We start from the raw sequence: 144,179 nt of genomic DNA, 5'->3' as shown, positions 1-144,179 counted from the left end.
TCTGACTCTCTCTCTTCATCCAAAAATGAGATAAGTAGCCCCCTTGCAGTGTTTTTGTAAGGATTAGGTGCATGGTATTTAGTAAGTGCTTCGTAAATATTAGATAAACCTGGATCCTGTTAAAGTTCATCTTGTTTACCTTTGGGAGAATTTACACTGCTCTTAGCAGACATGAGATTCATATTTCCCTTGGCCAGAGAGCCCCTGAAGAAGATGAAAATGATCACCAATGCCATTCTGTAGGGCTTCCCTGGGGGTGCAGTGGTTAAGAATCCGCCTGTCAATGCAGGAGACATGATTTTGATCCCTGGGTCGGGAAGATCCCCTGGAGGAGGAAATGGCAACCCACTCCAGTATTCTTGCCTGGGGAATCCCCATGGACAGAAGAGCCTGGTGGGCTACAGTCCAGGGGGTTGCAAAGAGTTGGACACAACTTAGCACCTGAGCACACACGCACATAATTCTGTAGCAAATCACATTCTCCGGTCTGCCTTCACCTGGAGGATCCCAAGCACCCCTCAAAGACGCCCGTCCTCAGCTACTGCCAGAGGTCCTTAGCTATGTCTGCCTCTGCCTGGGCATGCTGGGTGCACTCGGGGGTGTGCCCGCCTCTCCTGGGTGCTTGACGCTGCTAATGGTCGGGTACTGAGAAATCGGAGGCTGGTGTACTACCTATTGATCCACAGTTTATTCTCTCCCACAGTTTCTTTTTTTAAAAAAAACAATTTTATGTATTTTTTTTTGGCAGGGCTGGGTCTTCGCTGCTGCACAGGCTTTTCCATAATTGCAGTGAGTGGGGGCTTCTCGTTGTGGTGCCTCCTTTTGCAAAGCACAGGCTCTAGGGCACTCAGGCTTCAGTAGTTGTGGCTCCTGCGTTCTAGAGCACAGACTCAACAGTTGTGGCACATGGGCTTAGTTGTTCCACAGCACGTGGGATCTTTCCGGTCCAGGGATCAGACACATGTCTCCTGCACTGGTCAGCGGATTCTTTACCCCTGAGCTACTAGGGAAGCCCTCTCCCAGTTTCTGAGGGTGAGGAGTCCAGCAGTAGCCTAGCCACATAGTTCTGGCTCAGGGTCACTCATGAGACTAGTCAAGCTGTTGGCCAGATAGATCTGCATCATCAAAAACGGTGAAAGGGTTCAAGGTTCCCTCTCCAAGAGGGCTCGCTTCACGTGGCTATCAGTTGGAGTCCTCAGTTCCATACTGACTATTGGCTGGACTGACTCCAGGCTACCTTCTGGGCCCCTCCAGACTCCCCGTAGAGTCTCTCCAGGGCAACTGACTCCTCCAGAGTGAGATATATGTGTGCACGTGTATGCTTGAGATGGGGAGAGAGAGCAGAACAGAAGCCACAGTGTTTTCTATCACCTAACTCAGAAAAAAAAATGCATCCATATTGTCCCTAATCTCAAACTGAAATTCGGCATTGCTTTCAATTAGACATGTAGGCAACAAACTAAAGCACTTAAGAGTGCGTTACTGGTTTCTTTATCATTGATGCAATCACAGACCAGTTCATATCATGTGACAGTTAGGGACATCTCCAGATCTAGACTAAATGCATCATCACACAATCAGACCGAGGCTGACTGCAGGTCCAATGCTGTCTTGCTGTCCTATGTGTTCCCAGCGATGCGCCTGGGCTGCCCTACCACACATCTTTATTCTCTGCCAACTGTTTTTCAGTATCGTTGGTTTTCTTTTAAATCCTATGTATTTTACTTCATTCATTCAAAAAATAATATTGGCTTCTAAGGGGGTCCCGGGCACAAAAAAGGTCGAGACTGCCACAGCCAGGTGATCTGTCTCCTCTAAGACCTGCCTCTGCATGGGCGGATCAGGCCTTCCACGTCTACTGCCAACATGGAACAGGAACAGGCTTGTGCCTTTCACCCCCATTAATCCCGTGAATGGCTTCCTCGTGGATTTGCTGTTGTTTGCTTTTCAGTGATGGTGCCTGTTGTGTCCAGGCCTGGCTGGTGACTCAGCGCCTAGGGCCTCGATGGGCTGCAGGTGGGTCCCTCCAGACTCTCTGTTCTTGGAGAAACAGCTGCTGAGAGTTCCCTGAATATGTATCAGGAACTGATTTCACTGGGGGAAAAAAAAAAAAAAAAACCTGTGAAATTTTTTATGCAAATATGAAAACACAGAGGGGAACTTACCTTCCCTGGCCAAATCCACCTGCCTTCTCCTCAGCTGCTTCAGACGGAGCTCAGCCAATGGACACGTCTCTACAGAGGGAAGTGGGGAACATTTGTGGAGCTCTTACAAGCATCTCCCCATTTACAGCTCCTAGCACGTCTGGGAGGTGGCCTCCTATCCCCATTTAATAGATGAGGAAAGTGAGGCCCCCGCACTTTACAGGACTTACTCCAGTTAACCCTGTTTGCAAGTGATAGAGCTAGGGCTTGACCCCTAAGCCAGCAGCACACTGTTCTCACTGCCTCAGTGCTGGTGAAAGTTGGTGGCCTGGGGTTGGTGGGTGCCAGCTTGACTGCCAAGTTGAGCAATTATTTCAGCAAGTTTCTGAGTAAGTGAAAGTCGCTCAGCCACATCTGATTCTTTGTGACTCCATGGACTGCAGGCTGCCAGGCTCCTCTGTCCATGGGGTTCTCCAGGCAAGAATACTGGAGTTGGTAGCCATGCCCTTCTCCAGGGAATCTTTCTGACCAAGGGATCGTACCCGGGTCTCCTGAATTGCAGGCAGATTCTTCACTGTCTGAGCCTTGCTGGGAAGCCACCGAAGGTTCTTGAGGCAAGGAACTGAAAGAGTAAGAGTTTCACTTTAAGAAGTGAATCAGGAGCTGGAAGGTGATTTATGGGATCACCAGCCTGGAGACAGGTAAGCTGGTTAGGAAGGTATTGCAACTGATCAGGTGAGACAGGCTGAGGGCCTGAAATAAGGTGATGGTGCTGGGGCAGGAAGGTGAGCCTGCAGGGATGGGGGCAGGGCCGGACATCTGACTGCATGTGGGGGTGGGGCTGGGAGGACCCCATGGAGCATCTGGACCAGGGTGAGGTCACAGGAGCTGCCACACAGATGTGGGGGTGGCCATGGAGGTGTCTCAGCTCCTTCACCTTCGGAGGAAGCCAACCTGGCCTCTCTGGAGCCCAAGCTCCGAGACCAGCCCTTTCTCGCCCCATGCCTGCTGTCTGATTTTCTCCTCTTCTGACAGTTTAGCCCCATAAGTTATGGGAGCAGATGCTGTGACAGCAAGCTGGAGCCGTGAAGCTAATTGTGGTTGCACAGAATGAGCCACCCCAGACGTGGGGGAGGGTTGCATCACTTTACGGGAGATCATCCGAATGGCGGAGGCACACATCTCCTCCTTCCACAAATGGCCAATCACAGCAAGCTTTCTACTAAAGAAAGAGCAGTGGGCCCAAATCTCACCAGTTCCTCACCAGGAGCCTCAGGCAATGACCTCATCTCTCTGTCCCTGAGTTTCCTCATCTGTAAAATGGGAATAATACCAGTGCCCACTTCAAAGGATTGTTGAAGCTAGATGGGTTAAACCATGATACTAGTGCCTGGTGTGTAACTGGAGTTTAATAAATAGGTATTGAGTGGATGAGTGTTTCAGAAGGAGCAAATCAGAGGTGTTTTGTTTTGTTTTTTTTTTTTTTTGCATGTGAAATGACAAAACCTTAGATAAGAAAGTCCTGGCTTTGTTCTAGCTACTTCTCAATATAGTCCATTAAAGGGGGTGAGGGGAGAGTTAGTGGAAGAAATAAATTTAAAACCCATGAAAAATTATTTCCTTTCTCTGCTTATTGATATTCTTCCAGGCCCAGTATAAATGCCACCTCCTCCGGGGAGCCTTCCCTGGTTGCCACCCTTCCCCACTACCCTCAGACATGGCTTTCTCTTCTTTTCCCAGGCACCATACAGCTTGTGGGCTTAATGGTAGCACTTACTTAATTCTGCTTTATTTTAGCTGCATTCACAGCCTTCTCCTCTTACTGAACAGGAAGCTTCCCCCTGAGGCAGACACACATGGGAGCTTTGGGTTGGGTCTGGGTCCCGGCCTCCTACTACTCACCAGCTGGGCTAGTCTCACAGAGAAGAGACCCAGGCCCACCTGTCAGGAGCTCTCAGCTTGGCCCAGTGCCTTCAGCCCAAGGTGAGCAACATGCTGAATGAGCTGGACTCCCGGGATGAGATCACAAGGCAGCTTCTCCTCTCTCTGCCCCTCCTCCCTGGCCTACACTGAAAGTTCCAGTCCTGTGATTTTTCTGGTTGCTCTTAGTCCAGGAATTTTAAAGGTCCAATCCAGAATTTGATTTAAATGGAGACCTCTTGCCTGCCCCCGGCCCCCCTCCATCTTGAGCTCTTGCTGCAGGAAGGAGGCCTTCAGCTGGGGAGGCGCATGGTTAGCTTTCTCCTCCCTCCTCCCCTGACTCACTGTCTGCATCTCCCTCAGAATTTCAGGGGCATTTGCCCCAGCTGGCCTCTGCTCCTCCTCTGACCCCCCGACCCCAGCCTGGTTCTTGCTCCTCCTGAGGCTGCCATGTTGGAGGACAGGGTTCAGGGCAGGACTTGCCATGGAACCATGGGACGTGCCAATAATAGCACATCTCTCTCTTCAGCCCAGACCCCACCCCCTCCTCCAGCTCCAGACTCATCTCCCAGGTTCCACCTGCTGCTGGACCATCTGCTCCAAGTCTTTCTGAACTTGGTAAATGGCACCGCTTAGCAGCTGAGAACAGAAAGCTAGAGTGGGCTTGTTTTCTTTTCCCCCCAGGTTCACAGCCAAACTGTCTCTACCTTCTTGAGCCCCGTTTTCGACCCAGAGCCATTTGTCCTTCAGGGCACCCTCCACCGTGTCTGGGGACTTGTTTGATCATCATGATTTGGGGGTCCGTGCTGGTGGGCAGAGAGGCCAGGGATGTTGCTAAACACCCCACGATGCCCAGGATACCCCGCCACAAAGTTGTTCAGCTCAGACGTCAGTAGTGCTATGGCTGGGAAACCGTCCTCCGGCCAGAATTTCAGCTGAACCACCCTGCCTCAGTACCACACCGGGTCCACCTGTGTGACGGCAGCATCCTCCTATGGGTCTCCTCGTCTACCCTGGTCCTCCTTCAACTTGACTCCACATAAGAAGCCAGGGGCAGCTTTCTAAAAATTCAGGCCATCCCCCCACCTTAAAACCATCCCGTGGTTTTCCACAGTCCTTAGAATGAAGCTCAGACTCCTCTCCTGGCCAGTGAGGTCCCTGATGGTCTTTGCTGCTCCTCACCCGTCTCTCTCTCTCTCTCTGTAACAGGCTGCACTGGCCGCATCTCTTGTCCTCCGAGGTACCAGGTCTTGGCTGTCTGCCAGGGGTGCTCCCCCAGGCGTTCCGTGGGTGCCTTCTCATCACTTGGGTTTCTGCCCACATCTGCACCCACTTCAAAGAGTCGGGCGGGGCTGCCGGAGGGCTGTGTAGTTGAAGGCGGGTTTGGTTCCTGTGATTTTGTGATTCAGCGTGTGTTCACTTCTCTGCTCTGGGGCAGTGAGGACTAGGGTGTGTGAGGCTGCTTTTCGTCAAAACAGCTACAGAACTAGAGCTAGTCAGCTGTTCTCAGCATCTGGAAGCTTGCCTGCATCCTCTGATTTATGTGTTGAACAGCGGCTGACTTCTTCCTGCTCCCTTCCTAACTGGAGTGGATGAGGAGGAAATGGGACCCAGAACCCCAGGGAGCTCTCCTCTGCTTGTTAACTCGCAGCCTGCAGCTTACACAGCTCACACACCTGGCACAGCCTTCAGGGGCCACCGCTGTCTGGGGCTCAGCCCAGGCACAGCTCTTGTGACCCACCTTCAACCCCGGGTTAGTTCGGGGCAGCTCCTCTGCCTGGAGTGACTGTCCCCCTCCCACCCTTCCCCTTCGCCTGGCCCAGGGACAAGGGGCAGGGCGCCAAGACAGGAGGCACAGGTGGGAGACAATTTACTTAGGTGACGGCTTGGTGCCCAGCTCAGGGAGGCTCTTTACATGCTATTTCTCTTTTAACATATTCATCGTGCCAGACTGTCAGGCCGCCTTCATTATGCTCGTTACCTAGACAAAGGACTTCCCTGGTGGCTTAGAAGATAAAGCATCTGCCTACAATGCAGGAGACCCAGGTTCGATCCCTGGGTCAGGAAGACCCCCTGGAGAAGGAAATGGCAACCCACTCCAGTACTCTTGCCTGGAAAATCCCATGGACAGAGGAGCCTGGCAGGCTACAGTCCATGGGGTCACAAAGAGTCAGACATGACTGTGCGACTTCACTATCTAGACAAACAGTCACAGAAATTTAGGTAACTGGTCAGGATTACATGGGGGAACAAGGTTCAAACCCAAGTGTATGCTCAGCTGACTCCAAAACTCCTAGACACCTCCCTCCACGTGTCAGCCAAGGTGTGCAGTAACTGAGACCAAGAGAACAGACCATGAAGGTGAGGGGCTGGGAGGGGGGTGGTATTTGGAGCTTGACGATCTGGTCCACCAAACTTCCTCAGGCAAAATAGGTGCAAAAGTAGATGTTCTGCCTTTTTTTTTTCTTTGCCAAGCTGTGCGGTTTTCACGATCTTAGTTTCCCAACCAGGTATCAAACCTGTGTCCCCCCACAGTGAAAGCGCCGAGCCCCAGCTGCTGGACCCCTAGGCACATCCCTGGATGGTCTGCCTTTTTGAAGTGTTGACCTGAAAACGAAACTCCTGTGAATAGAAAGTGAAAGCTCCGGGACCCACTTCCTCGGTGAACATTTGCTGAGCCCTGGCTGTGTTCTAGGAGAGGAGACCTGTTCACAGCCCAGGGTGGAGGGTGTGAGTAAAGATGGGGCAGGGAGGGAAGAGGAGGCAGGGCCGTGAGAGGCCACTATTGGGAGGGTTCTGACGGTGGAGCTAATCTGAGAAATCCTTGCTGTGAGATTTTGACCCTGCCGTGATTCCAAGTGGGGGGCATAGTTTATCCCAGAGGTGTCAACTCTGCTCCTTTGGGGTCTGGTTTGTGTGTGAAGGGGTGTGGCTTTGTGGACTGAGAGGAAAGCTAGCTGTGTATGGGGAGTGTGAGTGTGTCGGGGCGGGGAGTGGTTCCCAGGGGCTCCTGGGAGCTGCTCGCTCCTTTGGCCCCCAGGTGGCCCCCTCTCCTGACTCATAAGAGCCTCTGACACCAGTGGAATCTGAGGTGTGTCTGAGGGGAAGCAGCTGAGGAGAACTTTCTACATCCTGAGGAGACGTGGGCCGGGTGCATCCTGAGGGGCTACAGACTCAGGAGGGTCTCCGCAGGCCAGGCCACCTGAGCTGATTGGGAGGAGGTGCAGAGGGGAGGGAGACCCCAGGCGTGGGTGGCCCTCAGTGTGCGCAGCCGTTGACAGAGGGAGGAGGCAGGCCGCCAGGCTCTGCGCTAAGTGCTGACGTGCGTGTCACTTCTGAGGCCGGGAGTCCGGGATGGAGGGGATGGACGGAGCCTGGGACAGCCTTGGCCGACTGCTCTTCACCCCAGACAGATCTCTTCCAGAAACATGTGTGCTCTGGCACCGCAACATGGCCCAGCAGCTGCTCAGGGTCACAGTGGATGTACCAGCTCAGGAAACCAGAACTGAGCCACCGGGATGAAGGTGGTTTTGTCACTCACCGGCGGGTGACCTCAGGCAGCAGTCAAGGGCTCTGGCCTGGAGTTCCTCCCTCCTTGCGTACTGGGGCCAGCCCACCCAGCCCCAGGGAAGCTGTGGGGATCAAACCAGACAATAATAAAAGTGAAGCATCTATTCAGACTCCTGAGTCACCAGGGAAATGCAAATTGTGCATCATGAGAGACCTCCTCCTGCCCACTGGGGCGGGGAGGGGCTGAAATGAATGATACCATGTCAAATGCTAACCAGGACGTGGAGCCACTGGCAACCTCACACACTGCTGTCTAACAGTTTGGCGGTTTCTTGAAAAGTTAGACATCACCTAGACATCTCCAGGTGGGCTTCCGTGGTAGCTCAGTGGTAAAGAATTCGCTGCCAATGTGGGAAACATGAGTTGGATTCCTGGTTTGGGAAGATCCCTTGGAGAAGGATATGGCAACCCCCTCCCAGTGTTCCTATCTGGGAAATTCCATGGACAGAGGAGCCTGGTCACAAAGAGTCCATGGGGTTACAAAGAGTTGGACATGATGGAGCAACTGAAAAACAAGAAGACATCACTAGAGAGTCCATGCTGCACGAGTCCACTGGTAGGTCTCATCCCCATGGTTCATATTTCAGCTCTGCTATCTCCTAGCTCGATGACTTTGGGCACAGTGCTTAACCTTTCTGGCCTCTGGGAGACTGGCTGTTGTTCTCATTTTTTCTGAATTATCTATATTGTCTAATGTGGTCTGTGAACCAGACTAACGGATTCACTTCTTTATTCATTCGTTCATTCATTCTCACAAACACTCATTGGTCCCCTGTCACATCAGACCAGCTCATTCCCAGGCCTATAGTCCTACTGACCCCCCTCATTTGCCTGTTAAACCTCAATTGTTGAACCCTATTTTGAAGGAGAAAGGGGTGGCAGAGGTTGAGATGGTTAGATAGCATCACCAACTCAACAGACATGAATCTGAGTCAGCTTTGGAAGTAGTGAAGGACAGGGAAGCCTGGCGTGCTGCAGTCATGGGGTCGCAAAGAGTTGGACTTGACTTAGTGACTGAACAATAACAGCAAATGGGAGATAAAAAAATACTACCTTATTAGAACTTCGTCAAAGTGAGAGGTTTTCTGAAAGTGTATCAGGCCTTGTGCTAGGAGCACAGTTAAAGGACTGTCCTTGGGCTTCCCTGGCGAGTCAGTGGTTAAGACTCTGCCTTCCAAAGCAGTGGGTATTGATTCAATGCCTGGTTGGGGAACTAAGATCCCACATACCATATTCAGTACAGTTCAGTTCAGTTCAGTCGCTTAGTCGTGTCCGACTCTGCGACCCCACGGACCACAGCACACCAGGTCTCCCTGTCCATCACCAACTCCTGGAGTTTACTCAAACTCATCTCCATTGAGTCGGTGATGCCATCCAACCACATCATCCTCTGTCGTCCCCTTCTTCTCCCACCTTCAATCTTTCCCAGCATCAGGGTCTTTTCAAATGAGTCAACTCTTCGCATCAGGTGGCCAAGGATTGGAGTTTCAGCATCAACATCAGTCCTTCCAATGAATACTCAGGACTGATCGCCTTTAGAATGAACTGGTTGGATGTCCTTGCAGTCCAAGGGACTCTCAAGAGTGTTCTCCAACACCACAGTTCAAAAGCATCAATTCTTCGGCACTTAGCTTTCTTTATAGTCCAACTCTCACATCCATACCTGACCACTGGAAAAACCATAGCCTTGATGAGACGGACCTTTGTTGGCAAAGTAATGTCTCTGCTTTTTATATGCTGTCTAGGTTGGTCATAACTTTCAAGGAGCAAGTGTCTTTTAATTTTAGGGCTGCAGTCACCATCTGCAGTGATTTTGCTGCTGCTGCTGCTGCTAAGTCGCTTCAGTCGTGTCCGACTCTTCACGACCGCATAGACAGCAGCCCACCAGGCTCCGCCGTCCCTGGGATTCACTGGCAAGAACGCTGGAGTGGGTTGCCATTTCCTTCTCCAGTGCATGAAAGTGAAAAGTGAAAGTGAAGTCGCTCAGTCGTGTCCGACTCCTAGCGACCCCATGGACTGCAGCCTACCAGGCTCCTCTGTCCATGGGATTTTCCAGGCAAGAGTACTGGAGTGGGTTGCCATTGCCTTCTCTGCAGTGATTTTGGAGCCCCCCAAAATTAAGTCAGCCACTGTTTCCACTGTTTCCTCATCTATTTACAATGAAGTGATGGGACTGGATGCCATGATCTTAGTTTTCTGAATGTTGAGTTTTAAGCCAACTTTTTCACTCTCCTCTTTCACTTTCATCAAGAGGCTCTTTAGTTCTTCACTTTCTGGCATAAGGGTGGTGTCATCTGCGTATCTGAGGTTATTGATATTTCTCCTTGCAATCTTGATTCTAGTTTATGCTTCATCCAGCTCAGCATTTCTCATGATGTACTCTGCATATAAGTTAAATAAGCAGGGTGACAATATACAGCCTTGACGTACTCCTTTTCCTATTTGGAAACAGTCTGTTGTTCCATGTCCAGTTCTAACTGTTGCTTCCTGACCTGCATATAGATTTCTCAAAAGGCACGTCAGGTGGTCTGGTATTCTCATCTCTTTAAGAATTTTCCACAGTTTGTGGTGATCCACACAGTCAAAGGGTTTAGCATAGTCAATAAAGCAGAAATAGATGTTTTTCTGGAACTCTCTTGCTTTTTCCATGATCCAGCGGATGTTGGCAATTTGATCTCTGGTTCCTCTACCTTTTCTAAAACCAGCTTGAACATCTGGAAGTTCACGGTTCACGTATTGCTAAAGCCTGGTTTGGAGAATTTTGAGCATTACTTTGCTAGCATGTGAGATGAGTCCAATTGTGCAGTGGTTTGAGCATTCTTTGGCATTGCCTTTCTTTGGGATTGGAATGAAACTGACCTTTTCCAGTCCTGTGGCCACTGCTGAGTTTTCCAAATTTGCTGGCATATTGAGTGCAGCACTTTCACAGCATCATCTTTTAGGATTTGAAATAGCTCAACTGGAATTCCATCACCTCCACTAGCTTTGTTCATAGTGATGCTTCCTAAGGCCCACTTGACTTCACATTCCAGGATGTCTGGCTCTAGGTGAGTGATCATACCATCGTGATTATCTGGGTCATGAAGATCTTTTTTGTATAGTTCTTCTGTGTATTCTCGTCACCTCTTCTTAATATCTTCTGCTTCTGTTAAGTCCATACCATTTCTGTCCTTTATTGTGCCCATCTTTGCATGGGGTGTGCAAAACAAACAAACAAAACCCAAACAAACAAACAAACAAACCACAGTCCTGTTCAGGGCCATGGTGGATACATAACACACAACAGACATCTACAATGTAGGAAAGTATAGGGACAGTGGAAGCACAGAACAAGGACAACTAATAGGTGCTGGGCATATCAGGGAAGGCTTCATGGAGGAGGTGACACCTGAGTTAAACAAAAGAAATGGAAGAAAGAAGTCCTGTGGCAGCAGAAATAAAAGCTATTTTTTTTTTTTTTAAAGAAAGAACTATTCCCAAGCTGGGGTAATTTGTTCTCTGTCAAGAGAAAGCAAAGAAACCACAGTGACCGACTCTCAGGATCTCCTGAATCAGTCAAACAGGAAAGATTTAGAGCATCTGCCTGGGAGGGCAGCTGAAATCTCCAAGAAGGTGATAGCCATAGATTCTAACTGCAGCAGAGCTGTGATTAAACTGCCCACCTCAGCTTCTGGCTACCCTCCCAGTAGCCTCATCTCTCAGGGGACCAGACAGAAAGACTGGGCCTTTTATGTGGTCCCCCCAGAGGCAGGCCTCCATACCATTCTCTGTTTAGGGAGCCCAGGAAGTAGGTGTCCATATCACAGGTGAGGAAATGAGGAGAAAACCCCTAGAGCTAAGATCTAGGTGACCTTTGGCCCGGGTGCATGGGTGAGGAGAAGCAGTCACCAGAGTCAGCAGAGAGAGGGCTTTTGATGTCCGGGTCTATCAGCCTCAGTGAATTGGTCCGGGTGGTGCAGGAGACAATGGTTAATTCCTATAAGAACTCCAGTGATCCTCATGTGCAGGTTGGATGGAGAAGCACTGACTCAGAGCAGAGGATTTGCGATGTCTCCAGGGATTCTGGATTTGGTAAAGGGAACATAGGAGAGTAAGTTTGGGACAGTCCAGAGAGACAAGCAGTTCAGAAAGAACTGAGCTGGATGAGTTTGAGGCATATGAAGTAAGACAGAAAGATGTCAGCTGCTTCTTGTTTATTGTTTAAAGGATGAAGGTGAGAATGAAAAATTGGACATCTCGGTTAGGGGTTGCTTCTGAACTCTGTGCAATGAGGATCAGAGAGGGCTCCTCAGAAACCCTGTTTGCAAGGAAGTTGGCATTCAGGCTGAGCACCAGGCGGTGGGAAAAGGTGAGAGGCGTGAGCATGAGCTTGTGGAAAATCACGGAGCGAGCCGTTTAACAGGTGCTAGGGATGAAAACCGAGCCCTGTTTTTACTGTCTCTGCTTCCAAGTTTTCTTCTCTGCACAGCTGAACGATGCACTAACTTTGCTTCATAGCAAATTTCTTAATGGTCTCTGGCAGCGCCGAGGCAGCCTTCATATTCCATTTGTTCCTTGGATAATGAGCCTAGCCTCAGAGCCAAAGGAGAAAGCCCCAGTGCTTGTTAAATCTGCTGGCATGGGCTGTCTGCTCCCTGGAACCTCCATCAGACTCTGTGCTGAAATCTCCCAGCTCAGGAAGGCCATTTGCATCTAGGAAAATGGCCCTTGGTGACTAATAGAAATCCAGTTTTATATTGATGGGGAAGGGCTTTGATAAGCAGCAATAATTTTAATTGCACAGTGAAATGGAGCTCATCCCTATTTCCTTTTGGGGAACCTGGTTTATGCTTCCCCCAGACAGCACTTCCCTGGGGCTCCCAGACAGTGGGTTCACCAGGTGTAATTAATCTCAGAGGCTCCCTGGTCCAGTTTTTGCACATGGCACACAATCTGCCTTATTTTTTTCACAGCCTCTCAGCTCAGAGAGAATTGTGATGATGGGGCAACCTGAATTCTAATAATGCTTCAAGTAGTCATTTGGGCTTGATGCATTTGGCCTGGTGCAGACAGAACCTGAACGGCTGGGAGGATTCTGTCTGGCTTTTCCTCCCCCCCAGGAGTCTGGAAATTAAGGCTGTTATTTTCCATTTGGAGTCCTGGGAGCTGGCTTGTTTTGCCAAAGACAAAGGAATGGGTTTCTAGAATGATCACTTAGGAGAACAGGGCACCAGAAAGGAACCCTAGATGCTTCCAGAAAGGTGGGCAGTGGGGATCTCGGCAGGGTAATTTAAATGTGGAACATCTCTGTCAGCTACTTGGGATCATCTCACCGTGGGTGGAAGACTCCTGGACATATCCCTACTGGGCATTCAGTCCATCTGGGAAGGCCGGAAAGACCACTTTGCCTTCAGGGTTTTACTGCGCCCTTTGGGGAAAAACTCTAGTTTTCCTGCATTTCTAAGACACCCATTCAATGAGGATGTGTAGGCTAAGGCTTCCAGAATAAATTCAGTTCAATGCAAACAAAAGTGTTGCAGACCTACTGGTGCCAGGAGGGAGGTGGGGGGTAAAGACGGGAAAGGATGCACTTGGTCACATAGCCCTTGTGTCATAGACAGTCCTTGATCGAGCACCGGCTTAGTACCAGGGTCTTTCCTGCCATGAGAGATGCAGAAATGAAGGAGGGAGGCCCTGACTGCTGGAAGCACTTCTATTTGGGCAGGTAGATGCAGACTACCATCAGAGTCACAGAGTGACAAACACTGTCCTGGGAGCTTCGATAGAGACCCCAGAAAAGATGTAAAACAAACCCAGAAGACACTGGACTTGATGCTGAGCATGGAAACCAGAGAAGCTGGAGAGAGGAGGAATCAGGATTTCAACAAAGTGTTTGACCGTTTCTGTTCTTAGTCTGGTCAACAGTAGCAAGAGCTAACATGCCCACAGCATTGACCATATTCTTGGAGCAGTTTCAGGGGCTTTACATGTATTCATTTAGTCTTCATCACAAGCCTTTAAAGTAAGTACTATCATTATCCCCATTTTATGGATGAAGAAACTGAGACACCAAGAGGTTAAATGACTTCTCCAAGATGACCTCTAATAAGTGGCAAAATAGGATTTGGTCCCAGACAGTCTGACTCTAGACAAATCTGGTACAGTTAGGTAGATCTCTTCTGGTTGAACAACCCTACCCCAAGAGGGTGTTTCTTCATGCTTTGCTTGGTTTAGTCAAAATAATTCATGTTGTAAAAGCAATAAGGCACTGGAGAAAGTTTGGAGAAAAGACTAAAGCTTCCCCTTCAGGGCTGACAGGATGTTGGCATGAAGCAGTTGCAGAGTAACTCTTCTGACCAGTGGGGGTGTTTCCTGGTGTTACAGTCGGCAGTCACAGCCTCGCACCACAGAATAATGTCATTTCAGTGTGAAAAGTGGTAGTCACTCAGTCGTGTCTGACTCTTTGTGACTCCACTGACCTCACCAGACGCCTCTGTCCATGGAATTTTCCAGGCATGAACACTGGAGTGAGTTGCCATGTCCTCCTCCAGGGGATCTTCTTGACCCAGGGATGGAACCTGGGTCTCCCATTGCAGGCAGATTCTTCACGATCTGAGTTACCACCAAAGCCCTATTTCAGTGCAAACCCCCGTAAGAATCATTGGTCAAGCCCAAAGCAATGGTAAATACCCATTTTGGGGAGATGATACAGTCAACAAAGAAAATCTGGACACTGGGCTCTTACCCCAAAGGGCAGTGCAGAGGGCTGCAGCAATAGACAGCCTTTCCCCGAGGAAAAGCCTAAAGCCAGTAGATGAAGGGTACAGAGAACGTCAATGGGAGACCTCAACCCACAAGAAACTACACGTAGAAAGAACCTGGCCTGAAGGACTGAGCTTTTGGCCTAGATAAACCATTTTCTGGGGCTTCCCTGGTGGCTCAGTGGTAGACAATCCTCCGGCCAATGCAGGAGAGCCAGGTTTGATCCCTGAGTTGGGAAGATCCCCTGGAGGAGGAAATGGCAATGTGCTCTAATATTCTTGCCTGGAGAATTCCATGGACAGAGGAGCCTTGTGGGCTCCAGTCCATGTGGTCACAAAAAGCTGGACACAACTTAGCAACTGAACAACAACAACAGAGCATTTTCTACAGTTAAAGAGTTTTCTATGGTGTCCGTTTCCTGAATAGCTCAAGTGGTCCCTGTGCAGGGACAGCACCTACAGACGTGCAGGTTGTCCACTGCACAAGAGCGCCCACCTCAGGGACGAGTGAGGACTAGAATCCCGTCAGCCTTCCACTCACCACACTATGTGCCCTTGGGGAAAATGGAACCAGGCAGTGCCTCGGGAGAAAATAACATAGATTCCAGGGGCCAACGTCTAGTGTATTTGTTGGCCAGTGGGGAGAGCCCAGCAAAGATGGTGAGTGGGTCACCCCAACTGCCACTGCTGGGTCCTGACCATCCTAGGAGAGCGGGCCAGAGGGGGTCCTTCTGCAGGTGTTGGAGAAATGCAGTGAAAAGAATGTCATCTAGAAGCACTCGCACACAGAGGGATGTATCTTCCCTTCCCTGGCCTCTGCTGAAACACAGACAGACAGACAGACATGCACACCCGACCAGGTGCCAGCACACAGGCAGACATCTCCCCCCAGAGGACCCATGACACACAATTAGGCATGGCCAGTGGCCCCCCGGCGCCCCACAGACTGGAATCGGATGAGCTGTTGTGTTTTCTACACCTGTGCCTATACACACGCACTCGTACACCTGTGCACACCCCCCTGCCCCAGCAGGCATGCACACCCACACGCACACTGTCACTCTGGCCTGTGGAGGCAGGGTAGGAACGCTCATGAGCTCTGAGTCTTGGCCTGAGCAGGTGTGTGGGCGTCTCCCGACCCCAAACGGGTGGCCAGTTGCAGGAGACAGGCCTTGGGTTAGCTGTGCACAGTGGCCTCGCACGCGGGGGTGGTGAGTGTTGCCATGGAGATGAGAGCTGGAGATGCCACGATGGGAAGCAGGCTCCGTGTGGGTGGCCCCAGGGCACGGATCCACAGACTACAGGGATGGAGGGAGGGTGGGCATCCGAGGGTCTGGGCTGGGAGGAGGGCTCCCGGGGTCTGGTGGGGGTGGAGGGGGTCAAGGATGGCAGGACTAGCTGCCCATATCTCAGGCCTGGGCATGAGGTGCTGAACTTGTTAGCTGGTCTCTGGCTGGCTGCACAGAACCAGACGACGAGCCCTCATCCCTCACTGGCAGTTCTGGCTCACCCACAGCTGAGGTGAAGCCCACAAGGAGGGCAGAGCAGGCACTTAGATGAGAAAGATAACCGGCTTCAGGAAAGTAGCTGTACGGGGAAGGTCGTGGACAGACAGAAGTGGTCCAACTCTAGCAGATTTGATATCTGTTTCCTGGGCCATCACTTGTGAGCCTGGGCAAAGTACGTTGCCTCTCTCATGGTCTGATGGTTGCCAGGGCCACGCGAGCTCTCAGTCCATGGGCTGGACCCTCAATCGACTGGCCAGTGTCTCACCTGCATACCCAATGGCTTTGTCTGTGCTTCTGGAAGAGGGGCCGTCTACCCTCTGCTTCTCTATGGGGGAAAGTGGGGTCCAGACTGTCAGGACAGTGGGTAGAGGCTGGCCTCATCACCAGAGAGACCAGGGCTCAGATCCTGCCTCTACCCCTCAGCTGTGTGTTCTCAGGAAAGCCATGGACCTCTCTGAGCTTCACCAGCAAATGCCTCCATCCTTAGCGGCTCAGCTGGGACCCCAGGGCTGTCAGTCTGGCGCCTAACGGAGTCTGATGCCTGACCTGTGGTGCTTCTCAGGCCTCTCAGCTTCTGCCAAGGGTGCCTGTCCTAGGCCTTGGGGGAGGGCAGGTGTTGGAGGAAGATGCAGGAGCCTGTGTCTAAGGTGAGGGAGGGTGCTGGCAGATGGCAGTGCAAAGCCAGGGCAGGGGTGCGAGCCCTTCGCTTCCCCTCTCTGGGCCAGGAAGGAGGGACTGGATTCCCCGTGCTAAGAGCCTGGGGCCAGGGCACCCCTTCCTCCCCCAGTGAGGGCGTGGGGCCAAGGTGGCACCACTGGAAGCAGCCTTGAATAGGGAGGTGGCGAGAAACCCAGCGGGAGCCACAGAAGGAGAAGGGTTGGCTCTGGGCTCAGAGGCCTGGGGTGACAGCGGTGGGGGGTGTGCGATATGGGAGGAGGGTCAGCACCCACCACACTCACTGGCATCTATTGGGATTTTTGTGGAAATGTTTGCTTAGGCAGAAAAAACTCCATTGCCTTGGAAACCCAAAGTCTTCTCTGCCAAGCTGAGTCCCTTGGTGGGAGAACAATCTCAGGGATGCCAAGGACGGCAAACTTAGGGATTTGCCCTAACTTAAGGACCTTCCCAGGCAGGCCCCGGGGCAACCCGCAACCCTGCCCCAGGGAGCAAGAGGGCCACAGCCCTTCACTTACTCACTCACTCATTCAATCAACAAATACCTGCTGGTCTCTGTCAGGCCCTGTGCTGGGCCCTAGGGATGCAGAAATTCATCTAACATGGTCCCTGAACTCAAGGAGGACATGGTGTAATGGGGAGACAGGTGTGTATTGATAAATGAGAATGATTTAGTGGGTAAGGGCTTTCACAGGGCTGTGGGAGAATGCTGTGTAAGTACAGAGAGAGGGTGGGAGGGCTTCCTGGAGGAGGTGACATTTTTGCTAGCCTGGGGCAGGGAGGCCACCCCAAGCAGAGGGAACAGAAAGTGCAAAGGCAGAGAGGACAGAAGCATGGTCTCAGGAGGTGGACAAGACTCACTCACATCCAAGGCGAGGCCGTGTGCTGCAGTGGTCAGTGAGAGAACCAGGCTGCCTGCCCTTGAACTCCAGCTGTGCCACTTCCCAGCTGGGTGACCTTGGGCAAGGTACTTCAATACTCACTGCCCAATTTCTTTATCTGTAAAATGGAGGTGGTAACACAACCCACCTTGAGGGCTGTTATGGGATAAACACCTTGGAATGTGTAAAACACTAAGCAAGGCTGGCCCCTGGTAATATTACTATTAATAATAGCTCTTCCCCACCCCACCCACCTGAGCTGCTCAGGGAAGGGACGATCCTGAAGGCCAAGGGCACTGGATGAAGAGAGATGACCTCTTCATCTCTGGGTGGGCTTCTCCTGGAAGGCACTTGGGAAACACAGCCCCCCGCCGGGCCCTCACCCATCCTACAGCAGAGAACACTGAGGTCCTCAGAGGGAACAGGGCTCGCCAGGACTCACAGCAAATTTGCAGCAGTGCGCTGGTGGGGTTAGCGTTCACCGAATGAAAGGCTGTTATGTATCTGACCTGAATAAATAATTTATTCCTGGATTTTAATAATTTAAAAGCCTTCATTTCATCGGCATCTCATCAAAAATAGAAACTTTCTGCTTTTTTCATTCTAGATTTCTTTTTAAAGTAGCACATGGGAACAGGGGCCGGAGCCGCGGCCTTTTAAGGTTTTGTGGCAGCCGACCCTGGACAGGCCACAAACCCTGTGCATCTGTCTGGACAGGAGGCGAGTGGCCTTCGCTTCAAGCCTCTCCACTTCCCTTTGCTTTGGTCAGTGCCCGCCTGTCCTTGGGTCTGCTGCATGAGGGGACAGGGGCTGCTGGAGGAGCTGGGCCAGAGCCCCGGGGCCCTGGGTGCTATGGACAGCAGGCAATGGCCAGACTCCCATCCCCCATCCTGTGTCTGTGCCCAGACCTGGACCCACAAGCTATAGCAATGTCTGTCCCTGAGCAGGGGCAGGGGTGGGGGAGAGCTTAGAGAAAAGGTTGGGGAACCAGGTGGACAAAGATGCATTGAGGGAGGGAGTACTGGGGGAGGGGAGGCCTCCTCTCCTCCTGGGGGTCTTGGGGCTTCTCTGAGCCCCACCACTTGAGCAGCTGGGGCTCTGCCTGCCCCAGGACAGCCCCTCCTGGTTCCCCTGTGACCTTGCAAAGCACAGCTCCCCAGAACCAGCATCCTCCAGGGAAGCTGGCTGGGGCGATGCATCGGCACAGGCCCAGCCAGCCTCGCGGACCCTCTCAGCTGCCGTCAGCAAGGAGGGTTTTCCCTCCTCACCCCATGGCTGTTCCTGTCTGCTTCCCTCCCTGGAGCTTCCCCCAAAGGGTAACCACAGCTCAAGGTCTCCTCCCAAATGGGAATGCACCCCCAGCTGGCCCCCACTCCCTCTCCCAGCCTTCAACTCAGACCCTGTTCTTAGCATTTGCATCTCCGAAGGTTGTCATGCCCTGAGCCTTTGTCCAGCTATGAACATCATGCTCTATCTTGTTCGGCTTTTGGGGTCTTGGTACAATAACTCCTAACACAGCAACCTCTGGGTGAGCTTGGAAGCCTTCAATGCTTTCTATCAATTAACCCCACTGACCGTAAACTATCCTAGTGCGTGTGTAAAGTCACTCAGTCATGTCCGATTCTTAGTGACCCCATGGACTGTAGCCTGCCAGCCTCCTCTGTCCATGGGATTTTCCAGGCAAGGATACTGGAGTGGGTTGTCGTTTCTTTCTCCAGAGGATCTTCCTGACCCAGGGATCGAACCTGGGTCTCCTGCAGTGCAGGCAGACTCTTTACCATCTGAGCCACCAGGGGAGCTGCACTATCCTAGTAGGTGAATAGTATTTATTATTGAGTAACTTTCATGAAGGGCTTCCCAGGTGACACTGAAAGTGAAAGTGACTCAGTCATGTCCAACTCTTTGTGACCCCATGGACTATACAGTTCATGGAATTCTCCAGGACAGAATACTGGAGTGGGTAGCCTTTCTGTTCTCGAGGGGGATCTTCCCTACCCAGGGATCGAACCCACATTGCAGGTGGATTCTTTACCAGCTAAGCCAAAAGGGGAAGCCCAAGAATACTGGAATGGGTAGCCTATCCCTTCTCCAGCAGATCTTCTCGACCCAGAAACTGAACTGGGGTCTCCTGCATTGCATGCAGATTCTTTAACAGGTGGCCCTAGTGGTGAACTTGCTGCGAATGCAGTAGATGTAAAAGATGCCGGTTTGATTTCTGGATTGGGAAGATCCACTGGAGGAGGAAAGGGCAATCCACTCCAGTATTCTTGCCTGGAGAATTACATGGACAGAGGAGCCTACAGTCCATGGGGTCACAAAGAGTCAGACACGACTCAAGTGTCCTAGCACGTTAGCCTCCCGGGATGTGTTCATTTCTTTAACACAATTTCCTCTCTTTAAGTATTTAAGTACTTGTTGTTGTTGTTTACTTGCTAAGATCATGGGATTTCCCAGGCAAGAATACTGGAGTGGATGGCCATTTCCTTCTCCAGGGCATCTTCCTGATTCAGAGATCAAACTCGAATCTCTTATGCCTCCTGCATTGGCAGACAGGTTCTTTACCACTAGCACCACCAGGGAAGCCCCATATAAGCCCTTAGGTTCTGCCATTTCTTTGGGCCTTCATTTTCCTGTGAGGCCCCCATGAACAGGTACAAATCTGCACGCTTTTCTCCTGTTCCTCTGTTCTTAGGTCAATTTAATCCTCAGGCCCAACAGAAGACCTCAGAGGGGAGAGGTCAAGCCCCACCTCCCACATGGGGGAACAGCCAGACAGTACAGGGGGAACACGTGTGCGTGCTAAGTCGCTTCAGTCGTGTCCGACTGTGCGACCCCATGGACTGTAACATGTGGTGCCTGTGAAAGCCCAGGAGTGGCATGCACCTCAGCCCCAGACTGAGCAGAGAAGAAGCAGACACAAACCTCCAGCCCCAGAAGTCACGCAGGCTGAGTGGGGACTGATGAGCAGTTCACCACCCCCGCCTGCCCACCGGACTTAGTCTACCCACTGCCTGAACCCTGTAGATGGCAGGTCTCCGGCCCTTGGTGGATGGTCAGGAGACAAGGAGGGGCAGCGCTGGAGCTGGAGGGTGGGGTTCTTGGAAGATGACTAAGGCACCCCCAGAATGTACCTCCGCCTTTAATAAAGACCACAAACAAGCCTGTGCCATTTGGGATGATGGCTCCTACGTGGCATTGCCGTCAGCAAGCCAGACCTGCCGTAACACCAAGCCCCTAAAAGGCAACCAGAACTCCCGCCAAGTTCAATTCCAGCATCTCCAATAAATGACACGAACTTTGGGCGATCAGCTCTCCTGAAGGGACTCATTTCCTCCTCCAGACAATGAAGAGTGGTGGGTTTTCCCTTTGGATCTGAAATATCCCGTTTTTAGGATGTCAGTCTAATACCGCTGTTAAAAAATAATCTCCTCAAATGGCAACATTCTCCCCCATTAAGTCCTTATAGAGTATAAAAAGAAAATTAGCCAGGCAAGCACGGAAATCCTGTTTTTAGGACTCATTTCCTTTGGGTTATAAATAAGCAGATCTTAGCGGAAGGGCGCCTCGAAGCTGGATCTGTGAGGTCCGGCTGCTTTGCCCTTCACCTGGGCACACACATTTCTGGTAGAAGGGACATGACAGGCCCCTGGGGAGACAACATTCCTGTTGACAGTTGTTGCCAAGGGAACATCAGGCCAGGCGACACACAGGTAGAAAGAGCTGGCTCTTCTTGTTCACCTTGGAAAGCACCGGGAAGCTGGTTACATTTTCTTAGAATTACAGTTGGGTCCCGAGAAACCTATCCTCCTTAAGCAGCTCACGACTCAGAGCTGGACTGAAAACGGGCTCGTGTCTGTGCCATGGGCATGCATCATGAATTTCACAGGGTTCCCTGGGGAGGTCACTTCTCTGTTTCCCCACCTGCAACACAAGGGGTTAAATCCAAGGAAAAGTCAGAGGTTTAAGGGTGCCCCTCAGGAGACAGCCTGGGCAGGAAGCCCTGTGTGCTTAGTTGCTCCGCTGTGTCTGACTCTCTGCGACCCCATGGACTGTAGCCCGCCAGGCTCCTCTGTCCATGGGGATTCTCCAGGCAAGAATACTGGAGTAGGTGGCCATTTCTTTCTCCAGGAGATCTTCCCAACCCAGGGATCGAGCCCAGGTCTCCTGCATTGCAGGCAGATTCTTTACCATCTGAGCCACCAGGGAAGCCCAAGAATGCTGGAGTAGGTGGCCATTCCCTTCTCCAGGGGATCTTCCCGACCTAGGAATCGAAGCAGGGTCTCCTGCATTGCAGGCGGATTCTTTACCAGCTGAACTACCAGGAAAGCCCACTCTCATCCATTTTTTTCCCCAGAATGTAGAAATAGACTTATTTTTCACACGTTTCCATCTGGGTGTGTCCAAGTTCAATTACAAGTAACGGCAGACCTTTTGTTTCAATCAAAATGCAATACTTAACCCCATCTAATTCTAGAGGGTCAAATGAAGTGGAAATAATATATATCATAATGCTTATATTAGAATCATCCATCTTTGAAGAACCCTGTCTTAGGAAATATAATTTTATTACATTTCAATAAGAGTAAGTGTGGTGTCAATTAAAATAACAGTGACTAAACTAAAAAATGTTGACCAAAATTTCTCTCCCAGGAGAGAAAATGGGCAAACATCTCTGGGCTGGTGGGGTGACTGTTGCAAATGCAGAATCATCCCCAGGGTGACCTGGGTCCCCCAACCCAGGAGGCTCAGTGACCTCCTGGGGGTCTCTGCCCAGGGCCTCTGCCTCCACAATTTGTGTCCGCATCACCCCCCACCTCTCACTCGCCAGGCTTCCCCTCAGTGGGAAGGGCAGGTGCCCACAATTTTCAAAGAGGAGACAGAGGATTCTGTCGGAAGTGGTCGGCTCCTTTCAGTCCCCACCCCTGGTTCCTGCCTTCTCCTGCAGGAGCCGCTCCAGTGATGTGTGGCTGATGTTTCCATCCACGCGCGGGAGATTCTTCTGCATCTCCGAGCAGCACATCTCCTCCACCACCTCCCTCCTCCTCCACGGCCTCCCTCCTCCTCCACCGCCTCCCTCCTCCCCCATGGTCTCCCTCCTCCTCCACGGCCTCCCTCCTCCTCCACCATCTCCCTCCTCCTCCACCATGATCCCCTCCTCCACCACGACCTCTCTCTTCCTCCACGACCTTTCTGAGAAGCCCCATGACTGGCTGGTGGGGTGGTTAAGGCAGGATGTGAACTCTCCGGACAGCTCCTGCTTCTCATGTCCAGTTGAGGGGTTTCAGGCTGCAAATTGCTCTCTCACCTTGGAGGCTTCTCATCCAAACCATAAGCGCTTTGCTCATCTGCTTTTCCTCACAGAATGTCTCCTGTATATTCCTTGCTTTCCTCCTCGGAGCCTTTGGAAGGAGAGAGCAGTGGGCCCTCTGCGTAGAGAACAAAAACTCCACATGTCTGGGCTTGAAGCCTCCTTCTACACCTGGATGCTCCCCTGGGAAACAAGAACACAGGGCCCCCCTCCTTCCCTCCCATGAACCCTCATGTTCATTGCAGCACTATTTACAATAGCCAAGACATGGAAGTAACCTAAATGTCCATCGACAGATGAATGGATAAAGAAGATGTGGTACATATATATATATATACACAATGGAATATTACTCAGCCATTAAAATATAAAATAATGTCATTTGCAGCAGCATGGATGGAGCTAGAGATTATTGCACCAAGTGGAGTCAGAAAGAGAAAGACAAATACCATACGATATCACTTTTATGTAAAATATAAAACATGACACAATTGGACTTGTTCACAAAACAGAAACAGACTTACACAGGAAACAAACATGCTTACCAGAGGGGGGGGTGTGGGGGAGGGGTGACTTAGGCGTTTGGGTGAGCAGGCACAAACTATTGCATGTAAAATAAATAAACAACAATATGGTCCTAACGTAGAGCATAGGGAACTGTATTCCGAGTCCTGTAATAAATCATAATGGAAAAGAATATGAAAAGGAATACATATATGTATAACTGAATCACTTTGCTATACACCAGAAACTAACATAGGAGAAGGCAATGGCACCCCACTCCAGTACTCTTGCCTGGAAAAGCCCATGGATGGAGGAGCATGGTGGGCTACAGTCCATGGGGTCGCTAAGAGTCGGACACGACTGAGTGATTTCACTTTCACTCTTCACTTTCATGCGTTGGAGAAGGAAATGGCAACCCACTCCAGTGTTCTTGCCTGGAAAATCCCAGGGACGGGGGAGCCCTGGCGGGCTGCCGTCTATGGGGTCACACAGAGTCGGATGCGACTGAAGCGACTTAGCAGCAGCAACAGCAGAAACTAACATAACATTGTAAATCAATTATTCTTCGATCAAAAATTAAATTCTAAAAGATCCGTATTTTTTTCCGTATTTTAACATCCCTGAAGTTAGAGTGTACCTTATAATATAGAGGGCTTCCTTATATTGGTGGCTCAGATGGTAAAGAATCTGCCTGCAATGCAGGAGACACAGGTTCAATCCCTGGGTTGGGAAGATCCCCTGGAGACGGCATTGGCTACCCTCTCGTGTATTCTTGCCTGGAGAATTCAATGGACAGAGGAGCCTGGTGGGCTACAGTCCATGGGGTCACAAAGAGTCAGACACAATTGAGCAACGAACACACTTGGGCCTTCCCATGTGGCACTAGTGATGAAGAACCCACCTGCTAATGCAGGAGACACAAGAGACTCGGGTTCTATCCCTGGGTCAGGAAGATCTCCTAGAGTAGGAAATGGCAACCCACTCCAGTATTCTCGCCTGGAATATTCCAGGGACAGAGGAGCCTTGTGGGTTATAGTCCATGGAGTGGCAGAGAGTCGGACATAACTAAGTGACTAAGCAGCAGAGTGTAATATAGAGTGTGTCATAGTTTGATTGCTGTAGAGTCCCTCCAGCTGGGGCCCTCTTCATGGGGTCAAGGAGGTGCCCTCCCATAGCCACCCTCCTCCAATTCCAAGGACTCTGTGGGCTTGCTCCAGAGGTCTGTTCTAGAGCCCATCCAAGACAGGCGTTTGTGGGGGGAGGGGGAGGGTATGGGCACGCTGGGCCGATCACGTGTGAGCCTGCTTGCGTGTGTCCTTCAAGTGTGCTGCAGTGTGGATGGGAGCAGAAGGGGGAAGGTGAACTGGCTCCCTCACACCATCGTGTTTTGGTGCCTAACTCCAAGGACGCCAAAAATTCTGAATTTGAACCTGGTCTTGCAGGTCCTCATGAAGGTATATGTATCAAGGTAAGAGGCTGGGACATATTTTATTTAGTAATTTATGAACTTGTTGTATAACTTTATATCCATGGAATTCTCCCTTCCAGAATACTGGGGTGGGGAGCCATTCTCTTCTCCAGGGGATCTTCCCCTCCCAGGGATCGAACCTGGGTCTCCCACATTGCAGGCAGACTCTCTACCATCTGAGCCACCAGGGAAGCCCCAATAGTTTATGAACTTGATGTATAACTTTAAAATATTTAGACATGCAGCATGTGGACATCTGGTTGCCCCAGAGACAGATGGTCTTAGGGTGAGGTCTGGAAAGTCCTTTTCTCTGAAAACATCAGCCCTGGAATCTGCACAGGTTGTACCCGTTCCTGGAACGCCCTCTCCATTTATCTGCCTGGCCATCACCAATTTTCCCTTGAAGTCTCAGCTCGGATTCCTGACTGTCCCCAGGCAGGCTTGGGCTCAGGCGTCTGTGCACCACTGTCCCTCTCAGCACTCTCAGATCAGTGCTGCCTGGGCTGTGTGGAGGCCTGACCGATAGAGGGAGCCAGGAGGCTCTGACCTTGGCCAACTCTCCCGGAATTCCTAGGTCCTGGCACAGGTGCTGGCTGGGGAAGGCTCAGTATGTGCTCGCATCACCCTGCAATCCATTTGCCCCCTTAGTATATCTGCTTAAGACGGACTGATCCTCAAACCGATATGTGCATGTGAGTCACCTGGGCTGTGCTAAAAAGCAGGTTCTGATTCTGGGGCCTGGGGTGGGGCCTGAGACTCTGCATTTCCAGCCAGCTCCTCGTGGATGCTGATGGTGCTGGTTCGAGAAACGCCCTTGGAGTGGTGAAGTTGAAGAGTTCATCACTTCCAGACAGTCAAGTTCAATAGATGTGCCGCTTGTAGCCAATGCTTTCATGCAAACTGTGGGCAATGCAACTCAGAAACCAGCCTGCAGCTGCTGCAGTGGGCCCGTGGGAGAATCTGGAGGGGCCATCCCAGAGAAGAGCGGTTCCGGGCCTTTGGGAATCACCCGAGGGTGCTTGAAATCTCGGGCACCAGCCTATGGCTCCCAGGCCTGTGCGTGGCTCTCAGTTATGGGCTCAGCTGAACCAGGGCTGGCCCGATGTCCTGGAGTGGGGCACCTCTCTCTGAGCCTCTGCCCCATGGGCACTGTCTGCCATTGAAGTGAAAGAGGGGACACTTTGCAAAGAAAATAGGACAGATGTGAACAACACTTATCACGTGCCACACACCCTTCCCTGTGCTTTCCCTGGGCCAGGGGCTCTAATCCCCATGGCAACCCTCAGAGGTGGGCACTTGCCTTCTTATTAACATCTTACTGATGGGGAAATTGAAGTCCCAAGAGAGGAACTGCCTAGGGTCACATGGTGCTGAAAGGCACCGACGAGTCTGGCTCCAAAGCCCAAGTACTTAACCGGCTGGTCCCTGGCCTCTCTGGTATGAGGCTGGTTCAGATAGTGAGGAGTGGGCTTCTTCCTACCCCTTACCCCACAGCCCCAAGGCTCCTCTGCAGACATGGCCACAAATGTCTTCTTTGGCCCTGGGGCTCTGGCCACAGACAGGTCAGTCCTGGAGAGCACCCCAGGGCCCCTCCCACCCCTTGTGGGCATCTTTGGGCCTCCAGAGCTGGGACTGGCAGAATCTTCCTGGACCTGGTGGTGCTGGCCCCTGGGAAAGGCTCCTATTTCCAGATTTGGAGCTGTCCTGTTTAAAACTAGCCCTATTTTGTGACCGGGAAGATCCCCTGGAGCAAGAAATGGGAACCCACCTAGTATTCCTGCCTGGAAAGTTCCATGGACAGAGGGGCCTGTCGGGCTACAGTCCATGGGGTGACAAATAGCTGGACACGACTGACATGCACACACACACACATTTGGTGACACCTTGAGCTCTCCCAACCTAAGCCCCTTCCTCACTGTACTGTCATGGTCTGTTTTCTCCGCGGTCTTCCCCTGCTAAACCGCGCACTTTCAGAACCCAGCAGTCTTCTTCTTTTCTCTCATTTCCAGCTCTGCCTCTGGGGTACCATAGGTGCCGAACTGAGTTGCATCCTGCAGGGGTGACACGTTTGCAGATCCTGCCACCAGAGGGCAGGCGCACCCAGCAGCAGGAGGTCAAGCCACAGGGAGACGGCGGGGCTGGGTGGATCCCTGAGCGCCCAGAGGAGACGGACCTCTGGACAGGAGAGGACCAGGTGAACCAGCTCCCTGCTTAGGACATCTCTGCACTTTCCCCTGCCACGTCCAGCCGCAGCTCCAGAGCCCTTCTTTTCTTTCTTTCCTGCGTCTTTCCCCTCCTTCTTTCTTCCCTTCGCTCCCCTTTTGAATTTCCCGGGTCAAACTGGACGTTGTGTGCCTTCAGGACAGACACTTTCCCCTCTTAAGTCTTAAGTTTCCTCCTCTCAGCTGTTGTGCATTTCTCCTACGTGGGGACTCGGGACCCTCAGTGTAAGGCCACCCTTAGCCCAGACCAGCCCTACCCACCCCCTCCAGCCTGCCCCCCTGGAGGAAGGAGGTCCAGGCTGAGGCAGAAAGGCGGCCCCTTGTTGTAAGCGGCCTCCTCATCAGGCCTCCTGCTCCATCTCTGGTGGACGGTATCCCAAGGCCAGAGTCTGTGGTGCTGCCTGGGACGGGCTGCCATGGTCGGACCAGGATGACCACCGCTTCTCCAGCCTGTGCTAGGATGCTCACTGAATACCAGCTGGGCCTGCTCTGTTTACGAATAGACCGGAAGACAGGGATGGCTAGATGGATGATGAGTGGATAGACGCATGGAAGAGAGAAATTCATGGCTTGCTTCAGAGCATTTGTTCAGTTCAGTTCAGTTCAGTTGCTCAGTCGTGTCCAACTCTTTGCGACCCAAAGGACTGCAGCACACCGGGCCTCCCTGTCCATCACCAACTCCCAGAGTTTACTCAAACTCATGTCCATGGAGTTGGTGATGCCATCCAATCATCTCATTCTCTGTTGTCTTCTTCTCCTCCTGCCTTCAACCTGTCCCAGCATCAGGGTCTTTTCAAATAAGTCAGCTCTTCTCATCAGGTGGCCAAAATATTGGAACTTCAGCTTCAGCATCAGTCCTTCCAATGAATATTCAGGACTGATTTCTTTTAGGATGGACCGGTTGGAACTCCTCGCAGTCCAAGGGACTTTTAAGAGTCTTCTCCAACACCACAGTTCAAAAGCATCAATTCTTCGGCACTCAGCTTTCTTTATAGTCCAACTCTCACATCCATATATGACTCCTGGAAAAAACATAGCTTTGACTAGATGGATCTTTATTGGCAAAGTAATGTCTCTGCTTTTTAATATGCTGTCTGCTGCTGCTACTGCTAAGTCGCTTCAGTCGTGTCCGACTCTGTGCGACCCCATAGACGGCAGCCCACCAGGCTTCCCCATCCCTGGGATTCTCCAGGCAAGAACACTGGAGTGGGTTGCCATTTCCTTCTCCAATACATGAAAGTGAAAAGTGAAAGTGAAGTCACTCAGTCGTGTCCGACTCTAGCGACCCCATGGACTGCAGCCCACCAGGCTCCTCCGTCCATGGGATCTTCCAGGCAAAAGTACTGGAGTAGGGTGCCATTGCCTTCTCTGAATATGCTATCTACTTTGGTCATAATTTTCCTCCCAAGGAGCAAGCTAGTTTGGTCATAATTTTCCTTCCAAGGAGCAAGCATCTTTTAATTTCATGGAATTTAATTTCAGAGTATTTGTAGCAAAGGGAGTTTCATAGTCACTGCCGGCAGAGCCCTAAAGCCTTCTCAAGTCTCTTGGAGTTTGGCTCCAAAGACAGTCAGCTGAGAGCTTTGTCCCCCTTTTGAAGCTACTGTCCACTTGGGACTTCCCACTGGTGCTGGCCCTTCCCACTTGGCTCTGGTCCGGGCTGTCCTGGGTACAGGGAGGGGTAAGGATTCCACTAACTGTGAGGGTTTACTCCTTCACCCCAAGTTGGCTGCAGCACCAGCTGGCCAGCTTCAGAGGTAGTCACTGGCCAAAGGACCAGGTGGGGGGACCCCGGGATGCTCCAGGGTCCTGAAGGCTATGTGACAATCCACTGCCAGACATCCAAGCCGGATCCTGAACCCAGGTGACCCCTCAGCTCCCGCCCTCCCCTCACGCCATCCTGTCTCTGGAGGAAGGGTTTCTGGGTGGGCCCGGAAATGAGATGTGTCATGATAGTGGGTTCTCGGTCTCCAGCTGAGCTCACGCTTTCTTACGTCTCTCCTGGCGCTGGGACCACATGTAGGGACTTGCCCATGGCTGACCTAGATTTCCAGGCTCCTCCGTCAACACCTCCAGGGCAGGGCAAATCTTGGCTCCTCAGAGGCCCAATCAGAATCTGTGACCCACGTCGCAGAGACTCGACTGGCTGTAGGGGGACACCCACCAGCAGTCCACCTGGGGCTCAGCGGGCTGCCGGGGGCTTCCTGGTGTCGGCCTGGCTCGGCCCCTCTACTCAAGGCATGAGTGAACCCCACTAGGTGCCTCCCAGAGGGGAGGGGGTGGGCAGGACCCCAAGGAGGCTTTTTAGAGACACAAAATGAAAGAGCCTGGAAGGAGGGACTCTGTGTGTCTCCAAGGCGGTTTCTTCCTTGTGGCTCTCAAACAGTCCCTGCTGCTGGTGGTGGGGGGGGGTGGGGTGGGAGTGGGGAGGTGGGGTGGGGTGGCATGGGGGTGGGGGGTGGGGGTGTGACTCAGAGCCTCCCTGCCCACCCCACCCTCCCACACCACCCCCTGCCAACCGCTGCTGCAAGCTCCGCCTCTAGGCTCGACACACCCAGTGCTCTCGGGTTGGCTGATCTTGTTGTCACCCAGCCTAGAAGATTCTGCCACTGGCTTGGGGCTCCAGTTGCTGAGTCAAGATGAAGCACACATATGTCAGAGAAGACTGCAGGGAACCGCAGACCGCAGGCCTCAGACCGCAAAGCTGCGGCCCTGGCCCTGTCGGGGTTGCCTTCTGCTCCCTCCCTGCTGCCCCCTCCCAACCATGGGCCACGATGCCTTCTGGCTTCTCTGGGTCCTTCTCTCCGTGAGCCTGCAGTAGTTCAGAGAGCCCCACGTGATCAGTGCCCCCAAAGCAGGGCGGGGCCCCTGAAAGTCCATGACTGTCTCCACTGATTGGAGGTTTGTCAGGATGAGCCAGAATATTCGGACTGTATCCCTTGTAGATTTTTCCGAGATTACAGACATCTAATTAAAAGTCTTCTTCATAGAGAATTCCTAGACTCCCAAGCAGACCCAGGGGACCTAGTTTGAGGCACTTTCAGAGAGTGGAAATTTAGGGTCAGGGACTAGGCCAGTGTCTGGTCTGCCCAGCTGCTCAAGTGCTGCCCTTCTCTGATTCTTCTTCCTCATCGAAGCTTCCTTTATTGGGAATCCTTGCCTTGGTGATTCCTCAAAGACATCCCGGGCCCCATGGCTGGTCACATACCGGGCTTCAAGCTTGGAGCTACATCTGGAGGTGGTAAGCTGGCCACCAGCGGAGGCCCCTCTGGGCGGAGGCTGGGATGCACCCAGGGCTGGGAGGCTGGGGGTCTCTGCCTCCCCTCTGCTGCAAGGTCATCACTCATTCTTCAAGGTCGTCTGCACACTGGTAGCTCACTGTTTGGAAGAGCTCAACTCAGGTCTCCTAGCAATGACTGCTTAGGGGTCCAGGCTGCACAGGGCGCTGAACCTGGCGGGGGCCTGGCCTGGGCTGGTGACTGGAAGGTCCATGTACTCAGGAGGGATGGAAAGAAGTTCTGACAGCCTGGGACACCCCCCTCACCATGGTCCTAGAAACATGGCCCTGGCTCCCTCCCCAGTGCCAGGAAGCTGCTGCCCCCATTCTCAGGAGGTGCTGAGGGTGAGGGGACTCAGAAGGCTGTAGAAACTGCTCCCAGGGCCCAGCCCAGAGCTCTCTCCACACACACACACCACAGGTGCAGACGTTTGGGTTGGACGGTATGTGGAGCTCACCTGGCCCACATGCTCCCCATGAGAGAGGGCTGCTCAGGCCCCAGGCTCCCTGGTGGCCGTCAGGGGCACCTGGGCCTCCTGGCTCCCAGCCAGACCTCTGGGCTTCAGAGTCCATAGCTGAGGCCTCTCTCTCAGAATCCGGCCATGACATCAATCAGAGAACTCTCTCTGAGAATGTGACTGCGACACGCAGGTCACAGTAGAGGTATAAGGACCACTTAAAAGAGGCGGGGCTGGACAGGGCTTCTCTCGGCCTCCCCTCCCTCTTCCTGACTGCCCCTACCGTGAGCTCCTCCACACGGAGCACCATCTGGTGGGCCCACCTTGGAGGGTCCCATCCTGTCCTCCCCACCGCCTCCTGTCACCCCCTGGCACGCTAAAAGGACAGGCTCAGGGCTCAGCCAGACCAGTCAACTGCTGTCCCTGCTAGGATTCAAACTCTGAAGAGAGGGATGGAGCACCTGGGTACCAGGAGCCAGTCCTCCCGAGGGGCTGAGGGACAGCTGCTTGGCCCAGCTGCCTGGGCTCCAATCAGATCTTTCCATTCCCACTCCGAAGCCTCTCACGCCCTGGCTGCTGCTGTGCCCAGACCTGGTTTTCCATCCTTTTTTGAATTCAGTCTCTGTGATGGCTTGACTTATGTTTCCCTAAAATTCATACCTTGAAGTGGTAATCCCCGGATAATCTAACCTTAGTTAGAAATGGCGTCCTGGCAGATGGAATTAGTCAAGGTCATACCGGAGAAGAGTGAGATCCTAATCCAATACCATTAGGAGTGGTAGTGTCGGTCTCTCAGTCATGTCCTACTTTTTGCAACTCCATGGACTGTAGCCCAACAGGCTCCTCTGGCCATGGGATTATCCAGGTAAGAATATAGGAGTGAGTAGTCATCCCCTTCTGCAGGGGATCTTCCTCACCCAGGGACTGAACCCAGGTCTCCTGCATTGCAGGCAGATTCTTTACCATCTGGGCCATAGGGAAGCCCTGGTGCCATTATAGAAAGTGTGGGTTTGGATACAGGCCTGCATAGACTGAGCATGAAGGTGGCGTCTCCCAGCCAGAGACACAAGCTTGGAACAGATCTTTCCTCACTGCTCTCGGAGGGAATCCACCCAGCTGACACCTTGACCTTGGCTGCCTGGCCTCCAGAATTTACTAATAAAATGCAAGAAGAAAGTTGTATGGAAGAAGGAATTCTCCTCAAGACATAAGCATAGAGATTCTGCCTGAGTTTCCAGTATTCCAGGCTGCCTTACAAATTTTGAACTTGCCAACCCCCAATCATGTGAGATAATTGCTTAAAATAAATCTTTTCTCTCTCTGAGCCTTGGAGTCTCTGTTTCCCTGGAGAACCCTAATACAGTCTCACACATATTCTTCCAATAAATTAATTTTGCTTACGTTAACCTAAGCTTCATTTCTTGCAATCAAAAAATCCTGATATAATAAAATAAAAGATTTTTCCATTTTGATTGAATTTTTAAAGGCAGTTTGATAAAGTGCCCATCAGAGGGCTAAGAGCTTATTCAAGCATGGGAATAGGAAAGGAGAAACACAGACCAATGCTGGCCACATCCCTCCAAATAGAGCCCAGGGAGCATGGTTAGTGGAACTCAAGACTATTTGTGTGGTTGGCAAAGCCCTCCCCATCAGGTGGGGTGGACTCTGTCATCTAACATGGTCTCCTGCCATTGACTACCCGAGCAGTTCAGTCCTCACATTCTGATTCCATCATACCAAGAGAACTTCTGCTTCGTAGAGAGAAAAATGCACTAATCATGCCTATGCAAAATGTTGGTCTGTATGACATTCATTTTTAAAGTTTATTTCTAATTGAAGGATAACTGTTTTACAATCTTGTGTTGACATATGTCTTCTCCCTCTTGAACCTCCCCCAAACCCTCCACCCTATCCCACCCCTCTAGGTTGCTACAGAACACCTCATTGAACTCCCTGTTTTATACAGCAACTTTCCATTATCTATCTACTTTACGTATGGTAATGTATATGTTTCAATGCTACTCTCTCAATTTGTCCCACCCACTCCTTCCGCTGCTATGTCCAAAGTCTGTTCTCTATGTCTGTGTCTCTATTGCTAAGTCACTTCAGTCGTATCCGACTCTGTGCGACCCTATAGACGGCAGCCCACCAGGCTCCCCCATCCCTGGGATTCTCTAGGCAAGAACACTGGAGTGGGTTGCCATTTCTTTCTCCAATGCATGAAAGTGAAAAGTGAAAGTGAAGTCATTCAGTCGTGTCCAACTCTTGCGACCCCATGGGCTGCAGCCCACCAGGCTCCTCCGTCCATGGATTCTCCAGGCGAGAGCACTGGAGTGGGTGCCGTTGTGCCTCTATTACTGCCCTGCAAATAGGTTCATCAGTACCATTTTTCTAGATACGTGTTAATATACGATGTTTGTTTTCCTCTTTCTGACTTACTTCACTCCGTATAACAGGCTCTAGATTCATCCACCTCAGTTCAACTGATTCAAATCCATTCCTTTTTATGGATGAGTAATGCATTCTGTGGAATATATGTACCACAACTTCTTTCTCCGTTCCTCCATCCACGGACATCTAGGTTGCCTCCATGTCCTAGCTATCGTTGATTAGTGCTGCAGTGAACACTGGGGTGTCTGTCTTTCTCGGTTATGGTTTTCTCTGGGTACATGTTCACTAGTGGGATTTCTGGCTCACATGGTAGTTTTCTTCCTAGTTTTTTTAAAGGAATCTCCATACTGTTCTCCATAGGAACTGTGTCAATTTACATTCCCACTAACAGTGCAAGGGCTTCCCTGGTGGCCCAGATGGTAAAGCGTCTACTTGCAACGCGGGAGACCCAGGTTCAATCCCTGGGTTGGGAAGATCCCCTGGAGAAGGAAATGGCAACCCACTCCAGTACTCTTGCCTGGAAAAATCCCACGGATGGAGGAGCCTGGTAGGCTACGGTCCATGGGGTCGCAAAGAGTCGGACGCAACTGAGCGACTTCACTTTCTTTCAGTTTCTAATAGTGCAAGAGGGGTTGACATTTTCTACATCAGTCATGTGAGCTCGGTCCTCGTGAGCCCTTCCCCCAGAGATGGATCCATCTTGGCCAGTTGCCAAGTCCTCTATGAGCTCGCAAGGCGGACTCCAGAGCCCTGGTGGGTAAACCCTGTGAATTTCGGAGGGCCAGGCCCTGCCGCAGCCTCTCTGGGAGGAGTGGGCCTGCTCTTTCACAGCTGGGCCCTGCCCCACCCCAACCCCTCCTGTGCTGACTGTTGGCTGACCGCCCCTTCACCGCAGGCTGCCTCTCCCCACCCCGCATGGTGCGCTCAGAGTTGAGGACTAATGGCACTTTGACTCAGCTCTCCTCTAAGAGCCTCTCTTGAGGGCAGGGGCCCCTGTCTCTGGGCTCCCCCAGGAATGTCAGCCATCTTTTTATCCACTTGCTGCTGATCAGCTTCCTCCAGAGTAGCCCTCTTGCAAGCCCTTGGATCTGTCTCTTTTCTTCCCATTCTGTGACCCTGTGCCCACTGGCCTCTCTACCCCAATCTGTGGCCCTTTTGAGACATCCCCAGGCCTCGGTGCTGTGGCCCATCTTCCCCAGGAACCATCATGAAGGCCGTGGACAAACAGCTTTTGCTCTAAAGCAGGGCTCAGCCCCAGCCCAGATCACAGAAGATGCCCCATCCCTGGCTCGGCGCCTGGACACAGCCTGCCCTGCCCACCAGCCCCTCCCCTGCCTCTCTGGCCTTCTCTGACACCCGACGTTCAGGTCCAGAGCCCTTGGAGCTTTGCTGTTCACCCTCCACCTCCAGCTCCCCCAGGGCCTCCTCACCTACAATGACTCCTGACCTTACTGCCCGAGGCTGAACCTCCGAAGCCGGACCTGGCCGGTCACCCCGCCATAGTCAGAGCTCTAGCTGACGTGTGCTCTGCCCTGCCAGCTTATACACCCACTCCTCAGGTGGCCTGGGCAGTTAACCTGGAGCCTCTGCCCTCCACCCTGACTTCTTGCTCACGCCCCATCTCCACCTGAGTCAGAACTGTGGCTGCAACATCAGTCCTGCCTCTGAACCCAGGGTTGGCATCAGTCCCAAGCAAGCTGATGGGTGAGCAGTTACAGCCTGACTCCCAGTGCCACGGTAGATCGGCCCATGTGGTTCCCCAAGCCCATAGAATGACTAGGCCTCAGAGACCAAGGGGACATCAGCAATGAGAGTTCATGCACTGCTGAAAACACGCGGAGCCAAGTTAAGGGATGTAGCAGCACCAAAGTCACACTAAGGGCCTGCAGGCCAGGCCAGCGGCAATCCAGGTCAGGTGTGCCTTGCAGAATGGCAGACTGTTGAAGCCCTTGACGTCAATGGAACCACAGGAGGCCTGGTGTTGCAAAGAGGGGAGTGATGGAAAGTCTTTATTCGAGAGAGCTGGATTCCCAGCAGGTACCGCCCCCCACTTGGCCAGGAGACCAGCCACTCCCATCCCTGGGGGCCACTGGGAGAGTTTCTGGAGAATCTGAGTCAGAGGGGCCCAGCACTGGAGACAGGTGGGGACCGGGAGGGGTCAAGGCAGAGTAGGAGCACGTTGGCGTCTGCAGAGCCATCTGGGCGGCCCTCAGCCCTGCCTGGCCTCCACTCCCTGTAGCGGACACTATCTGGCTCTACCAGGATGCCTGCGTCCCTGGGACTCCTTCCAGGCACCCCTCCTGGGCATCAGCTGCTGGTGCTCCCTGGGGCTGCCCTTGCAGCTTCCTGGGAGCTGGGGGCTCTGGCTCCTGAAGCCACTGGGCTAGCACTTGCACAGTTCCCCGGTGTGGCCTTCGGCTGGTGACTGGCGGCTGTTCCAACATAGTTTTCCGCCCAGAAGCTTTCCTTCGTGCCACCCGATCTGGACATCTTAAAGAGATCAGGATGCAGGGGTCAGGGGTCATAGCTCCTGAGCCCGTAGGGAGCAGGCGGCCATGCCAGCACCTCGAGATGCAGGCCAGGGAGATAGGGCCACACCTAGCCCAGCTCAGATGGCCCGAAGCAAAGCTTCTGGACTCTACTCAGAAATTCCCTCTCCCTTTAAGATGTGGATCCATCCAACGGCAGCCCAGCAACACAATGATGTGCACCAGCCCAGCTCTAGCCCCTTCTGGGGCCCTTCCCCACCCCTTCCAGTACCAGAGCCCTTCTTTCTGTGGCTCTCCTCTCTTTGTGTCCAGCTTGGCACCACTTCTTGTGAAGCCCCAGTGGACGCTCCGTCCCCTCAGCCCGGCTCCCCCTCTAGAGGCTCACAGAGCCCAGGGGCCGCCATGCTTGCACACGTGGCCATTCTAGGAGTACTTAATGAGTGGATGGGTCCACATGTGCTTGAAGATGTGTTTGCGGCCTTAGTTTCCCTGCTCCTCTGGGGACCTTTGACCCCAGTGACCCCTCAGACTCCGGGGCATTGCCCCGACTGGCCCAAGGTGCATCACTCATCGTCACTCACCTTCCTGAGATGGCACGCCTCCCCAGCCACCGCCCCTTCATCTGAAGTCCACTGCCTGGGCTCCCTCCTTGTCCGTCTGCTCCTCTGCCTCCTAAGTCCCCTCTGTGCCCCCCGACTCTCACTCACAAGGGCTGCCTCGGTCCCCTTTGGGAGGTTTGCTGTGAGGACCCAAGCCAGAGGGAGGCCTGTACCAGGAGGGCCAGAACCCACGTCCACTCGTTGCAGGGCACCGACTGCAGCTCCCTGCCCACCCCACGTTCAGCTGGCGTGGACAGAAACCTCTTCCCTTGGCTCAGCCTAGCACCCAGTAGAAGAGCAGATACAAATAACCAGGTTTTCAAAGGATGCTTCTAATGCTGTGGTGAACTCAAAGCTTTGGGTCAGGATCAGATCCTCCCATGACTGGCAGTCTCGGTCAAATCAATAGCATCCCTGAGTCTATCACATCCTCAACTGGGAAATGAGAATGCCTACCCGCATGGACAATCTCTGCATGCTGGGCGCTTGGCATCACTCCCATACCGAGAGGGCCCTTAAAGGTGGTAGTGATTATTGTTACTGCCGTATCCTCTTGCCATAAAGAGTTGCTACCAGCCTCTAGGGCTTCCCTGATAGCTCAGTTGGTGAAGAATTTGCCTGCAATGCAGGAGACCCCGGTTCGATTCCTGGGTTGGAAAGATCCCCTAGAGAAGGGATAGGCTACCCAGCAGTATTCTTGCGCTTCCCCTGTGGCTCAGCTGGTAAAGAATCCATCTGCCATATGGGAGACTTGGGTTCGATCCCTGGGTTAGGAAGATCCCCTGGAGAAGGGAAGGGCTACCCACTCCAGTATTCTGGCCTGGAGAATTCCATGGGGTTGCATGGGTATAGCCCATGGGGTCGCAAAGAGTTGGACATGACTGAGCGACTTTCCCTTTCACCAGCCTGTAGGGGGCATCTTACTAGAATTTGCTCCTGGAAAATCAGCGTTGGGGCAAGAGCATCTTGATTTCAGACACAAGTGTCCTTGTCGTCACCACACGTTAAAGAGTTTAGCATCAACCCTTGTGGGGTGACTTTGGGTGACTCTGGGAGCACAAGCTGGAATCAAGATTGCCGGGAGAAATATCAATAACCTCAGATATGCAGATGACACCACCCTTAGGGCAGAAAGTGAAGAGGAACTGAAGAGCCTCTTGATGAAAGTGAAAGAGGAGAGTGAAAAAGTTGACTTAAAGCTCAACATTCAGAAAACTGAGATCATGGCATCTGGTCCCATCGCTTCATGGCAAATGGATGGGGAAACAATGGAAACAGTGAGAGACTTTATTTTTAGGGGGTGCTCCAAAATCACTGCAGATGGTGACTGCAGCCATGAAATTAAAAGAGGCTTGCTCCTTGGAAGAAAAGCTATGACCAACCTAGACAGCATATTAAAAAGCAGAAACATTACTTTGCCAACAAAGGTCCGTCTAGTCAAAGCTATGGTTTTTCCAGTAGTCATGTATGAATGTGAGAGTGGGAATGTAAAGAAGGCTGAGTGCTGTAGGATTGATGCTTTTGAACTGTAGTATTCGAGAAGACTCTTGAGAGTCCCTTGGAGATCAAACCAGTCAATCCTGCAAGAAATCAGTCCTGAATATTCATTGGAAGGACTGAGACTGATGCTGAGTCACTCTTTGGCTATCTGATGTGACAAGCTGACTCATTAGAAAAGACCCTGATGCTAGGAAAGACTGAAGGCAGGAGGAGAAGGAGACGACAGAGGATGAGATGGTTGAATGGCATCACTGACTCAATGGACATGAGTTTGAGTAAACTCCGGGAGTTGGTGATGGACAGGGAAACCTGGCATGCTGCAGTCCATGGGGTCGCAACTGAACTGAACTGACTGGGAGCCCCTCTGGGCCTCAGTTTCCTCCCCTGAAACCATAGATTCGCAGTAGAGATGAGGACTCCCAGGGCATGCTGTTCCCACACAGAGCCAGCCTGGACATCTGCCCCAGGTTTCGTTTGCACTGGTGCTGGCGGAGGAGTGGGTCAGCTCTCCAAAGATGCTGATGTGGGAACTCCACACAGAGCAAAGATGCTCATGGGGAGAGGTTTCAGGCACCTCGACAAGGCAGCTGGAAGACCTGTGGACACTGTGGCCCGTCCAGTTTCTCTCACTGACACACAGCACTGGCTGATTCCATGAGAACCCTCTCTCTGCACCTTAAAATCCTCTCCCAGGCCAGGACCGAGGGGCTGAAATCACCAAGAGGGGTCTGGCAGGCAGTCCTGCCCCACGCCTCCTGGCTGGGAGATACTGAGTAAGTCACATAACCTCTCTGGAGAAGGAAGCAGGCTGTTCCTGTAGCGAGGATTTCAATAATGTCTGTAGCAAGGCAACAGGAGGCCTTGAATCAAGATACTCAGAAGTAGTGGCTGGTGTTCCTTCAGCCAATGGGCCAGCAGAACTAAGAAGTGAAAGCCTCCTAAACAGGCCTGAGACTCATCCTGGTCCACCCAGAGTGGGTGTTCCCTTAGCGATCTCCTTCCTCTGGCAAATCCTGCCTGAGAACCCCTGGGTCTGTGGGTGACAACCGGGTGATGCTCACACAGCCCCAGATCAGGGCCTCAGCCTTTGGGAGTAAACAGGGTGGGACCAGGCTGCACATCCCCCTGCAGGGCCGGGGGGTGTCGGAGGTCTCAGCCTGGAGTCTCCGGGGCCAGCTCAGGCAGGCGTTGATATCTCAGGAGCAGGTGTCCTGGCTTCCCCTACCCCCGGGAGGCAAGGAGGCGGGTTCAGGGCAGGGCCGTGGATGCCAGATGAGACTGAGCCCCGGAGCTGCCACCCACCCCTCACACATGCATGCACACGCACTTGCACACTTGGTCTGCCTGACACACAGATGGGCCGGTTCTCCTGGCTGTTGTCCGAGGGGAGCTGAGCTTCCGGGCAGCAGGGTCAGCTGGACCCGAGAGGAGGGCCTGCAGCTCAGGCCATGCCCTCGGGCGCCTGCCAGGGTGGCCACAGGGATCAGGCGGCTGGAGAGCTCAGAGAAGACGCTGCCCTGATTCACTACAGCCTCCGCCCACCCCAGACACCGGGACTGAAGCCAATGAGGGGCTTCAGACCAGAACCCCAGAGAGGTCTCCTGTACCCTCTGCCCTGGGAGGTGGTAGTGAGATTCCACCCCAGCCGGAGGTAGGTGCCTCGCTGCCCTCAAACCAACCCAACCCAGCACAGGTGGGTAGGCAGGCTTCCTGGAGGAAGTGGGCTCAGGCCAAGGGGGAGGAGGCGGCCCTGGCAGGACCTGCCGGCCCGGATGCACTCTCTGTCATCACTAAAACCCTCAGTCCCGAGCCCGAGTCCATCACTCAGCACGGGGCTCAGTGCAGAGTGGGTGATGGTGAGATTTTGTTGAGTTGAATCAAAGCAGGAGGAAGGAAGGGAATGTGTCTTCCCTTCTGGTTTGACGAGGCTCCCCTCTGCTCTGTGGAAAAGTTCTGGGAGCCATCCAGCACGTCTGGGGGCCGGAGAAGGGGCATCTGAGCTGCCCGTGGGTATATAGCAGGACAGCCAGTCACAGCCGGATTCCAGGACGGCATCCACAGGGAGGCCAGCTGGGCGTGCTTCTCCAGCTGCCTGGTCTGGCCGCCCCGCCTGAGAATGTGTCCAGAGCCCTAGCCTCACCAGCGGCCCAGGCTCCCCAGGAATGTCAGGCACCTTGGCGAAGGCGGGGCTGCAGCCTCACCCACTCAGGCCCTCCCTGCTCGGAGGCCAGGCTAGCCCAGCCCTCCCAGCACAGCCTGTGGGGCACCTGTTCCGGGACTTGGGGCCAGCAGGTGTCCGCCCTTCTGCCCTGCACCCTCTCTTCCTCCCCAGAAAGAGGAGGAAGGGAGCACAGTCCTGTCTTTTCCAGAAAGTTCTGGAAACAATCCCAGGTCTCCGTTCCTCTCTCCTGGAGTCTGGCTCAGACCCACGCTCTTGTCCACCCAGTCCTCACCTCGCCCAGCCTGTGGGCACTGTAGGCACAGCTCTGTCTTCTGTGGCTTCCTTCCCAGGATGGAGCAGGCACCCTGCTGCTCTGACTGGATGCAGGCAGAGCTCTGGTCTCTTGCTTGGCATCTCAACACCCAAGCTCTCCCAAAAGAAACTTGGGGAGTGCCCTCACGAATTCGTTATTTGTGGACCATCCCCTAGAAGACTTGCATGCGACCTTCTCATCCATCTTATGCTGGTCTCACAGCTCCCATGTCAGGAGCCACCTCGGACCCTCATGTCCACCTGAGCAAAGTATCTGGTGCTGCATGAAACAATCTCGAGCCTGCCTGTGTGGACCACCTCCCAGGCTGGTGGGGGTGACCAGCAAGTAGGTGACAGCCCAAGAGGGGCTCAAGTGAAGTGATGAGGGACCCAGGGGCCAAAGGGAGATGTCCCCCAGACAGGGCAGGGAGTGCGTTCCTGGAGAAGGTGCGTGGATGCCATTCAAGTCCATCAGCTTCGACTTTTAGTGCCTAGTAAGTGCCAAGAGTCTATGTCCCCATCTCCAATTTCTAGGAATGCCCTGGTGTAAACTTGACTTTCCTGGTGGCTCAGATGGTAAAGAATCTGCCTGCAATGTAGGAGACCCAGGTTCAATCCCTGTGTTGGGAAGATCCCCTGGAGTAAGAAATGGCAACCCACTCCATATTCTTGCCTGGAGAATCCTTGGAGATCCCTGGAGAATCCCTGGTGGACTACAGGCCTTGGGGTTGCAAAAAGTCAGACACAACTGGGCAACTGTTTATTTATGGTGTAAATTATTATCCTCTTTTTAAATGAAATCTGAGCCCACAAGAGATCAAGTGATATGTCTGTGATGGCAGACTGGTCAGCCTGGGCTCCTCTGTGGGCCAGCTCGTCCTCAGCTCCTACACCCCGCTGCACCCTGACAAGCCAGTAGAGTCAATGAGACCTGAGATGGGGTTGGGGGGCAGGGATGTAAGGACCTGTAAGAATGAGACCAATGGGACCTTCCCCTTCCAAGCGCTAAAATCATCTTCTCTGTCAGGAGGCCCTGGGTCCCCAAATGACCCATCTTGGTGGGACTGGGGTGTCGGGACAAGCAGGATGAGAGGGTGCAGTCTTCCCATCCAAGGTCCTGGGTCCTCAAACTTTGGGATCTGCAGATATTAGTCCATCAGGGGTCAACATTCAGCAAGATAAATGCTTGGAGCCACAAGGTGGCGCCCGCACCCCCTTCTCGGGGCCAAGCGCTCATTCCCGCTAGAATTCAGCAGGGCGACTTGGTGCCTACTGGAGCCAGGGGGCCAGAGACGGCTTCTGCCAGAGGGGCATCCTGGAACCTTTCAGAATTCAGGGACTTATGACCCCTGGGATGGGGGAAAGACCTCCAAAATGAAGGGAGGACCTGGGGGTTTGAACGTGTGTGTGTGTAAGACAGTTCCCAGCTTGGCTGTGCCTGAACCTGGGTTTGTGAGAAAGATCCTAGTTTTGCATCACAGGTCACAGTCCTCATACATATCCCATCCTTGTCACTTTGCACATCTCAGTATTCTCGTTCAGAGAATACTCTTAGGGTCTGCAGGCAAAGTTGGAGGGGACATGAGCCTGGAGAGATGGGCCTGGAATGCCAGGGGTAAGGAGTCTGTTTAGTACTCAGACAATGATGGGGAGTGTCTGAAGGTTCTGGATCACTCTAGCTGCATGTCATTGGAGGTGGGGGGAGGGCAGGAGGGGACCCTGGGTACCCGGCACTGGGTGAGGAAGTGGAGCAGAGTGGGAGAGTTCCCTCGTCCTGACACTTGCACCCGGAGTTTGCACTACCTGCTTCCACATCCCTCTCTAGACGGTCCCAGGAGGGCGTGTCCACCATCTCAGTGCCTCCTCCCCTGGGACCCAGGAGGGCGTGTCCACCATCTCAGTGCCTCCTCCCCTGGGACCCAGGAGGGCATGTCCCCCCATCTCAGTGCCTCCTCCCCTTGCTACCAGGCTTAGTCTTCCTATCAAAAGTGACCTCCCTGAGCCCCATTCTTTGCAAGCTCTGCTAACAGGGAGCTGATGACCTCACAACCAATCTATGCCTCTGGACTAGCAGGTATGTGTATACATACAACCTGCGGCTTCAGTGTCTTAGGCCCAAGAGGGGACTAGCAGTGAAATTTCAGGCAGAGTGGCAATATTTGGAGATGATCAAGTATAGAAGGTAGGAGGCTTCTGAAGTGCTTCCAGTCAGATCAGAGAGACAGGCCCCATCGTAACCAGAAAGGTCAGCTCCCTGGGATCCTAGGACTTGTCTCTGGTTCCCAAGACCATTTCCTGCTTCATTCTCAGTGACAGCACGTGGACCAGCTGGCCCAACATTAGTGTCCAGCTCTGCCCCAGGCTTCTTACTGTAGCCAGAAGGTGGTGACAGTCTGAACTCAGGTCAAGGGTCAATTTGTGGCCCAGAAAGATGAAGTCAGTCACTCAAGGTTTCTGTGTCAGCGCCAGCCCAGCTGCAAGACTGAGGCTATTTATCCTAAAGATTTATTTCCTACATTATGCAATACCTATGTGCATGGTTATTCCTTGCAGCATTATATGTAGGAGCAAAAATAGTGGATACTCCTTGAATATCCATAAGCAAAGATTGCATGAGTTAAACATGGTACATCCACAAAATGGAGCATTAGGCAGAGGTGAAGAAGAATGAGAAAGGGCTTCTCTGGTGGCTCGGTGGTAAAGAATCTGCCTGCTGATTCAGGAGACGTGAGTTCAATCCCTAACCTGGGAAGAGCCCCTGCCCAGGAGCGACTAAGCCGATGTGCCACAACCACTGAGCCTTTGCTCTAGAGCCTGGGAGCTGCAGCTATTGAGCTGAAGCAACTGCAACTATTTTAAGTCCACATACCTGAGGCCCGTGCTCCACAGCAAAAGTGACCGAAATTAGAAGCCGGCACACCTCAACTACAGAGCAGCCTCTGCTCATTGCAGCTAGAGGAAAACCTATGCAGCCCCGAACGCACAGCCAAAAATAAACAAATGAATAAATAAAATTCTCTCTCTCTCCGTCTGTTTCTCTCTCTATATATACACACATATATATAAAATGTGAAAGCTCTAAAAGCTGTTATGGAATGATTCCCAGAATATAGTGTTAAGTAGAAAAATAGAGTGATACAGGGCATGTCAGGTTTTCTGTAAAAAGAAAAATAAGAAAATACATATAAATCTGCTTATTTTTTGCAAAAAAAAGAGAAACACAAGAAGGGTAAACTAGAAACGAATGAAACTAATCACCCCTAGGGGTGGGTAGGAATGGAGTGAAAAGAAAAGGAAAGGAAATGCTTGTCCCCAAAAGGGACAGGACTTCTTGGGCAAATGGGTGACTCTAGGGATGGGAAGGGGAAAGCGCAAGATGAGACTGGAACTTTTTGTTATGCCTGAAAATAAGAAAGGACCTGATATAGGAAGAGTGGGAACACGTCAAAATGACATTCAGCCAGTCCACTTGAAGAGAATGCCCCTGGCCAAATCCGGGACCATTTGAGCGTCAGAAAGCATGATGATAGTGATGGATTATAAAATATTAATTCAAAAAGAATCCATGGGTCTACAATGATCCTAAAAATGAAACCAACATATAAATAAACTGGGGGAGATGGGAAAGCTCTTCTTCACAGTAGAAGGATGACAAAAGCAGCAGGGATAAAAGTTAGAAAACAAACCTGCAAGCGTTATTGGGTAATTGATACAAATAAGAATATTTAAGCTATTGAGTGAAGATTGTTGGGTAAAGAAGTCTTTACAGTCTCAAAGTATCTCCCCAGAGTTGATTGAGTAATTACAAAGAGAAAAGAGAGATATCTTTATGGCAGAGAGATGCAGTGGAGAAGGCAGAGGGCCCTGCCCCCACCCAGTGATCCAAGTAATCAGCAATGATGACACACTCTGACATCAAGTGTCTCCTGATGAAACTCACTGAGAAGAACACAATGTCACTGGCCCACTGCTCCTGCCAAAATTGCGACATTCAAATCAAGGTCTTGAGGAAACAATCCAACAAATACAAATTGAGGGACGTTCTCAAAACAGCGGATTTTCTTCTTCAAATATATCAGTGTCGTGAAAGACCAAGAAAGGATGAGGACTTTCCAAATTCAAAAGAATGGGATTTTTTACAAGAGCTTAAAAATTTATCCTAAAATTTACATAGAAGTAAAAAAGACCCTCAGATATGCAGATGACACCACCCTTTTGGCAGAAAGTGAAGAACTGAAAAGCCTCTTGAAAGTGAAAGACGAGAGTGAAAAAGTTGGCTTAAAGCTCAACATTCAGAAAACTAAGATCATGGCATCCAGTCCCATCACTTCATGGAGAAACAGTGGCTGACTTTATTTTTTGGGGCTCCAAAAATCACTGCAGATGGTGACTGCAGCCATGAAATTAAAAGACGCTTACTCCTTGGAAGGAAAGTTATGGCCAACCTAGACAGCATATTAAAAAGCAAAGATATTACTTTGCCAACAAAGGTTTGTCTCATCAAGGCTATGGTTTTTCCAGTGGTCATGTGTGGAAGTGAGAGTTGGACTATAAAGAAAGCTGAGCGCAGAAGAATTGATGCTTTTGAACTGTGGTGTTGGAGAAGACTCTTGAGAGTTCTTTGGACTGCAAGGAGATCCAACCAGTCCATCCTAAAGGAGATCAGTTCTGAGTTTCATTGGAAGGACTGATGTTGAAGCTGAAACTGCAATACTTTGGCCACCTGATGCGAAGAGCTGACTCATTTGAAAGGACCCTGATGCTGGGAAAGATTGAAGGCAGGAGGAGAAGGGGATGACAGAGGATGAGATGGTTGGATGGTATCACCGACTCAATGGACATGAGTTTGGGTAAACTCCAGGAGTTGGTGATGGATAGGAAGGCCTGGTGTGCTGCAGTCCACGGGGTCGCAGTGAGTTGGACACGACTGGGTGACTGAACTGAACTGAACTGAAAAAAGACCCAGGACTTCCCTGTGGTCCAGTGGCTAAGACTCTGTGCTCCCAATGCAGGGACCCGGGTTCGATCCCTTGTCAGGGAACTAGATCTCACATGCCACATCAAAATATTCCACTAAGACTCAGCACAGCCAAATAAATAAATATATAAACATAAATAAATATTTTAAAAATTAGATCCTTGACTGAGTAAGTCAACTGTAAAAAAGGAAAGCAAAAAGAGTTTTTTTGCTTTCCTTAACTTCCTGCCAGAAGTTAAGACTAACTACAAAGCCATTTTAATGAAAATAGCCCTAAAACAGACGAATGGACCTATGTGACATAGAGGAGCACTTCTCATGTATATTTGCAAATTTAATGTAAGGTAATTTGACACCACTAATCAATAGGGGAAAGACAGATTTTTTTTTTTTAAAGATAAACAATATTGGGAAAACTGGCTTACTATGAGAAGGAAAATGAAACTGTCACTTACCTGACACAACACAACCTATCGCAAAGACACACTGGCATTTTACAAAAGAGTTGTGAGTAAGGCAAGCAAGCATATTCTGTTAAACTCATCAGTAATCAGGGACAAGGAAACCAGAGTAACAGAAGGTTGGCTTCCCACAGTAAAGGGCTGAAAGAACCAAGAGCCAGGAGGGGCAGGAAGTGGGCAGAGGCCCCTCAAAGTGTGCGGTGGGAGTGGGAGTGGAATTCTTACTCTAGTTCCTTACTGACTCTTGAATTAGGTTAATCTCGTATGTGACATCTCATACATGACTCAGCGATTCCATCCCTGGACACCCACAGGGGTGTTCTTCTTGACCTTGTTTGTGGTGGCTTTCCTGGGGAATGTCCAGATCAATTGATTCTAGGTCAGATACATTGGACCAGATCCTCAAGGAGCCAAGGACACCAAAGTCATGTCAAAGGAACTCAGTGTTCATCCTGAAGACACTCCTGCTGGCCAAAGACTGGCTGAGCCTTCATAACAGTAATAACCACAATTAAAAACACAATGCAAAAACGAATGTGTTTACATTCACGAGTTTATAATGATGCCAAAAAACAAGCAAGCAAGCAAAAAAAAAATATTGATTGCTTTTAGACAATACTAGGAAATGGCTTCATTATTTTGAAAGCAGATAAATAAAGGGAAAGAATCAAGTAATTATCCTGCTTTTCTGAAAAGAATTGTACCTCAGAGTTAAACCAAATAGGTGATAAAGGGACAGCTCTCTTTATATGTGTGTGTGTGTGTTTATACACACACATTTATACATGTATACATATATATATTCCATCCAAGTCCAACACCACAAAGAAAGAATGATACAGATGACAGTATCTCTGTTACGGACTGCATTTTATCCTCCTGAAATTGAAGCCCTAATTTCAGTGTGACGGTATTTGGAGACAGAGCCTTTTTGGAGGTAATTAAGGTTAAACAAGGTTAAAATGGAGTCTGGAAGTCCAAGATCAGGGTGGTTCCTGCTGGTCCCTTGCACAGCGCTGTGCAGAGGCAGTGACAAATATTTGTCAAATTGAATGGGATGAAATTACGAGACAGCCGGACCTCATGTGTGGTTTTTCATCTCAAAGCCTCGCCCTCTCTCATTGGGACATAGATGTCAACAGAAGACAGAGAATGAGGCATGTCGTGGTTCTTTTTTCTGTGATTCATTCTCAGTTCTACGTGCAGGGAAAAGAAACTCCCTTTCTGGGGTCACTCAATTCACATGGAGAGAGACCCCAGAGATGTCTTCTCATGGCTGGCAGTGTTTTCCAGGGAAGAGTTCAAAGATGTTGAAGTTGACAGAAATATTGCAAGAACTACTGCTTGGCTGCTTGCTGTGAGAATGGTTGCTTTTTGGGCCCAGAAGTTCCCAGGTGGTTTCTGGTCTTCAGAGTCTGGTTTACCTGAGACCCTGGAAGCCACGACACATGGAAATGTGTCCTTTTCCTGAAGCACCATTGGGTGTCTGGGCACAGAGCTGGAGGGACTCCTGCAGGGGCAGGCAGTGGGAGGGAAATGTGAACCAGCACTCGGCTCACTGGAGGTCCAAAGGGTCCCAGGAATGTGTTCAGTCCATGTTCAGCATTTGTTGTTAGGAGAAGTCACTCGCTCTGCTGGCCTTTGTGAATCTGGGACTATTAGAGGTTTCAAGAACACAGGCCTCTTGGGACTCGAGGCCTGCTTGATTCCTGGCCAGTCTGGATCCTTGTCCTTGGTCCCCCCAGTGATACTTTAGGAGCCAAGCAGGGATGTAGGGGTGGGTTTTTTGCTTGGGTTTTGGTCTTGGGGGACAGGGACACCAGCACACAATGACGGGATTGCACAGTGCAGGGCCCTCAGGAGACAGAAGTGCCTCTCCTCTGCCTTCCCAGACCAGGAGGCCATGTCCAGAGATCAAGGTCATGATTTCTGTCCAAGGTCAGGCTTAGGAGAGTTAGCTCATGCCCTGTGGTTCTGGCTCTGGGGCTAGGAGAGCAAAGGTGAAATCATGAGAGCGCACTAAGAGGGCTCCTCCAGACTAAGATCTCAGATGAAGTCACAGCATCAAAACACTGGCTCCTGGACCAACCTTCCTGCTCTGCCAGGCCCTGGAGCTGGGGAGGGGCTAAGAGCCTAGGTTTCAGCTCTGAGAGACACATATTGGACACATGAAATTTAGGGAAGCCACTCCTCTGCTCTGCTTTGCTTTACCCCTCAGTGAAACCCACTCTTGTGGAGAGTCGTGAAGATTGAATGACTCGAGGCAAAAAGTGACCTGAATGCACAATAACTACAGCTCCCAGGACCCAGGGGCAGGGTGGGGTGGGGGTGCGGCTGGAATGCAGGCCCCACCTCCCCATAGGGGACTCTGTCTTAGAGGAAATCTCGCAGCCTCTTCGTCTCCCAGCCTCAGAGTAGGGAGACTCGTTCCACAATGAGGCAGTGTGTGTGGAAGCACGCTGGAGGGCTGAGCACAGGCCAGGGTCTGATACAACGGTTACTGTCAGAACTGATCTGGTCTGACTCCCTCCTCTTGGGGAGGAGAACAGAACGCGCCATGCCAACATATGCATCTCTGGCAAACTGACCATTGTGAGTTAAAGGCATGTGAGGAACAGAAGACCACCCTGATTTTCCCTTCTGTTTCTTAAAAGGGAGAGCTGAAATTCCAAGACTTCCCTGGTGGTCCAGTGGTTAAGAATCTGTCTTGCAGTGCAGAGGAAGTGGGTTCAATCCCTGGCTGTGAAACTAAGATCCCGCATGCCATGGGGCAGCTAAGCCTGTGGCCCACAACTACTGAGACCTTGCAACAAAGATCCTGCATGAAGAACGAAGATCCCATGTACTGCAACTGAGACCCGACTTAGCCAAATAAATAGATAAAACAAACAAACAAAAAAAGCCAGCTAATTTATTGTACAGTAAAGTTCCTGGTGAAAACGGAAAAAAAGGGCAAGAGAGAGATGAAATTCCCAGGTGAAAGATGTCCTCCCGACCCCAGACAGAAAGTAGTGTGCTTAGCATCAGGACAGACAGGCAAGACCAGAGAATTCTGGGCCTTGTGAAAATAACTCATCTTCCTTTAGCCTGCTCACACATTTCAGTTTCTTTTCCACAATAGCATCTCTCTGCTTAACTTCATGTAAAAGCGTGGAGGTTTTGCCCCTTCTTTGGGTCTTCATTTTCTTTTGAGGGTTCCTGTGGTTCAGTGGTAAAGAATCTGCCTGCCAACGAGGACAGGTTCTATCCCTGGGTTGGAAAGATCCCCTGGAGGAGGAAATGGCATCCCACTCCTATACTCTTGCCTGGAGAATCCCATGGAAACAGGAGCTTAGAGGGCTACTGTCCGTGGGATCGCAAAGAACAGGCACCACTTAGCGACTATACAAAAACAACATGTCATATGAAACTCTTGTTAAATAAATCTGTATGCTTTTCTCCTGTTGATCTGTCCTATATCAGTTTAATTCTCAGGCCCAACTGAAAACCCCTAAGAGGGCAGGAAGATCTTGCCTCCCCTACAAAAGCTAAGCCTCAGAAGGTCCCAAGTCTGCTTTCCATGGAGCTTCCATCTGGCTGGTGTTTATCTGCCTCCCTCATCTGTCTGATTTTAGTCTGAGAAGTCAATTCAAGGCCTGAATCAGCCCATCCTTCTATGCCAACCCCTCCCCACTAAGTTTCCGTCAGAGTTTTAGCACACCTGGGTCATGGGTGCCTGGGGACAAGGCAGAGGCCCTACTTAGGACGTGACAGCACAGGCCACACAGGCAGGGTGTCCCCACGGCAGACAGGGTGGAGCACCAGGAAGCCAAGCTGAGAAGGATGCTGATGTCTGAGAACCTCAGAGCTGGCCGGAGGCCGGTCCTGATGCTCAGGTTGTTGATAGAGAAATTGAGGCCCTAGAGCAAAAATGTGACACGCAGGGACACATGGCCCTGGTGGCAACCCTGGGATGGAATTCTGGTTTGCAGTTCTGTACTCTTCCTCCCACACCTTGCCCTCGGAACAAATATTCTAGTAAGTGCAGACTTCGATCTGAATGTGTTCATCCTGAGCTCACAAATGCCTAATCCTCTGTAACATTCCTGGTGAGAGTCTTGAATGCAGTTCAAGGAGCTAATTCCCAGGGTTATGTGTCATAAACCCAGAACTGCCCAGCTTTGGTGATTTAAAGCAATCCTAGTATTCTGATAACGTGTAATAGAATCGCTTGGCTTCCCAGGTGGCACTAGTGGTAAAGAACCCGCCTGCAAATGCAGGAGACGTAAGTGACACAGGTTCGGTCCCTGGGTTGGGAAGACTCCCTGGAGGAGGGCATGGCAACCCACTTCAGTATTCTTGTCTGGAGCATTCCATGGACAGAGGAGCCTGGCGGGCTACAGTCCATGGTGTTGCTGAGTCAGACACGACTGAAGCACCAGAACACAAACACACACACATAAAACTATATATTAACTCCTGGCACCCTGCTTCACTATTTGCTTTTTCTCTACACGATCTTATAACTCTCTCAACAACTCCTTGAGACAGGTGTTAGGGTTTCCATCCTGGGGATCCAGAGTCTTAAACAGAGGGACTGAGCCACTCAGTTAGTAGTGACTGGCACCCACAGTCTCGCCCTAACCCCACAGAGGCCTCAAGAGCCCACACTCATTTGCTATCGGCCAGAGGAACGTTCTTCCTGGAGGTGTAGACAGGCTGACTACCTGCAGGTGGACATACTTTGTTTGGCCTCAAACTATTTTTAAATATCTTGAGTCTACATTTTAGAATCCAGCAACTTCTTGAAAAGTGAAGATTTCTGTCTTAAAAAACAAAATCTGTGGAAGCTCTGGCAACACTGGGGTCCCCCACCCAGTTTCTCCTTCCCTATGTTTAGCAGAGCTTCTTTCTTCAACCCGCCTGCTTTGTTTGGTTCTTGTCATCGTGACTGCTGGTCACTGAGCCGTGATGAGCCGGTGTCTGGAAACTGCTTCAGAGCTGACAGGGCCCCGTCCTGGACCGGTGGCCAGATCTTCCTTAGTCCGGAAAGAACCTCTTCTGAGGGCTCCAGCTGGGTCACAAGGAAAGCGATGTGCAGATTTGTGCATGGCTGTGTCAGCAAACATTTACGGAAGACCAACTGCGGCTGGGCCCTGTTTGTGCCGAGGGGTGGGGAGCAGAGTGGGAATTCCTCTGCCTCAGAGCAGTCTCAGTTGAACTGGGTACCAGAGTACCACACATGGGTGCTCTGGGACCAGTGCTGACCAGTTGTCCCCGAATAGCATGCGCCCTGGGCAAGGTATCTCCCTCCTTGGGACTTCAGCACCCACCTCCGAGGACCAAAGGGCTAGACCGACAGCTCAGGTGGCTGCCCCCTTGTCTCTCCCGGAGTCCAGGTGATAAAGGTCATGGCCAACTCTGCTCTCAGAGAAGGCAATGGCACCCCACTCCAGTACTCTTGCCTGGAAAATCCCATGGATGGAGGAGCCTGGTGGGCTGCAGTCCATGGGGTCGATAAGAGTCGGACACGACTGAGCGACTTCACTTTCACTTTTCACTTTCTCGCATTGGAGAAGGAAATGGCAACCCACTCCAGTGTTCTTGCCTGGAGAATCCCAGGGACGGTGGAGCCTGATGGGCTGCCATCTATGGAGTCTTACAGAGTCGGACACGACTGAAGTGACAGCAGCAACTCTGCTCTGCGTCATCTCATTTAGAGAGGTGGGCAATGAAGGCATGCTCCCCAGGGCTACAGAGCCATCTTCAGCGTGCATATTGCTTTGGCCTGTAATTTTGCATTTTTAATAACACTGAAGAGTGCCCCTGGGCTGTGCTAGAGCCCACTGTCTCCTGGATGGCTTATTGAGGCCACAGGTCCTGGGAACAGCAGAGGAAAATGAACACGATGAAAATGACAGGCTGTCTGGAGTATAGGCCTTTATTAAATCCCAGACTACTGGTAACATTTCGGGGTACAAAGAGATTTTTGCTCTCTTTTGGAACTGCCAGAAAAGGTTTTAAATCAACAGGCTTTTTGCTGAGTGTTGCCTGTGGTGGATAGCTTGAGGTGGTTGAGCTTCGGCCTCGTAGGAGAACCACACACAGCATACATTTGAATGGCACTTTACAGTTTACAGAACCTGTTCACGCTGTCTCAGTTAATCCCTACTGCAGTCCTGGGAGGAATCAGACAGAGAGGTGAGGCAAGTCACCAGGCGCAGACCAGCAAAGAGGAGAAGCCAGGATTAATCCCACATCTTTTGCCTACAGGTTCAGACCTCTTCATACTATATGATGCAATACACAGAGTTAAACTGTTAGGAGACACAAGCTGGAGAATCTAAAACATATATTATTATTATTTTGTGAAAGGCTCTTGGAGGCGTTAGCATTTGAAATAGGTCTTGAAATGGCTATTAATTTTTTTCCTATTTCAGTACATCATTGTAGACAATTTGGAAGTATAATAAAATGCACCAAACAAAAGATTGATAATCCCGACACAGAGGTGTCATTCACATTGTGTTTTTTAAACTAGTTGAAATCATACTTTCTATATAGTTTTGAATTGTTTTTTTTTTTCCTGTTTAACATACATTTTATCACATTCACTTTGAATGGGTTGAACACCAGTGGGCGTGTGATTAGGGAATTCTGGCCTAAGAACACAGCTGGAGAAAAGGTGTGGAGACAGGGAAACAAAGGGCATATTCAGCCAACGGTGAGTAATTCTTTGAGGCTAAACTTGTGACTCTATGATGAGCTGAGGTTTAGCAAGGAGTCGAGAAAGACTTTTACTGTCAGATGGTGGAGAGCCTTGAATGACACGCTAGGAAATTTGTAGTTTATTCTGTTCTCCTTAAAGAATAATACACTTCACACTGTACATATTTAGAAAAAGATGAATGGAAACATTCAGAAATAGTTCACATCTTAACTAGGCAGATGTAATTGCTATTAGCATTTTGAAATATATAACCTTACAATTTTTTTCTTCACACATTTCTTTTTTTCTTCAAACAGGGACCTGAAACATGGATTCTTTTCTAATCTGATTATAATTCCATTAACATCTTTCTTGGTCATTAGAAATTCTTTTGCAATAACAGCTTTTAAACATATGCACCAGAACTCTACTTTTAAACAAAGTCCTACCAGGAACCTCAAAAGCCAAAAGGGAGACATAAAGCCTCTATAGAGGGATATAGAGCTACTGTGATCCGAACATGAATGGGGGCCCTGACACCTGCCTGACCCTGTAAGACACTCTGACCCCATTCTGAAAACCGCTGTTGCATAACGTCATGTTTTTGGCTGCAAGGTCAGAGTACAGCATCACTTAATCAGCTTGCTCGGTTGTTTCCAATTTTTCCCTTTGTAAATTGACACTACATTCTTTGAGAGCATCCCATAATTATTTCCCAATGAAGGTTTTTGAACATGGGTGTGACATAGTCAGAGCTATTAGTGTGAATGCCAAATACAGTAAAATCTTACTTAACTGGAATTCAGCTAACCACAGTCCTTAATTAGCCGATTCTCTTTTGCTCAACTTTGGGGAACATAAAAGAAACCTTCTTCCTCCCTCCCTCTTTTTTTCTCTCTCTCAAACACATACGCAAGCACACAGAATTATGAAGTAGGGATATAGTTAACAAATATATGCAATAACTGTACTTTGAAAACTACATAACATTACTGAGAGAAAGTTGAGTGCAAATGGTTAGATACACCATACTTACCCACTGGAAGATTCAGTGTTGTTTAAAATGCCAACTCTCCCCAAAATCGGTCAATAGATTCAGTACAATGACATTCAAAATATTAGCAGGGTTATTTTTTTTTAATTTAATAAGAAAATTTTAAAGTTTGTATGGAAGTACAAGCCATGCAGAATAGCCAAAATAACATAGAAAAAGAGCAAAGTTGAAGGCCTTATCTAATCTAGTTTCAAGATCTTTTAATACTATAAAACTGACAGTAATTAGTACAGAATGGTATTCAAGCAAAAGTTGACATACAGACCAATGGAACAAAGTAAAAATCCAGAAATCGATCCACATATGTGTGTGTTAGTCACTCAGTGGTGTCCGACTCTTTCTGACCCCCAAGGACTGTAGCCCACTAGGCTCCTCTGTCCATGGAAGTATCCAGGCAAGAATACTGGAGTGGGTTTCCATTCCCTTCTCCAGGGATTTTTCAGACCCAGGAGTCAAACCTAGGTCTCCTGCATTGCAGGCAGATTCTTTACCATGTGAGCCACCAGGGAAGCCCAGATACACATGTATTTGTGGTCAACTGGTTTTCTAGCAAAGGGGTCAAGAAAATTAAATGGCAGAAAGGACAATCTTTTCAACAAACAGTGCTAGAATAATTCATTGGCTATATGTACAAAAGTGAACTAAAACTACAAACCTTTTTAAAAAATAGGATAAAACCTTAGTGATCTTGGGTTAGGCAAATATTTAAAAAATATGACGCAAAAATTTTAAAAATCAGTTACTTGGACTTCATCAAAATTAAAAATGTCTGCTCTTTGAAAGCACAATTAGAAAAAAGAAAAGACAAGGCAGAGACTGGGAAACTATGTTTTGTGTATGTTTGCCAAACATACACAGAATAAAAGGACTTATCTCCATAATACATAATGAATTATCAATATTAAGATAAGACAATTAAAATTAGGCAAAAGATCTGAACATCTTATCAAAAACATAGATGCCAGAAAATCATATGAAAAGACATTCAACATCACTGGTTGTTAAGGAAATACAAATTTAAACCAAATGGAGATACTACTACATATCCACTGTAGTGGATAGAATTTAAAAGACTTGGCAATGCCAAGTGTTGGCTAGAATGTGGAGCAACAGGTTAGCATTTATTTACAAAGTTAAATGTTCACTTACCATATGACTCATGAATTCCACTCTTGAGTATTTTTGGTAAATAATAAAATTTGGGTAAAAATAATAAAATTGGTGAATTTTATTATAAATAAATTAGACTTCTACTGGTATTTGGATTCATCTTTATTCATTTTCTTGTCATTCTTCTGGCCACTCAGTGGTCCACATTTAATGGTTCACATTTTCAGTGTCTGCTAGTGTTAAGAACAGTCTGTTTCTGTTTGTTTTCTTCTTTATTTTTTGAGAGAAAAAAGAAGTGGAAACCTCTTTCCTTCACCCTCTTAAATGTTGAAGTCCTGTAGATGATGTGAAAAACCATGGAACAAAAAGAAACAATTTTTTAAAAGAAAAACCATGGACTTGGGCTATCCCCATTTCTTAGTGTACTAATTCTCATTTTGAGACACTGCCATTGAGTTCCCACAAAGATAAATAAGAACTCAGATCTCCCTTACTTTCTCATTTCCACTTCCCTATCCCCTCAACACAGTTACAGTCAGGATGTATTTAATTACGATTGCACAAATGCCATTCCCTAAAGACCCACCTGTGGAGAAGGAAATGGCAACCCACTCCAATTTCTTGCCTGGAAAATTCCATGAACAGAGGAATCCGACGGGCTACAGTCCATGGGATGGCAAAGAGTCCGCCACGACTGAGCACGTCAGCACGGAGACCCACCTGAACACTGCCCATCCCATACCACTTCCACCTTTACTGGAGTTACTATGGACAGAGGAGCCTGGCAGGCTACAATCCATGGGGTTGCAAAGAGTCGGACATGACTGAGTGACAACCCACTCACTCATCTTCCCAGGTGCCCGATTTTCTACACACTTATTGTTAATTTCTTTTTTTTTTTTTTTTTTTTTTTGATGCATTCAGTTTTATTAATCTTTTCTTGTACATTTTGTTTCTTATGTGTTTGTTTAAGAAATATTTTCCATCCTAACATTTAAAATAGCGTTTGGTATTTTTCTCCTAAAAGATTTACAGCTTTGCCTTTCAGAAATAAGCCTCATGTGAGGTAAGACTCAAATTCTATTTCTATCAGCATGATAACAAATTGTTAGACCTATATTCTCATTGACTGATGATGCCATATCTGTTGCATTATCAGCATGTCATAAATGCAGATTCTGCTCTGGGCTCTCGATCCTTATTCAGGAGTTACTTTCTAATGCCCCAGTAAAGTCTGCTTCAATTCTGTTAGTAATGTTTTCCATAATCTCAAATATGTCATATTTATCTTATTCCTGGAGACCTTCTTCTCAGAGCCTTTCTTCCAAGTTCCCCAATTTACACAGGATGCTGTACAGACGTCATCTGGAAATTTCCACTCATCTTCATTGAGGGAATTCTTGTTGCCACTTACACTTTGGATCCCTCACTTCCTAGATTCCAGGTATTCATTTCTTGGTTTACTCCCTCTTTTCACTGGATCACTACCTCCCGTAGCTCATTAAAGGTACAAGAGAAGTAAATGATTTTCATTCTTGTATGTCTGAAAATATCTTATTCTACCCTTACCTGATGGACAGTTTCAGTTCAGTTCAGTTGCTCAGTCGTGCCCGACTCTTTGCGACCCCATGGACTGCAGATCAAAGGAGATGAACAGTTTAGCTTTATATAGAAGAGTGGACATAAGGGAGAGCATCTTAGGCATTGGTCCATTGTCCACTAGATCCCAAAGCTTTGTTGTTGAGAGATCTGTTGACTCTAACCCTCTTCTTTTTTTCTCTGGAAGTTTATACTATCTTCTCTGTATCGCTGGTATTCAGAGTTAACAGTGGTGTGTCTGACTCTGGGTTTTTTCTTTCTCTCTGCTAGGCACATCCCTTGAGTGAGTTCTTTTGAGTTGAAAACTCATGCCATAGTTCTGAGAAAATCTCCTTGATAATTCTGTCCCCTTGGCTCTCTTTCTGACATTTCCAGGTGTTGGTCTTCAACCTCTTAGACTTACCTTCTTGCTTTATCTTTATTTTCCATTTGTCTGTCTTTTTGTCCTATCTTCTGGAAGTTTCTCTGAATTTATTGTTTATGTTAAATTTTTATTTTGACTCATATGTAAGTTTTCTTTGTTTGGGGGATTTTTCTAAAGATTTTTTTTTTCCATACACACAATATCATCCCTACTCTTTTCAGGGAGATAGTTTGACACTGTCTCTGATTTCTCCCAGTTCTTTTTTCCATTTGTTTGTTTTGTTTTCTGTCTTTCAAGTTAGAAGCTTTCCCACATGTCTGGAGGTACTTAGCTATTGCCTCTCACTTGGGAGTCTAGAAAGCTCTTTGCAGATAAACCAGACTTGGGACCTAGGGCTTCAGTCTAATAGGACAGAAGTTCACATCAGCTCATTGTAAAGAATCCTAAATGGTGGTGTCTGGGCTCCACTCCAGAGAAGACTGTTATCTTTTGCCTGGAGGGGCAGGGGCAGCAGGGAGGGATGTAGAACTTGCTACTGGAATTCTGGGAAGAGAGAGGGGCAGCAATCAGATTTTCACTCATTTCTGAAATATGTGTCCTCCTATCCCACCTGCCCACTGTCAAAGCCTCTTCAGTTACTATTGCCTCTCCTTCCATTTCCCTAGTCCTTGTGGACTTAACCCTTAAAAAATTATTGAAATAGTTGATTTGCAATGTTGTGTTAGTTTCAGGTGTACAGCAAAGCGATTCAGTTTAACATTCTCTTCCATTAAAAGTTACTACAAGATATTGAGTGTAGTTCCTGTGCTATATAGTAGCGGACTTAACTCTTTTACTTTGCTGTTATTTTAGTGAAGTTCAGGAAGGGAAAGTAAGCAAATAACACATTATTCAATCCGGCCTATGCTATTTCAATAATAAGGGGACGATATGAGATTCAGAGAGGACTTGCCTTCTCTGTGGGATCCCATGACTACCCAAGTCACTGCTTCTGACTGGGTCTCTATTTTATACATATATCCCTCTCTTTTTAAGATTCTTTTCCCATATAAGTCATTACAGAGTATTGAATAGAGTTTTCTGTGCTTTGCAGTAGGTTCTTATTAGTTATCTATTTTATATATAGTAGTATGTATACATCAATCCCAATTTTCCAATTTATTGGCTCTCTTCTCCTTTGCCCCTGGTGGTCACGTACGAATGTGAAATTTGGACCATAAAGAAAGCCGAGCACCAAAGAATTGATGCTTTTCAATTCTGATGACAGAGAAGACTCTTGAGAGTTCCTTCTACTGAAAGGAGATCCAACCAGTCCATCCTAAAGGAAATCAACCCTGAATATTCATTGGGAGGACTGATGCTAAAGCTGAAGCTCCAACTCTTTGGCCACCTGATGCAAAGAGTCGACTCATTGGAAAAGACCCTGATGCTGGGAAAGATTGAGGGCGGGAGAAGAAGTGGGAGACAGAGGATGAGATGGCATCACTGACTCAATGGACATAAGTTTGAGCAAACTCCGGGAGATAGTGAAGGACAGGGCAGCCTGGTTTGCTGCAGTCCATGAGGTCTCAAAGAGTTGGACGTGACTTAGTGACTCAACAACCTTCCCCCATGGTAACCATAAGTTTGTTTCCTATCATGACTCTATGTTTGGTAAATAAGTTTATTTGTACTATTTTTTTAGAGTCCACATATAACTGATATCATATGATGTTTGTCTTTACTAGATGAAATTTTAAAACTCTTCGTATTCTAAGATTGTTTGTTTCAGGAAACCAGATCTCCATGGCTACCTTATTGATTTGTCTTATTTTTGGTGCTCCTAAGATGTCCCACCAATCTGTTTTTAAGACCTTTTAAAAAAAATGATCTTTTCTTCCCTACTCTGGAATCAGCGGCCACAGGCAGGGCTGGCTTCGTGGGTGGGCAGTCTGTGCAGTCACAGGAGACCCCATACACAGAAGGGACCCAGGCTCAGTTTAGCACTCTGATGTCACCGTCTTGAAATTCTTATTAGTTTTCAATCCACATTTCCAGTTTGTGCTGTGACCCATGAACTATGTAGCAATACTGGCCATGGGAGGGTCACAAGCCAGGACTCATCCTTCAAGGACTTTAGGGCCCGTGACCGGAGATACGAACACCAGTGTTCTGTTAACTCTGCTTCCTGGGAGGGAGGGAGGAGCAAGACATATTTGCCTGAAGATTAGAAATAGAGAAACCAGCCCCCAGCAGGTTCTGCAACTTGGCTGAGATCTTATCACTCGAGAGCTTGAAAACTCCTGACTTATTTAAGCCACACTCTGAGCGCCTCACATGAATCTTACAAGGCTGTTTTGCTTCTGTTTAATTGGGGCTGTGCCTTCTGGCTGTTGATGTCCTCTGACAAGGCAGCTGTGAATCCAGAGGACTTTATTCAATCATCCACTTACTCATTCACTACGAAAACCTTTATGAAGCACCTACTCTGTCAGCAGAAAGAGTGGGCCCTTTGAAGAAGGGAGAAATGAATGACAAGGTACCCCCTCTGACTCTTGCTGGCCATGTGACCTGGTTTGACCTCCTGGGCCTCAATTTCCCTTCCCCTCTGATGAGAAGAGATGATGACCTCCCAGCCCAGTGATGAGATAACCTGAGTAATGGGCCTTTTACAGGCCCATCGAGTATTCATTTCTTTACCCTTCTCCCCAGCTCTGTGAAAACCAAGGCAGTCTTAGCCTCAGTGATGGACAGACCAGGGTGAAGCAGGCCTTGGAGCCCTCGGTGGTCCACATTTGATTTCCTCTTCCTCCAGCAGAAATATCAATGGAGCCCAGGGGAGAGGGGAGGCTCATGCATATGATAGGTGTCAAGGATGGCATTTGCTCTTTAGACTAGCCCGGTGCTTTGTTATTAGCATTTAATAGGTCCCCAGAAAGCTTTGAAGATAATAATAGGTCTCCCCTCCCTTTCAACTGATGATCTTGACGTGATATACTTATGTCTGTAATAAAATTCAAAGGTTCTCACAAGGAGCCAAGACTTGCTCTTATCTTTAAAAAAAAAAACTTAAAAGTCTAGTTATGAAAATTAAACTCACAGAGAGGAATGGCCCAGGAATGTGTGCAAAGAAATGCCTCCTCTGTGAGCTGTGCCTGTTTTGTGAGATGAGTGGGGGGATGATGCAGTGAATGAAGCCTCAGGACAGCTTATGGCATTTGTATCTCATGAACCAGTTTACAGAGCATTTTTTAAAAATTATTTGTTTTCATGTGTTTATTTGGCTGTGCTGGGTCTTATTTGTGGCATACAGGATTTTTCAGTTGTGGCAAGTGGGATCTAGTTCCCCGACCTGAGATGGAACCCCGGGCCCTCTGAATTGGGAGTCTTAACCGTTAAGCCAGACCACCAGGAAAGTCCCCAGCATCCTGTTTTCACCTCACAGTCTCAGTAGGTGTCTTGGTAGAGTCATCGTCTCCACATGCAGACGAGAGACCTGAGACTCAGAGAAGTGACTCGTGTAGGTCACACGGCTGGCAGGTAAGTTTCAGGGCCAAGATTCAGATCTGCACTCCTGATTGCAGAGTCTCTCTGCTCTGTTGCCTCCTAGAAACAGTACTTAGCTATTCCCACACTCAGCAGATCCTCTTAACTAAAATCTAGCTGAGCTGTCCTGGGCTCTAAGCCCTGGGATATTGAGCGCATCCGGGGGCGGGGGGGGGGGGGGGTGTCAGGAGGAGGTGGTGGAACCAGCTCGGATGCTCAACTGTGGCCACACCCAGCAGATTGGGGGCCCCAGCCTGGCTGAGTGGTGGTCACATTCCAGAGATTTCCATGGCCAGGTCAGGTGGGAATAATGCAGCCCCTCAGGGTGGCCTCGTGGGGGACCAGTCTGCCCCTCTCATCCACTCTTGGAATTCTCTGCAGCCCACTCTCCTCCTAGTCAATACTTCATTTCCATTCACATGAAAACATGCTGCCATAGTTTACATTTTTACCCCTCTGCACCTTCCTACTCTTCCTTATAGGTCTTTACTGACTGTCAATCCTATTCCTCCGGCTCAACCTTGACCCCACTCCAACTCCACTGTCATCCTTAATGCATTACTAAAGTCTTGTCAACGCTGTTTTGCATCTGGTGAAGCCCTATGCTAAGCTCAGCTCTACACTGAACTCAATGTTGTTCAGTCACTCTTTTGTCCAACTCTTTGACCCCATGGACTGGAGCATGCCAGGCCTCCCTGTCCCTCACCAGCTCCCGGAGCTTTCCTCAAACTCATGTCCATCCAGTCGGTAATGCCATCCAACCATCTCATCCTCAGTCATCCCCTTCTCCTCCTACCTTCAATCTTTCCCAGCATCAGGGTTTTTTCTTTGCATCAGGTGGCCAGAGTGTTGGAGCTTCAGCTTCAGCATCAGTCCTTCCTATGAATATTCAGGGTTGATTTCCTTTAGGATGCACTGGCTTGATCTTCTTGCTGTCCAAGGGACCCTCAAGAGTCTCTTAATAGCATTTGGCATTTCCTCTTTCTTGAAACTCTTCACATGGCCCTGGTCACCACACTTCGCCCGTTTTCCTCCTTCACATCAGCTGCTCCTCCTCTACCCCTTTACTAGGCTGTTCTGCTCTTCCAACCTCCAAATGTCACAGGGCGCACATCTCAGCCAGGGCTCTCACCTCTCACTCACTCGCTGATCTCACTCCCCAGGAGCTCTCATTTAGACCCAGGGTTTTAAATCTCATTTTTACACAATGATGCCCAAATCCAGGTCTCCAGTCAGAACATCTCTGAATTCCAGATTCATCTAGCTGTCATATTTCCTCCTGTATTTTTAATAGACATATTAAACTTAGCATGTCCCCATCTTGATTTTCACCCCAAAGCTGCTCATAACCATCTCCGCTTCACCATTCACCTCACGGTGTCATCCTTGATTCCTCCCTTTCTCACAACTACATCCGATCCATTGTTGCTCCACTTTCAAAGTGTATCTACATCCCACTGTCCACTGTGGCACTCTTAACCAAGTACAGCCCTCTCTGGCCTGGATTCCTGAAACAGCCTCCTGTGGACAGAGACTGTTGCCTGCCATACCAGTAAACAGAGGACGTTGTGGCCACAAAGTCATCAGTACCCCCTCTCCCCATGGTGCACCCTGAGGAGGTTCAGAATGGAGAGAACAGGATACTGGTGCTAGGTAGCTAAGGTACACATCAAAGGAAAGAGGTCAGTGAGCCCAGACTCTTGCATCTTTCCATACATCATAAAAAAATAAAGTGCTAAATTCATTAACTTCAGTTCAGTTCAGCCACTCAGTCATGTCTGACTCTTTGCAACCCCATGGACTACAGCATGCCAGGCCTCCCTGTCCATCACCAACTGCTGGAGCTTACTCAAACTCACGTCCATCGAGTCAGTGATGACATCCAACCATCTCCTTCCCTGTCGTCCCCTTCTCCTCCCACTTTCAATCTTTCCCAGCATCAGGATCTTTTCCAATGAGTCAGTTCTTCACATCAGGCGGCCAAAGTATTGGCATTTCAGCTTCAGCATCAGTCCTTCCAGTGAATATTCAGGACTGATTTTCTTTAGGATGGACTGGTTGGATCTCTTTGCAGTCCAAGGGACTCTCAAGAGTCTTCTCCAACACCACAGTTCAAAAGCATCAATTCTTCAGCATTCATTAACTTCAGATTCTGGTTTTTCTTTAGTGGAAGTGTTGGTTGCTCAATCATGCCCAATTCTGTATGACACCATGGATCACAGCACGCCAGCCTCCTCTGTCCATGGGATTCTCCAGGCAAGAATACTGGAGTGGGGAGCCAGCTTTGATGTCCTGACTACCTGGGATTTTTGTTTGTTTGTTTGTTTGTTTTTGCAAAAACTCCTGTGTATCCTAGCTCCTCCCTTACCTCTTTGGAGAAGTCCCTCAGAGCTATGTGAGAGGCCATCTCCTAAGCTTATGTCTTCAGTATGTCTGCTGAATCAAGCATAGTTCTCAACTTGTAGGTTGTGCATTTTTTCAGTTGACACTCCCCAGTAGCCATCTTCATAACACGCTTATGCTCTGTGGCAGTTCCCTATACAGAGACTTGAATAACAGCTTATAGCACAAATTAGACCATGTCACTCTTCTGTTCAAAATCCTTCAATGACTTCTCGGCACGTTTAGAATTAAATTGAAATACCGTCCATGGCCTCAGAAGAAATATTCAAAATACCCATATTTAACAACTGGTAGGGAAATAAATAGTCATATATATGTTTCTATGCAAATCACAATTTTAAAATACATTCTCTTCTATTTTCTAAATAAACCAAACCATATCTGTTTATATAATCAAACTGCCTACAGATGAGGTAAGTTGAAACACAGAGCATTTGTCAAATCAGTCTGACAATTTCCAAGTCATTTCTGGTTTTCATGTGATCTTTGGTTTAACATGTTCTCACTAATTAGATAATGCCCCTGTCGGAGCTATGATTTGACAGAGTGAGATGCCTCAAACTCTTCCAATAACTTCTCCATTAAATCAGTAGACAAGACACTATGTAACTTGTGGTCTCAAAATAGAGAATTTCTCTTAATAAGACGATATTGTTTGTGCTACTGAATTGTCCCTCAGCTTCTGTCGAACACAGAGTAATTATATTCAGACATCTTCTGAGCTTTACAATATCATCTGAGGTTCTTACATAGTCAACATCTTATTCCTGGCTAAACCACTGGAATCTACTCTACAGTATTTTATTGTATTTCATGAGGCTGACCTTTTAGAGAGGGTATGTCATGGCGGCCAAAACTGGGTTCTCCACCAGGCTGATGGGTTTTGACTCCTGGCTTGGCTGCTTACAAAAATTTTTATTTTTAAAGATATTTATTTATCTGAACAGAACATTTTACACTTCATTGCATTTTAATTTACAGAGCCATATGTGGCTGCTACCACACTGGCAACCCAGCATCAAACTCTGAGCCTCTGTTTGCCAATCTATAAAATGAGACCTTCAATCTTTACCTCTCAGGAAGTTTGAGGGCTGAAATGAAGTAGATGGAGAGGAAGGAACCGAATGAACTAAAAAACTGATGAAGAGAAGCAAACGATCCCAGTCAGAAACTTTGGTTCATTTCTTTCTCCCTCACTGGTAAGTCCTGGTGATGAACTTACTGGGCTGAACTTTCAGTGTAGCGCTGTGTACAGAAATTTTACATCTCTTTGTTTTAGTTTTCTTGTCTGTAAAATGGGGCTGATGGTGATGATAATGTTCAAATGAGTTAAAGTGTTTAGATTGGTTCCTGGCCAAGAAAATGCTAGCTATGCCCTGGCTGTCACTCTCTAAGGAAACCAGGGCTGTCGGTGCCCTTGACCAGAAGGCTCCTGGAAGGTTTTTAACAAATGCTTGCCCCCAAATGAAAGTCAAGTTCAGTAAGGATGGTGAGAAGAGGGGCTGCACCCTGGTGTCCTCAAGCCCCTCCTTCCTCCACAGCCCACCCACCCTCCTGTGCAGCCCCAATGTCTGGTTGGTGCCTGTGTGGGGCCCCATTTTTCTGCTCCCCCCAGCTCTCCCTGCTCTCTTTAAGCCAAAGTCTCATGAAGACTGTAAACCCCCCAGACAGGCCCAGGTTCAGTGGGCACTCAGGACCAGGGGTCATAGCTGGCCGGCCAGCCTAGAGCTGATCCACCCAGAGTCCCATCCCCCTCCCTGGCGGGAGCCAAAGATGGTGGTCAAGATGTTGGAACCACCAGGGATGCCTGGTATAACATGTGGAAGGGGCTGCACGGGTGCCCTGGCTGTATGTTAGCCCTGTGAGTCCACAAGGGCTTTAGCAACTGGCAGTCTAGCCTTTCCCAGCTCCTGACCCGGATGCAAATAACTCGACCTTTCACCTATTAACCTCCAGCCACACAGGCTTCCTTTTGTTCCTCAAACACACCAAGTTCGGTGGCTTCAGGCCTTGTCACTCTCCCTGGGACACAGATTCCTGCAGGGGTGCTCACTGTGTTCCCATCTTGACTCGCCTGGCCCTTCTTCTGAGAGGTTTCCCTCGTGACCCCCAGCTGGGTCACCATAGACACCTACCTGGCTATATTTTCTAAAGCAGCCGTCCTCTCCCTAAAGTTATATTTTGTATTTGTCAGCTTTCTATCACTCTGCTGTAATACATATGGCTGAAACAATAGGCAACAAATAATCTTGGAAGATAGAGAGAAAGCTGAAAATTTAGAAGAAACAAGAATGAGAACAAATCATACAGGCTTGCAATTTAGGCAGTTGAATAAAATATAGATGTTTCTAACAAGTCCCTGATTATGGCAGTCCCTAGACTGTTTCAAAAATGAAATGTGGGGGCTTCGCTGGTGGCTCAGTGGTAAAGAATTCACCTGCCAGAGCAGGAGACATGGGTTCAATCCCTGATCTGGGAAGATCGCACATGGGGTGGAGCAGCTGAGCTCACACTTAACTACTGAGTCTGTAACTCACGAGCCTCAACTACTGAAGCCCAAGCACCTAGAGCCATGCTCTTCAATAAGAGAAGCCACCACAATGAGAAGCCCTCACACGGCACCTAGAGAGCAGCTCCTGCTCAAGGCAGCTAGAGAAAAGCCCGCACGACAATGAAGATTCAGCACAGTCAAAAATAAACAAATATATAAAATTATTTTTAAAAATAAAAGTCCCTTGGACAGCAGGGAGAACAAACCAGTCCATCCTAAAGGAAATCAACCCTGAATATTCATTGGAAGGATTCATGCTGAAGCTGAAGCTCCAATACTTTGACCACTTGATGCAAAGAGATGACTCATTGAAAAAGACCCTGATGCTGGGAAAGATTGTGGGCAGGAGAAGAAGAGGGCGGCAGAGGATGAGATGGCTAGATAGCATCACTGACTCAATGCATGTAAATTTGAACAAAGGAGATAGTGAAGAACAGGGAAACCTGGTGTGCTCCAGTCCATGGGATCACAAAGAGTTGGACACGAGTTAGTGACTGAACAACAAAATTTTTTAAAAATGAAGTGTGAAAAGAATTATTGAACTTCTGATGAGCTGAAAATAGGAAAAGGAGTACATCAAGACTGTATATTGTCACCCTGCTTATTTAACTTCTATGCAGAGTACATCATGAGAAACGCTGGGCTGGAAGAAGCACAAGCTGGAATCAAGATTGCCGAGAAAAATATCAATAACTTCACAGCCCACCCTTATGGCAGAAAGTGAAGAGGAACTAAAAAGCCTCTTGATGAAAGTGAAAGTGGAGAGTGAAAATGTTGGCTTAAAGCTCAACATTCAGAAAACGAAGTTCATGGCATCTGGTCCCATCACTTCATGGGAAATAGATGGGGAAACAGTGGAAACAGTGTCAGACTTTATTTTTCTGGGCTCCAAAATCACTGCAGATGGTGACTGCAGCCATGAAATTAGAAGACGCTTACTCCTTGGAAGGAAAGTTATGACCAACCTAGATAGCATATTCAAAAGCAGAGACATTACTTTGCCAACAAAGGTCCGTCGAGTCAAGGCTATGGTTTTTCCAGTGGTCATGTATGGATGTGAGAGTTGGACTGTGAAGAAAGCTGAGCACCGAAGAATTGATGCTTTTGAACTGTGGTGTTGGAGAAGACTCTTGAAAGCCCCTTGGACTGCAAGGAGATCCAACCAGTCCATTCTGAAGGAGATCAGCCCTGGGATTTCTTTGGAAGGAATGATGCCAAAGCTGAAACTCCAGTACTTTGGCCACCTCATGCGAAGAGTTGACTCATTGGAAAAGACTCTGATGCTGGGAGGGATTGAGGGCAGGAGAAGGGGACGACAGAGGATGAGATGGCTGGATGGCATCACTGACTCGATGGACGTGAGTCTGAGTGAACTCCGGGAGTTGGTGATGGACAGGGAGGCCTGGCGTGCTGTGATTCATGGGGTCTAGAAGAGTTGGACACGACTGAGCGACTGAACTGAACTGAGGAGCTGCTAACAAGAAGATGCACCAGGGAGCATATATTCTCAACAGTAAATAATTTTTGTTATGAAAGCAATATTTTTGGTAAAATTGTATCCATACAACAAGTGAAGGAGTGGCTGCTGTGACTAGAATGATAAAAAGACTGAGATTAGATTGCCTTCAGTGCTGTGGGCATAACCCATCCATGGCCTCATCCACCAGCAGGAAGTGGCAGCAAATGCTGAAGGCAGGAGTGTGCCCGTCACTGCAGGATGCCATGTGTGTGTTAAGTCACTCAGACGTGTGCGAATCTTTGTGACCCCCATGGACTATAGCCCACCAGGCTCCTCTATCCATGGGATTCTCCAGGCAAGAATACTGGAGTGGGTTGTCATCTCCTTCTCTAGAGGGGATCTTCCTGACCCATGGATTGAACCCACTTCTCTTTTTTGTTCTGCACTGGGAGGTGGGTTCTTTACCTCTAGTGCCACCTGAGAAGCCCAAGGTAGATTAATGGATCTAGTTAATTTTTTAAACACAAAACTGTTCAGCCGTCACAGGATCACTACTGTAACCTGTAATGGGCTGAATCTCCGTGGAAGTCCTTCATTCCACAGTGATGGTTGTGGATATCTTGTGGCAAAATGCTTAAAAAACCTATCAGACTTACAGATAAGTTATCTTTTTTCCTTTTCACACCAAAATACAAGTGTCAGATTTGGACACGGGATGACAAATGGCTGTCAGTGGTATATTGCCCAGGAGACATTTTTGAAATTGTCAATACACCTAATGGAGTAAATGGGATGTTTTAACCAAATAAGTAGCTGAGTGACTGGGTGTGTTGAGTGGCCTTATCTTTATATTTAAGATCACAGACATCCAGGGGCCCCTAATGCTGCCTGATAATTTATTAGATTTCTGGTTTAATTCTCCCATTTCCAAGAGATAGTACCTCTGATTCTTCCTCAGACCTTCCATACCCCCGCTCCCTAACCCCACACTCAGCTGATGATGTCCCCTCTCACCAGAAATGATCAGAAAAGCCTTTCTGGGTATTCCCATAGTGAGTGTCTGAGTTGGCTCACACACTCTCAGTTCACAGAAGAATTGTCAATGAGGCCAATCCTTCTGCTTGGCCATCTCTCAGCTCAGGGAGAGCCCCCTGAAATTGTGCCCTCTCTCTTCTGCATCAGCACTTTTCTCTCCCTGAGAGTTCATTTCCATGAGCTTATAAATGTCTTTAAAAAGTGGGCTCTTTGCAATCCCATGGACTGCAGCACGCCAGGCTCCTCTGTCTTTCACTGTCTCCTGGAGTTCAAACTCATGTCCATTAAGTTGGTGATGCTATCTAACCATCTCATCCTCTACCACCCCCTTCTCCTTTTGCTTTCCAGCTTTTCCAGTATCAGGGTCTTTTCCAGTGAGTTGGCTCTTCCCATCAGGTGGTATCGGAGTTTCAGCTTCAGCATCAGTCCTGGTTTGATCTCCTTGCAGTCCAAGGGGCTCTCAAGAGTCTTCTCCAGCACAGTTCAAAAGCGTCAATTCTTCAGCACTCAGCTTTCTTATGGTCCAACTCTCACATCCATACATGACTACTGGAAAAACCATAGGTTTGACTATCCAGACCTTCGATGGCAAAGTGGTGTCCCTGCTTTTTGATATGCTGTCTAGGTTTGTCATGGGGCTTCCCAGGTGGTGCTAGTGGTACAGAACCCATCTACCTAATGCAGGAGACACAGATTCAATCCCTGGGTCAGAAAGATCCTCTAGAAGAGGGCACTACAACCTACTCTAGTATTCTTGCCTGGAGAATCCCGTGGACAGAGGATCTGGGCAGGCTTCAATTTATAGGGTCACAAAGAGTCAGATACAACTGAAGCAATTTAGCAGGCACACACTAGGTTTGTCATAGCTTTCCTTCCAAGGAACAAGTGTCTTTTAATTTCATGACTACAGTCACCATCTGCACTGATTCTGGAACCCAAGAAAATAAAATCTGTCACTGTTTTCACTTTTTCCACTTCTATTGTCATAAAGTGATGAGACTGGATGCCATGATCTTAGTTTTTTTAAATGTTGAGTTTCAAGCCAGGCTGGGTCTTTAGCCATAAACAAAAAGACAAAAAATCCCCAATGCCATGGTGCTCATAGTCTAGTTCAATTACTTAAGAGTCGCTCAGTCGTGTCTGACTCTATGTGGACCCCACGAACCCTACCAGGCTCCTCCATTCATGGGATTTTCCAGGCAAGAGTACTGGAGGGGGTTGCCATTTCCTCCTCCAGGGGATCTTCCTGACCCAGGGATTGAACCCGGGTCTCCTGCATTGCGGGCAGATGCTTTACCATCTGAGCCACCAGGGAAGCCCCTGGTGAACTTTTAGTTCAATACACAACTGCTATTTAGTTGGATATTCGATTCTGTCCCCTCCCCATTATAATATTTCAACATTTGATATCAGGGCCATAATTAGAGGCTTATAATCAAGCTGTTCATATGACAAGTCTTGGTGCTTTGAACATAGGTAAGAGTCTGAAGTTTCAGAGCCAAGACTGGTAAATGACAGCTGGAGAAGAGCATTTAACTAGCACCATGATAAAATAATAAGACTGAATACCCCACTGCACTGGGTGCCTCTTGAAGGCAGGAACTTGGTCCTGTTTATCTGTCCTTTCCCAATTCCTGGCACAATGCCCTGACACAGTGGTGTTTAATGACTTTGGGAAAGAAATGAATTGACAAGTGAAGAAGGAGTGAGCGAATACAGAGCTACTCCCTTGGTGATCTTAACTACTCTCATGACTTTAAATACCATCTAGGCAGAAAGCACACCCAAGAATATATCTTCAGACCAGAACTTGCCTCTGAATGCTAGACTCCTACATCCAATTGCCTTCTTATCCGACCTGCACGTCTTATAAGCATCTCTAACTTCATATGCCAAAGATCAAATTCCCGATTCCTCCTCTACCTCCTCCCAAACTCTTCCAACCATAGCCTGCCCCTACCCTGTCAAATATATCTTCACTCTTCCAGGTGCTCAGGACAAAAATCTTGAAGTCATACTTGACTCCCTTCTTCCTCTATAGCTGCTTGATGGACTTTTTGTCCATCAAGTTATCCTTATGGTTCCACCTTCAAAATACACATTTCCATGTCTACTTCTCACTGTCTCCCCTGCTTTCACCTGGTTCAAGCAACTAGGATTATTTTAATAGTCTCCTGACTTGCCTCCCAGCTTCTGCCTTTACCCCGGCAGTCCATTCTCCTCACAATAGCCAGTGTCAGTTACTTAGTTGTGTCTGACTCTTTGTGACCCCGTGGACTGGAGCCTGGCAGGCTCCTCTGTTCATGGAATTTTCCAGGCAAGAATACTGGAGTGGGTTTCCACTTCCTCCTCCAGGGGATCTTCCTGACCCAGGGATTGAATCCGTGTCTCCTGCATTGCAGGAAGATTCTTTACTGTCTGAGCCACTAGGGAAGCCCCACAATAGACAGACTGATCTTTTAAACACGTCAGATTGTGTAAATCCTCCACCTGCTTATACAGTTTCTCTAAGCCCTTATAACTCGATTTTGCCCCCACCTCATTTTCTACTCTCCCTTTAGTTCACCATTCCAGCCACTGGCTGACCTCCTTGCTGATCCTGAAATGATACTCGGGACTAGGGCCCTGGTCCTCACTGTTCCTTCTGCTGGGAATGATATTCCCAGCATGGTTCTTACTCCCTTGCCTCATAGGTCACCTTCTCAGTGAGACCTTTCTTGACCACTTCACTTATTTTTTTTAATTAACTTTTACTGGTATGGTTGCTTTACAGTGTTGTGTTACTTTCTATTACACAGTGAAGTGAATTAGCTATAGGTATACCACATACGTGTATCCCATCCCTCTTTTTTTTGGATTTCCTTCCCAATTTTGGATTCAGGTCACCACAGAGCACTGAGTAAGGTTCCCTGATCTATACAGTAGGTTCTCATTAGTTATCTATTTACACTTAGACTTAGTATCAATAGTGTATCAATACGTCAACCCCAGTATTCAATTTGTCCCATCCCTCTTTGTCCCACCCCTTGGTGTTCATACTGTTGACTACTCCACTCATACTGTTGACCACTCCATTTAAAATTGAAGCCACATTATGGCTCCCGTTCTCCTTTATCTGTTTTATTTTTCCCTCCTTGGCAATCATGCCCATTTAATATACCATATATTTTCCTTATTTATTTTTTCTCTCCCCACTAGTTTATAATCTCCATAAAAGAAGGAATTTTTCTTTACTGGGCTCACTACTGAATCCCAAGACTTAAAACAGCACCTGTTTAATGAAATGAATGTGTTCAATGAAAGGAAAACAATGAAACTAAATTTAATAAGTATTTACCATGCGAGGATCCCTTGCAAGGGACTCATGGGTAGTAGCTAATTTTTACAGAGGAGGCACAGAAAAGCTGTGATAAGAAACCCAGGTCTAATCCAACAATGTGTTCTTTCCTCCAGAACCTGGCAACTCTCCTGTGCTGTGAAAAGCCAGAAGTAGGTGGAGAGTCCAGAGGGGTCGGGGTCCAAGCCATGGCACCCCTCCCAGCCCACATACTTAAGAGTGGCCAGGAGAGATCAGCTGTCAGTTCAGTTCAGTTCAGTCATTCAGTCGTGTCTGACTCCTTGCGAACCCATGGACTGGGGCACACCAGGCTTCCCTGTCCATCAACAGTTCCCAGAGCTTACTCAAACTCATGTCCATCGAGTCGGTGATACCATCCAACCATCTCATCCTCTGTCGTCCCCTTCTCCTCCTGCCTTCTATCTTTCCCAGCATCAGGGTCTTTTCCAGTGAGTCAGCTCTTCACATCAGGTGGCCAAAGTATTGGAGTTTCAGCTTCAACATCAGTCTTTCCAATGAATATTCAGACTGATTTCCTTTAAGATTGATTGGTTGGATCTCCTTGCAGTCCAGGGGACTCTCAAGAGTCTTCTCTAACACCACAGTTTAAAAGCATCAATTCTTTAGCGCTTAGCTTTCTTTATAGTCCAACTCTCACATCCATACATGACTACTGGAAAAACCATAACTTTGACTAGATGGACCTTTGTTGGCAAAGTAATGTCTCTGCTTTTTAATATGCTGTCTAGAGTGGTCAAAACTTTTCTTCCAAGGAGCAAGTATCTTTTAATTTTAAGGTTGCAGTCACCATCTGCAGTGATTTTAGAGACCCCCAAAATAAAGTCTCCCACTGTTTCCATTGTTTCCCCATCTATTTGCCATGAAGTGATTGAATTGCATGCCATGATCCTAGTTTTCTGAATGCTAAGTTTTAAGTCAACTTTTTCACTCTCCTCTTCCACTTTCATCAAGAGGCACTTTAGTTCTTCTTCACTTTCTGCCATAAAGATGGTGTCATCTGCATATCTGAGTTTATTGATATTCCTCCCGGCAATCTTGATTCCAGCTTGTGCTTCTTCCAGCCTGGTATTTTGCATGATGTACTCTGAACATCAGTTACATAAGTAGGGTGACAATATACAGCCTTCATGTACTCCTTTCCCAATTTGGAACCAGTTTGTTGTTCCATGTCCAGTTCTAACTGTTGCTTCCTGACCTGCATACAGATTTCTCAAGAGCCAGGTCAGGTGGTCTGGTATTCCCATCTCTTTCAGAATTTTCCACAGTTTGTTGTGATCCACACAGTTAAAGGCCTTGGCATAGTCAATAAAGCAGAAGCAGATGTTTTTCTGGAACTCTCTTGCTTTTTCGATGATCCAGATGATGTTGGCAATTTGATCTCTGGTTCCTTTGCCTTTTCTAAAATCAGTTTCAACATCTGGAAATTGACGGTTCATGTATTGCTGAAGCCTGGCCTGGAGAATTTTGAGCATTACTTTGCTAGCGTGTGAGATGAGTGCAATTATGCGGTAGTTTGAACATTCTTTGGCATTGCCTTTCTTTGGGATTGGAATGAAAACTGACCTTTTCCAGTCCTGTGGCCACTGCTTAGTTTTCCAAACTTGCTGGCATATTGAGTGCAGCACTTTCACAGTGTCATCCTTTAGGATTTGAAATAGCTCAACTGGAATTCCATCACCTCCACTAGCTTTGTTTGTAGTTATGCTTCCTAGGGCCCACTTGACTTCACATTCCAGGATGTCTGGCTCTAGGTGAGTGATCATACCATGGTGATTATCTGGGTCATGAAGATCTTTTTTGTATAGTTCTTCTGTGTATTCTTGTCACCTCTTCTTAATATCTTCTGCTTCTGTTAGCTCCATACTATTTCTGTCCTTTATTGTGTCCATCTTTGCATGAAATTTTCCCTTGGTATCTCTAATTTTCTTGAAGAGATCGCTATCTTTCCCATTCTATTGTTTTCCTGTATTTGCACTGACCACTGAGGAAGGCTTTCTTACGTCTCCTTGCTATTCTTTGGAACTCTGCATTCAGATGGGTACAGCTTTCCTTTTCTCCTTTGCCTTTAGTTTCTCTTCTTTTCTCAGCTATTTGTAAGGAAGGCCTCCTCAGACAACTGTTTCGCCTTTTCTCATTTCTTTTCATTTTTCGCATTTCCCACCGGCTGTCGGAAGAGACTGAATCCGCTCAGCAGTAGGCGCCGCCCACCTTTTTTTTTTTACTGATTGGCTTCGGTTCCTAGAGTAGGAACGGGATGCTTTCTGGGAGGGGTGCCGGATTAGCGGAGCTTCCTTCCACCGCTCGCAGAGGCTTCCCTGCGGCTGTAGGAGACGGAAATCTAGAGTCAAGAGTCTGGGTTTCCGCCCGGAGGGCTCTTCCCGCCGCTCCCGGAAGCTGCGCTCGCTGCCTGGGTAACGGGTCCCGGGGCTGAAGCGGGTAAGGCGCCGTTATGGACCTGGAGGAGGCGGTAAGAAGTCCGGCTGCTGCGCGACCAGGCGACGGGGCGGGAGGGCCATGAGGCTGAGGAGAAGGCGCCGGAGGACGCCAGCTGGCTGTGGAGGCGCTCTGGTCTCGAAGTGGGGCGGGTCAGAAAGGGATGGAGCTGGCGGGCCGTGGGTACCGGCGTGATGGGGGAGACAGGCTGGAGCTGCTGGCTGGGTGAGGTTGTGAGTGGAGACGGGGTGAGGTGTTGATCGAGGGGGGTGTGTTTTAGGGGTAGGATGAACTTGTGGGTTTTGTGAGGTGGCCGCCCTCGTGGCTCACCTGCTCTAGACTGGACAACCCGCAAGTTCCCTTTGATGCTGGAGGTAGGGCGAGGGAGGCCGGGGGCTGGAACCCGAATGCCCCCCAAGTAACCCCTGTAACTCCAAGTAAGGTCAAATCTTCCAGCACCTAGTCTTTGGGAATCCTCGTCTCGGCCTTGCGTAGGGAGGGCCAGATTCGGGTGTGAGGGCACGGCCAAGATTTTACTGGTTACTAGTATAGGGTCCCTGAAAACTTGACCTGCTTTTGAAATCAATTGGCCGTGCGTTTTGTCAGTCTTTGATGAGAGTCCCTTGGACTGCGCGGAGATCCAACCAGTCTATCCTAAACGAAATCAGTCCTGAATATTCATTGGAAGGACTGATGCTGAAGCTGAAACTCCAATACTTTGGCCACCTGATGCAAAGAACTGACTCATTGGAAAAGACCCTGATGCTGGGAAAGATCCAAGGCGGGAGGAGAAGTGGAGGACAGAAGATGAGATGGTTGGATGGCATCACGGACTCAATGGACATGAGTTTGAGTAAACTACAAGAGTTGGTGATGGACAGGGAGGCCTGGCTGCTGCAGTCCTTGGGGTTGCAAAGTCAGACACGACTGAGCGACTGAACTGAACTGAACTGAACTGATGGTGTTAGAGGAATATTGGGTAATTAGATCAATAATAATAAGATTTCACACACCAAAGAGCTGAGAATTGATTATTTAGTGCCAGTCTATGTATGTACAGAAGCATCATGGTGATAGAAGGCTTTTCTCATTGTAGGTGCTGATAAATGCCTCTTGAATGATGGTTAGCTGTGTGTAGATGCTGGGTTAATGAAATGAACAACTAGAACTCACCATGAGCCTGTAGAGTTATGAGTAGGGATCTTGTCTGTTTTGCTCAACGTCACATCTCCAGCACCTAGTTAAGTGTCTAGAGCATACATAGTAGGTACTCCTTGGATTGCTGAATGAACAAATGGAAACTTGAAATAACCCTAATAAAACTCTGGTTCCTTTGTGGTGGGTTATGTGTTCTTAGTGTCCTGGAAGAAGTTCCAAACGGTAGGCTGTTTAAGTCTTCTCTGTACTTAAATCTCATCATCTTTTTTCCTCACAGCATTTTCAAGTTTTATTTACTCATCTTCCCCCACCCCCCACTTTACCCCACCACCTTTTTTCTTCCCCTTCCCACACACTGCGTGTTTTAGAAACATTTAATAGTTTAATTCCATTTCAAACTGCTCAGACAGAACTGCTCTTCTTGTTTGTACATAATAGTCTCTTTGGTATGTTTTCTATTTTCAGCGATTCTTTACTGATAGAGTAAAGTTGCAGGGAGGCCTGTAGGTGGAACTGCAGGGTTTAGGCGCCGTGTGTTAAATGTGATGTTCCTTTTCTCCCACAGAGAGAGTTCAGAGAGCGCTGCTCTCAGTGTGCCGCTGTTTCTTGGGGTCTTACTGATGAAGGCAAATATTATTGCACTTCTTGCCACAATGTTACAGAAGTAAGTAACAGGTCTCATTTATGAATTTGCTTGTGCTTTAAAATTTGCAATTTCAGCCTAATATATGGCATAGTACCCCCCCTCGCCCCCGCCGCACCGCCAAATTGATCTATTTTTTATTACTAAGCAGTGCCCAAATACCAAGAATATAAGTCGTCCTCAAATGGTGACACAAGGGTTAAAGACTTTGTGAATTAGATTTAGGATGAGCTTCTGAAACTATCTTGGGCTATAAATATAAGTGTTTTCCTGATTCAGACTGTATGGTATATTTATAAGGGGAAGTAATTAAACTTGCACTTGGAAGATGATAAATTTCTTTTCATTAGTTAGTACTTATTTAAGAGTTTTTAATGTGCCATGATAGCATGGAGGTTTGGAATATACAATGTTAGAGGACTATCCTGAGTACTGAAATATACATTGTTATCATTATGTCTTTGCACAATGCCTTACACATCATGAGTGTTTTCTTATCTATTCATTCATTTCCTCCTCTTGACAATGTGTGAGATACACTATTATGCCTGTCTACAGGTGGGGCAAGTGGGCCTCATCAGGTGAGTGAGTTTGCCAAAGTCTCATGGCTAGAAAGTGTTAAGGCAGGATTTGAACCTGAGGCTTCTAACTCAAGCCAGCGTTCATTTAATTCCACCACACCTGCCTCTTAGGACAGAGGCTGACATCCTGTCCTGTGGGTCCGTGGTAAATGAGACTGCATTCACACAGGGAGTGCTAGGTCCTCTTCTCGTCACCACAACCCTCAGGACAGAACAACATAACCGAAATAATCCAGAGTGTGGACAGCCTGCTGTTGGGTGGGCTAAACACACCAGGAGTTTTCTCTCCGGAAGAGGATTTGCTCAAAGTCTACAGAGCCAGGAAGAGCAGATATATTTATTACCTTTGCCCTGTAGTCCTCCGGGATTTTTGAGAAAAGTGGTTAATGTAGCTTGCAACTATCATTGAGACAGTCATTGTTCTTCATTCTGCTTCCCATTTGGTCACCCACGGTATTCATAAAATATGAACTCACTCGATGAAACTGTTGGGGTGATAATATGTTCATTACTTCATTTGTGGTGATGGTTTCATGGATATACATACACACACATCAGATCATACACTTTAAATATACGCAGTTGGGTCCTTTGCTTTGATGTTTGTTGAGGCATTAACAGTTTTTGGTTTTGTACCAGCAGTGCAAATGTAAACACGGTGAAGCAAGATGTGTATAATGGACTGTCATTAGCAGATGAAGACAGCATATACTTTTTTTGGAGAAATTAAACTATTAATACATTAACTAATTGCTTTCTTTTATTTGTCTTTGATAGTGTTTCTATTTATTTCTGTCTGATAAAATCTGCTGCAGTCAGTTTTTAACTTGAAAGATCCTAATACCAGTATTTCCACACTTGAAAGGTACCAGCTTTGTATGGAATAACCTGTCAAGAGTGGAGCATTCTGGACGGTGGGCACCATCTTCCTACAGGCCCAGAACCTATCTCAGTGCCTCCCGTGTGATAGACAGAGCTGTGTGTTGCACAACCTCAGTGGTTCTCTTGGCTTTATGGCACATTCTTCAGATAGAAAAGGACGTGACTGGTGTGGGCTTGGTGTGCCAATGTTTAAATCCACCTGGTGGGAAATGGCTGGTGAGCTGTGGTTAGACCTACGGAGAGTGAAGGTTGTGGTACAGCTTTCTGTGTTTTTCTGCTCCTTTCATTGCCCCTCAACTTACTCTTGTATGTAATTTTCATTTTCTAGATACCCATCATCTGAAGGAAGGCCTTCTGAATTCATAAAGGAATTAGAATGTTATCTTGATTGATTTTATACAGGAAAAATATTTTCAGATCTTAAATCTGGTCTATGTATAGACATTCTTGCAAGTATTTTATGGGTATTTAATAAAGGTATAAGCTAAGATCGTGTGAGTTTAACAGATTTATATGATCGTAAGAGCAGATTTACTGTAGAAAATGTAGAAATGATGAAGATGAAAGCTACAATCACCAGTGAGCTCAACATACATTTCAGTAGCTTCCATTTAGTCTTTTATATGAGAGACTGTCTGTATATGAGAGGGGCAAGGGGATACGGGTGAGTACCCCCAATCTTGTGTGAATGTGTTAATTAACTGTATAAATAGTCCACAGTATAACCATTCTGTAATTAGTTACAGCTTCAGTCTGGGTATTTAGGTTTTTTTAACTTTTAGTTATTTTGCATTTTGTCTAATTCTTATTTTAAGCCTTCCCCCGCCATCCTCTCCACCCCCCACCCCCACCCCCACTCTTTATAAGTTTTACCTTTTTTTGTTGGATAATTGCTCTGGTGTGTGTTCTGAAATGTCTTACGTTCTCAGTGTGGCCAACCCCATCCACCAGAACGGCTTTGAATGTGGTTTCTGTGGAATACAGAGAGAATGTATTCCAAAAATCCTGTTGTTAGAGGCATTTCTTTTATTCTTAATGAAAGTTGAAGATAAATTTCATTCCAAATCTCTAGATTTAGACAAATACATAGGTAGTGTTCTCTCTTGGTTAAAAATCTTCACCTTTCCCCCATCACGTAGGGCTGATGCTTTTATTAATATATTTTGGTTGTGAGAGAACTGGAATCTTAGGTCCCAGCCCTTGAGAGCACTTGGAATTGAAGACTTTGGGGTGAACCGTACTCAGCAATAAGTCATTCTGAAATCTTACAGGTCTGATTAAGAATGAAAGTAGTACTTTTATAATTTTATAAAGCTGTTTTAGAGTATGATTCCAACACATAGAAAAGTAGGATGAAAGTAATCTGTGTGTAGCTCAGGCATTGCTGACTACAATAAATACAGAAATTATTTTAGTTTCAAAGTGGTTTGGGGTGGAGAAAAGGGTGAATAAATTTGACTTTAGGATTGATGTCAAACAATTAAAAACTGATTGAAAATAAAAGGTTATTCATTTGACAGTAATTTATTTAGTATGTTTAAGACTGTTCTCCACACAGTTTTAGGTACTAAGAAGTTCTGAATCAGAAAATAACATAAAGGCTAACCAGAGTGTCCACTTTATCTAATTGTCCCAAAGTGCTATGGTCATTGGTCCTGGCATCCACCGTCTGGTTCATTACACACCCCAGAGCATGCTTGGAAACACAGTCAAGGAGAAGTGAAGTTACCTGTGTGGTCTATTTTAACGGTCTGCCTCTGTTTCCTGCAGAGATCTAGGGAAGTTATAGACACTGGGGCTATTCCTAATACTAAAATACAAGCCATCAACCGGGGACTTAAAAGAAAACGAAAACTTGGTAAGCTCTTTCTTCATATGTGCTTGTATTTTTCAATCATGTTTTCATTTTCATAATTTGGGTGTGTGCAATTGGAATTCTAAATAGATTCTAATGAAGTTGCCTGAATTTTAAGCCAAAATAGAATTAAAGTCGATAATTATTTTTGGTAAAATTGGAAGCAACTTCTTAAAGCATACCCATTTTTTATTGTTTATTATAGATGATTTGATTTTTCAGTGGTGCAACTACTATGCAAAAAATAATATTAGTCAAGGGAGCATATTTCTTTGTATCTGTTGGCATATGTTTCTCTCTTCTGTATCTGTAATCTCTCATGATTTTCTGTGCTTTTAAAAAAAATTGCTTCTCTTCTGACATGTTTCAGCTATGGAGTTGTCAGGTTAGGCAAGTTAAATATGATACTCAGCTTTCAGAAATCCATTTCTCACAGTGATTTTGAACACACCCTTTTATAATAGGGAAAATTAATTTCCTTTAAAATAACCTCAGCATGGGTGTGCTTTGAAAGGCAATCTATTTCATTAATCCAGGGAGTACATATAATTAACAGTTATTGAGAAGAATCTGAGGTGAAGTTTAGTTGATGCTTTTTATTTCTGTGACTGATTGCCTAGAGCCAGATGCTCAGGTTTGAAATTAGGCTAAAGATAATGGCGGACTCTTCTACCTAAGGTAGCTTTAAGGATACACACGTGAAATATATAATATATATAAATGTTGGTGAAATAACTGCATGAAATACATTGCTGTTCTTAGATGAATAACAGAGAATGCCTAGATGCCAACTCATGTTCCTGTTTAAACTTTAGTAGTGACTGTTTTTATTAGGCTAAAACCTGATTAATCTTAATTAAATTTAATTAGAATAAAACCTGATTAATTTGGGCTTGCCATCTAGGTAGTAAAAATTGTATAGTTTAAGCTTAAAGTGCTGAAAGAACATCAGGTGTTTCAAATTAAATGTTGAGAGTCTTATATTCAACCTCTTTGTCCTTACTTTCTTCATGTGTAAAGTAAGAGGGTAATACCATTTATTATAGAGAGTAGGAACCCAGACTCCGAATTTAAGATACAACTGTATTAGTTCGTCAGAACAGGGTACATGAAGGAGAGAGCACACGTGGCTGGCTATTGCTTGAGGAGTTTAAACTCCCACACCTTTGCAGGCTTCTTATTTTATTTTATTTTATTTATTTTTTTTTTGTGGTAATATGGAGAGTAATAGTAATAGTGGTTACTTTTACTTTAGAAAAGATCTTTGTGAGGTGGTAACATCTGGGCTTGAGTGATGAGAAAGTGCCAAATATCTAATGATTTGGGGAATCTTATTTTACTCCTATGCAAACTAAGACCCTTTCCAGAAAGTGAGTTAGTCAGCAGAGGTGGGGAGGCCTTGTGACACTGAGGTTAGGGAGGGGCACAGGAGCCCTGTGACTTTCTGCAGCGGGGAGGGCATCTTGGAGTCATAGCAGCAGACTTCAGAAGCATATTTTTTCAAAGAGTTGCAGTATTTGTCGACCTGGGAGGGGTAAAACGTAAGAGTCTTAACAGATTTGAGCATTTTCTTTTAACTGGTAGTTTTATTTAAGCATGTAGCTTTGTCCATTCCTTCAGAATCTCTTAAGACTGTTTTGAGGTTGCAAGAAAATAACCTATTAATACTTAAAATACATGGTGACTGGACCGAGTTCAATGAATCTTAGTTTCCTTGCTTTCAGTTTCACACTCCTACCTAGAACCGTCTTGATGAAAGGAGAAAGCTGTTGAGCAGTTCGTTTGCTTTGTGTGTTCTTGTTGTACGCCCTTTCCTGCGATCTTGGAGCTTCCCCTCTTTGTTTTAGTTCATTCATTCTCCAAATACTTATTGTTCCCTTTCTATGTGAGGTGGAACAGAGGAGTCGGAGGAGAAACAGTGGCTGAGTGTTGAGTATCCTTTCATTTAGGCTTCTGCTGGGTATTGTTCAGTACATTTATAAAACTTGTTTTCTTTTTTTAATGTGGTGACTAACCATTTTGCTGCCCTTATATTGATATTTCAGAAAAATTAAATTTACTTTAGCATTTGTGTATAGATTTGCCAGATTGGAAGCAAGAGTATAAGAATGGAAACTCTACTCAGGGATATGAAAAAATTCCAGCTGAAGTGTGTGAAACACAATTGTAACTGTGCAGTAGCATTGCATTTAGTAAGTAAGAAACTCAGATGTCTGAAGTCTGTCATTTGTCATTTAGAGAAAGGCTGGGATTGGTATGTGTGTGAAGGTTTTCAGCACATACTTTATCAACAAGCAGAAGCCTTACAGAGCCTTGGAGTAGGCCCAGAGTTAAAGGTAAGTCCATTTGAGTTCACATGTTAACCTTTCATTTTGTTGTTTGAAGAACAGTAGGCTTAGAGTGGAATTAATAGTAGGGTTATCAGTAATAGCACTTGGCCTATTAGAAACAATAATTTTTCTGATAATTTTTCTTTAATCCTTTTGCAAGACCAGTAATCCCCAAAATGTGTTCTCTAGGGTGTAAATAAGCAGTACATCCAAAAGAAAGTAAGAAAGGTTTTAGTCTTCAGATAATTAGGAAACATTAGGTTAAAATAAAACAAATAACTTTGTGCACTTTTTGGTGCCTTTTATGTGTTAATGTGCTGTTTCATTTCCTAGGGGATGCAATGTGCAGTATTCACAATTTGAGGGTAAAATCCTCTGGTGTGTGTGAGGGGGTGAGATGGGGAGAGTAGCATTCATCAGGACTTCCAGAAAATGCACTTTGTGCAGTGATACATTAAATCAGTGGTTTTCAAACTTGAGTGTGTATCAGAATCAACTTGGAAGGCTTGTTAAAACAGATTGCTTGACCCCATTCCAGAGTTTCTGATAAGCAGGTCTGGAGTAGGGCCCAAGAATCTGCATTTCTAACACGTTTCCAGGTGACGCTGATGCCGCTGGAGTCAGCTTAGTTGGAGAGAAGTTTCCATGTGTATGTGGAATGAGTGAAAGGACATTATGTAGCACTATGCTCATAAATGAAAACAAGAGCAAAAAGCGAAGGAAGAAAGATCAACTACTGAAGTCACCAAGAGAAGATTGGTAAAGCAGCCTTTGCTATTCAAAGCAATGAGTGTCTGCAGCAGGCAGGCAGAGTGACCCATAGGCCAGTGCGTAGCCCAAGTGTGAGCCTTAACCTTGACAGCCATTGCTTAGGTAAGATTGCTGGTAGCCTGCAGGTTTGTGAATCTGGTTTCTCCTGGCATAGGTATCCGATGTATGAGTGTTTTTTAATAAATGGTTTCAGGTAGTTCCACCAAATAGCTTCAGTAGGGTTTACACCTATATAGCTTTCTATTGATACCTACTTCATCAAGATTAATCCTAAAAACAGTTTCTCTGAAATTAACCAATAAGTATGAGTGTTTAGACCTGACCAGCTAAATGGTACAGGAATGGTGTTATGATAACCCAGGCTCCAGAGTCAGAACTGACTCTAGATCCTATTCATGGGTCATTTTGGCCATGTTACTCAGTGTGTTCAGTGGTAAAACATGAGCTAATAACTGTTTTGCAGGATTGTGTTAAAGCTTATGGATGCCTTGTGCCTAGTAGGTGATGAATAAATGGAAAAGCTGCTTTGTTTTGTTTTACTTTTGCTTGGACAGAGGGTAGGAGGAGGAAGGGGGTGTCAGTAGGTCACTAAATGCAATAGCAACTTTGCTCCTATCTAGAAATGTAGTCACACATAAGTGACTTTCTTTCTCTGGATCTTAATTTACTTAACTTGTAAAAAGAAGGGATTCAACTAGGTGATTTTAAGGAACTAGTTCCTTCCTTTCCTAAAATCTAAGATTAGGAAGACTATATTCAGTGCTTCTCATACACCTGATACTGAAATGATAATTCTTTCAAGGAAATTTAAGTAAGAAAGGTAAGAATACATTTAGATGGAAGCAGTATGTAAAGTACAAGAGAATAGAGGTTCTGTGGTCTGGATGTGCCAGTATATTTTCATCAGAACCTGAAGCATTCTTGTTTCTCTTCCACATTAGAATGAAGTTTTGCATAATTTTTGGAAGCGCTACCTTCAGAAGAGCAAGCAGGCATACTGTAAAAACCCAGTTTATACCAGCAGAAGGAAAACTACGGTAAGGCACATGTCTGACAAGTGGGACCAAAAGACATATCTGGTGAGAGATAGAAATGAAGATGAGGTTCAGCCTTACCTGAATTATGGTTTTCAGAGGAGTTTCAGTGAAGAGGTTTCATTTATAGTCCAGAAGGACAGGGTCAGTGATGTAGGCATTGGATTTTTGACTTCTTATTTGACCAGTTGAAACATAAATTTGTGGTTAAGTTTCTAAATAGAAGTTTAAAGGAGTTTCTACCATTGTACTATTAAAAACTGTTTTGCAAATGTTATTCTTTTTGCTTGGAACACCTGCTTGCTTTACCTGGCATTTCAAGATTCAGCTCAGTTGTCATCTGGATCCTTCACCACCCCACCCCTGTCCATCAAAGCAGTTATGTTTTTAGCAGTTTGCTTTTCACTGCTTATTAAATGTGCCATGGATCATTTTGTTTGGAATAGGGGAGGATTCCACTGCTGGGAAATGAGGTTTGATAAGCTTTGATGTGTTTTATGTGTGGTTCTTACTCTCTAGGACTGTCAAGGGATTCTGACTCTGTTTGACACACATTTGTTAAGAGCTTGGAAACTTGGCCCAGTGTTTACTTGTTTGGTTAGGGTCTCATAGGTTCCACACGCAGAGTTTAGTGAAAGAAATGAGACGTTTAGAAATTGCAGGAATGAAAAGTTTAGAAATAGCAGATGGAGCAGGAATAACGATAGTTCAGTTTTAAGCAGTAAGTTTGAGACAGCTATTGGACATCCAGGAGGAAATGTGGAGTCCTCAGATACACTTCAGTTCCGGGGGAGAGATCTGGACTGGAGATACAAATTTGGAAGTTGTCAGCTCACACTATAATCAAATCTAAAATACCACTGTTTGTAAGATGCACCATTATTTTTAAGTACCCCCAAGAAAAAAGAAAATGCTGCAAATTAAATTGTGCCATGACGCTGACTGTAAGATATTCCTGATTTCAGGGATGTTAAAATATGGAGATGGGGGAGTGCACATTAGAATTGAAAACAGTATACGTAGTAGATGGTATTTAAACTACAAGACCAGATAACATCCCTGAGGAGTAAAGACAGAGAAGAGGACCAAGACTGAGCTCTGAATATTCATTGAAAGGACCCAGATGCTGGGAAAGATTGAGGGCAAAAGGAGAAGGGGCCAACAGAGGATGAGGTGGTTGGATGGCATCAGTGACTCAATGGATATGAGTCTGAGCAAACTCCAGGAAGGACCAGGAAGCTTGGCATGCTGCAGTCCATGGGGTTGCAAAGAGGCGGACACAACTTAGCGACTGAATAACAGTGAGAGGTGGAATCGAGTGCACAGAGGGAGACGTTGCTGTAGATGGGAGCAGGGAAGGGCGCAGAGGCTGACAGAGGGCCGAGCGTGTGGTGTGGGAGTTTCCTTAGGATTGCTTCAGTTTTCTCAGTCATCTCCATGTATCAGCCAGCTTTATGGTTCCCTGGCCCCTCGTGGGCTCACCTACCAGAGGGAATGTTCTTGACAGAAGAAACAAGCATTATCCTGTCCCTGGGTTCTTTGTTCTGTCTCATTCTCTGTGAGTTCCTTTAATATGAGCTTTATCTCCTCACAGTGAGATCAAGTTTCTGGCCTACATGACTGAGAGCATGGCTTTTTGACTGTGATCAGCTCCCCAAGTCATGTCAGTTAATGAGGCCTTTAGGTAGCTGGCCAGCTAACCTTTCTAAGAGACATTCTGACTGCTATTTCGGCGATACACTTGTGAAAAATTAAATCATGGTAAGAGATAATGTATGATTGTCAAGCCTTAGTGTGTCTAGAGTCATTATTGACACTTGATGTTTTTATTGGTGTTGATGCTAGAGCTATAGGAGAGGTGTTTACAGAGAGAACTAGGCCTGTTGTGTCTGCCTGTTTCTCTGCTCATGCTTGTTTGGCGTCCTTATCTGAGAAACATGGCTGGGAGCTGCTGAGGAGCACGTGCAGAAGTCTGGCTCTCTTGGTCTCAGGGACCAGGCAGATGACTGCAGGTCTCTAGAGTGGTTCCTTCTCTGGTGTTTGTGATGCTCAAGTATTGTTTACAGTTTGTGGAAATGAATTATGTTGTAATTCCGATATAATCATAATTTATATTCTTTTACAAAACAGGTATTAGAAGATAATTTGAGCCATTCAGATTGGGAGAGTGAGCCTGAGCTGCTGAGTGACATGAGCTGTCTATCTTTTGCTGAGAGTGGAGCAGAGTCTCAGCCTGATGTCCGCACTCCAAAGCCTTTCCCCATCATCAAAGCATCACATTCAGGTAAAGATGACAAACTAACACTCTGGCTGTGCATCTTAGAAATAATGTAATGTAGTCCTGTCTCTTCATATTCCAAGGAAGGGAACTTGGCCTAGCAAGGAAGAATGATTTGTTGAATCATATGGCAAGGAGAAAGGTGAACTGAGTGAAATGTTAGGGCAGTTTTTAAAAAGGTACATTGTTTCTGCATGAGCTTTTAGGTGTGATTTTTAAAGGGAACTAAACAGTAAGGCTTCCCAGGTGGCTTAGGTGGGAAAGAATCTACCTGTAGAAGACCAGGGTTTGATCTCTGCTGGGTCGGGAAGATCCCTTGGAGAAGGGAATTTCTCCCCACTCCAGGAGCTGTTCTTGAGAATCCCATGGGCGGAGGAGCCTGGCGGGCTACAGTCCATGAGGTGTAAAGAGTCACACATGACTGAATGACTAATACTTTGACTTTTCAAGCAATAAGTAGATCCAAAAAGGAGGCTAACTCAAGTAAGATAGCTGTGGGCTCAGAGAAAAGTTGTAGCAGAGAACTAATAGAACTTAGCCATGTGGTAAGATAGACAGGAGTCAAAGATAAGCTGCCAGTTTCTCTGCGTAGACTAACGCAGGCTGAATCAGATCACCATATTGTGTGTGTGTGTGTGTGTGTGTGCACGTGCATGTATGTCTTACTTTCTGGTTTAATTCCATAATTTAAAATAGATAAGGAGTGTCTTTAAGGTTACAGATACAGACCTTCTCCTCAGAGCATTTATTCATGATTTTAGTTGTTTCTACATTACTTTTAGAAACAAAAACAAAGAAACGTGGTGGAAAACAGAGAAAGATTTTATTATAGATTGTGAAGGTCTTGATGTGTGCTACTAGAGTTGTTTGGGAGACAGCCTGCAAACTTCATGGTGTTAGGAATTGTTGAAGTCTGCATTACGTGTGGTTATGTAAAATTTTCAACAAAACATTTCTAGTATGGACTGCTTCTTTGCAAGCCCCTCACCCTCCAGAGATTAAAAATTCCTTTTATCAGCATATCCATGTTTCTTTTTATTTTTTGTCATTTCCTTTTTTTTCCTTCAGCATATCTGCATTTCTTGATGGACTGCACAACGACATAGTTATCAAATAAGTTACATGTTGTGTCCAAAGAAGTTAGGTCGTAGGATAATTGGGCAGTGTGGCATGTGGGGTTTCCTTTTCCATGCCTCAGGCCACCTGACTCAAAAAATCTCAGAGAACTAGGACTCTGAAACCATCCAAGCCTTTTTAGTAAGACATCATGATTGTTTACCTATGTTAGGGATTTGCATGTTTGTTTCTTAGTAAATGATGATCCTTAGAGCTTTATTTTCATTTTTCTATTAAATGTAACTATTAAAACAACTCATTATTAATGCAAAACTATAAAATTCAGATATTCATGGGAATTCCCTGGCAGTCCAGTGGTTAGAACTTGGCCCTTCCACTGCTGGGGCCCAGGTTTAATCCCTCTTTAGGGAATTAAGATCCTGTAAGCTGTGTGGCCTGACCAAAAAAAAAAAAAACAGATGTTCATAAAGAAAATAAACTCACGAGTTATTGTACCACCCCAAAATAACCACTATTACTGTATTCTTCTACATTCTAGATTTTTTATTCATATATATATAGAGAGAGAAAGCACGAGTTTTGTTTTCCAAAAATGTGAACTACTTCTTGATTCTTTAAATTTTTTTGATCAAAATTCTACATGCATGTTGATTCAAATAGATTTATAGGACTTGTTACACAAATAAAAATAAATTGCAGTCTACTATCTCCCTCAAATGTCCCGTTTCCCAGAGGCATTCATTTTCAACTTTTTTTAAATGCTGTATCGCTGTATCACATGCTTCTGTTATTACATCTTGATTTCTCGTTTTGCACATGAGTGATTAAATTCCCACTGTGGATGATGAAGCCTTAGCTCTTTCACTCATCCCTCACTGTCCCTCCCCACCCCCTGCCACATAATTACCAGTACACAATTATGAATTTCTCCTTCTCTAGCTTTCCAATATAATTTTTTGCTTGGTCAATTTTTTGGTGCTTAAATTGTAAATGTATATGAATATTCATCAGAGCTGAGTCATATAGCTTACTATGATTACTTTTTCTGTATATGCATTGGTTTTTCCAGAGTTGATAATTTGTTTGCTGCTGCTGCTGCTAAGTTGCTTCATTTGTGTCCGACTCTGTGTGACCTCATAGACGGCAGCCCACCAGGCTGCCCCATCACTGGGATTCTCCAGGCAAGAACACTGGAGTGGGTTGCCATTTCCTTTTCCAATGCATGAAAGTAAAAAGTGAAAGTGAAGTCACTCAGTCATGTCCGATTGGATTGCCATTTCCTTCTCGAGGGGATCTTCCCAACCCAGGGATCAAATCCATGTCTTCTGCACTGGTGGGCAGATTCTTACCACTGAGCCACCTCGGAAGCCCAGATTACAGATTAGTAATAAATAAATAGAAAGCTTGCCTGGAGAATCCATGGACGGAGGAGCCTGGTGGGCTACAGTCCATGGGGTCACAAAAGAGTCAAATACAACTTAGTGAAACTATGAATCTATAATCTGTTACTAATGTATCTCCACACTTCCCCTCAATTCTGACAATCTCTCAATTCCTTATTCTGTCAATTTCATCTTCCGTAATAGATCCTGGAACTTCTGAGCTGCTTTGATCGAGAATGATGTATCTCCAGACCTCTGTCTTGGGGATCTCTTTACCACCATCCCGAGAAGTCTGTCACCTGTCTGTGGTTAAATTTCTCATTTCTTTATCTCACTTCATCTTCTTTCTTGGTACACACCCTCAATTTGTGGAGCATCTTTTCTTATTTTGCTGAGGATATTAATGTTATTTCCCACTGATTTGAAGATTTGACGGTAAAGCGTCTTCCTACAATGCGGGAGACCTGGGTTCAATCCCTGGGTCAGGAAGATCTCCTGGAGAAGGAAATGGCAACCCATTCCAGTATTCTTTCCTGGAAAATCCCATGGATGGAGGAGCCTAGTAGGCTACAGTCCATGGGGTCACAAAGAATCGGACACAACTGAGCGACTTCACTTTCTTTCTTTGCCTTTTTATACTAGAGGGTTTCTTCAAGTGCTTAGCAAGCCTAAGAAGGCTAGTCCTGTTTAAGAATGGAGATTGAAAAGTTGGTTGAAAGCTTTCTACCCACAGTAAGTCTTGTCACTTCTGCTCTGGTTTATTTTCTTGATGAACCTCCAGCATTGTCATCTTTAACTCTTTTACCCCTCAGCTGACCAGATTTTCCAGAAACATCTCTGAGGTGTTTTTTTTTTTTTTTGAGGGTATAACCTCAACTGTCCTGGGAAATGGGTGGGAAGAAGGCCTCAGGGGAGGAGAGGGTCTCTGGAGGAGAAACTTCCCATTTTCGGGCAAGATTGGGGAGGAGCAGTCATTTGGCTGCATGGAGCTTGGGAAGGAGTCTGGGTGTATAACTTCTTAGTCAGGCTTCCAAGCAGTCCTCCTGGTGTTGGTCCTACTTCACACACTTTCCAGGGCTACCTGGTTTAACCAACTCCTGAGCCTTCCTTAGAGGTCCCCAGGGAAAATTACATTGATTTCTGCCTTCCCTACTGCTGGCTGTGAAACTTTCTCAGCACTGCTAAGGCAATATTCACCTGTCCATTTGCTTTTCAGCTTTTAACATTTTATTGCTGTTATCTCTTTTTCCATGTTATTTGTTCTTGTATATATATATTTTTAAAATTAAAGTGGGACAAAACAGAAGCTAATGTGTTGTTTTCAATCTGCCATCTTAACTGGAAGTTCCTACATGTTTTTATATATGTAATATATAAAGAAGTTTTTAAAATAATATTTTATAGAAATCTGTGTCCCTGTATATTCTTTTAAAACCGTAGTCGTCAGCCTTTAGCATCCACCGGAGGATGGTAGGGATGGAGGGCCGGTGAGCTCAATAATTTGCATCTCTACCGTGTTCTCAGATGATGCTAATATACCTGGTCCAACAGCTGTACCTGGAGAACAGTCCAGTGCGTTTACACAAAGCATTGTGTACATTGTTATGCACTGTTTTCATTGCATGGAGTTAATTAAATTTCTATTCTAGTCACTTATGTTGTTTTAAATTGTTTTCTTATTATAAACAGTGTTGTCATAACACACCTTGACCCTGAACCTTTGCATGTTTTAAAAATCATTTCACTAAGATGAAATCTTGAAGTAGGGCTGCTAGACCATTGGTCACCAAATATTTATTGGGTTCCTTCTCCACCTGGAGCCTGTTCTGAGCTCTGTGGATGCCATGGTGAGCAATACTGTCTGTCTTCAAGCTCCATAGAGTGTCCTGGGAGGAGCTGGACAATAAATGCACACGTGAAAAAGAATAGGGCAGTTCCTGATAAATGCTATGAAGAAAGGATCTTCAGGATTTAGAAAAGGGGATTTTGAGGGATAAATAGGAGAGTTTTTGCTTAAGAAAACTTGGGAGTCTCTCAGGGTTATTCCTAGTCCCGCTTTTCCATCTACCCTCACTCCTGGCTTCAAACACCAGCTATATCCAACAGCTCTAAAATTCCTATCCTCTCAACTCTAGAATTTTATATTCAGCTGCCTACTCAGCATTTCCATTTGCATGTTTAATAAAGTCTTACACTTAACATGTGCAGGTCTGATATCTTGATTTCTCTGGTCAAGCCTGATCTTCTGCCTCCTTCCTTGTCTTAGTAAGTGACATCTCCATTCTTCTTGTTGCTCAGGCCCCAAAACCTTAGACTTCTACTCGTCTCCCCTTGTTGTCTCATACTTCACATCCAGTCCATCAGCAAGTCTTTCTGACTCTGCCTTCAGAATATGTCCAGGGTCCAGCTGCCCCTCACCATCTACAGGATCTCCACTCCAGCACGAGGACCCATTGCTGCAGACCTGGCATCATGGTCTCCTGTGTGCCGTCCCCTAATTCTATTCTTCATAGCAGCCAGAGTAACCTTTTAAAAATCATAAATGGGATTATATTGCTCTTCTGTTTAAAAGTTTCCAGAAAACTCTTATTATACTTAGTTGAAAATCTGAAAGACAGATCATGGCCAACAAAGCCCTTTAACAGTTTGGTTTCTTATCACCTACCATTCTCTGTGGTCGTCTCCTGCCGCTCCCCCTCACCCATGGTGCTCTAGCCACACTGGCTTCCTTGCTGTTCCTTCAGGTTGACTCTGCTGATAGACTCTGTGTTCCTTCCCAGATCCTTGAGCCTTATTCTCTGATTTCAGCCAGGTCTCTGCTCAGGTGTCACCCTCCCCACAGGGCTTCTGGGACTACCCATGTGAAAAAGCACAGGTCTCTTCCCTTCCCATTACTCTGTATGCCCCTACATTGCTGTTTTTCCATGTTGCACTTAACCACTGTCTCTCAGGTTTTTTTTTTTTTTTTTTGGTCATTTACTGTCCCTCACTACTAGTATGTGAGTTTAAGGAGAGATGAGATACTGTACAGTCATTTCCCCAGACCTGGAAGAGAGGCACAGAGTAAGATGGACAAGTATTTGTGGAATGAATGCACCGAGGATGAAATGATGCCGCGGGGGAGGACGCCCGGAGCATGGGAGTGGGAGAGGTGCTACCTTAGCTATTTGGAGAGCCTGTCGGAGAAGGGGACAAAGGAATGACACGTTTTTGCTTCGCTTAGTAATTGTTTGTCCTTTTATTTATTTGAAAACTTGCTCCCGTTCACTACAAAAAATCCAGAAAAAACAGATCGCTCCTTAGACTCTCCACATACCCCACTCCCACAGAGAACTAGCACGTAACGTTTTGGCCAGTTTTCTTCCAAATCATTACTACCATTTATTGCCAAGTTGCTCTGTGTAAAGATTCTATCAATAATTTTAAGATATTTAAAATACCTCTTTGGATTTTGCTGTTTTTCTTCTTTTCTTGTCCAAAATAGTTGCTTACGCTTAAAAAAAAAATCTCCATTTGTCCCTTAAGAAACGACCTCTGTCTGTTCTGGGTCTCTTGATGGAGTGGAATATTCGTTGCGGAAGGAGAAGGGGGTCATGAAGATGAGTGTACCACGGACGCTAGCCTTCTGCTATCTGTCATTACTTTGGCAGAGAGAGACAATTACTCTTTCAGATCTTTTGAGGTAAGCTGGGCCTCTTACGATGATGCTTTTGCTGATTATCTGTGTGACAGCCTGTGGATATTTTGGATTTTACCAGGAGGCTTCAATTAAGGAAGGGAAAGATTAGGTAGTCTGAATTCTGACTCTGAAATGTAATTCTCCCTGGGCTAAGAATTCATCTCCTGGGTTTCCTTATTTATATAGTGGAAATAATACTATTTATCTTACTTGGGGTATTAGAGAATTTATCATTCAATGTGAATAAAATGCTTTGAAGGTGAAAAGTGACATTTAAGTACCTGCACAGTATTATTAAGTATTTTTCATTTTTAAGAGAGAAGATGAATAGATGACCTTCACATGGCAAATAGTAGTAGTAGTTATACAAAAGCATACCTTGGTGGTGTTAAGAGCTAAAAGATAGGTTGTCTGTGTTTATAAGCTAAAATGGAAAACAAAGCTATTAGAAGAACCTGTTATGTGGATAGTTAGCATGTACAGTTTTCAAGATTATCTGCAGGGTTTTATAGGTAATGAATAAATTATGGTATGGTATGTAAGAATTTCTCATTAAATAGAAGATGTACCACAGTCATTAATGTGTTCATTTTTCCTTGCTCATTATGTGTTCTAAATAATAACATTTGAGTTTCTCAGTGTGTGGGGTGATTTTCAGAGAATAGATTTGGAACCAGAACCCTGGGTTCGAATCCTGGTTCTATCACTTACGTACTATAGGACCTTGAGTAAGTTATTTAATTTCTTTCTGCCTCTGTTTCCTCATTGGTAAAATGAGGTTACTAATAATATCTGCCTCAGAGAGTTGAAACTACTTTCAATACTTAGTACCACATGAAAAGCACATCGTACCTGGTGCATAACAAGAACTCAGTTCTAGTGATTGTTGTTTATGTTTTCTTTATCGTCATCATCATCATTGGCACTGGGCCCTTGGATTAAATAAAGTGCCTCCAGTAAATGAGAATAGTGCCTTTGAATTTGGCCACATCAACCAAATAACAAGGCTTTTCTCAAATGTGATTAACTTGACATGCAGATAGTCCATGATTCAGTGAATTTTACTGTTACGTTAAGACCTCATCTTGTTCTGTCCGCCCTCATTGGTGATCTCACCCTTCCCCAAGGCTCTAATTACCATCTGTACGATGACGACTCCCAGATCTGAAATTTCCAGCCCAGACTTGTCTAGTGAGGGCCAGACCCATATATTCACATAATCGGCTGCCTGCTGGATACTCCTTCATCATCTTTCTCCTCAGTTCATCTCTTCCTCCACTGATTGCCTTCTTCACGAATACCCTGTTTCATCTCATACAGGCACCTGAGACCCATCCTTGGCTCTTTCCTCTCTCTGCATGTAGTTTAATCAATATGTCCTCTCGATTGTACTTCCAGAATAACTCTGAGAACCATGTTTCCCCCATTCCCTCTGTCTCTGTCTTCACCTGGATTACTTAGCCACCTCCCAGGTGAATCTTGTGCCTCTCCTGTCCATTTCCTCCTGGTAACCTGAAGGATCTTACAGGAAGGATCGCGTCACTGGGGCTGGATGAAAGGGTAGCTGTTCTATACAAGGCAGTCTGTAAGGGGGTAACAAAACTCCCCGAGAAATCTAACCAGGAAGAAATAATAGTTACCCAGAAATAATAGAGAAAATTATTTGCCCAAAAATTCTTCTCAGGAAGAATATTTTATGTGGTTGGAGGGATGGGATAAGATCCTACACGTTTGTCTGTCTCTCTTCCCCTCTTCTGCCTCTCTCCTCACCCCTCTGTCTCCCTCCTTTTCCCCTTGCTTTTCCTTGCTTTCCCCTCCAAGGGGAATTGTAAACTGCCTTCAAGAAGATTAGATCTAGTTAGCTGGAGGGCTTTTATTTTGCTCTGTGGGACATGTAAGTTTGAGACCTGGTTTAATTGCTTGAAGGAGTAGAAGAAAGACTTTACCACTGGTCCTCTCTCCTGCTTTTCTTGGAAAAGAGCTCTAAGTCACAGGTTCTCAAAGTGTGGTCCTGACCAGCAGCATCAGCAGCTTCTGGGAATTTGTTAGAAAGGCAAATTCTTGGACCCATTCTAACCTTCTGAGTCAGAAACTCTGGGAACAGGGCCTGGTAATCAATCTCTGTTTTAATAAGCCGTCTGGGGATTCTAAGGGATGCCAAAGTTTGAGAACTATTATTGCTACACCCTGAATAAACTATTTAAAGAACATTGATTTGAAGGGCCTACATTATTAGCCTTTCCACAATACCCATGTATCTTATACTGATCCTGTATATCACTTCTCTGTTAAATCCTTTAGCAGCATCCTCCTTAGATTAATTCATAACCCTTGAGGAGCCTTTAAAGGACCCTGTACTTAACAATTATAATTAAGTAAAAACAGCCAACAAATATTCATGCCACAAATATTTGTTGAATATCTACTATTGGCAGGTGTTGTTCTAGAGTCCAGACCCTTGAAATACATTTGTGAACCATATAGATAAAGTCCCTGCTCTCCTGAAGTTTAAGACTAGAGGAGAGGACAGATAAGCAAATACATAAATAAGTGAATCAGACAAGGGAATGCTGTTCAGAAGATTTAAATAGGGTGATGTGATAGAGAATGACCAGATGGCGTCTTTATTTATTTATTATTTTTTTTTAATTTTATTTTTGAACTTTACAATATTGTATTGGTTCTGCCATATATCGAAATGACACAGGCATACACGTGTTCCCCATCCTGAACCCTCCTCCCTCCTCCCTCCCCATACCATCCCTCTGGGTCGTCCCAGTGCACCAGCCCCAAGCATCCAGTATCGTGCATCGAACCTGGACTGGCAATTCGTTTCATATGTGATATTATACATATTTCAATGCCATTCTCCCAAATCATCTCACCCTCTCCCTCTCCCACAGAGTCCAAAAGACTGTTCTATACATCAGTGTCTCTTTTGCTGTCTTGTATACAGGGTTATTGTTACCGTCTTTCTAAATTCCATATATATGCGTTAGTATACTGTATTGGTGTTTTTCCTTCTGGCTTACTTCACTCTGTATAATAGGCTCCAGTTTCATCCACCTCATTAGAACTGATTCAAATGTATTCTTTTTAATGGCTGAGTAATACTCCATTGTGTATATGTACCACAGCTTTCTTATCCATTCATCTGCTGATGGACATCTAGGTTGCTTCCATGTCCTGGCTATTGTAAACAGTGCTGCGATGAACATTGGGGTACATGTGTCTCTTTCAATTCTGGTTTCCTCAGTGTGTATGCCCAGCAGTGGGATTGCTGGATCATAAGGCAGTTCTATTTCCAGTTTTTAAGGAATCTCCACACTGTTCTCCATAGTGGCTGTACTAGTTTGCATTCCCACCAACAGTGTAAGAGGGTTCCCTTTTCTCCACATCCTCTCCAGCATTTATTACTTGTAGACTTCTGGATTGCAGCCATTCTGACTGGCGTGAAATGGTACCTCATAGTGGTTTTGATTTGCATTTCTCTGATAATGAGTGATGTTGAGCATCTTTTCATGTGTTTGTTAGCAGATGGCTACTTTAGATGGGTTATTAGGAAAGGCCTCAGTGAGAAGGTGGAATTTAAATTGCACTCTGAATGAAAATAAAACCAGCTGTTGAGTATCAGAAGTACTAGCATTCCAGGTAAAGAGAGTTTGCTAGTGCCAGGCCCTAAAGCGGTTGCAAGCTCTGTATGATCCAGGAGCAGAGGAGGCTGATGTGATGGGATTGCGAATTTGAAGGAGTAGGAGGAAGATGAGGGCAAGGAGATAATAAACAGGACCAGACATAGGTCTTTGTAAACCAAGTTAGGAGTTTGGATTTTTTTTTTTTTTTTAAGTATAATTTATATACAATTCACCCTTTTAAAGTATACAAGTCAGTGGTTTTCAGTATATTCGCAGGGTGTGCAGCCGTCACCTCTATTTCCTGGATATATTCATCACTCCAAGAGGAAACCCCATACCCATCAGAAGTTTGCCTTTAAGTGTGATAGTAAGCCACCAAAGAGTTTAACAGGAAAGACATGATCTGATCTGGTTTATGTTTTCAAGATTGTTCAGGCAACTATGAGGAAAGTGGATTCTAGGTAGACACGAGTGGAAGCAGAGAGACTGGGTGGTCTTTTCTATACTTAGAACAAGAGGTAGTGGCTTGGATTAGGGTGGCGGTGATAGAACTAGAATGAAGTGAAGGGGTTCAGGATATGTTTTCTGAGTGGACACAACTTAACTCTAATGCAGTGCTGCTTAAACTGCCTGTAATGAATAACTAGTTTGTTAAATGTCAGTCTGTCACAGATTGAAGCTTTTGGAAAGTAAGATAGTATTATAAGTAGAGATAGTATCTCCAGGGGTCATGACTGGAGTATTGGTTTCTTGGTCAGGAGGGGCGAATGAGACGCTGTCAGTCTACCCCACTGCTCTTTTTTTATCCCTGTTTTTCTTTTTACCATTTCCTCCTACCTAACATACTGTATATTTCACTTATTTGTTTTGTCATCTTTATCTTCTCAGTGCAATGTAAACTCCATGGGAACACGAATGTGTTTTTGTTTTGTTCACTGCTGTGTCTCAAATAGTGTTGGGTATATATTATTGGACTTGATAAATTTCTGTCCAATGAATGAATGACTTGTAGATAAGTATGTATGAATACTTATTTATATTTATGTGCTAACTTCTTCAAACTCAGTAATTTACTCAAAATAGTTGACCAGTTACTATGTACCAGACATTGAGACAGTGGTAAACAAGTGTTTCTTTAATTGTTCTTCCAGTGACAGGTACTTACCGTGTACTGTCATAGGTACTGGGGACCAAATGGTGGGCAAGGAGGTATTCTAACAAGGAAAACAGAGATCAAAAGGTCTCCCTGAAGAAGTGATTTAAAAGATGAGTAGAAACTAATCATGTCAGAGAAACTAGGGATAGACAGAAGGAATGCCATATCTACAAGCCTGGTAAATTGGCAAATAAGATAAACACACCTTTTAGAAATATTTTATCTATTTGGGCAGAAACAGAAGGGATTATTAGATAATCAACTAAATCTTGTCTCTGCACAAGGGAATAGAAATACAGATATTTTCAGGTTAATTATTCTTAAATCTATTTGAGATATACAGTATACTCAACTGCTTCTTACCTTGTCTTTGAAATATAACATTTTCCCCTCTTTTGTTTACTTTGCCAAATCAGTACATATCTTATATTGAAACTTTTTCAAAAATACAGATTTGTTGAAGAAGAACATATTCCTTACATACATGCTTTTCAGCATTTTCCAGAAGAGATGAAATTATATGGACGTGACAAAGGAATCTTTGCCATAGAGGTAAATTATTTTCTTTTTTACTTTGTAGTCACTTATGAGACATTAGAGTAATTGGCGATTTATATTCATCTCCTGATTTACTATTTCATGTTGAAGTTTAAAAAAGTCATCCACTTTTTGTTCTATTCAAATATGGAGCAGTAATCATATCTTAATAAAGAGTAGAACTATTATTTGTATTTTCTTTTTGTGGTTTCTTCATTGTTTAGGCTGTTCTCAGAATACAGCTTTAGTGTGAGACGTGTGCACTGCCAATAAGTGTACTGTTGAGACGAAATTTCAGAAGTTTTATATAGAGAACTTGAACTAATTTCAAATTTAAAAAAACTATGTATGTTGTTATTATTTGCTCACTTTGTTGCTGTGGAGGAAAGAACTGAAAGTGACTATGTTAGGGCTTCCCTGGTGGCTCTGATGGTAAAGAATCTCCCTGCAGTGTGGAAGACCCGAGTTCAATCCCTGGGTCAGGAAGATCTCCTGGAGAAGAGAATGACAAACCACTCGAGTATTCTTGCCTGGAGAATCCCATGGACAGAGGAGCTGGCGGGCTGTAGTCCATGTGATTGCAGAGTCAAATACGACTGAGCACCGGCACTTTTGTTTTGAGAGGCACTATTTTAAGTCCTTTGTTTACATTTGTCCTCCTCTAGCTCTCTTTTCATGTTTCCAGTGGAAGATCTTCTGTTCTTTTAATTATGAGTCTTTATCACTATTTATAGTACTCAAAGGTTATATTCCCTTTGTTCTTCATCAGGTTTTCAGGGTACTAAATATTAATATTAAATATTATCCTGCATTTGCCCACTTAAGGAATTCTTTTCATAGGCTTTCTTAACCTTCACAGCCTTCACGTTGTTTTCAGTTTATTTAAGAGACATTTATGATCCTTACTAAACCTCTGCATGAGTATGGTTCACCATCTTCCCAATTATACATGTGAGTAAACACCTCAGAGTGAAGTGTTAGTCACTCAGTTGTGTCCAATTCTTTATGATCCCATGCACTGGAATTCGCCAGACTCTTCTGTCCATGGGATTCTCCAGGCAAGAATATCGGAGTGGGTTGTCATTTCCTTCTCCAGGGGATCTTCCTGACCCAGGGATTGAACCCCGGTCTCCTGCATTGCAGGCAGACTCTTTACTGACTGAGCCACCAGGGAAGCTCAAACCCTTCAGAAGGTAGAATTGTTTGCCAAGGTCATTGTACATAGTAGTCTCAAACTCGAAGTACAGCCTTCTGTTCTTTTCCCACCCCCCTCATTATGTTTTGTATTGTATAGTTTCTATGGTGATGTCTTCAAATTCACTGATCTTTACTTCTTGAATTTGTAATCTGCTGTTTTTTTCATTTCAGATTCCATGATTTTCATTTCTAGAAATTCCATTTTAGCCTTATTTTTCATTTCTCTCGCTATGTTTATGTTTTCTTTTTCATCCTCCAGTTTATTGACAGTATTTACAGTAGATGTTTGAAGGTTCTCATCTATGGATTCTGTTACCTCTGAGGCTGTTGACTGGTTTCTCTCCTGATTGTGTGGCATGTTTTCCTGCTTTCCATGCCTGGTGGTTTTGATTGGATGCAGACAGTTTGAATTTTGTGTTGATGGATACTGGATTTTTGTTCTGGTGTATGATTAGGTAGCTTGGATATCAGTTTGATCATTTAAAAGCTTGTTTTCAAGCTTTTTTATGGCTGTTCCAGAGCCTTTATTCTTGGACTAACTTAGCTCCTCCTACTAAGTGATGTCCGTCTGAAAGACTTTACCTAGTGCCCCCACTATTATGAAGCCTCTCCACTCCAGCTGGTGCCTTTTCTGAGCTCTGAGAATTGTCTGGATTCATTGGGGGAAAAGATCCAGTGATTTTTTTTTCTCCCCTGGCCTCAGGTTTTGGTTTTTTTTTTTAAGCATGCACAGTTTGGTACTCAGCCAAGACTTGAGAGGACCGCTTTGCAGACCTCCAGAGTTCTCTGTGCATCTGCGTCCTCACTCTTACTCTGTCTGCAAATTACAGCCACCCCAGCTTCCAGGAACTCTAATCCCTCTCTAACTCAGCGAGAACACGGGGCTCTGTTTCATTCCCTGCTCCCTGAACTGCTGGTTGCAGACTGCCTCCAGGCAACATCCTGTAGCCATTTGTTTCTCTTTTAGGGCATATCATCCTGTGCTTCCTGTTTTCTAATGCCTGAAATTGTTTCATATATTTTTTCTTAAAAAATTTATTTATTTATTTAGTTGCGGTAGGCAGGATCTTCGTTGCATCTTGTGGGGTCTTTTGTTGCAGTACATGGACTCTGGTTGGGGCATATGGGCTCAGTAGTGCGTGCAGGCTCTCTAGTTCTGGGCCGAGGCCCCAGAGCGCATGGTCTCAGTTGTTGCGGCACCTGGGCCTTTCAGTGGTGCTGGCTTCGGTAGTTGCAGCGCTCAGGGCATGTGAGATCTTAGTTCCCCAAATAGGAATCAAACCTGCATCCGTACATTGCAAGGCAGATTCTTAACCACTGGGCTACCAGGGGGAAGTCCCCTTATATATTTTTTCCAATTCTCTGTTTATCATGGGAAGTCAATTCCGAAAGTAGTTAGTGCTTTAAGGGCAGAAATAGAAGTGTTCCAAATACTACTTTTTAGACATTTAGAAATAAAGTCAATATTCAGATGCTTTTTAGCTGATTGTTACCTAAACAGTTCTTTCTTGAATGCCTGAAAGTATCCAATTGCTCATTTATTCCTGGATTTTTTTGAAAATTATAATCTCTATTCACAAATATTGTCTAATCTTTGCTTCTGAATTTTCTACCAGCTGGACCATGTTATTGGAGGATCATGTTTATAAACTTTTGTTTATACAAAATTCTCACCCTAATAACAATCTCTTTTGTTGACTAGTTTTAAATTAATCTTGAGTGAGGAGGCAGGAGTAAAAGAGGGTAATGATTTCTTATAGAGATTTTGATAGAAAGTATAAGCTTAAAATGAGACTATATCTGGATAACAATAACTATTGCACTTTGCCTTTTTCACTTGTATCTTAGAGAGCTTTTTTTTTTGGAGGAATTAGCCTCTCTCTCTCTCTATATATATATATATATTTTATTTTTAATTGGAGGATAATTGCTTTACAATGTTGTGTTGCTTTCTGCCATTCAACAGTGTGAATCAGCCGTAAGTACACGTGTCCCTTCTCTCCTGAACCTCCTTCCCACCCCTATCCCACTCCTCTAGGTTGTTGCAGAGCACTGGGTTGAGCTCCCTGTGTTACACCGCAACTTCCCACTAGCTATCTGTTTTACATACAGCAACATATATGTTTCAGTGTTACTGTCTCAATTTGTCCCTCCCTTTCCTTCCCCCACTGTGTCCACAAGTCTGTTCTCTGCCTCTGCGTCTCTCTTCCTGCCCTGCAAAGAGGTTCATCAGCACCATTTTTCTAGATTCCATATATATGCGTTAATATACGATATTTTTTTTCTCTTTCTGACTTACTTCACTCTGTTAAAAGGCTCTAGGTTCATTCACCTCACTAGAACTGACTCAAATGTGTTCGTTTTTCTGACTGAGTAATATTCCATTGTATATATGTACCACAACTTCTTTATCCATTCATCTTTTGATGGACATCTAGGTTGCTTCTGTGTCCTAGCTATTGTAAATAGTGCTGCAGTGAACATTGTGGTACATGTTATCTTTTTCAATTATGGTTTTCTCAAAGTATATACTCAGTAGTGGAATTGCTGGGGCATATGGTAGTTTTATTCCTAGTTTTTGAAAGAATCTCCATACTGTTCTCCATAGTGACTGTATCAATTTACATTCCTACCAACAGTGCAGGAGGGTTCCCTTTACTGCACATCCTCTCCAGCATTCATTGTTTGTAGATTTTTTGATTATGGCCATGACCAGTGTGAGGTGATACCTCATTGTAGTTTTGATTTGCATTTCTCTAATAATGAGAGATGTCGAGCACCTTTTCATGCATTTATTGGTCATCTAAATGTCTTCTTTGGAGAAATGTCTGTTTAGGTCTTCTGTCCATTTTCTGATTGGGTTGTTTGTTCTGGTATTGAGCTGTTTGTATATTTTGGAGATTAATCCTTTGTCCATTGATTCATTTGCAGTTATTTTTCCCATTCTGAGGGTTGTCTTTTCATTTTGTTTATGGTTTCTTTTGCTGTGTGAAAGCTTTAGAGTTTAATTAAGTCCCATTTGTTTTTATTTCCATTACTCTAGGAGGTGGGTCATAGAAGATCTTTCTGGGATTTATATCAAAGAGTGTTCTGCCTATATTTTCCTCTAAGAGTTTTATAGTCTCTGATGATTACATTTAGGTCTTTAATCCATTTTTAGTTTATTTTTGTGTATTTAGTTTTATTTTGTGTATAGTTTATTTTCCTAACAAGGAAGTATTCTAATCGGTTGATTCCTTCAGCTCCATTTTACTTTCTCAAGATTGCTTTGGTTGTTCAGACTCTTGTGTTTCCATACAAATTATCAGATTTTTTTGTTCTAGTTTTGTGAAAAACGACATTGGTAATTTGATAGGGACTGCATTGAATCTGTAGATTGCTTTAGGTAGTAAAGTCATTTTAACAATATTGATTCTTCCAATCCAAGAACATGGTATATCTTTAGAGAGCTTTTTTTTTTTTTTTAAATAAACTTTTATTTGGGAATAGTTTTAGATTTATAAAAAAGCTGCAAAAATAAAAATATATCCTTTACCCAGATTCAAGTGTTATTACTATTTTATCCTACAGTTTTATTCTTTGTGCTGTTCTATCACTGTATCTATCTCTGCAATTCTATTTCTGAATCATTGAGGGTAAGTTACATTTATATGGCACATCATCCCTAAATATTTTAGTGTATATTTTCTAAGAATAGGGATAATCTCTTCAGTTCAGTTGAGTTCAGTCACTCAGTCATGTCCGACTCTTTGTGACCCGGTGGACTGCATCACGCCAGGCCTCCCTGTCTATCACCAGCTCCTGGAATTTACTCAAACTTATGTCCGTTGAGTTGGTGATGCCATTCAACCATCTCATCCTCTGTTGTTCCCTTCTCCTCCTGCTCTCAATCTTTCCCAGCATCAGGGTTTTTTCAAATGAGTCAGTTCTTCACATCAGGTGGCCAGAGTATTGGAGCTTCAGCTTCTGCATCAGTCCTTCCAATGAATATTCAGGACTGATTTCCTTTAGGATGGACTGGTTGGATCTCCTTGCAGTCCAAGGGACTCTCAAGAGTCTTCTCCAACACCACAGTTCAGAAGCATCAATTCTTCGGTGCTCAGCTTTCTTCACAGTCCAACTCTCACATCCATACATGACCACTGGAAAAACCATAGTTTTGACTAGACGGACCTTTGTTGGCAAAGTAATGTCTCTGCTTTTTAATATGCTGTCTAGGTTGATCATAACTTTCCTTCCAAGGAGCAAGTATCTTTTAGTTTCATGACTGCAGTCACCATCTGCAGTGATTTTGGAGCCCCCAAAAATAAAGTCTGACACTGTTTCCCCATCTATTTGCCATGAAGTGGTGGGACCAGGTGCCATGATCTTAGTTTTCTTTTAATCTTTGTATAACTGCAGTTAACTACTAACTTTAACTTTTTATTTTTCTGGAAGCTGCACAGAATAGATATGCCACAATTACCTCACTAGTTGTCTATTGATGGAGATTAGTGTTTAAGGATACAAGGCTAACAGGCTAAAGAAGGCAGCTAGGTGATGAATAAAAAACAAACAAATAGAACTGGAAACAATCTAAATGTCTGTCACCAGAAAAAGGGATAAAATGTGACATAGTCAGACATGGTGTATTAAATAACCTTAGATACAAGCAGCAGGAATGAACCTAACATTCTGTCGAGTGTGAGAGGCAAGTCTTAGGAAACTATGTACAGTATGATGCTATTTTTGTTAAGCTCAAAAAAGAAGTTAAACTAAATATGTAGGTATATTTATATGTTTCCTGTGGTCACGTATGGATGTGAGAGTTGGACTGTGAAGAAGGCTGAGCACTGAAGAATTGATGCTTTTGAACTGTGGTGTTGGAGAAGACTCTTGAGAGTCCCTTGGACTGCAAGGAGATCCAACCAGTCCATTCTGAAGGAGATCAGTCCTGGGATTTCTTTGGAAGGAATGATGCTGAAGCTGAAACTCCAGTACTTTGGCCACCTCATGCAAAGAGTTGATTCATTGGAAAAGACTCTGATGCTGGGAGGGATTGGGGGCAAGAGGAGAAGGGGACGACAGAGGATGAGATGGCTGGATGGCATCACCGACTCGATGGACGTGAATCTCAGTGAACTCCGGGAGTTGGTGATGGGCAGGGAGGCCTGGCATGCTGCGATTCATGGGGTCGCAAAGAGTCGGACACAACTGAGCAACTGATCTGCTCTGATATGTATGATAGAACTATTTTTTTTAAAAGTTCATGGTAAGCAAAATTCAGGATAAATAGTTGCCTCTGGAGGGAGAACCACAGAGGGAGTACTAAAGGAGGAGTCCATGGGCAGATGTAGCAGTTGATTTGATTGTATATTCTTTGCATCCCTAGCTACTCTTTGACAGTAGGAATCATGTAGTACTTCTATTTGTCATCCTTAAGACTTCATGGGCTTCCATGATGGCTCAGTGGTAAAGAATCCACCTGGAAATGCAGGAGATGCAAGAGATGCAAGTTTGATCCCTGAGTCGGGAAGATCCCCTGGAGTAGGAAATGGCTATCCACTCCAGTATTCTTGCCTGGAGAATTCCGTGGACAGAGGAGCCTGGCGAGCTTTAGTTCACGGGGTCGCAAAGTCAGACATGACTGAGCAGGCGTGTGCGCACACACACACACATAAGACCTCATATATAATACAATTCTGTATACATGGAAAAGGACTCTGTGTTTGTGGATTAAATGATTTGAAATAGCTGAAAAACAGAATTAAATACTTTATTTAGAGAAGAGTTCAAATAGATTTGTTGGGGATTTTTTTCTACCTGAATAGTAAGCTTTCAGTCTGCTTCTTTTATATTTATTATGTATCAGGAGGCTATTAGTGGCATTTGGCTGAAAAAATAAAAGAGCATTCCACTGATATTTTAGTGGTAAATGCATAAGGGATGTAATTTCTGCTTATAAGTAAGGACATTTACAAACTCAATTTATGGGTGTGTCAGTATCACTCATGAAAACCAGCTTGTGAGATTAATAATCTTATCAGTTCTTCGTACTGCTCACCCATATACCGAAACCAATAGTAAATTACCCTAGTCGGAAAATGTATGTTTGAGGCTACATGGATGACTTTTTTTTAGAAAAATAATACCTGATGTTTGCAGAGTGAAGCCAGTGATTTCATGTGAAGTGTCTGTGACTTAGTTTGATCCTGTGTCAGTATCCACCCCTGGTACCCAGCGTGCTCAGCCCAGGCCTCCCCCAAACTCTGCTTCCCAGGAGAAGGAATGAGAACCAAGTTTTGTACTTGCCTAAGGAAAACTGAGTAATGACAAAGGTTGTGCTGTGCTTAGTCGCTCAGTCGTGCCTGACTCTTTGCGACCCTGTGGACTGTAGCCCACCAGGCTCCTCTGTCCATGGAATTCTCCAGGCAAGAATACTAGAGTGGGTTGCCATGCCCTTCTCCAGGAGATCTTCCCAACCCAGGGATCGAACCCAGCTCTCTTGCATTGCAGGTGGATTCTTTACCGACTGAGCCACCAGGGAAGCCCAGTGACAAAGGTTAGTCTGCTGCAAAAATAATCATGTAACCCTGCCAAGATCAAATGGAAATTATTTGGGGATTGTCTGCTCTTCTGGATACCAGCTTTTAATATGCTTCAGTACAGATGGGTGAATTTAAATGTAGGTATTCCACAATAAGCAGAATGTTTGGAGGACAGATGCATTTTAAGAAGGAGAACTTCGGTAGGTTTTTCCCAACTCTGATCCTGAGGCCAAACCAAGTGACCCTCTCCTGTTCAGTTGGTCATCGGTTCATAAATTTGTTTTTGTTCATAAGGTCTGGACAAGTCAACAGCATGTTTCTAAAATGGTCTTATCCCCACGACCAAGACTATATTTCACGTAAAGTAATGTATTCACCATAGGCTTTCAGAAGACTAGATTTTAAATATAAAAAAGTATATTTCTTGTTACTTCTAATAGATTTACAACAATTAAGTTAATTCTAGCAGACCAGAAATGCGAATTGAACTGTTTTCTGAATCATAATGCGTGTGGAATTCATTTTATCCTTCCTCCATAAGTAATATATTACAGTGCTTTGTCATCTCTTCTGACATAGTTTTATTCTTTATTAATTTCCCTTTGCCATAGAAAGCCTTATTTTAGGTTTGGGTTAACAGGTGCATGTAGCATTAGCTTTTTCTCAGCTGAATTTTTGCTTCAAAACAACAATAAGTAAGGGTGTGGCACTGTGCTTTTTTTTTTAATAGCAAAGCAGGAAGTTCACCTCTGACAGGGTATTGTAATCAGGTTTATCACAAGAGCCTGCTGTTGTGTAACAGAAACTCTAGCTTGTCCTTACCTGTCTTCAGGCATTGCTTCATGAAGGAAAATAAACTCAGCGGAATATTTGTGAAATTCAATAAAATGCTTTCCCAAGCACGCCATTTTTAATACACGCTAGAGCAATTGATTATACCCTTGTGGTCTTTTAAAAAACATATTCACCTTGGGATTTCTTAATATTGTAATTAAATGGATCTATAGCCCTCTAGAAGCCCTATGTGTCATATTTACTATACGTTTTAGACACATCCTCCACTGTGGCTACTAATAGTACATACTCCCTCCCCCATCTCCCCTACATTTTTCAAGAAAAGTGGAGAAGGTTTGGGATGCCTTCAGACGACTGTTTATTTAGTTGACAGGCAGCTTTTCTTCATTGTACGCTTTGCGTTTGCTCACAAAAGTGCATTCACTATTCCATAGTATGTTGAAACTTTTAAATGGAAACAGCTTTTCGTTAACAAAGGAAGCATTTTCTTCCCTCCCTTCATGTCTTAGCTTTCTCTACTAAGTCTTGGCTTCTTCAGCAGCTGTACCTCCACCAGAAATGACAAAAGGTGCGATTGTTCTAGGAGATGGTGATGAAGATAATGCCAGGGGAGTTTTGTGTGTGTGGGCTGCTTGGGACTGTTTTTCTTCTGTGTTTGGTTTTGTTTTGTTTTTGTTATTCCAGAAAGTTGAGCACACCTTAAAAAAAAGAAACCAAAGGGAGGAGGGAAAAAAAGGCTTTAAAGACCCTTGAACCTTCATCCTGTGTGAACTGTTTCTTTCCATTAAATTGTTCTGTTAATATTCAGGTGGGCCCAACAACAACAAATCTGACAAAACTCACTTTACAACATAGGGGAGTGGAATCCAGAGTAGAGAGTATTGATGTGGTTTGTTTCTTCTTCCAAGCGGGCCATGGGTTTGTCTTTCTGCCATTACTCTGACTTGAGTCGAGTTCAGAAGAGGGAAACAGATGTGAAAATTAAATTTTAGAATTTCCAACCATCTCCTTTTTCTGAGTTGTGATTCCCAACTCCTGGGAGGTAAACTGTTTCATTATCTTTATTTTTTAATTTGAAGATAACCTCCTCCTCTTTCTTTCTGCCTCTGTCTCTTCTGCTGCTTTATTTTTGAGTCAAATTTCTGAAGTGTGGTGCTGATATGAAGCTTCATTTATTTCTAGCAAAAATCTTTCAGTTCATCTGGTAGAATAAACTAAAAATATATTCTTTTTCAGAGACATCATCTTTGTATAGAGTACCAGATAAGCAAATTGCTGCTTAAGCCAAAGTTGGGCCTAAACAGACTTTTCTCTTACAGGTGGAATTTATTCTGCCAATAACTTAGTAGACAGTGGAGCTACTTGTGTATTTTCAGCCTTGTTTTTTTTTTTTTTTAAATCTTTATGTGTTTTAAACCCACAGACCAATTTCTAAACAGTTAGTATGTAACATACTTATTATTCTACCATGGTCCTCGACAGTGATTCTAAGGCCTCTCAAGAATTAGTCATTTCGTCATCCCTCACTAGACTCAGCAAGAAGCAATAAAGAGGAACCTGGAAATCCATTCTGAAGTACATCTCCAGCTTTGTGAATGTTGATGAACAACATTCTGATCTCCTCTTTGAATGAGTGAAAAGAAAAGATGCAATGCTGGTTCAGCCAAACCCACTGAGTGGCACTTTGCCATGATGATTCATTTTGCCTCAGAGCAATCTTACGCCCTTTGTGAAACTAGGTCCCTGATGGTTTAAGGAAGAAAAAGACTCCTTCAGAGCTCTCAGTCACTCTCTGAGCCCCTCCAGATGACTGTCTCGATGGATCAAGCTTTAATACACTCTGAGTCTTCAAACTTTACTCCATATTTTTTCACCATCTTCCTCTGTAGGCCGCATGTCGCTCTTGGGATTGTTTGTGCAACCTCTGTTAGAGTAATCATCTAGCAGGTTTGAAATCTACCTGAGGGAAACTGAGACGAGTGTAATGATAACAGGTGTTCTCAGGTTCCCTCACTCCCACTCCCTTCCAGGATTACTACTGCTAGGCAGCATGAATAGAAACCAGCTGACGTGCTCTTTTGTTCCTGGCTTTCTGCAGCATCTTAGCCATCGCTGGAATGTGTGGGTGCACTTCTCTCATCAGGCTTGTGAACTAAAACCGTCTGAGGGTCTCTTCCAGGCTCCAGGAAGGAGAGGAGAGCCACTTTATTTTATTTTATTATTATTTTGCACAAGAATATTGTGGAGAGTTTGTTTAAACTACAGGTTCTTTTAGACCTAGTGTTAGGGATGGATTTATGAAGTCTGGTGTGGGATTGAGGACTTTTAAATCAGCGTCTTGCAAGTGGTTCTGATAGAAATGTGCTCTGAGCAATACAGACTAGTCTTTTCATCTCTGCCTCTATCTTATGTTATTGTATCATGTTCCACAAAAAAAAAAACTAGAGGTAAAAGTAGACTAATTAGGGGATAACCAAAGACCAATATAAAACAAAGTACTGTTGTACCTAAACTCCTTTGTTTTTCTGGGCTCCAAAATCACTGCAGATGGTGATTGCAGCCATGAAATTAAAAGACGCTTACTCCTTGGAAGGAGGGTTATGACCAACCTAGACAGCACATTCAAAAGCAGAGATATTACTTTGCCAACAAAGGTCTGTCTAGTCACGGCTATGGTTTTTCCAGTGGTCATGTATGGATGTGAGAGCTGGACTATAAGGAAAGCTGAACACAGAAGAATTGATGCGTTTGAACTGTGGTGTTGGAGAAGACTCTTGAGAGTCCCTTGGACTGCAAGGAGATCCAACCAGTCCATCCTAAAGGAAATCAGTCCTGAGTGTTCATTGGAAGGACTGATGTTGATGCTGAAGCTCCAATACTTTGGCCACCTGATGCAAAAAGCTGACTCATTGGAAAAGACCCTGATGTTGGGAAAAACTGAAGGCAAAAGGAGAAGAAGGCAGCAGAGGATGAGATGGCTGGATGGCATCACCGACTCAATGCACATGAGTTTGGGTGAATTCCGGAGTTGGTGATGGACAGGGAGGTCTGGCGTGCTGCAATTCATGGGGTTGCAAAAAGTTGGACACGACTGAGCGACTGAACTGAACTAAACTGAACTGAAACGTGCAAAGTTTTAGACAGTATTCTAGTAGTCCCCTTACTCTCCTTAACACATCACAGATTCCAAATGAAATATAGCACAAATGCCCAGCAACTTTTATGACATCTTTCCTTTAGGTGTGTTCTATACATGCATACATTTTTCTGAAAGTCAAAATAAGACTATTCTAATACAGTCATTAAATGTTTACTGTAATTATTTTATATCCATGTTTTGGAATCTTGTCAAAATTCCAGCCTGCTTCCGCTCTCCGGGCTAAGGACAATGGCACGAACACAAAAATGTGATCCTGTGATGACGTTCTCTACAACGGTGCCGTGTCATAGTCCTGCCAGTCTCCTGCCCCAGGTCGGATGCTTTGCTGAGCTGGTGGTGCAGGCCCCTAGAGTGGCCTGGCTTGGTTGGAATAGGGCCAGATGTGTGGGGAGTCCGTAGCCAAGCCCTGTAGAGCCAGTTGGGCCACCATTTCACGTGATGTTGGAGGCAGAAGGTAGCGGATGTCAGCGTGGATATTTTGTGTTTGTGTCCAGCCGCTAAGTCGTGTCTGACTCTTTGCGACCCCATGGACTGCAGCACACCAGGCTCCTCTGTCCTTCACTGTTTCCCGGAGTTCACTCAAATTCATTTCCATTGAGTCGGTGATGCCATCTAACCATCTCATCCTCTGCTGCCCTCTTCTCCTTTTGCCTTCAGTCTTTCCCAACATCAGGGTCTTTTCCAATGAGTCAGCTTTTTGCATCAGGTGGCCAAAGTATTGGAGCTTCAGCATCAACATCAGTCCTTCCAATGAACACTCAGGACTGATTTCCTTTAGGATGGACTGGTCTGATCTCCTTGCAGTCCAAGGGACTCTCAAGAGTCTTCTCCAACACCACAGTTCGAAAGCATCAATTCTTTTTTGCTTACTAGATTCCTTTTCATTAATGATCTTACAATTACTTGTCATGAATTTATTATCCAGTAAGTTGGTTTTCTGAGATGATTATTTTTCAAAGCGGAACATTCACTGCTCTAGTGTTTGTTTGTTTGCAGGTAAAAGTACTTAATTTCATCTCCTACCTGCATTATTTAAAAGGATTGTCGCTTTAGTCATGTCTGACTCTTCGCAGCTCCATGACTAGAATTCTTGTGTCCATGGAATTGTCCAGGCAAGAATACTGGAGTGGGTTGCCATTTCCTTCTCCAGGGGATCTTCCTGATGCAAGGATTGAACCCCAGTCTCCTGCATTGTAGGCAGAGTCTTTACCGCTTAAGCTACCAGGGAAGCAGGATTAGGGTTACCATAAATCTTGTCAGTAATGTTAATTGTTAACTTGAGAAGATACTTCAAATTCTGGGCAAAATGAAGCAGATATCTAAATGAGTTGATTTTATAAAGATAAAAAGACAGCTTTTCCAAAAGGTCACTGAGAGTATATGTTTTCATTTTTAACTTTTTTTTTTTTGGGATGGGGGGGCTCTTTTCAGTTTATTGCATGTAGGAGTTACACTAGTCCCAAGTTAAAAGCAAACCCCAAATTATGGTTACATTATACAGGCTGTGAGGTTTTTAAACTCGTGACTAGGGACAGAAGGGAAATTCTACTCATTGCAATGAAATCCTCACTTAAGCTTCAGTAAGCCGAAAGCACTTAAAACCCGTGAACCTTCAGCTGGTCGTCCTTAGCCAGTCCAGTCTCCACCAGGAACTGGCATATGTTCTTGTGCTGGTCACCCTGTAGCTTAATTCCTTCTCCGTATTCTGGATGCTCAATTACAGTACCATTGCACGCAAATTTCTTCTTAAACGTCTTCACTAGTTTCTTTTTATCATAATCATCAGTGATCTCTTGGACAGTAGTAAGGGTCTTCCTGCCGTTTCTCTGTTGAATTCTTATATGGATATAATCCTCAGTGCCAGCAGGAAGCAGATCATCACCCTCACTTGTATCAGCAAAGGGTCGAAAGAGTGGATGTTCTGGATAGGGGACATAAAGTATGATTCCTTTTCCTCGGTGGAAATGGCCTGCGGAAGGTGGTGGCGGGAGAAAGCGGGCGGCGGGACAGAGCCTCCATCGGGAGGCAAGGGGAGGCCGCTGAGTCCCTGGCGGCAGCTCAGTGACTGGGTCATTTTTTCCTTTTTAAATTTACAGATTAAAATAGAGTTGTTAATAGTATTTTCATATACAAATAGAATTACTGTACCTGAGCATTTAGAAACAGACTTAAAAGGCCACATTGCTATTTGGTTAGAAATTTACTTTGTATTCTTCAGCTACAGGTTGATCATATGTTAATAATATAGCATAAACTGAAAGCCTTTTTTCCCTAATAAAACTCAAAATTTTCAGTAGAGTTCAGTTGCTCAGTCGTGTCCGACCCTTTGCGACCCCATGAATTGCAGCACACCAGGCCTCCGTGTCCATCACCAACTCCTGGAGTTTACCCAGACTCATGTCCATCTAGTCAGTGATGCCATCCAGCCATCTCATCCTCCGTTGTCCCCTTCTCCTGCCCCCAAACCCTCCCAGCATCAGGGTCTTTTCCAATGAGTCAACTCTTCGCATGAGGTGGCCAAAGTATTGGAGTTGCAGCTTTAGCATCAGTCCTTCCAAAGAACACCCAGGACTGATCTCCTTTAGGATGGACTGGTTGGATCTCCTTGCAGTCCAAGGGACTCTCAAGAGTCTTCTCCAACACCACAGTTCAAAAGCATCAATTCTTTGGCACTCAGCTTTCTTCACAGTCCAACTTTCACATCCATACATGACCACTGGAAAAACCATAGCCTTGACCAGACAGACCTTTGTTGGCCAAGTAACGTCTCTGCTTTTGAATATGCTATCTAGGTTGGTCATAACCCTCCTTCTAAGGAGCAAGCATCTTTTGATTTCAAGGCTGCAGTCACCATCTGCAGTGATTTTGGAGCCCAGAAAAATAAAGTCTGACACAGTTTCCACTGTTTCCCCATCTATTTCCCATGAAGTGATGAGACCAGATGCCATGATCTTCGTTTTCTGAATGTTGAGCTTTAAGCCAACTTTTTTACTCTCCTCTTTCACTTTCATCAAGAGGCTTTTTAGTTCCTCTTCACTTTCTGCCACAAGGGTGGTATCATCTGCATATCTGAGGTTATTGATATTTCTCCTGGCAATCTTGATTCCAGCCTGTGCTTCTTCCAGCCCAGCGTTTCTCATGATGTACTCTGCTTGGAAGTTAAATAAGCAGGGTGACAATATACAGCCTTGACGTACTCCTTTTCCTATTTGGAACCAGTCTGTTGTTCCAAGTCCAGTTCTAACTGTTGCTTCCTGACCTGCATATAGGTTTCGCAAGAGGCATGTCAGGTGGTCTGGTATTCCCATCTCTTTCAGAATTTTCCACAGTTTATTGTGATCCACACAGTCAAAGGCTTTGGCATAGTCAATAAAGCAGAAATAGATGTTTTTCTGGAATTCTCTTGCTTTTTCTATGATCCAGAGGATGTTGGCAATTTGATCTCTGGTTCCTCTGCCTTTTCTAAAACCAGCTTGAACATCTGGAAGTTCACGGTTCACGTATTGCTGAAGCCTGGCTTGGAGAATTTTGAGCATTACTTTACTAGCGTGTGAGATGAGTGCAATTGTGCGGTAGTTTGAACATTCTTTGGCATTGCCTTTCTTTGGGATTGGAATGAAAACTGACCTTTTCCAGTCCTGTGTCCACTGCTGAGTTTTCCAAACTTGCTGGCGTATTGAGTGCAGCACTTTCACAGCATCATCTTCCAGGATTTGAAATAGCTCAACTGGAATTCCATCACTTGCACTAGCTTTGTTCATAGTGATGCTTTCTAAGGCCCACTTGACTTCACATTCCAGGATGTCTGGCCCTAGGTGAGTGATCACACCATCGTGATTATCTTGGTTGTGAAGATCTTTTTTGTACAGTTCTTCTGTGTATTCTTGTCACCTCTTCTTAATATCTTCTGCTTCTGTTAGGTCCATACCATTTCTGTCCTTTACTGAGCCCAGCTTTGCATGAAATGTTCCCTTGGTATCTTTAATTTTCTTGAAGAGATCTCTAGTCTTTCCCATTCTGTTGTTTTCCTCTATGTCTTTGCATTGATCGCTGAGGAAGGCTTTCTTATCTCTCCTTGCTATTCTTTGGAACTCTGCATTCAGATGGATATATCTTTCCTTTTCTCCTTTGCTTTTCGCTTCTCTTCTTTTCACAGCTATTTGTAAGGCCTCCCCAGACAACCATTTTGCTTTTTTGCATTTCTTTTCCATGGGGATGGTCTTGATCCCTGTCTCCTGTACAGTGTCACGGACCTCTGTCCATAGTTCATCAGGTACTCTATCAGATCTAGTCCCTTAAATCTATTTCTCACTTCCACTGTATAGGCATAAGGAATTAAAAGTTTAGATACTGAAATACTGGTATCAAAATAAATACAATACAAAGAAGGTTGTAACCTCAGGCAAAGTAAAATTGGACATAGTTATAAATTCTGGAAATTTACAGTTTGTTTTCTGTAAGTAAGTCAAGTCGCTCAGTCATGTCTGACTCTGCGACCCCATGGACTATGGCCTGCCAGGCTCTTCTGTTCATGGGATTTTCCAGGTAAGAGTACTGGAGTGGGTTGCCATTTCCTTCTCCAGGGGATCTTCCCAACCCAGGGTTCGAACCCAGGTCTCCAGCATTGCAGGCAGATGCTGTACCATCTGAGCCAGTACCATTATAATGTGTTCCCTTGTGCTTTATAATTGCATGTAAGCTGAACATACCAAAGTAACATTGAACAGAGAAGTATTCGTCCTTTCACTTGGTTCCCAAACACCTTCACACGTTTAGAAAATGGGCAAGACATGACAGAGCAATATTATTGGTACAAATTGTTGGGAAACAGATTTTCACTTAGAATAAGGAAGAAGCTTGTAATGATTAAATGCATTACAAATTGAATAGACTACCTTCAGGAAAGGTATTGAGTTCCCATCACTGGAGATTTAAAAGAAGAGCTAGACATACAGCTGCTAGGGGGTTTTGTAAATTTAGACCAGATACCTTTAAAGGTCTTGCCAACTCTGAATTTGCTGGTTGGATGATTTCTCGTATAGAGTGATGTATGAAGTGATTGTTACACAAAATAGTTTACTGAAGTTTCTCTCTTACCATGTTTTTTTAAGCTAGACATACATACAGCAAAGTGAACATATCACAAATGTACCCAACCTGATGAACTTTCATTACCTGAACCAGCCCCCTAGATCAAGAAACAACAATCTCTGCACCCCAGAAGCTCCATCCAGTCCCCACTTCCAGTCGTGATCACCTGCACCCTGAGAGTAATCTCACTCTTGACTTCCAGTCAACTTTAATAAATATTGCCAAACAGGTTTCCAGAATGTTTGTATTCTGGCCTAATTTTAACGAGGTCCAACCATGTCAGAAGGAGAAGGCAATGGCACCCCACTCCAATATTCTTGCCTGGCAAATCCCATGGATGGAGGAGCCTGGTAGCTGCAATCCATGAGGTCGCTAACAGTCGGACACGACTGAGCGACTTCACTTTCACTTTTCACTTTCATGCATTGGAGAAGGAAATGGCAACCCACTCCAGTGTTCTTGCCTGGAGAATCCCAGGGACAGGAGAGCCAGTTGGGCTGCCGTCTATGGGGTCGCACAGAGTCGGCCACGACTGAAGCGACTTAGCAGCAGCAACCATGTCAGAAATGTTAGTTTTTCTGAAATCCCATAGATCTTTAAAAAAAAATCTTAGTTGTAGCACTCAACAGCTATCTTATCCTATAGTTATTTTTGAACACTGACCTCCTTTTCTAGAGTATATATTCCTTGAAGAGATCACTTTATTCATCTTTATATTTCCCGAAGTATCTTACATAGAATAGACTCTAAATTTAATATTTTTATGTGAATGGATAAGTAAATGAGGAAAAATTATATGTAGTATCAATGAGAAGAATGTTTAGAAATTGCAGAAATATAAATAGCATACCAAATTAACTACAAGGCTGCTCTTAAAATGAACAGAATTAATTTATTAATATTGGCTCATACATTTTCCCAAATTCTGTAAGATACTCTTTCTTATAGGCTAACATGTGAGAAAATAGAAAGCTGAATCACACGTTTCTAACTAATAGACTTAAGCCCTGGTGTCATCTCCAACATAGAAGCATGTGAATGTTATGTGACACTGAACTGAATCTGTTAGCTGTGAATTTGAAGGTTGGCGAGAGGGTGCTGGTTAGGGAAGGCGAGAGGGAAGTCCTGCTTTGCTGGGATTATGACAACATCATAATTCCAGTAGGATTGCAGCTTTATCCCAGATTCTTCCATGATTGGCAAGAAGTAATGGTTTCACTATATCATGGGTAAGGCCAGTAAGAATTGTTTGAGCCAGATAGAATTTTAGTGGCTTTTTAATTTATCACTATTACTGTTTAAAACAGCTCAGTGAGGATATTTGGGGTTTATGGGTGTTTCTACTTAATGTTTTTAATCTATACTCCAAGTTTTATTCAGTGAATACATGTTATTTTTAAAATCAGAAAGTAGTTTTAAAAATAATTTATGTTGCAAAAATTGCTACTTTGACTATCTCTTTCATTCCAGTCTTGGCCTAACTATGAAGTTATCTTTAAAAAAATAATTGAAGTTGCCACATTTTTAGATTTGCCACGTTTTCCAGACATAACTGAAAACTGCTATCTTCATCCAAACATCTTGTGTATGAAATACTTGATGGAGGTCAATCTCCCTGGTAAGTGTGAGGTATATATGGTGAGTAAGCCTTGACTTATTGAATTATTATGAAAAATGTATTGAATCCTCTCAATCAGAGACTATTAGAGTCACCTGACAGGGTCCACAGTAACATGAAGGTTAATTTCAAAATTCTTTCTTAAAATGTTTTGGACCATTTAAAATGGTTAAAAGGACACTCTTCAGAAGTAATGAGTTCTATTTTGGATGAAAGGGATAAGCTTGAGAGATAATGTTTGGTTTTTACAGTAAGTTTTTGCTGAATACAAGTAACACATGATTCAGTATGTATTATTAATTACTTAGGAACCTCCGCCAAAAAAGGGCAGCACTCCTCCATTTGCATGAAGCATAATTATTAAAGAATTCTAATTTTTAAAATCCCAGAAGTTAATCTACAGTGATATTTTTATTGTTTAGTAACATATTGCTGTTTCCAGTCCCTAAAGCAAATGGAGATGAAGGTCTGGTAGGATGCAAAGGCAGCCTCACTAGCCCTTCTTCACAATACACCAAGACACAGGTCACCCCAGCGGAATTCGCCGATGGAATCTATTCCTGAATTTCTTGCTAAACTAGAAATGTGAGAAATGCAGGGTTTCTATTCTTAACAGAAAATACAAACATGGCGTGACTATATTATTGCTTATGCAAATAAAAAAATGTGATTGAATATATTTTTAATAGGAAAGGAAAAGACATGTTGTATGAAAAAAAACAATATACAAAGCTGCACATATAATTTTAGCTATAAAAATAAACATAAATTGGAGTAACATATATACACAAATGTAAATATTAAGTCTTATAAAATATTTTTTAAAGAGGAAAAAATACACTTCTCAAAATGTATCATTTATTAAGCTAAGGAATGTATGTCTCTTACTGTAACTTCAGAAGTCACTGGCTCTTTGATTAAGATTCCAGAATTTGGGAAGTCTGATTGCTGCACTTTAGCAAGTTACATATATTGGTTTATTGTTTTGGATTTTGGTTTTTTGATTTACTTTTGGAGTGTTTTTTTTCAAAATATGGCAAGTTCCTGTGTTCTGTTATATACTCCAAAATCCTAAGCTCATAATGGGGAACACTAAGATATGGAAAGAATGCAAGGAATTTCCAAAATATAACTGGCTCAGGCTGGGTTATGGCAAGTGTTTAGCTCACGTAGTTGCTATTGGACAGAAACGATGGTGGCAGTGTTTTCTGACCAGTGTGTGTAACTTAGTAGTATTTCTCACCCAACTCTTCCTGAAAGTAACAAGTAGAATTAAAACCACTATAATATACAGAGAGAGACTGCTATCATCTGATGTTTTAAAGTGCTGTTTTAGAGACCATTTTAAAAAGAGCCAAGTTAGAGAAATTTTACTTCTCACAAAGTGTTCAATAGAAATAATTTGGAATATAGATAAAAAACTATACACAAGTGTTATTGACCTTGTTTTTAATACTGAGAAATCAGAAATAAATATCCAACAGAAAGGTAATGTTTAAGTAAATATTTTGTATATTAAGTGGAACCGTGTGCATCTTTTAAAATCATGTTTGTGAAGAGTATATAAAAGCATGGGAAATGTTTATGTCATAATAGAAAAGGAAATAGGCCAAATTATAAATTATATATAATATAATCATAGCTATATAGTTAAAATATTCGTGAAAATATTGGAAATAAATTTACCCAAATATTGAAGTGCTATGTCTAAGTTATAGTAATGCATTTTTTCCTTCTTTGCACTTTATGTATCTTATAAATGTCCTATACTGAGTTTGTATTACGTAATAGTGGGAGGAAACAGTAAACAAAATAGATCTACAAACTAAGATGTGGTGGTCCCTTCACCTTAGAAATTACATTCTAAAATGTGACATTGATTGGCCTCCTACCCATGAGATTATAAGAAGACTTCTAGAATATTGCCATTTTCAAAGCTGAAAGTTTGCACTCTACAGTTCTCTTGTGCTGTTGATCAAAAAGAAGAGATCTGTGTACTTGGCCCTTTTTCAAAGAGAGGTTTTCGGGTTCCCAGAAAACTAAAGGTGGTTTTAAGCATGCTGGGGCAACGAATGCCCCTCCTCAGTGCCTTTATGTATGACAATGTCGTCTCTGGAACTGAGCAGAAAGCAGCTTCCAGCAAGCATGTCACACACACACACCCTTGCTGAGTAAGCACTGCCTCTTTTGTGGCTCTGACTGAACTCCAAATACATCCCTTAGTTTTGTCCCTCATCCTGGGACTGAGAAGCCGGCCAGAGAGAATTCCTGGCAGCTTTCATAATCATGTCTGTTTAATTTGTGGGGAACCCTGTAGAGTTTCCAAAGTGCCTTCATCTGTATTACCTCATCTGTGAAGGTGGAAAGGGAGGACGGGTAGGTGTGCTCATCTCAGATGAAACGTAGGCAAGCTGAGTGACGCCTGGCTGCTTGACGGCCGAGGCGTCACATAGTACTCCAGGTCCCATAATACTCCAGGTCAGAATCTTCGTTTTTCTCTCCTCTCCTGGCTCCCTTCCTCATAATTGCTTTCATTTGCTTTTTATTACTATGTACTTTTAGTATAAGAGAAGCAATTCAAGATATTAATTTTAAATAAATAGGGGAGACATTTTTCAAGAAATACCATTTTTATAGTAATACATTCTATATATAATACTATATAGAGAGACATGTATGTACTGTATGTAATATTATTTGTACTGTTATAAAAGTATTGTATATTACATTAAGAGAATAGAATCAATAGAACATAATGACTGACAGTATATAGGAAATGCAATACAACTTATTATGCTCTTGTAAAGAACAACTGTTCTACTTGAATTTAATCAAAACATAGGTACTTCAGTTAGTAAGTAAAGAAATTTGCTTAGTAATTCAGAGTTTTCAAAGTATAATTCACTTGTCCTGTCTTTTATGTCCTATGTTTATCCTCACCATAACCCACTTTTACAAATGAAGAAACTGAGGTTGAGTGGCTCTAGTCCGGAGTCACAAAGCTCATGATCAGAAGGCCTGAATATATAGGCTGTAGGTGTTCTGGCTCCAAGTCCCAAGTTACTCAGCCTTGAATAACAGATGAGTCTGTGCTGAGCGTGTAATTTCTTTGGGAAAGCAGTGCAGCGGGCGGGATGCACTCTGGAAGGCCAGGCGCCCTAGCTTTCCGAGTGAGTACATATTAGAGAAGCCCTTGGTCTTACAGGAAAGTTAGTTTCAGGTAAATGCAAATTGCTGTAGAAACACAGACAAGGAGCGTGGATGAAGCAATAGAAGATGGATGTGTGCCTGTATATTTGGTGCCAAGATATGTGCCATAGATAGCAGGCATTTTGGGAAGTCAGAATAGGAGAAGATAAACCTTGCCAGGATTCGACCATTTGTTTTTCTATACACATTTCATTTTTTGGTTTATTTATACACAAAATGGTATACCTCAGAGTTCTGGCATAGTATCATATTTTAAGATAAAGCTTATCTCATGGATGTATACATTAGTATGGTCTCATTAACCAAAGAATTTAATTTCACATTTTTCTGTTTTGTTCTTCAACAGATGAAATGCATAATGTAACCTGCCTAGTGGTAAAATCGACTGGAATAGGAGAAGTGGATTTTCTAAGATTTGATCCTATAGCTAAAAAGGCAAAAACTGTTAAATATGATGTGCAAGCTGTAGCTGTCATTGTAGTGGCATTGAAACTGCTCTTTTTATTGGATGACAATTTAGAATGGTAAGTGTGTGTACTCTTAGGAGGAAAAAATTGTATGATTTTCCCCTACTAATTCAGAGTAAAGGATTCTATATCCTTTACTCAGTAGAAAGTAGAGACTCTCAGTTGTTACAGAACACTGACTCGTAGCAGCAGTTACTCCTTACCTGATGTTTTGGCTCAGGTATTTGTCAGAGATTTCATTCTCCTTTAGAAAGTTGTTTGGATCATGTTTTCTTCCATTTTTAGGAAGATACACATGTGTCTCTTTCTCTTGAGTTTTAAATCATCATACACAAATTCTAAAGAGTCACTTAGCACTTCATCTGTGTACCTTTTGGTTTCTGGCACTATGTATCCTCAAAGATTATTTTGGAAAGTGAAAGAATCTTAAAATGCCAACAAAGAGTGGCAGTGTCTTTTTCCCTATTTAAGTGCTTGCTTCTGCATTAAAAGTTGGCATCAGTTTCAAGTACTGTTCTATACTTTTCTTTCGGAAGAATTCAAAATTTAACTGTCTTCAAATGAATGATTTCCAAATAAATTGATTTGTTTATTTGTGTCTCCAGGTCTTTGTCTAATATTGCCAAGAAATATAATGAAAAGAACAAAGAAGGTACTTTTTTTGTTTTTAGTCAATCAAGTGATTGTAAAAGGTGAATTAAAAGATACAATAAATATAGAGAAGAAGAAACTTGTACCTTGTATCAGACTGTTTATATGTATAATTATCTAATATATCTTCTATTCTCAAGGAGGTAATAGTCAAATCTAGGATAAACAGACATGTAAAAAGATGGTTTCAATATGTGGAATCTAGAAAAATAGTAAAGATCTTATTTGCAAAGCAAAAATAGAAACACAGCTGTAGAGAAGAAACGTATGATTACCAAAGGGGAAAAGGCAGGGGGATGGGGTGAATTGGGAGATTGGTATTGACATATATCTACACTACTATGTATAAAATAGATCACTAATGAGAACCTACTGTAGAGCTGCGGGAGCTCTGCTCAGTGCTCTGTGGTGACTTTAATTGGAAGAAAGTCCAAAAAAGGGGGATATATGTGTATGTATGGCTGATTCAGTTTGCTGTACAACAGAAACTGACACCACAGTGTAAAGCAGCTATATTCCAATTTTTTTTTTTTTAAGGTAGTTTTGGTGTAATAAAGGGCCACAGTATAGGTGAGAGCTCAGAACGGAAGGGAGTGACAGCAGATTGCTCAGGAGTCATACTAGAGTGTGGACATAGTCAGTCCCTCCATAATTTCCAAGGGCTGGCATATAAATGTTTAGTCAGATCAGTGAGTAGAGACTCAAATGAGCAACATGTGTTATAATAATGTGACATATTTGGTTAATAATCATGGATTTCATTTCTTTCAGATAAACCATGGTTTGATTTCAGAAAATGGTACCAAGTTATGAAGAAAGCTATTGATGAGAAAAAACAAAAGTGGGAGGAAGCCAGGGCAAAGTATGTTACCTCTTCTAGCTTTAGATTCACCGACTTTATTTTTCAAGTCTATTGCTTTACATCTGAAAGCTCGAGTTTCATCAGTTCAGACTCACCAGCATTATGACCCTTTTTTCTAGAATTAACCCCTCTGTCTAAACTTTTTAAAATATTTCTATTAACTATTAGTGAGTGAGTGAAAGTCGCTCAGTTATGTCCGACTTTTTGCAACCCCATGGGCCGTATAGTCCCTGGAATTCTCCAGGCCAGAATACTGGAGTGGGTAACCTTTTCCTTCTCCAGGGGATCTTCCCAAACCAGGAATCAAACCGGGGTCTCCTGCTTTGCAGGCAGATTCTTTACCAACTGAGCTATCAGGGAAGCCCTATAATGTCCTTTTAGGGGCGTCCCTGGTGATCCAGTGGTTAAGACTCCACACTGCCAACGTGAGGGAGGCAGGGTCCATCCGTGGTCAGGGAACTAAGATACCACATGCCACACGGTGTGGCCAGAAGATTTAAAAAATAGTAATATTAGTGTCCTCCTCCTGATCCAGAATCCAGTCCAGGGAGCTGTATTGTACCCAGTACTCATCTTTTCGTAATCTGCATGACTCTTCTCTGCGTTTCTGGTATTCCTCCCTCTTTCGTTTCCCACAGTGGCTCAGTTCCCATCTGCGCTTCCCACTATTACAGAAGACTGCAGACGTCAGCCTGTGTCGTCTATAACTGGACTGTTCCTCCAAAATAAAGTTCCCTATAAAAATCCAAACAAAGCAAAGCAGAAAGAGAGTAGCATGTTTCAGTCAGTCTCACTGTTTGACCTGGAGCTCTCCTCCTCACGTAGGTCCATTGTTGTTGTTTAGTCGCTAAGTTGTGTCCAACTCTTCGTGACCCCCATGGACTGCAGCACGCCAGATTCCTCTGTCCATGGGGTTTCCCAGGCAAGAATACTGGAGTGGGTTGCTGTTTCCTTCTCCAGGGGATCTTCCCGACCCAGGGATCAAATCCGCATCTCCTGAATTGGCAGGCGGTTCTTTACCACTGAGCAACAGGGAAGCCCACCCAGGTCCACCGTGGCAGAGTGGAAAGAGCATAGCATTAGAGACAGTGCAGGGGTGAATCCTGATTGTTTAAAACCAGCTGTTTAACTGCGGCCTCAGTGCACTGAAATGTAGTCAGCTCATAAATTTTCAGAGATACTGTGTTATGTAGTAGAGGGTACATTGCTATAGGTTTCTGATTTGAACGGGTTTTATATCTGTTCTTGGAACTTTGAGTCTCTGTGAAACTTTGAAGAAAAGGTTAACATTTCTGTAGTTTATGTCATTTTGCAACAGTACTCATTTGCTCAAGTCATTTTATATCCCCTGAGAAAAATCAAGATTCCTCAAATTAGTTAAAATGATAACTCCAGTTTCTTCATCAGTAAAGTAAGGCTAATAAGGCCTCCTTGATATTCTTAATCAAGAACTAAATTTCAGTGTTTGCAGATAGAATTAGATTATTTCTCCCCTGAATTTAAGAGAGCTTTTAAATCGAGAAACAGACTTCTGGGGATGAATAAAGCGCTGTGGGAGAGAGGATCCTTGCTGAAGAGGGGAGGAGATGGGCAGTTTCTTCCTGTTCAGGTTGGACAGATAGTGAGGGTGAGCTTCTGGCAGCTGTGGGCACCCGGGGAACGGAGGCCTTCCTCTTTTCTGTTGGAGAAGGAATGTCTTTAGTCATTGGCTCTCAGCAGGCACAAGAGTAGCAGCGAGAACATAGGCTGTCCTGAGTTCTTAGGTAATCTTGGAGAACCAGCCATCGGACCTTTCTTTTCTGGTGCCGCTGGGGTGGTCCCGGCCAGTACTGAAAGGCTAGGTATTCAGAGGCCATGCCACTTGGGCATCTCAGGGTTGAACAGGTGCCCATTCGTGAACCCAAACCAGGCACCAACTTACACTTCAGACATACCTGTTAGAGCCCAGATTCTTCCTGCAGTGCCTCAGTCAGCTGTGCATCAAAAGGCTCACTGACTTGTAGCTACTTTAAGGGAGAATTTAGTGACCAAAGAACGTATGTCTAGTTTCAAAGTGGCATTTTCCAGATGGACACCAGGCCTCTGGGAAGAGCTTGTCCAGGGGATCTGTTACCAAGATCCTTCGTAGAGTCTGTGCTTTGGGATGACTGAGATGACTTCTAAGTCACTGCTGACTGCTCTGTGGGCACAGGGCTCCCATGTATGCCCGTCACCTGTTCTGCCCTTCCCCATCTCTGTTGTTGACATAAATTTCTAATTTTTCTCTCTATTCTTCTAGACATCATCTTCCATATTGTCAGGTAAAAGTTGTTAAAGTATTTTCTACAGTGCAGCATAGGTCTCTCTATGCATGGGATTGTGAGCAACACTAGTAAACTGTAGTTGAAAACCTAAAAATAGCTTTAGAGAGTGCTTTGACTGCCAGTTTTCATGGAGGAAAATTTAAAAGCATGTGCAGATCTTTGCAGCCTTTTAAGTTAGGCAAAAATTTTCTCAGATATGATACCAAAGCCATGATCCATAAAGGAAAAAAAAAAGACAAGTTAGACTTCATCAAAAGAAAGAACTTCTCTTCTAAAAATACTGTTAAGAAAAGCTACAGGCTAGGAGAAAATATGTTCAAATCACATATCTGATAGAAGGTTTATATCCAGAATATATGATTTGTATCCAATATATGGTTGTATCCAGAATTATTTTCGTATAATAAGAAAACAACTCAGTTTTTTAAATGGGCCAAAAGTAAGTTCACACAGAAACCTATATATGAATATATAGAGATCTGTATACTTCATTCACAAGAAAACGAATGAAACCTTGTGGCCCAAAACTGGCAACAACCCAGATGCCCTTCAGGTGGTAATGGGTAAACTGTAGCATATCTGTAAAATGAAACACTCTTCAGTACTAGAAAGGAACAGACTTCTGATACATCCAGAAATATGAATGAATCATAAATACATTATGCTAATGAAAGACTCAAAAGGTTACATACGGTCTAATTTCATTTATATGATTTTCTGGAAAAGGCTAAGCTGTAAGAATAGAGAAACAGATTGGTGATTGAGACCAAGTTTAACTGAGGATCAGGGGAGGAGTTGACCTTCAAGAGGCATGGGAGATTTGAGAGTATGGAACTGTTCATGGTGGTGATTATACAACTGTATGTGTTTGTCTAAACTAGTGCAGCTATACACTGAACAGGGTTGGTTTTACTACGTGTGAATTATACCTTAATATACAGCAGTGGGGAACCAAATCTCGAGGGAAGACTGGACAGACAGAGCATATTGGACCTTGTGGCTTCCTGGAGAAAAGCCACCTTGTGGCTTCCTGGCTTCGTGCTGGGCCTCTATTGTTTGTAGTTTTGAAAAGAGGTAAACAAAGTAAAGTAAATGCTTAAAGAAGGACTGTCTGACGAGTGTTAATCATTTTTGATGGCCCACCTTTCCCACCTTCTGGGCATATAACCTCAAGGAAGTAATAACACCTCCTTGACTGCAGCGTAATTGCAACCTGTATGGGCATTTACTATAAATGCATAAGAAAATCTATCTAGATGAGGTAGTCACAAGGCGTTTTTAATAGTGGGTTTATCTAGGGAGTGGGATTAAACTGTTTAGGGAACTTCTTTATTATTAAGAGATTTTTTACCTTGAATATATTGTCACTTTTATTATTTGATAAATAACAAAAAGATGTTTGAAAGAATCACAAATGGCAAGCTCTCTGAATATTTAAATGTGGTATGATTTAGTTCACATATAATTTTCAGGAAGACCATAACCTATTCACCGTGATTACACCTCTGCATTAGAAGGCAGGCACTTACTGTTCACTTTGCACAAGTTATCAGAGTCAGAAGTACCACTACCTTATCTGCAGCAGAAGGGTGTTTGGCCAAAGACAAGGAGGAGCAGTTTCTTAGGTGGCCTCACTGTATGAGAACAGGCGACATGGGAATTTTATGATGATGGTATAATCAATCATTTCTTCGTGATCTTATGGCATCTGGGAGGTTTTGTGTGGAACTTATCCTTCCATTGACTTCCTGCCTCCTGCAGTGCCACCCTCTTACGTCTAAGTCATGAGTGCTGTAGAGACGCGTGTCAGCAGGTCATTCTAAGTCAGAACTATTATATGAGTATCAGGAATTTCAGATACTGCCATTGAGAAACTTCTCTGAAGTGTGTTGAGGCCCATTTCATCTCCATCCTGCTCTAAATGCGTCTTTATCTTGGCAGGTTTCTGTGGAAAGGTGAAAAGCCACTCTACTACTCAGCCATTGACAGGCCGGTAGTGTATAAAAGAAGAGGTGAGTGGGGTTTCGTCTCGTTAACACCAAGTAACAGCCCAGCTGTAGAAAAGCTAAGTGTTTTAAATTGAAAAGTGAATGCATAAGTCCTTTTCTCAGTTGTTTAACAAGTGTCCCATTGCACATCCAGAGAAACGTCCTTCTCTGTAGGAAATGTCCATAGAAATCTATTTCAGGAACATTGCAATATTCAAACAGAACTTAAGTTCTTGCCAAAATCTTAAATGCTATATACATCTATACTCTCAGAACTCTTTATTTGGAGAACTGCTTTTTTTGGTTTTTGGTGTTTTTTTGTGTGTGGTAAAATACACATAACATAAAACTTACCTTTTAGCCTTTTCAAGTAGTTCCTCGCCATCCCTCTTCCAGTGTCAGTTTCCCCTAGTTATGCTCTTATATCACCATGGAGCGTTTGTCAAAACTACTAAACCAGCGTTGGTGCGTTACTATCAAGTAAACTACAGACCTCGTCATTTAACGTGAGTTTTTATTTCATTTCTTTTCCCTTCATTTCCAGAAATGGTGGTGAGTCTTCAGAAACAGTTTAGCACACTGGTGGATTCAGCACCAAACGTTGAAAAAAAAAAGCCTTCAAGTTTTCAGTTCAACTGGACTGAAGAGGACAGCGAGAGGCCTTGTTTCCATGGGCATAGCCTCCAGGGAGTCCTGCAGCAGAAAGGCCAGTCCCTGACAACCAAGAATTCCCTCTACTGGCTGAGTACGCAGAAGTTCTGTAAAAGGTATGCAATGCTCTTAGAAATAATGGGATAAAAACCACCCTGAAACCTCTGGTCTGGCCTGAAGCAGTAGTCTTTTCTCATTAAAAAAAAAAAAGGCCACCTATGATTTAAAGGAGTTGGTCATAATGAGAGGCAGATGGGTTATTGGTTGGACTTTAGAAGATGGTGAGCCACCCAGACCCACACATGGGACAGGAAGTTAGGACCTGATGCGTTAGTACCATCTGCTTTATCTGCCTGCAGTCGGTCCTCGGGGGTTAGTGGGGAACCTACACCTTTGTGCTCTTCACATGGCACGATCAGTGCATTTTTGGATGTTTTTAATGGGTATAATCCTGTAACATAAGACAGTTAGTTACAAATAGACCTTGTTATAATCAGAGATGAAACAACCAAGACTTTTTTCTCTGCATGAGTTATAAGGCTAAGCAATACACTCTATGCATCAAGCATGGTTATCACCATGGTTTTGTGTACCAAAATCGTCTGTCAAATTACCTTGCCTATTTAGTCCATAGCCTAAAACCACATAGTAAGCAAAAAAGGGTCCAGCTAACCAATAAAATGGCTACTGAGTCCGTAACTAACGTATATACACTCTTCTCAGGAGGCCCTTTAGTCCCTCACTCTGCTGGGAGGTGTGTGTCCATCAGGCTGAGTTGTCTGATTTCCAGATTCCTCGCCATCAGAAGATGCAGAGTAGGTGGGAGACTGAAAGGTATCTGCTGCTGAATGTCTTGACAGCAAATATAAGTGGTACCCGTTTGACAAACAATAGAGGAACCAGCCGCAGAAGCAGACAAAAGAACTCAAATTACAGTGGTCTGAAGTTCATTCATGACACAACAGCTCCACAGGACTAAATAAACTTGACCCTGTATCTGCTTTAGCATGTCCCCAAATTACGTGCATTCTCTTTGGGTTTGTTTTTCTTACCTGTATTTTCTAGTATTTCCACAATAAAAGTGGACAACTTGTCACCATATAATTGTAAAGGCTTTTGAAAATAGGCTGAATGTTCTCTGATTAATAATAACCAAATAATATATAACTCAGTTTTAAAAGATGTCTATCCAAAATGGTTAAAATGAAATCTTTTGATCCTTAACAGAGCAGATCTTCAGCTATATGGAGAATTTTGTTATGCAGGAGGACTCAGTTTTGAGGGTTCAGAAGAGACAGGCATTGTACTGGGAAATAATTTTGAGAACACTCAGGCCTTGAGAACTAAGCAGAGAAAGGCTGTGAGAGCCCTTCAGATCATGAGGGTATTTATCCTTCTTGTCTGAGGCGGAGCTAACAATCTGGATGAATTTAAATGATTGTATGTTAAATTTGGTTTTATCACTTAAAACTTTAGGAAAATTTAAATTTTCCGAGTTTATGATAAGGGAAGTGAGTGAAGTGAAGTAGCTCAGTCATGTCCAACTCTTTGCGACCCCGTGGACTGTAGCCTACCAGGCTCTTCCCCCCATGGGATTCTCCAGGCAAGAGTACTGGAGTGGGTTGCCATTTCCTCCTTAAAAGATACTGTTGTTGATTCAACTTAGAAATAAAAAGTCCTACTGTACACCTTTTCTTATCTTTTTGTTGTAAAAATAAAACTTTCTTTATGGTCCCTAGGCAAGGGAAACAATATTTTTACCCTTTTTGTGATAATATTTTGTCTGAAAGAATCTTTCTTCATAGAGCTAAAATTAAAAATTAGAAAAGAAGAAAAGAGGGCACCTTATTTGTGAGAATTCATATAAATGGCTTATACTCTGTTTCCATTAAACTAATCAATGCACAAACATTTGAGGCTTTTAAATTTCCTACTAGTGAACATAGTTGGGTATTGGCTTTTTTGTATATTATTAAAATAGGCTTAAGATTTTAAGTGAAAATTTAAAAATCAGTTTTAAAGGAGTATAGGGAAAGTGAACATTTTTGAGCCCTTACTTTGTGCCAGCTATTGGATAAGTGCTTAATATATATTCTCATTCAATCCTCTTTTCCATCTTATGAGGTAGTTATTTTTTTCTGTTTTGCAGATGAAAGAACCAAGAGTAGTTATCCATAGTCACATCTGATGGGTGTCTGAGCTCTATGGTGCAAATGCAAGCATTCTTTCAGGAATTTAGGGCCATATTTGTTAACATAAATCATTGTCTAAATGCTTATACCATCTATATATTGTTCACTTGTTTAAAACTATTTATTATGGAAAACTTCAAGTATATTCAAAGGTAGAGAGCACAGTATAATTAACGCCCCCTACCCATAGTCACCCTCACATTAACAACTTTCCACGTGGCTAGACTTGTTTTCCCCATACCCTAGCCAGCTCACTGCTTTACCCCTCTACTCCCAGATTATTTGGAAGCAAGTCCCAAACTTCATAATTTTCTTAAAGCCAGAATACTATTAATCTGACATTAAAAACTAGTAGTAATTCCTTAATCTCATCAAACATGCAGTCAATGTCTAGATTTTCCTGATTGTCAACAGTAAGTTTTTAAATAACTCAGAATCCACATAAAGTCTTTACATTGCCGCTGGTAGAGATAGCCCTTAAATGCTTTAGTTCATAAATTCCCCCTTTATCTCTTTTATTTCCCCCTTGCAGTTTACTTATTGAGTAATCCAGGTCATGTGTCCTGTACAATTTCCTGTAGTCTAGATTTTGCTGATTACGGCCCATGACACCTTTTAACGTGTTCCCCTTTCCCCCTGCTTCCACGTTGGTGTAGGCAGAGATTGGCAGAGTTACTTAGCAGTTTTCATTAGTGTTTTAGAGATTTGATCAGATTCAGGTTCTACTTATTACTTTAAAATAAGCAAAATTGCTTCATTAACTCTTCCTTCTATAATACAGAATTGCAACATACATTATTAAGCCTGGTATCCTATTTTGGTTGGGAGCTGGGGATTATTTTGCTGGTATGTTTTCAGTATGTCCAGAATCTCTCCCTGTGTGCTTTTGTTTGCCTTGACAGTGGTAAGAGGGGGGGCCCACCTGGAGTGGAGGAGGAGCTGTGAGAACTGGCTATGGACTACCTGTGTCCCACGCCTGATGGCCACAGACAGTGCTAACATTTTTTTCCTTTATAAAATGTAGGATTCCTTCCAGGTTGTTCGTTTCCTTCTAGCTCAGAGTACTATCTTAAGTCTAACCATATACAGTTTTTAGGTTATTTGGGGGATATTCAAGGGACCAGTGCATACCTTTCTAAATGGCTCTTTAAACATGGTGTCTTTTTTCTTCCCCTTCTAGCCATTGTAAGCATGTGACAACCTACGAAGAATCCAATTTTTCTCTGAGTTACCAGTTTATACTAAATCTCTTCTCCTTCTTGCTGAGAATAAAGACTTCCTTTCTCCATGAAGAAGTGAGCTTAATAGAAAAGAGACTTTTTAAAGCAAAATATAATAAAACAAACAAGAAATCTTCAAGATCCAGGAAAACAAGAAAATATTGAAAGAAATGAAGTGGAAACTTGCCAGGGAAAATATTTTAATAATGAAAGTAATGTCATTGTAATATAAAATTCTAGAGAATGGTGGAAAATAGAGTTTTATTGCGTACACGTACATACATACAAATACCTATATCAAACAAAAATGTATGTTGGAAAACAGGTGAAATTTATTTGAATTTATTTTTAAATTATGAATGTTCTCGTTAAAATGTTAAGTAAATGGTATCCAGGAATTTGTATTCTTTGTATTTTAAAAAAACACTTATTTATTTATTTGGCTGCACCGGGTCTCAGTTGCAGCATGTGGGATCTTTAGTCGTGGCATGCAAACTCTTAGTTGTGGCATGTGGGATCTAGTTCCCCAGCCAGGGAGGGAACCTGGGCCCCTGAATTGGAAGCTCAGAGTCTTAACCATTGGACCAGCAGGGAAGTTGCTTCATTGTATTTTAAAGCTAAATTTTCTTTTTAAACTAGATCACGTCCTTACTCTTTACACCCCAAAGTAAATCCCAGGTGGATCAAAGATCTAAACGTTATAATCTTTTGTATATACATGTATAAAGTCTTAGAAGAAAACAACTGTGAATGCTGTGATGATCTTGGAATGGGGAAGGACTTTTTAAGATGTCTCAAAACCAGAAAGCAAAAGGAAAAGATTAATAATATGACTACAAAGTCAAAGGCAACTGAAAAGCTGGGAAAATACCATTATAGTGTACAATGAACAAAGGGATAAGTCCTTTAATATATCAATAGTGCTTGCAAAGTAATAGGAAAAAGATGGCTGAACAAAGGATATGAAAAGCTAGCTTTCTGAAAAAACAAAAGACAAAGGCCAAGCTAAAAACAGGGTAGTCGGTGTCACTCATATTAAATGCAAGTTACAGAGATGTTTCCCGCATATTAGGTAGGCAAAGATTATACAGGTGTCTAATACCTGGTGTGGATATTGGAAAAAGGCATTCTGATTTCATCATTCGTTTATTTGTGCAATCAATACTTACTGAGCAACTTCTGTGTTCCAGACACACGCTAGACCCTGGAGGTACAGTACTGAACAAGGCAGGGACAGATAGTATACAAATAAATAATATTGGGCGCAATGAAGTGCAGTGAGGAAAAGGTAGGGTAAGGGATGTGTGATCAGGTGGGCCCTTTAGTTCAAAGTAGATGAGAAGGACGGTCTGGAAGTGACATTTGAGCTGAAACCAGCCTGTGTGAAATGCAGTCGAGGGGGCAGGCCGTGTGGCCATCCAGGGGGAGATCATTTCAGGCACAGGACACGGTACTCGGCGTCTACCCGGGAAAAATCAAAGCATCTTTCCACACAAAGACTTATACACAAATATTCACAGCAACTTTATCTGAGATTGCTAACAGATAAACAGCCCAAATGGCCATCAACAGGTGAATGGATGTGGTATATCCATACAAGGGAATACCACTTAGCTGTAAAAGGAAACAAACTATTGAAATAAGTCACAACACCAGCTAGAGAGTGGGGCAAGAGATTGAGGGGGCTATAGAAGAAACATGTCTTTATAAGACTTAAAAAATTGCCTTCCAAAGACCTGAACCAGAAAATTATTTGTATGTGAGCTTTATGGAATCAACACCATGATCTGAAGTGCTGTAGTACTTGAGCGGAGTAAAGAGCTCAATTTGCTAACAAGCCCTCCAGGGTGATTCTGATACACAGTAGAGCAACCACCACTGCCCTCAGGGCCATCCACACAGCGCCCAGCTCCACCTGCGCCCTCCATCTCTTCGCCGGGAGCAGGGGGGCACTTCGGGAGCCCTTCAAGCCTCGGGGACCCTCGGGGCTGAGCAGCCATTTCTTCTGTGCTGGTGTCACCCCACTCGTGTTGACACAGGGCACCCTGCAGGTGGTCTCTTCAGGCCTTCTCTGCCTAAACACTTGGCTCAGCTATTTCTAAACGACACAGGGATATGATTAGGAAATAAGGCAGAAGCGGGCACAGTGCCACAATGGTTGTACGAACAGCACCCAATAGGAGCATAGAAGGGGAAGAGACACCGCTGGGTGGAGGACGACTTTTGTTCCCCAGCAGGCTGCCCCTCAGGAATCAAATTTTTTCAAACTGATTGCCCATTCAGGGGAAGTGATAAATTATTTTGCCACTAGAGTGACTTATAGTTGTTGATTTGGATGGACTCTCTATTATGAACAAATCTTACTTAGTTTTTAAATTAAATCAGCACTGCAGTGAAACAATTTTATAATTTAGGTCACCATGGTAGCTCAGTTGTAGCTCATGGTAGCTCACTCGTGGCTCAGTTGGTAAAGAGTCTGCTTGCAATGCAGGAGACCTGGGTTTGTTTCTTGATTTGGGAAGATCCCCTGGAGAAGTGGCAACCCACTCCAGTATTCTTGCCTGCAGAATCTCACAGACAGAGGAGCCTGCCAGGCTCCTGAGCGACTGAGCACATATACCTCCAAGGAAGTATGGGAGAATCAAGTGGGATTTCACATCGTCTCAGATCTGGAAAACATTGTAATAGTGTGAAATCAGAGACTTCTAGGAGATGAAAATAGAATACACCAGATATTTCTGGGAAAAAAAGAGTCCTGAAATCATTTTCTGTCTTTGAATGATCAGTCTAAGCTGATGGTCATGTAAATAGAGCACACATGTGCTGAAAATGCTAAAAATTTCATGTTTTTAGTTGCAGATCATCAAAACGTGAAAAGCACAGCTATGTAACATATTAAATGTGCATCTGCCTATCTACTTACTGAACACTTTAATATTTCTCATTTAATATATCTAGATAAGTATCTGCTATAACTATAGCAACAAAGTTTTGCTCATTGTAGACTAAAGTAAGAAATCTGTATGCAGGTCAGGAAGCAACAGTTAGAACTGGACAAGGAACAACAGACTGGTTCCAAATCGGGAAAGGAATATGTCGAGGCTGTATATTGTCACCTGCTTATTTAACTTATATGCAGAGTATAATCATGAGAAACGCTGAGCTGGATGAAGCACAAGCTGGAATCAAGATTTCCAGGAGAAATATCAATAACCTCAGATATGCAGATGACACCCTTATGGCAGAAAGCAAAGAAGAACTAAAGGGCCTCTTGATGAAAGTGAAAGAGGAGAGTGAAAAAGTTGGCTTAAAACTCAACATTCAGAAAACAGATCATGTCTTCTGGTGGAAACAGTGACAGACTTTATTTTGGGGGGCTCCAAAATCACTGCAGATGGTGATTGCAGCCATGATATTAAAAGACACTTGCTCCTTGGAAGGAAAGTTATGACCAACCTAGACAGCATATTCAAAAGCAGAGACATTACTTTGCCAACAAAGGTCCGTCTGCTGCTGCTGCTAAGTCACTTCAGTCGTTTCCGACTCTGTGCAACCCCATAGATAGCCTCCCACCAGGCTCCCCCAGCCCTGGGATTCTCCAGGCAAGAACACTGGAGTGGGTTGCCATTTCCTTCTCCAATGCATGAAAGTGAAAAGTGAAAGTGAAGTCGCTCAGTCGTGTCTGACTCTTCGCAACCCCATGGACTGCAGCCTACCAGGCTCCTCCATCCATGGGATTTTTCAGGCAAGAGTACTGTCTAGTCAAGGCTATGGTTTTTCCAGTGGTCATGTTTGGATGTGAGATTTGGTCTATAAAGAAAACTGAGTGCTGAAGAGTTGATGCTTTTGAACTGTTGTGTTGGAGAAGACTCTTGAGAGTCCCTTGAACTGCAAGGAGATCCAACCAGTCCATCCTAAAGGAAATCAGTCCTGAATATTCATTGAAGGGACTGATGCTGAAGCTGAAACTCCAATACTTCGGCCACCTGATGCAAGCATCACCAACTCAACAGACAGGAGTTTGAGTAAATTCTGGGAGTTGGTGATGGACAGGGAGGCCTGGCGTGCTGCAGTCCTAGGGGTCGCAAAGAGTTGGACATGAATGAGCAACTGAACTGACTAAAGTAAAAACTTTAACCTTGTTAAACATGTATCTTAAAAAATTTAAATCTGGTGAAAATACAACGAGCGTGTGTTCCTACTAGAATACAGAACATCGGCCCAAACTGTTCATTAGTCTACAGGGAGAGCTCATACATTTTGAACATAGTTTTGTTAGTTCAGGTTCTTGTTTCTTTTTTTTTTTTTTTTTCAATCTTTCCCCTGCCAAAAAAAAAAAAAAAATGCAGGTTTCTTTAGTCAGTTTGAGATTCTGTTAGACTTAAAAGCAAGAGGAATGTCTCCTTCCTGCCAGCTCTGCCTGCCGTGGCTCCTCTTGCAACAGATCAATCATCATTGTCATGGGGAAATAATGATGGCTCAGCGGGGAGCCATGCAGTGGGGAGCCATGGGTTCCTTATCCCACTGAAGCATGGCTCTTCCCTCCGGCCTAAAAGCAGCAGACCTGTCGCTGACACTCCGAAGTGGCACTTCTACAGCCCAAAGGAGGGAGGCCTGGCACTGACGGACAGAGTATCTGTAGTTCTTTGTTATCTCTTTGGGTGCTCCCCTCCCCATATTGGCACAAAGCCACCTAAGGAAATTAAAAAAAAAAAAAAAAAGCAGTACTAATTCAGTCCTGGATTGACAAAGGAAGCTATACTGCTCAGAAGGAAAGAAGGACCATTATTTCTGAGTCTCAAAGAAAACCTCGAGCAGAATCTCCAGTGTGGCAGCTGTAAAAAGTTCTGCGAGTTATTATGTGTTATTGTGTTAGTCACTCAGTCGTGTCCGACTATTATGTATTATTGTGTCAGTCACTCAGTTGTGTCCGACTCTTTGACCCCATGGACTGCGTAGCCTGCCAGGCTTGTCTGTCCATGGGATTCTCCAGGCAAGACTACTGGAGCAGGTAGCCCTGAGAGTTCTTCCCAACCCAGGGATCGAACCCAGGTCTCCTGCCTTGCAGGCAGATTCTGTACCATCTGAGCCTCCAGGGAAGCCCCTATTATATACTGCAGGTAGTTTAAAATGTTTTAAAATGTATGTTTTTATCTTGAGTAGGTAGCTGTAACTTTTTTTTGCTGGCAACTTTGTAAAATTTAAAATGCCTCTGCAATCTTGAAAGCTCAGTGAATTCACAGTATCAAGTCTCACAGAATGTTTCACGGAGCTCCCTTGTTTGGGGCCCTTGTGAAGTATTTAAGCATGAAGTGACTTTAGTGCCAGACTTGCCTGATAATATGCTATGACTTGAGAAGAACTTACAAAAGAGGCCTTTTATTGACTATAAATTAAGAACCTGCTATTTCAGCTCACTTGGCCTTTTGCCCTCTGCAACAATGATTTCCTTCTGGAACAATTAGTACACGTTTTATGGATATTTGAGTTGAACAGGGTGACTCACAAATATTCCCAAAGAAATTTTTAAGTTAGAATACCACTTAAATGTAATTATCTTTGTGTCACCATTCTTGTCCATGTTAATTCAGATGAAGCGATTAAGTTAAACATTACCTAAAATGAAGATGGTGGTCTCTGAATTTTAAAACGTCCAAGGTTAAAGTAGGAAAAATGTGTTCTTTACCATGTGAAAGGATCAGAAAAATATTATAAAATATGTTTACTTATTTTCACCTTTCCCTCCTTAAAAACTCACACTTGAATTAACAGCCTCCCTGGAAAGGTCTCTGCTTGGGGTCCCAGCTGCCCTAAGCAGTCACCCTACTGGGGCCCGAAGGCAGGGACCTCCTCTCCCACCCCCCATCCAGCCACCCCAAACACAGTGTGTTCCTGCCAAGCCCTCTCCACGCCCATCTAGACACACTTTCTTTCTCAACGCACAGCCCAGGGATCCGAATCTGCTCAGGCCAGGGCTCGTGCAGACCAGACCGGGGGCTCCCCTGCCTGCCCCCTCCTCACCACTGCCTGCCAATCAGAATTGGGGGGGGTTGGCCTCAGAGTCTGCATTTCATCACCCGCCACTCCACTGCCCATCCCCAGGCACGGAGGGTAGGGACTACCCCCCACCACCCGCCTCCCACCTCCCTGACCTCAACCACCTTCACCCTCCCTCTGTCTGAAAAGGCGTCAACAGGAGCGCCTTTCCTATGATGCCTCTGCACCCACAGCACCTCCTATATTTGGCATTTATTGCCGCCTGATTCTGCATGTGTGCTGCTGTCCTGACTAGGCTTTATTGTCCTTTGAGGCTGGGGGCCATTTCTCACGGCTCCATACAGAACCCTACTTCCAATATTTGTTTAATAAATGTCTTCGATGAAAGTAATGATGCTGTTTTTTAAAAAAGGGAAATTACAAAAAGCATCCTGCGTTCTTAGCAGTTTACCACAGTGCAATGATCACCACCTAATGAATGAACTTAGTTGTCTGCCTTCCAGACGCTGGTTGTGAATCAAACTCAAGGACTTTTAAGACAGAAGGGGGAAAAATGGATATAGCTTTTGCCCAAGTGTACTTGTGGCCTCACCCAGTAACTCTATGATGCTCAAACGTGCTAGGCACCATCCTCAGCACTTGACACAAATTACCTCTTTCAATCCTTTCATCTCATCTCAGATGACGTGGTACTATGATTGATCTTACAAATAAGGATGTTGAGACATTCTGATCCCAGGCAGCCTAGCTCCAGAATCTGTAGGCTTTGCCAGCTTGCAGCACTGTGTCTCCGAGAGCTGGTGATGTCAGTGTGGAATCTAAGGAACCCCACTGCTGCCCAGAAGGAGACAACATTAGCCTGAGTGAGTGGAGTGCACCCTCACGGACACTCACTCCAAACCTCCACCCCAACCCTACCTGTACTCTCCGCTCCTCATCTCTCAATTGCTAGCTCCATTCAACTAACCACTAAGCTATAAGTCGTCCCCCCTGACTGTCACCCCCAACATCTCATCCATCACTCATCTCTGGCAGTTCCACCACCAAGTACCTCTCTGGCCTGTTTCCCGTCTTCCATGACACAGTGACTGCCCAGGTCAGGCCCTCATCGCCTCCCTTCTGTGCGTGTGTTAGTTACTCGGTTCTGTCCGACTCTTTGCCACCCCACGAACATAGTAGCCTGCCGGGCTTCTATGTCCATGGGATTCTCCAGGCAGGAATACTGGAGTGGATTGTCATTCCCTTCTCCAGAGGGTCTTCCCGACCCAGTGATCAAACCCTGGTCTCCTGCATCGTAGGCAGATTCTTCACCATTTGAGCTACAGGAAAGTCTCAAAACCTCTCAACTTTACAATTACTCATTCCTCTGCCAACTGTTATTTTCCAAAAGTAGACCAAGTAACACTTTGAGGCTCAAAACCCTTTGATGGCTTCCTGCTGCCTGCAAGCCGACGGCTTGGCCTGGGGTCCATTAGACTGCGGCTCCTACACAACCAGCCCTGCCACACGCCCTGCCCCTGCTCCCTGCATCGAGGACAAGGGGCTCCTGGGTGAGCCGTGACCCTCGCACTCAGTACCTTTGCCCCTGCTGTATGCTGTCTCAGGAGCTTCCTCCCTCGTCTCAGGAGGATGTTTATTTGTCTGTGATGACCCTGCTCAATTGCCACCTCCTCCACTTTCCCCGCCTCAGCTCCTGGCAGGATCCATCCTTCCCAACTCAGAGAGATTTGTTTCTTGTTAGGGTATTTATACCATTTGTGCTAAGGTGCCCGGGTCTCTAGATTGAGCTATTTGACCACGAGACTGTGAGTAAGGGCTGGGGGAAGACATTTGAGAACTTGTGTGAAGAACAGAGTTGACAAAGATAAAAGCAACATGCGAAAGAAAAAGCATATTTAGGAGATTTCACACACCTAATTGGTGACAATGAGGTTTATACAGTTAATTTCCACTTCCCACCAGAGCTCGTCAGAAACTTTGCAGGACTTTTCCTCTACGCATTTTCGAGGAGATGCCTGCACATCGGTTTTGCTTTACTAAGGACTGTATGTCAACTAAGAAGCGTTTTTTGGTGCTTTGCCTGGTCCTCCCTCTACTTGTCAGCAGCCCTCTGGTTTCATATATCTGAATTAGCATCCCCATCCTCTGATTCCCACTATGGCCTCAAAGTAGAGTCTTATGGATTCTTTGTGATGCTTTGAGGAACCTTTATTAAAAGCATTAAAGGATACCTAAGCAAGTAATCCTCAGCTATTTCCCAATCTCCAAGTAATACAGTCATAGTGATGCCCATGATGATTTCAGACCAAACTCACGTCAGTTATGAAACTCCAGGACCTGCTTCTACTTCTTCTTCTCTCTTGATGCTTGTCACAAAGTTCTCCTGGCTTTCTTTCCCTTCTCTTTTCAACCTCTACATATTCCGTTCTCTAATTATCACCAAAGATGTAACTCAAAATTCCAGAGACTGGAATGGATAGGGTCATGGCTTAGAGAAGATACACAGAAGTGAGTGTATCTACACATAAAAACAGAGTTCATGAACTGTCAACTTTGGGCAAGTGACTTAATCACATTCCCAGTTTCCTACCTGTATGTGAGATAATTCTCTTACAATAAAATTGGAGGACCCTAGAGCCTATTATTCAGAGTGAAGTAAGTCAGAAAGAGAAAGATAAATATCGTATACTAATGCAAATATATGCAATCTACAAAGATGGTACTGATGAAATTGCATGCAGGGCAGCAAAGGAGAAACAGACATAGAGAACAGACCTCTATGGACACCGGGCGATGGGAGGAGAGGGTGAGATGTATGGAGAGAGTAACATGGAAACTTACATCACCATATGTAAAATAGATAGCCAATGGGAATTTGCTGTATGTCTCAGGGAACTCAAACAGGGGCTCTGTGACAATCTAAAAGGTTGGATGGGGAGGGAGATGGGGGAGAGGTTCGGGAGGGAGGGGACATGGTGTACCTATGGCTGATTCTTGTCGATGTTTGACAGAAAACAAAATTTTGTAAGGCAATTAAACTTCAATTAAAAAATAAATTAAAAAAAATTTGATGAGATGCGATAACACCTTTAAATGGATCTTAGCTGAGGGTGTTTTACTACTCGAACCCTTTTCTTCAAAGAGGAGAATATGCAGATGTGAGCCAGCAGGCAGAGTCAGGGCCTCCCAGTTCCCCTGATCAGGGCGTTTTCATGAAATGACAGGAAGCATCGTGGCTCCACCTTGCACAGCGTTAGTCACAGGCCAGAGAGGTTTCCTGGGGGTGAAGGCCAGTGTTCCTAAGCTGAGAGCTCTCTGACAGCTCTGTTGCAACTATTGAGCCTTCACTGGAATGATTGATCTACAGTGAAGCCATGAGAAAAGAATGTGAGCTATCTGGGTTCAAGTTGCCAGAAAGAGGGTGACACCCAGCTTGACATGGCTCTTTGGCCTCTATTAGAAACGCGTCTGCATCAAGTACCAGGTGCCTTACGAGACTCACCTGGGACTGCAGCTGTCCTGGCCCGACAGGTGGGGAGGCAGGGAAGGGGCAGAGACTCCAGGAGCAAGTGATGCCACTGAGAACATTTAAGAAGAGAGGGCACGAAGACCAAACCACGGAGAGAGTCCTCAGGGTCGGCATGTTCTCTAAGCTTGCGAATTAACTATGCTTGTTTAGTCACTAAGTCATGTCTGACTCTTTGCCACCCCATAGACTGTAGCCCACCAGGCTTCTCTGTCCATGGGCTTCTCCAGGCAAGAATACTGGCGTGGGCTGCCATTTCCTTCTTCTTCCTTAGAGAACGAGCAAACACCATCTCCCAAGACAGATGTCATCACAAGAAACCCCAGCCATGACTCTACCACATTTGTTCAAGTGTCCAGGCTGCTCAACCGTGGGGGCACAGGAGAAACACCAGGCGTCATGCAGAGATACGTGTCAGCAGCACCAAAGCCTGGGGAGAAAGTGTGGGATTTGGAAACAAGATGCCTGACTTCATACCCCAAATTCACTGGCTGTGAGACTTTGAAAATGTTGTTTGATTTCTCTGGACCTTGTTTCTCCATCTATAAGATGGGCGTAGTCCTGTCTCACAGGGTTGCTTTAAGAATCAAATGACTCAGGTACTCTTTGAATACCAAACGCCTCCAGAAGGTTACTGTCATTACCATCCTGAATAACAACAATCGTTCATCCTCTGTGTGTGTGTATGCTTAGTTCCTCAGTCGTGTCCGACTCTTGCGACGCAATAGACTGTAGCCTGCCAGGCTTCTCTGTCCAGGGCATTCTCCAGTCAAGAATACTTGAGTGGGTTGCCATTTCCTTCTCCAGGGGATCCCGACCCAAGAAACGAACCCGGGTCTCCTCCATTGCAGGCAGACTCTTTACTGACTGAGCTACAAGGGAAGTACCTCTATAATACACTTATCCCCACACTAGATGATGAGGGATTTTAAAAAATATTATATATAGTTTCTGTTCCTTAAGCAGTTTATAATACAGTTAGGAAAATAGGGAGATGGAAGATTTAATATTTATTGAGTTCTAAAAGATCTGTTGGGGCTTCCTAGGTGGTAAAGAGTCCTCCTGCCAATGTAGGAAGCGTGAGTTTGATCCCTGGGTTGGGATGATCCCCTGGAGAAGGAGATCGTGAAACATAACAAACCAATCAGCCCTGGGCGATAGGGGTCATTAGCCCGTATTCTCCAGGGGTTCCATAATTTCCCAAGTCACAGAGCTGGGAGACAAGGGTGGAGATGTCACACTCTCCTTTCCACGCCCCGTTTGTCCAGAGTGGATGACTTTCATCTCACAGGAGGCACTGGCAAACAGGGCAAGACACAATGGCTCTGGTGAACTGGCTGGTACAGATTCCTGGAGTCAGGCATGGAGGCTGTGCCCTTGTCTTGCAGCTACTTCAGCTGCCCCTTCAATAGGGGCTGCCTCACCAGGGTATGTGACGAGCCTGCCTGTGATGAGCCCTGTGAATGCTTGGTCAGGCTACTGCTAGATTGAACAGCCAACAAACAAGCACTTGGAGGGCCTGGACAGGGCTCAGGCCCTGCTGGTCTCTAGAGAAGATGGAAGCTGACAGTCCAGGGTCTTTGAGCCAGGCATCGCGTGAGATTCTTTAATTGCATTGAGTTTTTTTAACTCCTCAAAACTTGATATTGTTTTCCTGATTTTGCAGATTAGAAAATTGGGGACTGGCAGTGAGGTAGACTGCTTAAGGTAAGAACAGGAGGCAGATCTGAACTTGGAATCCAGATCTGATGGACTCGAAATCATCCCCTCAAACTCTTGCAAAGCTGAATTACTTAAAAGGTGGGGATGTTTCTGATGAGTGTTTAATGAAGGGTAGCTGAGGAGCTGGGGGAGAAATTTGTATGGGAGGGAAAGGGGTCCTGGAGGAGATGACATTGGAGGTTGGCCTTGAAAGAAGAACAGGGACAGGAAGAGATGAGGTGGAGAGAAGGAAGAGCATAGGCAACCAGGGGCCTGAAACTGCTGGACGCTTTCAGGGGACTCTGTGATGGGGTCCAGGGTGCAGGGCGCTCTTAACTGGGACACACATTTGTGACTGTGTGTTGGGGAACTTGAATGCCAGGCTTAGGAACTTGGACTGCCATCTGTAAACTGCACAGCTAAGATCAGAACTATTCTTAGCAACTGCTGTTAGAATCAGGAGACACTGAAGCTAGAAGGGACCAGATGACCCATCCAATCTCGTTCTTTCCCAGAGGCCCAGAGAAAATGACTCCACTGAACTCACCCAGCAGGTCAGTAGGACCTGGGCTAGTACCTAGACCTGTGACATTCCCAATCCACCTTCCAGTCTGTCTCTCCACTTCTACGGGGCTATTAGAACCCAGGGGTCTCCTACGGGAGCACGGCCCCAAATTCATTTCCTATTCTGAAGCTCAAGACTTGGGAAGCTACCTCAAAGATCTTAAAAAAAATGACCCTATCCTTGACCTTAAAATGTCATTGCCAAACAGTTGAAAGGACACTAAACCTCACTTGTGATTTTTTAAAATGCAAATTAAAAAAAAAAAAGTGAGATACTAGTTTTCATCTAAAGGCTAGCAAAGTCTGAGCATGCTCCCGTCTGGGGAGGTGGCACTTTAGGTAGTCCCAGTCCTGTTGGTAGCAGTCCAACAGGGTCGGCCTTTTGGAAAACAGTTGGGTAAGATCTATACAGGTTGGAACTGTGCACGCCTTTTTCACAGCACCTCCAATTCTGGGGATTTATTCTATGTCTGTACTTGACCAAGTGTGCAGGGTGTGTAGATAGAGGGATGTATATTACAGAATGTAATTGTGGAAGACTGGAGATAAAAACACTAATTGCTTGCAGGTAGGGTCTAGTTATCATATATCAATACAAAGAAATAATCTGCAGCCATTTTTTTTTTCAGAGAGAGGGAGCTTTATTGAAACATTTAATACTGTGCTATTTCAAGTAAAGAACTTCACATTTTGCATAGAATTTAATTACACCTTAATTCATAAGCAAGTTGTGTCTGACTCTTGCTACTGCATGGACTGCAGGCCCACCAGGCTCCTCTGTCCATGGCATTTCCCAGGCAAGAATACTGGAGTGGGTTGCCATTTCCTTCTTCAGGGGATCCTCCCAAACTAGAGATCGAACTCTGATCTTCTGCACTCAGGTGGGTCTCCTGCATTGCAGGCAGATTCTTTAATGACTGAGCCACCAGGGAAGCTGATACACAGTCTCAATAGTACATATATATATATATATGTGTCAATCGCCATCTCCCAATTCAACCGACCCCACAACAGTCATTTTTAAAAATACAGGTGATGTATAGGTGCTGACGTGGAAAACGTGTGAGACTCTATAGTAAGTGACAGTGAATAAGCTGAAGAGGGCCGTACACAGTATGGACTCCATTGTATAAGAAAATATACCATATGTAGATTACTTGCGGATACACAGGAAATATCTGGAAAGTTATAGGAAAACTGGAAGCAGTGGTTATCTCTTGTGGGGAGGGACAGGATGGAAGAGGGAGCAGCTCTGTGCTCTAAACCCTCTGTATTGCTTACATCTCCTTCTTTTTAAACTATAAATACATATTATTTTTATAATTCAAGAATAGTAGAAAAAATTTAAATAAAAAAGATATTGTCAACAGCTTACAAATACAGATTTTTTTTTACATTTAAAACAATTATTTATTTTTAATTGAAGGATAATCACTTGACAATATCGCATTGGTTTCTGCCATGCATCAACAGGAATCAGTCATAGGTACACATATGTCCCCTCCCTCTTGAACCTCCCTGCCCCTCCCCCCCCATTCCTACCCTACTAGGTTGTTACAGAGCCCCGGTTTGAGCTCCCTGAGTCACACAGCAAATTCCAAATAGCTATACAGATGTGGATTTTAACTTCCATTTTAGAGAGCACTTAAAGACAAATGAAATAAGCTGGTATTCAGATTTACAAAATAGACCCAATGTTTTTTATTAATACATTGATTTTCTAATAACCTCTGGCCTTTACTGTTCTTTTTTCTGGTTTTTGTGGTTTGGTGTTTATTCATTCATCCCATATTGATCTTGTGCCTATTACATATCAGACTGTGGTGTTGGAGGAGACTCTTGAGAGTTCCTTGGACTGCAAGGAGATACAACCAGTCCATCCTAAAGGAAGTCAGTCCTGAATATTCATTGGAAGGACTGATGCTGAAGCTGAAACTCCACTACTTTGGCCACCTGATGTGAAGAATTGACTCATTTGAAAAGACCCTGATGATGGGAAAGATTGAAGGCGGGAGGAGAAGGGGATGACAGAGGATGAGATGGTTGAATGGCATCATCGACTCAATGGACATGAGTTTGAGTAAACTCTGGGAGTTGGTGATGGACAAGGAGGCCTGGCATGCTGCAGTCCATGGGGTTGCAAAGAGTCGGACACTACTGAGCGACTGAACTGAACTGATGTATCAGACAGGGGAATGGGAGCATGAGACTGTGCATCTCCTGCAATAGGAGGGTCATTTAAACCAGTCGCAGATGTGGTACTGATGGGAGGAGGCTGAGGAGCAGAATGGATGCCTGCAGAGGAACATTGTCTCTTCGGGGATCACTTCATGGACATCTTCTGTGTGGATAGCAGGAGGCTGGGGACAGGAAAATGGAAGCAGTACAGTCCCCACTCTCTCTTGAAAAGCTCCCACTATGGTGGAGACAGATATAAGCAAAGAGTCAAGTGTTACAGACAGAAAGTGGTAAGTGTGGTAACGGGGTGATGCTTAAGTACTGTGTGTGCATGTGGGACACAACCCAGCCCAGAAGGCTGTGGAGGCCACCCGAAGGGAGGGCAGGGAGTCCAAGCCCGACTTGGAGGGTGGAGTGGACTCTCCCAAGCAGCAAGATGAGGAGTAGGGGCTGGGGGGTGGGGGTGGGGTGGGGGAGGTTCCCAGAGGAGAGGACCACGACGGAGCAGAGTTGCAGAAGGGCAGGCAAGCTGATCAGACACACTCCATGCAAAGGCATTGGGACTTATATTCTGAGTGTAATAAGGTGATGTGATCTAAAATCTGTGCTTTGTATGGGTCCCTCTGGCCATATCTGGAGATGGATCAGAGGAAGAAGAGGGAAATACTACATACAGAGACACTGTTTCTCCAGTTGAGTCTCGTCTGCAGCACAACTCTGTGGAGCTGCACCATACCTGGGAACCACCTGTACTATTACTTAATTTGTTTTTAAAGTTAGCCCACTTTAAAAAAAATAAAATTTCTTTAAACAAGTTAGTGAGTAAGAAAAAAGAAGAGACACTCTGGCTTTAGCATGGTACTCAGGGCTAGAGGACAGAAGCTGGCAATGGCGGAAAAGTGAAAGGGTGAAGATGAAGTCGCTTCAGTCACGTCTGACTCTTTGCAACCCCATGAACCCTACGTAGCCTGCCAGGCTGCTCTGTCCATGGGATTTTCCAGGCAAGGATACTGGAGTGGGTTGTCATTTCCTTCTCCAGGGGATCTTCCCGATCCAGGGACTGAGCCCGGGGCTCTGGCACTGCAGGCAGACTCTTTACTGTCTGAGCCACCAGGAAGGAGACAGTGAGAAGTGTCTGTGGCTGCTGTTTAGGCCCCAAGAGACCTAGAGACCGGGGAGCAGGAAGATGATGGGAGTAGATGAGGGGCTAGGGCTAAGCAGAGGTCCTGATGGCCTCCATGTTGCTAAATCCTCATCTTCCTTGACATCCTGGCAGCATGTGACCTGTTCTTTCCTCTCCACGGCCATGGTGATTCACCCCATCTCCAGGCTCTCAACACCATCTTTGTACTGATGGTTCCCAGATGTCTTTTCAACCCAGACATCTCCCTGCGACTCCAGACTCATATCCAATCATCTCCTGATACATCTACTTAGTTGTCCAATAAAAGCCTTGAAATGAACATGTTCAAAATGAAACTCCTGACCTCTCCTAGACCTCCTCTGCCTGCAGTCTTCCCCATCTCAGCGATGGCTGAGCATTCTTCTCAGTTTTTGGCTGCCAACCTTGTAGTCCTTGACTCTCTTTTTTTTCCCTCACACTTCATATCTGGTTTTTTAGGAAATCTTGTTGGTTTTATCTCCAGAATAGATCCAGCATTTGACCGTTTCTCACCACTCTACCCCACCACCCTAAGCCAAGCAACTATTTTCTTTGGCCTGGTCTCCCTGCTCCCACATCTGTCCCCTACCACCCAACAGCCAGCTTCATCACTTTAAAACAACAAAGGCAAAACAACACGTGCCTTTGTTATTATTCTTCAGTCGCTCAGTCCTGTCTGACTCTTTGCAACCCCACAGACAACAGCACACCAGGCTTCGCTGTCCTTCAACATCCCCCAGAGCTTGGTCAAACTCATGTCCCTTGAGTCACGTGCCTGCCATACTCCAACCCTTTCAATGCTTCCCCACCTCACTCAGTAAAACCCAAGTCTGCAAAAAGGCCCACAAGGCCCGCAGTGTTCCCTGTCCTCATCTCCCCTGTCCTTCAGCACTCCAGCCCTTCAGTGTGGGGTTACTGAACACACCAGGTGTTCCCAACTTCTGCGGTGCCATGCCTCCACCTGGACCACCCCTCC

At 45.1% G+C, this 144,179-nt stretch overlaps 1 protein-coding gene and 1 pseudogene across 2 annotated transcripts; one reads left to right on the top strand and one right to left on the bottom strand.

Annotated features, from left to right (window-relative positions):
• The first annotated feature begins 73,038 nt into the window (after nt 1-73,038).
• TAF1B (TATA-box binding protein associated factor, RNA polymerase I subunit B) lies at nt 73,039-128,473 on the top strand. 2 transcript variants are annotated; one of them, XM_019970718.2, is made up of 15 exons: nt 73,039-73,179; nt 74,869-74,967; nt 78,180-78,267; nt 80,503-80,600; nt 82,307-82,402; nt 84,530-84,683; nt 90,662-90,818; nt 96,059-96,158; nt 114,384-114,531; nt 118,088-118,265; nt 118,814-118,860; nt 119,631-119,721; nt 123,966-124,036; nt 124,557-124,779; nt 128,036-128,473. In XM_019970718.2, exons 1-15 carry the CDS (start codon nt 73,162-73,164, stop codon nt 128,238-128,240), a joined length of 1,773 nt encoding a protein of 590 aa, XP_019826277.1. In that variant the 5' UTR covers nt 73,039-73,161; the 3' UTR covers nt 128,241-128,473. The 2 variants fall into 2 exon arrangements, with proteins under 2 accessions (XP_019826277.1, XP_070655250.1); XM_070799149.1 differs by lacking the exons at nt 73,039-73,179; nt 74,869-74,967; nt 78,180-78,267 and adding an exon at nt 81,194-81,353 and having other exon boundaries at nt 80,497-80,600.
• On the bottom strand, nt 109,313-109,758 carry LOC109566401 (eukaryotic translation initiation factor 1 pseudogene; annotated as a pseudogene).
• Nucleotides 128,474-144,179: the final 15,706 nt, after the last annotated feature.

Source organism: Bos indicus, chromosome 11, assembly GCF_029378745.1.
Source record: "Bos indicus isolate NIAB-ARS_2022 breed Sahiwal x Tharparkar chromosome 11, NIAB-ARS_B.indTharparkar_mat_pri_1.0, whole genome shotgun sequence".
Lineage (NCBI taxonomy): Eukaryota > Metazoa > Chordata > Mammalia > Artiodactyla > Bovidae > Bos > Bos indicus.
This window is presented reverse-complemented; position numbering and strand designations above follow the sequence as displayed.

Coding starts and splice junctions, on each gene's coding strand:
- TAF1B (XM_019970718.2), top strand. Junction 74,968..78,179: donor CTTGCCACAATGTTACAGAA/GTAAGTAACAGG, acceptor TGTTTCCTGCAG/AGATCTAGGGAAGTTATAGA. Junction 78,268..80,502: donor TAAAAGAAAACGAAAACTTG/GTAAGCTCTTTC, acceptor TTTGTCATTTAG/AGAAAGGCTGGGATTGGTAT.